This window comes from Perca fluviatilis, chromosome 22 (genome assembly GCF_010015445.1).
Source record: "Perca fluviatilis chromosome 22, GENO_Pfluv_1.0, whole genome shotgun sequence".
NCBI lineage: Eukaryota > Metazoa > Chordata > Actinopteri > Perciformes > Percidae > Perca > Perca fluviatilis.
In genome coordinates this window covers 13,613,656-13,754,373 of record NC_053133.1, presented here as the reverse complement: position 1 = coordinate 13,754,373, position 140,718 = coordinate 13,613,656, and the positions used below count along the sequence as shown (strand labels likewise).

The 140,718-nt window shown below is 41.3% G+C and overlaps 11 protein-coding genes and 1 non-coding gene across 22 annotated transcripts in view; 6 read left to right on the top strand and 6 right to left on the bottom strand.

Annotated features, from left to right (window-relative positions):
* Positions 1-1,318, bottom strand: part of mtrr (5-methyltetrahydrofolate-homocysteine methyltransferase reductase) — a 27,696-nt gene extending 26,378 nt beyond the window's left edge. The window contains exons 1-3 of one of the 3 annotated variants that reach the window (XM_039789766.1): positions 1,109-1,318; positions 426-570; positions 61-214 (exon numbers count right to left, since the gene is read on the bottom strand). In XM_039789766.1, the coding sequence (XP_039645700.1) occupies positions 61-214; positions 426-570; positions 1,109-1,146 (337 nt within the window). In that variant the 5' untranslated portion in view covers positions 1,147-1,318. Of the gene's footprint in view, positions 1-60; positions 215-425; positions 571-742; positions 990-1,108 lie in introns of those variants that run through there. The other 2 variants (XM_039789767.1, XM_039789765.1) reach the window with 2 other exon arrangements.
* A 72-nt stretch (positions 1,319-1,390) lies between these two features.
* On the top strand, positions 1,391-6,821 carry cct5 (chaperonin containing TCP1, subunit 5 (epsilon)). The gene is made up of 11 exons (XM_039789768.1): positions 1,391-1,636; positions 2,046-2,106; positions 2,526-2,690; positions 3,229-3,427; positions 4,217-4,409; positions 5,116-5,265; positions 5,355-5,474; positions 5,651-5,836; positions 5,937-6,074; positions 6,239-6,419; positions 6,531-6,821. The coding sequence occupies exons 1-11, from the start codon at positions 1,532-1,534 to the stop codon at positions 6,656-6,658; spliced, it is 1,626 nt and encodes a 541-aa protein (XP_039645702.1). The 5' UTR covers positions 1,391-1,531; the 3' UTR covers positions 6,659-6,821.
* Positions 6,822-6,976: 155 nt separating this feature from the next.
* cmbl (carboxymethylenebutenolidase homolog (Pseudomonas)) lies at positions 6,977-10,154 on the bottom strand. Its single transcript, XM_039789770.1, has 6 exons — positions 10,000-10,154; positions 8,654-8,871; positions 8,391-8,498; positions 7,939-8,081; positions 7,695-7,786; positions 6,977-7,466 (listed from the first exon to the last, which is right to left on the bottom strand). The coding sequence occupies exons 2-6, from the start codon at positions 8,866-8,868 to the stop codon at positions 7,287-7,289; spliced, it is 738 nt and encodes a 245-aa protein (XP_039645704.1). The 5' UTR covers positions 8,869-8,871; positions 10,000-10,154; the 3' UTR covers positions 6,977-7,286.
* A 627-nt stretch (positions 10,155-10,781) lies between these two features.
* trnat-agu lies at positions 10,782-10,855 on the bottom strand. Its single transcript has one exon. It is a non-coding gene; the product is annotated as a tRNA-Thr (tRNA).
* Positions 10,856-11,660: 805 nt separating this feature from the next.
* Positions 11,661-24,545, top strand: LOC120552228 (E3 ubiquitin-protein ligase MARCHF6-like). 2 transcript variants are annotated; one of them, XM_039790071.1, is made up of 25 exons: positions 11,661-12,078; positions 12,544-12,643; positions 15,004-15,077; positions 15,300-15,443; positions 15,946-16,018; positions 16,180-16,348; positions 16,488-16,677; positions 17,654-17,715; positions 17,835-17,867; positions 17,956-18,007; positions 18,326-18,384; positions 18,482-18,562; positions 18,691-18,759; positions 19,073-19,147; positions 20,035-20,169; positions 20,297-20,517; positions 20,836-20,973; positions 21,113-21,329; positions 21,854-21,923; positions 22,127-22,308; positions 22,616-22,759; positions 22,953-23,042; positions 23,252-23,384; positions 23,805-23,940; positions 24,034-24,545. In XM_039790071.1, the coding sequence occupies exons 1-25, from the start codon at positions 12,060-12,062 to the stop codon at positions 24,119-24,121; spliced, it is 2,754 nt and encodes a 917-aa protein (XP_039646005.1). In that variant the 5' UTR covers positions 11,661-12,059; the 3' UTR covers positions 24,122-24,545. The 2 variants fall into 2 exon arrangements, with proteins under 2 accessions (XP_039646005.1, XP_039646006.1); XM_039790072.1 differs by having other exon boundaries at positions 11,662-12,078; positions 22,625-22,759.
* LOC120552229 (arylamine N-acetyltransferase, pineal gland isozyme NAT-10-like) lies at positions 24,539-25,909 on the bottom strand. The gene has a single exon (XM_039790073.1). The coding sequence runs from the start codon at positions 25,598-25,600 to the stop codon at positions 24,737-24,739; it is 864 nt and encodes a 287-aa protein (XP_039646007.1). The 5' UTR covers positions 25,601-25,909; the 3' UTR covers positions 24,539-24,736.
* On the top strand, positions 25,402-35,124 carry LOC120552230 (palmitoyltransferase ZDHHC20-B-like). Of its 2 annotated transcripts, XM_039790074.1 has the most exons (15): positions 25,402-25,502; positions 26,410-26,603; positions 27,841-27,867; positions 28,223-28,317; positions 28,424-28,544; positions 28,632-28,701; positions 28,821-28,853; positions 29,355-29,475; positions 30,027-30,062; positions 30,292-30,424; positions 30,727-30,853; positions 31,923-32,012; positions 32,140-32,261; positions 32,394-32,441; positions 32,604-35,124. In XM_039790074.1, the coding sequence occupies exons 2-14, from the start codon at positions 26,486-26,488 to the stop codon at positions 32,435-32,437; spliced, it is 1,137 nt and encodes a 378-aa protein (XP_039646008.1). In that variant the 5' UTR covers positions 25,402-25,502; positions 26,410-26,485; the 3' UTR covers positions 32,438-32,441; positions 32,604-35,124. The 2 variants fall into 2 exon arrangements, with proteins under 2 accessions (XP_039646008.1, XP_039646010.1); XM_039790076.1 differs by lacking the exon at positions 30,027-30,062.
* A 4,198-nt stretch (positions 35,125-39,322) lies between these two features.
* On the top strand, positions 39,323-57,574 carry slc51a (solute carrier family 51 subunit alpha). Its single transcript, XM_039790070.1, has 8 exons — positions 39,323-39,553; positions 48,250-48,401; positions 48,493-48,566; positions 48,867-49,025; positions 52,212-52,323; positions 54,270-54,416; positions 54,710-54,815; positions 55,016-57,574. The coding sequence occupies exons 1-8, from the start codon at positions 39,478-39,480 to the stop codon at positions 55,162-55,164; spliced, it is 975 nt and encodes a 324-aa protein (XP_039646004.1). The 5' UTR covers positions 39,323-39,477; the 3' UTR covers positions 55,165-57,574.
* A 58-nt stretch (positions 57,575-57,632) lies between these two features.
* On the top strand, positions 57,633-65,953 carry pdk3a (pyruvate dehydrogenase kinase, isozyme 3a). 2 transcript variants are annotated; one of them, XR_005637977.1, is made up of 12 exons: positions 57,633-58,006; positions 59,916-60,057; positions 60,342-60,413; positions 60,896-61,080; positions 61,169-61,258; positions 61,616-61,693; positions 61,897-61,973; positions 62,100-62,201; positions 62,284-62,391; positions 62,538-62,651; positions 63,239-63,453; positions 65,310-65,953. XR_005637977.1 is itself a non-coding variant. In XM_039790064.1 (12 exons), exons 1-12 carry the CDS (start codon positions 57,904-57,906, stop codon positions 65,342-65,344), a joined length of 1,227 nt encoding a protein of 408 aa, XP_039645998.1. In that variant the 5' UTR covers positions 57,633-57,903; the 3' UTR covers positions 65,345-65,953. The 2 variants fall into 2 exon arrangements, 1 of the variants encoding a protein (XP_039645998.1); XM_039790064.1 differs by having other exon boundaries at positions 63,239-63,359.
* A 37-nt stretch (positions 65,954-65,990) lies between these two features.
* LOC120552226 (choline-phosphate cytidylyltransferase B-like) lies at positions 65,991-75,080 on the bottom strand. Of its 4 annotated transcripts, none has more exons than XM_039790065.1 (8): positions 74,833-75,080; positions 71,534-71,633; positions 70,497-70,613; positions 70,120-70,271; positions 69,391-69,469; positions 69,147-69,289; positions 68,315-68,503; positions 65,991-68,092 (listed from the first exon to the last, which is right to left on the bottom strand). In XM_039790065.1, exons 1-8 carry the CDS (start codon positions 74,911-74,913, stop codon positions 67,868-67,870), a joined length of 1,086 nt encoding a protein of 361 aa, XP_039645999.1. In that variant the 5' UTR covers positions 74,914-75,080; the 3' UTR covers positions 65,991-67,867. The 4 variants fall into 4 exon arrangements, with proteins under 4 accessions (XP_039645999.1, XP_039646001.1, XP_039646002.1 ...); XM_039790067.1 differs by having other exon boundaries at positions 65,991-68,086; XM_039790068.1 differs by lacking the exon at positions 74,833-75,080 and adding an exon at positions 73,528-73,693.
* A 1,097-nt stretch (positions 75,081-76,177) lies between these two features.
* On the top strand, positions 76,178-132,394 carry pola1 (polymerase (DNA directed), alpha 1). Of its 3 annotated transcripts, none has more exons than XM_039790062.1 (37): positions 76,180-76,437; positions 76,983-77,110; positions 77,603-77,699; positions 78,569-78,646; positions 78,758-78,873; positions 79,019-79,081; positions 79,284-79,385; positions 79,493-79,649; positions 79,747-79,912; positions 80,112-80,284; positions 80,407-80,519; positions 81,424-81,537; positions 82,170-82,244; positions 82,376-82,514; positions 82,704-82,858; positions 82,977-83,061; positions 83,196-83,257; positions 83,767-83,856; positions 83,966-84,082; positions 84,160-84,335; positions 84,683-84,812; positions 85,222-85,341; positions 85,435-85,525; positions 85,687-85,811; positions 85,889-86,038; positions 86,771-86,893; positions 97,964-97,996; positions 101,810-101,902; positions 102,010-102,215; positions 102,372-102,504; positions 102,762-102,893; positions 103,164-103,338; positions 105,364-105,545; positions 111,030-111,161; positions 118,438-118,554; positions 125,345-125,441; positions 132,122-132,394. In XM_039790062.1, the coding sequence occupies exons 1-37, from the start codon at positions 76,389-76,391 to the stop codon at positions 132,256-132,258; spliced, it is 4,431 nt and encodes a 1,476-aa protein (XP_039645996.1). In that variant the 5' UTR covers positions 76,180-76,388; the 3' UTR covers positions 132,259-132,394. The 3 variants fall into 3 exon arrangements, with proteins under 3 accessions (XP_039645997.1, XP_039645996.1, XP_039645995.1); XM_039790061.1 differs by having other exon boundaries at positions 79,490-79,649; XM_039790063.1 differs by lacking the exon at positions 118,438-118,554 and having other exon boundaries at positions 76,178-76,437; positions 79,490-79,649.
* Positions 132,395-138,017: 5,623 nt separating this feature from the next.
* The window catches only part of arxa (aristaless related homeobox a), a 6,996-nt gene continuing 4,295 nt past the window's right edge, over positions 138,018-140,718 (bottom strand). The window contains exons 4-5 of the mRNA XM_039789566.1: positions 139,935-140,266; positions 138,018-139,222 (exon numbers count right to left, since the gene is read on the bottom strand). Coding sequence (XP_039645500.1) covers positions 138,955-139,222; positions 139,935-140,266 — 600 coding nt within the window. The 3' untranslated portion in view covers positions 138,018-138,954. The remainder of the gene's footprint in view (positions 139,223-139,934; positions 140,267-140,718) is intronic.

Below are 140,718 nucleotides of genomic sequence, written 5' to 3'. Positions count from 1 at the left end.
TGCAAATCAAGTTCACCATAATAACTGCAAAATGATCTACCAGACCTTCAAAGAATTTACCTAAAAGTGCATAGCGAAGGTGTTTATAGTGGTCAGTGGAGAGGGTTTTCTTCTTGATGCGCTTTACAAATTGGAGGGCATTGTCTGGCGGTTCCCCATCTCCAGTAGTAGACACAATAAAGACCACTGGGGCATTCTCTTTCTCCAAATTGTACTGGAACCAGTTATATGATTATTCAGTGAGTGGGGTTTCCACTAATCAATGTGAAAATTCATTACAATAATATCCACAAATGCATCAAGCAACAGACATCACATTTACTAAGATATTATTGATTGGTTATTGTGTGTCAGCAGCCATGCAGTAGAAGAGGGACTTTAACAGCTCTGTTTCATGTAAAGCTCTTATAATGTGCAATAGCTACCTTCTCATTTTGGCTCAAGCAACTGAGCTCAGCGACTAGTCCATGCTCCTCTGCCACCTCAGCTACTCCTTCTGCTAGGGACTCGGCTTGGCCCTTCTGAGACCCGTAAAGAACCACAAACCGAGGCTTCACTTCACAGGGCATGCTAGAGAATCCAGAAAAACAAAGCAATTTTTAGATTGAAAAACATTTGAGAGGCACAGAAATAAATGTGCAAGACAAACCAAGGTCGAGTAAGTCCACGCAACCACTGTTGGGGTGATTACAAATCTAATATTTAATTGTCGAGCTGTATTTTCATGGATATCTCATCTTACCTACACTGCACATTTTGACAGGTAACAGACAAGGTGCCACATAACAGCCTTCGCAACGCTGTGAACCGCAACAGCCCTGAACACCACCATAAAGTACCCGGACGTTGCGTCAGTTTTTAATGTAGCACGTGGATTCGGGTATTTCATTTATCTTGTCTCATATCTAATGCTAAATCAAACGCAACATTTTAGACAAACGTTAGCAGCTAAAAACTGCCAACTAGCTAATAACTAAACGTAACCCAACATTCGATCCTTATTTTCGAGCTAAACGTATCCCTTATAAAAAACAAAGTACAGATACTTAAATATTGTTAGAACCGGGTATAAAGGCTGTGTGAAGTTCTCGGAAGATATATTTTCTACCTTTTCAAACCAGCTGTTGAAATCAACCCAGTCCTCATGGAATTTTTAGTGTATCTGTTATTCACGCGAGATTAGGAAACAGACTGAGGTTTGAACGTGATTGGAAGAAACCAAAATACAAAATAAGATCTTTTCCGTTTAAACATTTAATTATTCTGTATGAAAAGCTAGACATTGTTTTTCAGAATCATTTCAAAACAGTTCAGTTGATTGTGTGTTGTCATTCTGAGTAAAGGCGTGTTCAAATGTGTAATAAGACACACTGAAAGCTACTTGGTTCCGCCCTCCCCACCCGTGGAGCCTTCCAGAAGTCGCCGGTAGACTCGTGCGGCTTTCAGTTCAGCCACACTCCAGGTTTCCATCGTAAAAACTCTTTATTTTATCAGTTGGACACTTTCAAAGTGTCCTTATCCCTCAGTCAACATGTCCTCTTTTGGGCAACTGGCTTTCGATGATTATGGGAGGCCTTTCATCATCATTAAAGACCAGGACACGAAGACACGGTTAACGGGCATTGACGCACTGAAGGTACAATGGGCTAGCTAACGCAGCACAAATGTGGCGTGTTGGTTAGCAATTTGCTAATTTGCTGTTAGTTGCATGACGTTGGGTACGTTAAACCAACAAGATATGTGTTGATATACAAGGCTATGATGTTTAATCATATACTCGACTGGCAAGATGAGCTGTTGGTGCAATAGCAACAGAATAGTATCCAAAGGATTAGCTAGTCATGCTAACATTGAGGCCCATGTGCTTTCTTTAAGGCGGTGCGTGTTGCAGGGCTGTGCCCAAATAGTCATATTTGATAGATATCATTTGTATATGAAATTTGAAACTCTTTTTCGCACATGGCAACTTCAATATGCCTTCAGCATAGATAATACGATCTTATTTAAAATGTGAGCTGACATGAAATTGTTTTTGTTTTTTGCAGTCTCATATTATGGCAGGCAAGGCAGTTGCGTCAACGCTTAGGACATCTTTGGGACCTAACGGTGAGTATATAAACTAATGTAGTTACAGATAATCATTCGCGATGGCTGGATGAGTGCGCAGATGCTAGGCTAGCGTTGTGACGATAACCGCAAGTCATCGCCTCCTTTTTTTTTTCATTATTTTTGCTGGTGAAAGTTACAAGAATGCATGGTATGCAATATTATCATAAATGCCAACCGCATGGATGCGTTGCTTTTTCACCGAGGTAATAAAAAAATCCATACGTCACAGCCACATAAATAAAATGATACAATTTTATTTCTATGGTCGCAGCCCTATGCTAGGCTTCTGTGTAACACAAGTAACATTACACATTAGACTACGTTGTAAGTTTGGTATCCCTCCCTCATAAAATTTTGACTGCTGTTGAAATTCTTTGGCTAAGATCACACTTCTCCTAAACCATTTTTGCATTCAGGTCTTGACAAGATGATGGTTGACAGGGATGGAGAGGTGACTGTCACCAACGATGGAGCCACTATTCTCAGCATGATGGATGTGGACCACCAGATTGCCAAGCTTATGGTGGAACTCTCCAAGTCCCAGGATGATGAGATTGGAGATGGAACCACTGGAGTTGTCGGTATGGAATAAGAAGATAAGGGGTCTAGGGTGATTTTGCTGTAGACCTGGATTTATACAGTTCGACTGGGTGTTCTAGTGGTTCTAATGTAGATGACTCTGGCATTAAAAGTTTTTGTGTTTGTGTTACTGAAAAGGTCTGAACAGAATAACTTACTGTAGAGGATAAATGTATATGGTCCAGGCCACTCCCTCTCTAAAAGCAGAAGGATTTTGTATGACTGCATTTTATCCAGGTACTTTGTCTTTAATGTTGTGCTACAATATAAACAACACTGTATTCACAAGTTTCTGTCAACGCCAGTCATAGCCGATGCATTGAGGTCGGCTTGATCATAAATGCACTGAAACCTTTTAGCATCCTGCAGCCATATCAAAAGGAACAGTGTGCATTAGGAATATGCTAATTAGATTTTACATAGTGTATTTGACATCAGCATGATTGCTGCAGCTCTGATCAAGACAGCCTGACATATTTCATGCATATTCCAGCTATTGTTGGTATTATTGTCTTACTGTATTTTCCTCTTCCTCCTCAGTGCTGGCTGGGGCTCTGCTGGAGCAGGCGGAGCAGCTGCTGGACCGTGGAATCCACCCCATCAGGGTCTCTGACGGTTATGACCAGGCCGCACGCATTGCCATCGAAGAGCTTGACAGAATTGCTGAAACCCTACTGTGCGATCCCAACAACACAGAACCGCTCATTGAGACCGCCATGACAACACTGGGATCCAAAATGTGAGTCTTGAGTGTTGTTTTTGTTAAGTTTATAATGTTCATTATATAAATGAGACAAAATATTAGAAACACCTCCTTAGTATAACACAATACAGTTCAACAGCACCGCAGCCTACAGCCTCCAAAATGACCATACAGTTAAATCAGCACCTGTGTGCAACATTTATAACAAAACCTTTGTTTGTAACCTTCATAACCGGAGGATTTATTGCAGGATTGTTGCATTGGCTAGATTAACCCAATAAACTGCCGACTGAGTGTACATTTCCCTCTTGACTATTTGGTACTTCAGGTGTAAAACGCAACTATTAAATCATGTTTTCACTCATAAACATTTCTTATCCTATCTCTTTCGTTGCAAGATACATTTTTATCGGTAGTGCTGAGCACCAAATTTGATACTTTGTAGGCACCAACCAAATTGCCTCCTTAGTATCAAGCATCGAAAAATGCTTCCTTTTTTATTTTTGTTTTTTATTTATTATGGATAATGTACAATTTTAAACATACATTTTACCATTTGATGCATTGTACCAGAGTTAGCCTCAGGCTAATTTACATCTGCAGTCAATACCTAAGACGTAAATCTCAACTGCGTCAGTGAGCCAGTAAGCATGCAAAATGCTTCTACCAAGATCTAATAATGCTGGTGATTGGCTGTCTTAACATTACAAGTCGTAAATGCAGGCAGGAAAAACTACATTACGCACAGACGGGCTCACAAAGTAGGAGCTGAAAAATAAATGAATAAGATTTGTACTGTAATGTTGTAATACTGTTGTCTTTCAGTATCAACCGGTGTCACAGACAGATGGCAGAGATTGCAGTGAATGCCATCCTCACTGTGGCCGACATGGAGAGAAAGGACGTAGACTTTGAGCTCATCAAGATGGAGGGAAAAGTGGGAGGCAAGCTGGAGGACACACAGCTCATCAAGGGAGTCATAGTTGACAAAGAGTTTAGCCACCCTCAGATGCCCAAGGTACAAACTTTGGGGATTATCACTCTCAGGTGTCATCGGCTCTATATCCGTTTTTTCTTTGATCACATGAAATCAAGTAGTTGACGGTGCATAAGGACAAATTGAATGTGTATGTCTGTGAGGCCATGAGATCAGTGTTAGTGCTAGCTCGTAACCCATCTCTAATGTCAGTGGGTGGTTGTAATTGGCTGTAAATTTGCTAGGGACCTCTGGCTCATAAAGCAAATTAGCCTACTGCTGAAAAGTAAAGATGCATTCACTCACTCCCTGCCCTTTACAACCTATTCCATGTTGGTAATAGTAAAAACCTTTTTGAAACAACAACTTGATCAGAACTGTTGAAATGTTAAAAGGAAATGTAATGGTAAACTGTCTAATCTTCTTAGTTGTACCAAAAAAAAGTCTCATCTATTACAAAATATCCCAGTATTTAATCATTTTTTAAGGAGATAATTTAGGGATTGTTGAAAGAAATGGCAAGTAGTTAAATGTGACTCTAATTACTGAAAGCATGTATTTACATAGAGATTTAATAAAATGTTAGACACAAACAGTAAAAAGCTACATGTGGTGTATGACTTACAACTCATAAGGGCACTTTATTATCTTTACAATGCTGCAGCCAAACACTACAAGTTCTATTGCATTTTTTTTGTCACCACTAAGACAATGATGCTGACATCAATTATTCCTTGTTCCCACTCAGGTCCTGAAAGATGTTAAAATGGCTATCCTTACCTGCCCATTTGAGCCACCTAAGCCGAAGACCAAACATAAGTTGGATGTGACCTGTGTGGAGGACTACAAAGCTCTTCAGAAATATGAAAAGGACAAGTTTGAAGAGATGATCAAACAGGTAAGCGCTGCAGCATCTACGGTACTAAAACTGAATTCTAATCTACTTTGGCACGTGTTCAAAAAGTGAACTCGTATTTCTCTTTTAAGATCAAAAGCAATGGTGCCAACCTGGCCATTTGCCAGTGGGGCTTTGATGATGAAGCCAACCACCTTCTGCTGCAGAATGAGCTGCCAGCCGTGCGCTGGGTCGGAGGGCCTGAGATCGAGGTGAGATAAGTTTGTCACGTGATAGAACCCCTTGATGTGAAGTTACTTTTGAACATAATATTTCCACGCCCTTTATCACTTAGATCAATCATGTATTCCCATGTTATGGCCATATGGTGCTGATGAGCATAAAGTACTTAGTTTGTGTTATCTTGTCGATTGTGATTCCTCTGCAGTTGATTGCCATAGCCACAGGAGGCCGCATCGTGCCAAGGTTCTCTGAGTTGACACCAGAGAAGCTCGGCACAGCCGGTGTGGTGAAGGAGATCACCTTTGGCACTACAAAGGATCGCATGTTGGTTATCCAGGAGTGCAAAAACACCAGGGCCGTGACAATTTTCATCCGCGGAGGCAACAAAATGGTAAGCACAAAATGAGACTTGTACTCTAAAGTTCAATTATCATACCAATTTATGTTATTCTATCCGTCTTGGTTCACCTTTATTTCACCTATCCCATTAGATCGTTGAAGAGGCCAAGCGCGCTCTCCATGATGCTTTGTGTGTAATTCGCAATCTGGTCAGAGACAACCGTATTGTGTATGGAGGAGGAGCTTCAGAGATTGCATGTGCTCTGGCTGTCAACCAGGCTGCAGAGAAGGTGAGATGACTAAAACCCACAGAACCCACTTTCAGAACTGAGCTAAATTTAAATATGGTATTCCTTTTTTTTTTTTTATAGAATTTAGAGTAAATGTTTGGCACACTTTTTGTCGTTTCTCTTGCTGCTCTGATCATTTTTATTTCTGCTCCTCACCTTTCTAGTGCCCATCATTGGAGCAGTATGCCATGAGGTCGTTTGCTGATGCTCTGGAGGTAATCCCCATGGCGCTGGCTGAGAACAGTGGCTATAACCCAATCCAGACCATGACAGAGGTCCGAGCCAGACAGGTCAAAGAGAACAACCCCTTCCTCGGCATCGACTGTCTGCGCAACAACACCAATGGTAAGGAAGGAACTGTCGGACAATGGTAACATCGCACTTAAATGTCAAAACAAGACCACATGATTATTGAATGCCTTTTTTTTTATTTATTTTCTTCCTTCTTCTTCACAGACATGAAGCAGCAACATGTGGTTGAGACCCTGATTGGCAAGAAACAGCAGATCTCGCTGGCTACTCAGGTAGTCAAGATGATCCTAAAGATCGACGACATCCGAAGCCCAGGAGAGAGCGAGGACTGAAGGCCTCCTGGAACACTTAAAGATTTCGGGGCTGTTCTAGAGGTTAAGGCACTTCCCGAGCACCACGTCCAAACCGCACTGCATATTGCTATTTATCATTTGATACAAAATGTTCAAGCTGTTGTAGTATCAAAGTCACCATTAAAATGTTGGTCCGTTGACATTTCCAGACTCTATGGTTTTGATTTCGAGCCCCCACTATTGAACCAGACAAAAAAAAAAAATCTTTGTGTTCATGTCAGGTGTACATTACATGTCTTTACAAAATATATTTACACTTAAATTTGGCAAGCTGATAGGTAAGTAGTGCAATCCACATACCACATTCTGTATATTTTATTTGATGATTGTTTTACATTATCAAAACATACTGCATCCATATTATTTTTGTAAAAGTGCTTAAATAAAATTCACATTTTATTAACATCCTCAGTATCCACCGGTCCATACATGAACATCCAGACCTCCAAAATAAAACAACTGGGAAACTGGAATGTTACTAATCATACAAAAATTATGGCTAACTATAACTGACTACAGGTCGCTGTAAATGGTACCTCTACATTTTACATTTGTAGTGCTGTGTGTAAATGATTCCCCGTGTTAATTACTCTTCTAAACTTCCCATTTAAAGGTATTTGTTGAACCAGTTTAGCATGTCTGTTCTGGCCTCCAGGATGCTGGGTTTGTCTGCAGGGTTGATGTCCTCTCTCTTGCGATGGACAAACCCATGAGTCTGACCAGGAAAGATCTTTACCTGGTAATCCACTTTGCAATCCTCCTTCAGCTTTGCTTCAAGGGCATGCACCTGACATTCAAAAGGATATAAGCACCGGTTGTCAGTGGCTATATATAATTATAAAAGTTTGTTTCATTTCTGCTTTTATTTGTACTAAAATGTTACATTTCTTGTGTATCTTAAAGACCTACTGATGTTGCTTTAAGGACACCATTTGGTGCTGTAGTACCAGGGTGCAGCATCAGGCAGGTTATACCATCACTATTATCCTGAAGACAATACTGCATGTGTACTAACCTGGTCCAGTGGGATAACGTCATCTTTCTCCCCAAAGATGAACAGTGTAGGACTCCTCAGCTTATATCTGTTCTCGGTTTCACGGACGATCCCTGCCCAGGAACAAATAAGCCAATCCTAAAAATCACTGTACAGCAACCATACGGCAACTTTTATGAACAAGGATCGCTGATTTATAATACTGTTATGGATTTGGGAAGAGCAGATCTTTGCCACAGGTGACAAAGTGAACTGTGACACATACCGTAGGCTGACACTCCTGCTTTGACATCTGGATACTGCAGGCTGATGTAATGTGTGGCAACCCCTCCCCAGCAGAAGCCCAGTGCTCCAATGTGTTTGGCCTCACAATGCTCCATCAGGTACCTCAGCACTGCATCCACCTCTCTGAGAAGAAAATAATTTTGACCAAAATGTCATAACTAATGCACACAACAAAAGAATAAATGCATGTAATCAGCAGGCCTTATAAATCACCAGATCATACAGCAGCAGTGGCAGCAAAAACTGTCCTGTTCTGTTATTAGTGTCCTGAGGAGTGTCCCGGGACAGTCAGACACTGGCCTGTACACTGTCCTGTGACTATCATGGGAGTCACTACAAAGCTACTCACCAAAACACACCATTAAATGCTACTTCAGCTAGATACAATGGGATATTGGCTGCATGATAAAGTAAAGACAGGCTTTCAGTTACTTCTTTATGTTTGTTGGCAATTTGTCTTGAAGCCACTCCTGAAAAGTGGACCAGTCGTGTGATGAACTCCACGGCTCCTTTCCAGCAAAGAAGTCTGGACAAACAGCACTGCTCAGAGCAAACAATGGAAGAAACAGAAACATTGTTAACTAACCAAGTTATATACAGAATATGTCCTGTACTTGGTTTTAGAAGCACATATATGGATATCACTCTCCACTCTTGTCTGTTAGCCTATGTACGGTATATTGATTTCTGCTCACATGTATCCATTGGCAGCCAGCATATCAGCCATGTATCTTGTGTTGGGAAGCTGCCACCCGTAGATGTCCTGTATCACAATGATGGCCTTGTTAGTTGCAGCAGATGGTTTCACTACATAAGCTTTGATGTGCTGTATCTGGATCTCCTGGCCGAGCCCTTCGTACTCCATCAGATCACCAATATGGCAGGGGCATGGCTTGGCTTCATTTGCCATTTGCTGACAGACAGGAGCAGAAAGACAGATAGAACGTCAGCTAGAAAGGGGGGCAGCAGGGTGAATGGACACCTAAACTAAAATGTAAGTTATCTGTCATGTGCTTTAGACACCTTAAAGGTACCATGACATGGTGCTCTTTGGATGCTTTTATATAGACCTTAGTGGTCCCCTAATACTGTATCTGAAGTCTCTTTCCCAAAATTCAGCCTTGGTGCAGAATTACAGCCACTAGAGCCTGTCCCACAATGAGCTTTCCTTAGGATGTGCCATTTCTGTGTATGTAGCTATTGAGGAGGAGAGAGAGGGGGGGAGGGGGCAAGGTGGAGAGGGGGTGTGTGGCCTTGACCAACTGCCACTTTGCTAGTTTGAAAGCCATGATGTCTCTCTCTCATGGGTGGGCTAAATATTTTTTGGCAGAGAAAGGGGAGGTAACCTTGCTCCTTATGACCTCATAATATGACCTCACACCTATTGCCATTTCTAGCCACTGGGGGACCATAGGCAGGCTGGGGGAACTCATATTGATGTTAAAAAAAACTCATAAAGTGAAATGTTCATGCCATGGGACCTTTAACATGATTATAAAAGCAGTAAGAATAAAAAATAAATACAAGGACCATACTTATGAAGTCCATGGAATTAGTTTGGTAGTCTAAAAGTCCCAGGTACTCTGGAAGTAATACCATGGTCATGGACGTTCATTTTAAGTATGCTGGAGCTGGACAGTTGTGTTTTTTTGTGTGTAGGCGATGGATTTAACAGCCTTTGATTGGTAATGCCTGGAGTGGGGAGGTACAGGCTGGCCAGTGGTGACTCCTCCGACGCTCCATTATTATTGGTTTATTTTTACTTACTGCGGGTTTTGTCTTTTTTAAACTTTTTTTTGACCCAGTGCACCACTCAAAACAATGACAAAGCATTTTGCACAAATACCTTAAGCATTTCCCTAGCTTTCTTCTTAGCCTCATACAAAAGAATGTTTACATCGGTGCCTTTGTAAATCAATTTTCATAGATCCGAGACATAGATAGGCCTAGATACTTTATTGTCCTTTATCAAGAACATGTTTTGGCACATGCTGTACAATGGCATCATAAATATTATATACATAAATACATGTATACATACCGTGTTGATTTCCGATTTTGCGATGAAGGTAATGTAATGTAGGCCTATGTGAGGCTAAGGTTAAAAGTTGCAGCCAGAGTCGGTCGTAAGCGGTGGGAGCTGTTTACACAGTCTGTGGGTTGGACCAAGATTCTTATCTATCAGTCATGACCTTCAAAATAAAAGCTGTACATTTCAACTGTAATAATTAATAGCACTAAAATAAAATGTCATTGCTCTCTTTTGCAAATATCCTGTTGTAGCTGATAATTATATTTAAAAAATATGGTCAAATTATTTTGTCAACTACTTGACATTTTTCGGGTAGCCTACAACCTGAATAAGCCATCTATCAATTAAAATTGTAAGATTCTTCTGTGTGTGAAACGTAAATGGTTCCTTTTACAGAAACCTAGAAAACAGTCAAATATACCCATCTATTTTCGTGAGAGTGTTAACGCAATCGTGACCTAAAAGTTTGACCTAAAAAATAAGTTCAGTCATTTTGATATTTTGTAGCTTTTGCCCTTAAATAATCTTAAATACTGCAGCGTATATGCATTTTAGATCATCATTTTGTCTTCTCCATTTTTGTGTGTTGTGTTCTAGTGAATTCATGCAGTCAAGATATACGACCTTCTCTTCGGTACCAACATGTTTGAAAGCGTCATACAAGCACAGAAACATCCCTCATGTTTTTACCTATTTTATACATGAATGTATTAAGAGAACGAAGATTGTATACAGTCTATGGTTTTAACAAGTTTTGTAATCATTCAAGTATCTCAGAAATGCCTCTTAAAAGGCACCGCTGGGATTCGAACCCAGGATCTCCTGTTTACTAGACAGGCGCTTTAACCATCTAAGCCACGGCGCCGGTGGTGTGTAGTGGCCTGGCAGTTCAGGAGACTTTCATCCAAGGCCACATGTAATGATCACTTACGTCATTATAGTTTTGTTTTAACAAAATATCGTGTTTCGCTTATAAATAATTCTCATTCACATACTTGTTCTTCTTTTTAAACATCATATGGATTAAATAGTTAGGGTTAAGAGAAAGAGGCGAGGTTTGGGTTTAAGTAAAAGTAAATTATTAACTAACATTTAATTGAGAATGAAAAGCCTGCTGAATACGTGAATCCCGTTGCGTTTAAAGTGTTTAAAATAGACAGTTTTAATGCAAAATTAAATAAATAAAATTGAAAGTAATTAAGGAGATCATAACACGATAATTTAACGATTGACATTAGATATTATATAGGCTAATTGTAGTAGGCTAATAAAATACCCAAACCAATGTAGGCTAAGCATTTCTCACAGATAAACCTTATTAGGCCTAGCTAGATATGCAAACTTAGGTCTTATTAATTCACGACATTCAACCCAGAATTGGCTGGGTCTAGCTGTTCAGAGGTGCAAGTCTAATGTTAAAGTTGTTGGTTCAAGTAACATCCAGATGTCGCTGTTCAACACGGATAGATATTTGATATCCTTTTTTTAGGAAATATCAGAGAGTAAAAGCGAAGAAAGAGAACACTCAAATGTAGACACACATCTTAATTGTGTTTAGAAACAAGTCTCCGGTGCTAAATTAAAATACATGAAATATTAATCTAGCTAACGTTAACGCTAATAACCACGTGATGGTTGTTTCCCTGCCGTAAATCTTGATCCGCTGTGGCAAAGTAAAACTCTTGTGACACATGTTATGACAGGAGCTAGTAGTGACGTTAGCGCATGCGTTAGCCAGCTTAGCTAGCCATTTGTCTGCCAGGTTTATACTGTCATTTCAGCAACACGGAGGATGCAACTTTTATTGTTTACATTAAAAATACACCGTTAAAATAAAACATTGTGTTCAGCGGCGAAGACACACTGGATGTGAAAGGACACAACGAAGCAAGTACTGGTGGCCAGTCTGTGGGGAAACCATTTTATGATTGTCAATGCATCCGACAAATAAGGATACGCTCGTTCCGCTAGCTTAATTTAGCTAGCTAAACGACATTGTCTGTGTCGTGGATGGGTTCGCTGTACAAGTTACTCCTGGAAGAAACGGTGACCGGTGCTTAGCGAACATCATGGATACTGCCGAAGAAGGTAAATAATTAAAAATAACGAAATAAGGGCATCGCTTTCCCAGCTGGTTAACTAGCGTTAGCTTCGTAAGTGCATCACCGCGAACCTGCTGTTGAGATGGCCTGCTAGTGGTTAAGTTAGCTGAATAGCATAGCTGTCAGTTAATGTGAGGTTAATTTTAGCAAAATTAGAGATGCCTGCTCAGTGTTGTTTTAATGCAACCGAGCTCAATATGAGAGCATAAGGTAAGGCAGCAATGTAACGTCTCCTGATGTAGATGGAGTGAGTGTAACTCACTTAGATTTATGTATCTTCTTATCTACCATTTGATTGTTCATTCCAAAAGACACCTGTCTATTAACATACCCCAATCCACTTCCTATCTATCCTACTATCATACTTACTCGTGTGTGTGTGTGTGTGTGTGTGTGTGTGTGTGTGTGTGTGTGTGTGTGTGTGTGTGTGTGTGTGTGTGTGTGTGTGTAGCGGACATTTGTCGTGTGTGCCGCTCTGAGGGGACCCCAGACAAACCCTTGTACCACCCGTGTGTCTGCACTGGCAGTATCAAGTTTATCCACCAGGAATGGTAAGTGTGTTTGGCTCAGCTGTAATTTTTACACACACACTCTCACTCAAACACACTATATTAAAATGAATACAGTGTGATGATGTGTTATACTTCAGGGTGGTTGCTAAGTAATTTGATAACTTGGTGCATAAGTTTTGCCTGATAATTATTCCTAAAGTGGTGGCTTGATAGCAAAATGTAAAGAATCATTAAAGGATGCAGAACAGGTTCATCCTCTGTCACATCCAGGTTGGATAGTGTCCCAGATTACTGTCCCTCAGATTACTGTCCCTCTGTGTGGTATTTGCATGGTGTAAACAAGACCAGCCTATGCAGGTATTTTGGAGATTGTGCTGTGTTCTCATCTGTCCTGTGTGTGAGGGTCCCTGGTTACAAGAGGGTCAGGTGCATGGAAATTCCCAGGCACAATCAAAGGCCAGGCCTGGATTGTTCTGTGGTAATTGTTAAACCTCACTCTGTATCCATGTTAGTTTGCATCAGCCCCTTCAAAGTTTAGAATAATAGTCTATTGTGTAGTTGTGCTGGGTGCATGCAGGTTGTAGCTGACCTTAGCTATGTTTATCTTATTTCCTTTTGGTTGCTCACTAAATAAATATCAAATACAGACACAGCCCCAGCAACTCTCAGATAGCAGGCACATTTTATGTACTATAGACTGCTGGTCTAGATTAGTATATATTCTTAATCCTTTGGGTAAATCAGGAAATTTCACCTTTCAGATTTTACATATGAATCACTTTACAGATGTATACCAGAATATGTGTTACAATGTGTTGATTTTGAGCTGATCAACTAGATCATATGGCTGGTTTCCCACAGAAAGCCCAACTGTTACAAACTAGCAAGGAATAAATATGTTCTGTCATGGGGGATCACTCTCTTGCATGGTTAGGGTATGTCAAACCTTGTGACTTAGTGACTAGTGATGTAAATTGATTTGAAACTTAAAGTGCTCATATTATGCTCATTTTCAGGTTGATAATTGTATTTAGAGGTTATATCACAATAGGTTTACACAGTGGTTTAATTTTCAAAAAACACGATATATATTTGTTGGATTACACATTGCTGCTGCTCCTCTTTTCACCCTGTGTGTTGAGCTCTCTATTTTAGCTACCGAGTGAGGCATCTCACTTCTATTCCATGTTTGTTGGGAGTCGCACATGCGCAGTAGCTAGGTAAGGACTACTAGCCAGTCAGAAGCAGAGTATGAGGGCGTGCCACGCCAGCAGCTAGGCGAGCATTATAACGTGTGTTACAAAGTGACGCACGGTCGTAACGGAAGTAAAGGCTGGACTACAACAGAGCTGTTTGTGACCAGCGTTTTCTGTTGGAGATGGTAAATCCCTCTGGGGTGGACTTTGGGCTTTTTCACTTTGTAAATAGTAAAGATATATAACACAATAAAGGAAAGGGGAAAAGCATAATATGAGCACTTTACGTATAACCCTGTTGTGTGTAGGTCTAATGACACAGGCCTTTTAATTCTGTTATATGTGTGGGAATCAGCTGGTGTTATGCCTCCTTAACATAACCCAGTTGTTAATCCCAGAGTCTAACCTATGTCACAACAAGCTGGGGTGGTGTTATTATTGATTGTGATAATAGACAACCTTTTTTGTTTGTTGTTAATCAGAGAGTTAGTGTTTTACCATGACTGAACCATAATAAGTGCTCAGAGTCAGTGTCTGTTGGATCCTAGAGAGATCAGGACAGTTGAGCATGCATTTTTCATCACATCCTTTGTGTAGAAGAGATTTAGTCAGATCAACACTATAGACCTTTGTCTTTGTCTAACTATGTTGACATCCCCAGACTGTGGTTTAAATCTGCAACACACGAGTTGTTTCAAGTGACAGTGTGTATTTGGATCTTGTTAATTCCGAGGCTTTGTGAATAGAGACCATTTGGGAGAGTGTAAATGTCCAAAATAGGGAGGGACCAATCAAATCTATTGAAATCAGAACTCTTGAATCAGAATCAGAAATACTTTAATAATCCCAGGGGGAAATTATTTTCGTTACCACTCCAGATATACAAACAACAAATAAAAACAACATATATTATCAATACTTTAAACATATATAATAAAAACAAATTTCAAATGTGACCATACACACACATTCATTGTTTTTTTTAATGCTTTTTAAAGATTTTATAGGTGGATTTTTTTTATTGATTTAAGCTCTGCAGTATGTCGCTATTGCTATTGATGTGTAATATTCTTTTTGCCAATATCTCTCCCCAAAATTACACATGCAGAATGATGTAATAAAAACACTAATTCTCAAGCAGCCCATCTTTTAGGTGGTTGATTTGTGTGTACTAATTTTGACTGTCTAAATGTTGCTTTACAGTTTGGTCCAGTGGCTAAAGCACAGCAGGAAGGAGTACTGTGAATTATGCAAGCACAGATTTGCTTTCACACCAAGTATGTACCTTTGGCATTGATGCATCAACCACTTTAATATATTAAACCCCCTCAGGTTTCCTAAATAAGCCTTACAGATGGGGCAATAGTCATTTTTACATGTGGTCATTAATTTATTGAAAATACATTTTAAACACAAATTTGAATAATATTTGGAACATTATCAAACATAAAATATAATTTAAATGTCTCTAGTTCACTCTTTTGCTCTTTCCACTTCAGTCTACTCCCCAGACATGCCCTCACGTCTGCCCATCCAGGACATCTGTGCCGGCCTGCTGACCAGTGTGGGCACGGCCATCCGTTACTGGTTTCATTACACACTGGTGGCATTCGCATGGCTCGGGGTGGTTCCTCTCACTGCATGTAAGTAGTACACACACAGACACAAATGCACAGATAAACAGAATGTGTACTCAAGGGGACAGCAATCTCCTCCTTTTAATACTGCATTAAACCCTTCTTACAACTCGTTTCAGTTGTTTAATAGTTGTATTATCTTAAAAAAATATCTTAATATGTTGGTTCTTTGAAGCAATATGGGATAATATTTGATTTTAGCTGATCATTATGTTTCATAGGTTTGAATGTGTGTGTATGTATGTGTGTATATATATATATATATATATATATATATAGATATAGATAGATAGATAGATAGATAGATAGATAGATAGATAGATAGATAGATAGTACCATTACATAAAAGGGCAATGCTGTGCATGTTTGAAGATATGTAAATCACTCAATGTAAACATTTTTGGCTAGATCAATTTAATTCTCACATATTTTATACATTGTTACAATGCAGCATTTAAAATGAATTAAATATGTGCAAACGGACCCTAATGTATTTATCTGTCCTCAGGTCGCATCTACAAGTGTCTGTTTACCGGCTCTGTGAGCTCACTTTTGACACTGCCGCTGGACATGCTCTCTACGTGAGTTATAATCCCGGTATTCTCCTACTACACATTACTTAAGCTAAAGCTAGTCACTTTTATCTGTTTATTCTCTTCATTTCCATATATCTTACTTTTTAAAGGTATATTTCAGTGATTTTTGTGTGTGTGTATGAATGTTAATCTTTGTTCTCCTGCAGAGAGAACCTGCTTGCAGATTGTCTACAGGGCTGCTTCGTGGTCACCTGCACGCTGTGTGCATTTATCAGCCTGGTGTGGCTCAGAGAACAGATAGTCCATGGTGGTGCTCCCCATTGGTTAGAGCAGCACCAGCCGCCACCAGCGAATGCAGCCGGACAAGCCAATGAGGTACTTTGCTTGACTGATTGCCAATAAGGCCAAGTCATTTCTTCCCTGACATCCAATCTTAACCACGTGCATAAACAAAAATCCCCCTTACTGTCACCTCCCTATATTAAAGCCATCCATTCTTTCCCCTCACCCTCAGGCACAAGCTGCAGGCCAGGGAGCAGCCGATGAGCCCCCTGCAGCCCAGCCAGCCCCTGCTGATCCACCAGCCCAGAATGAAGCAGAGCCTGAGCCCCCTGATGTGCCCCCAGACCAGGGTGATAACCCAGAGCTGGAAGAAGAGGAGGGAGCAGCAGCTGAAGATGCAGACCCCAACAATGGAGCACAAGGTTGGAGATAAGGAAATGAATCACAATCAGTGTTTCTGGTTAACGTTTTTTTTCTGGCAGATGTAGTTGTAATTTTGGTCAGTACTGAAGGGTTGTCAGGCTGTTACATTGCTGTCATCAATATATAAATAATATTCATTTTAAGCCATGTATTAGCCTAAACAAACACAGTGATTGTGTTCAAGAACGGGACACTGCCTGCCTGCCTGCCTGCCTGCCTGTCGATGTCTGTTCACATTGTGTTCTGCTTGGTCAGCTTTGTTGTACTGGAATGCCTTACCTTACCAAATGTAATTGCCTAACATCACAAAACACCAAAAGTGGTGCAGTTCAAGCACAAATGAAACAGAGTAGATTGTCATGATTAAAGTGTTTCCAAAATGCTTTGTCTCTTTGTCTGTAAAGCCAACAAACAAGACGTTTTGTTGAAGCAACATCTTTTTTTGCAACCGGAAACTACAAGATATATGGAAATTCACTCCTAAACACTGAGAAACACTAGAACAAACAGTACCACTCGCATTAGAGCATACAATTAATTTGAGAACGATATAATGATGCTACCCATAGCACTCATAGTCCACTTATTTGTTTTGTTTTGCTGTGGTTAATGGACTGATTGTGCAGCAGCTAGGCAAAAGTGGGTTATAATGAATTGTAATTATATTATAGATTATTGTAGCTGTGGGGTGTCACCGCAGCTAAATAAATGAAGTGAAAAACCCTCATAATATTTTTTTCCCCAGAACAGCCTTAATAATGTAATCATAACAGCATTCTTCAGTAAAATAATGTCTGGGTTTTTGCTAAAAGCCAACTCAAAATCATTGACCAGACAAACACTGTAATGTTGTGGCCATATCTACCAAGCAGGAAGATACATATGGAATTTATATTGACAATTATTTTTTAAGTTGCTGACTGTTGTGAATGTATTATTCGTCATTGTATTTAAAGTGAATGTGTTTCTCTGTAGATGACATGAATTGGAATGCTTTGGAGTGGGACAGAGCGGCGGAGGAGCTCACATGGGAAAGGGTAACTGCATGACCTCACTGATCTCCAAACACCCCCATTGTCCTTTGCAAAAAATCTATCAGGTTTTTCTATTAAGGTTATACATCATGGAGCTTAAGATCTATCCATTACCTTTTTAGATGCTTGGCCTGGATGGTTCACTGGTATTTCTGGTAAGTCTTCATATCCGTACTTATGTTTTTGTATGATGAGTTTGTAAGTTAAAATCGTACTTGGACTCTTGTGACTTTTGTCTTGTAGGAGCATGTTTTTTGGGTGGTGTCTCTCAACACACTCTTCATCCTGGTCTTTGGTGAGTAGACTAAAACAAGGTTTTATTATAAACCTACAGATTAATTGATTTATTGTAATGATTAAAAGTACCGAATAACTTTGCACAGCAATAGTTGCATCTATCAAGGACTAAAACACAGTAAAGCCTCAAGTGCTTATTTCCATTGTGGTCCTCCAACATAGGAAACAAAAAATAAGCAAAACTGAAATACTCTACAAATATATGATCCTTGTCATACCAGTATCCCAGACATATTATGTACTTTATAGCAATGGTGAAGGTTGATTGCATTTGTCTTTCCTAGTTTATATGCCACTTCTTTTTTTCCTCATTCAGCATTTTGTCCCTACCACATTGGGCACTTCTCTGTCGTGGGTCTTGGCTTTGAGGAATATGTGAGAAACTGCTTTCATCAACTCCGTATTCTTATGCAGTGTTGTGTCTCTTGAACAGTGATTCATTACTTGAATGCAACTGTGCACTTCTCTTTAGGTTCAAGCCTCACACTTTGAGGGCTTAATCACAACCATTGTGGGCTACATACTGCTGGCCATGACGCTCATCCTCTGTCATGTATCCTTCCGTCTAGCACCGTACTGAAATGTAGGACGAAGGACAGACGATACATGTAACATTTTCTAGAGTTAGGTCTGTGCCGCTGTAAACGTGTGAGCAATGTTGACCCTTAATGGCTGTCTCAGGGACTGGCTGCTCTGGTCAGGTTCCAGCGCTCCCGACGTCTCCTGGGAGTCTGCTACATTGTTGTCAAGGTAACGCCCCTAAGTGCATTTTTCAAGTGTTTACTTACTGAGATTTACTACCTGAACGTAATGCAGAATCTGAGGGTTTTCTTTGTTGCTATCACACCCATAAACTGAAGGTTAGCAATCATTGAATACAGTATGAACTAAGAATAATCATAATAAATAGTCAGGCTCGAGGTGGCCATTTAAAAATGACCGAATTAGAAGCAAGTGTCACATTAGTGCATTTCAACTCCCTGTATAGAGATTTTAAGTGTTTAATGTATTTACATTTAGTGTAAAGTACTGACACTGAGACGCACCTCTGCTTCCATTACAGGTCTCTCTGCTGGTTGTTGTGGAGATTGGTGTTTTTCCACTCATCTGTGGCTGGTGGCTTGACATCTGCTCTTTAGTAAGACTGCTCTCCTTCTTGTTCTTGTTCTGACTTTCAGTGTGTCTGTCTTACTCTGTTAAATGATTTCACTCTTGTTTTTGGAAGCCCCATCTCCTCACACTTGTCTGCATTATTTATTTAACTGGTGTCATGTTAAGACTTTAATTGGTATCATGGGCATAGGAAGGTTAATTGTATTTCTCACCCTTGGCTGATGTAGCTACAGTTACGTTACCATATTTTAGAGTGACAAATGCTTTTCTGAAATGGTATCCATGTTTTCTACCTGTGTCAGTGACCGCTCGTCTAATTTCCTGAAATGACCTCTCTTCCCTATGAGAATGCCTCCAACCAAATTTGCTAAAATGAGAGTGGTGTTCTCTACCCTGTAGAGGCGTCTGTCAAATAGACAGTGCAGCAAGTGGCTTTGAACAGGGCTGAGACATGAGCAGATGCTGTTGATCACACAGTTGATACATGTATATGAACACAGAAAAACAGAAAATACACTGGCTTGGACATTGGGTTTGGAGTCTGCTATGATGCTGATTTTAGAAGGTGTAATAAATATGTAACATATAGGACATCTAAAATATGCATCCTATTTTAAAGGTAAATAGACACAACTACGCGTACATACGTGAACAATGCCAATATGGAAAATGGAACAGCAATGGAGGAATCCTTCATCCTGCATATACTCTCAGAAACTAATTGAGCTTCGTCTAATTTTAATCTGTTAAGCATATGCCATGTGCAAATGTTATTCATAGCACATTTTATCTTCTAGCCAACTGTGCATTAATTTAGCAAAGACAAGTAATTAGGATGCATCATCCTCGAACCAACACTGAATTTGACTCGGTCTAAATGCTCTCTTTATTTAACATTGTTGCTTACTGCAGGAGATGTTTGATGCCTCCCTGAAAGACAGAGAGTTGAGTTTTAAATCAGCCCCTGGTACCACCATGTTCCTGCACTGGCTTGTGGGAATGGTCTATGTCTTCTACTTTGCTTCTTTCATCCTCCTACTGAGAGAGGTAAGATCCTGACTACTGTAACGTTAGCTTTTTCCTAAGTCAGTTTGCTCTAGGTAAATAAAAAAAAAAAAATGTTATGATTAAAAAACAAATGTAACCCTAACGTTTATGGTTGCATGTCCATCAGGTGCTGAGGCCGGGAGTGCTGTGGTTTCTGAGAAACCTCAATGACCCCGATTTTAACCCGGTGCAGGAGATGATTCACCTGCCCATCTACAGACACCTGCGGCGGTTCATCCTGTCCGTGGTTGTGTTCGGCTCTATCGTGTTGCTCATGCTGTGGCTGCCCATCAGGCTGATCAAACTGCTGCTGCCCACCTTCCTCCCATACAACGTCATGCTCTACAGGTAACCAGCAGGCATTAACAAAATGATAGGTCATTTAGCAATAAACTGTGTGAAAGCTGCTGCTTTGTCTCTCTGAAATGGTGTGTAAGAACTACTTCCTCCTCAGGCCACATAGCCATAACATCTTACCAAAGTATATCTATCAAAAGAGGAAATACTGACTGCGTTGCCAGTAACAGTGACTTGCCCATTTGAGTACCTGCTGTAAGAAACAACCGAGAACAGAAGTCTTGAGCACAAGAACTGCTCAGTGTAACCATGTGGTGTATGCCCTGTTGAAATGGCTTTTTCTGACCCTGTCCACCTCTTACCCCTCAGTGATGCCCCAGTCAGCGAGCTGTCTTTGGAGCTATTATTACTGCAGGTTGTGCTGCCAGCTCTGTTGGAGCAGGGACACACTCGCCAGTGGCTCAAAGGCCTGGTAAGGGCCTGGACAGTCAGTGCTGGATATTTACTGTAAGTCAATACGTTTGAATAATACACTTTTACGTATTCTAGTTTCCATTTTTTTTTTTTGTTCACACATTTTCTCACTAAGCCCCTGGTTTTTCTCAGATTGACTGTCTCTAACCAAACACATCTTGACCCTCCACAGAGACCTCCACTCCTACCTCCTCGGGGAGCAGGAGGACACTGATGCCAACCAGCCTGTGAACAACAACAATAACAACCCTCCTCCTGGTCACCATAACAACAATAACAACCCTGCCCCAGCTGGCGAGGGGCTGCATGCAGCCCATCAGGCCATTCTGCAGCAAGGGGGGCCAGTTGGATTCCAGCCTTACCACAGACCCCTTCGCTTCCCATTCAGGGTGAGGGTCACTGCCGTTTCTGGAGCAGTCTCTGGGGAATTACATATTGTATTACTGTCGTTTCTTTTTTAGTATAGTTTTTGTACTAGTTTGACCCGTTAATATGAATTTTTGGTTATAATTTACAAATCTTAGATGTACATGGATTACAAAACTAAATTAGCCTAAATGAGTTATCATTCATAACTGAGACTAAAATGGAAGCTGTATCCTTCCCCTGCTTGCTAGGGCCACCTACAATTTGGGGTTTTCCACACAAATTTAGAAGTATGCCAAAGCTGTAGGTACCACTTACTGTGCATCTTAGGCCATTTAACTCAACTCCCAGTTATTACACTCCTCCTCCCTCATGTTAAAAGCTTTGATCTTATAATTGTCCCATGTATTCCAATTGGAGTTTATAATATACAACATAGACACATTTCTACAGTGTTACCAATAATGGAGAAGCATAATCAGATATGTCCAAGTTTGGTTACATCATTACATTAACTTGTATTTTTAAACTTTCCTCTTTTCTCCAGATTGTGTTGCTGATAGCATTCATGTGCATCACTCTGCTGGTGGCCAGCCTGGTGTGCCTAACCCTACCAGGTAAGATGTGGTGGCATAAAAGACAACCAGCAATTTATTTTCTTCTTTGCAGACCCACACCCAAACCATAATTAAAGGGTGAAAAAAAAAAAATCATACACACACACACACACACACGTCTCTGCTATTTAAGCGGTTCTGTTTTAAAATTGTTGAAAAAAAGTTGGAGAGGTCATGTTTTGTTTGACACATATGCGTTTCAGTGTTCACCGGACGCTGGCTGATGTCCTTCTGGACAGGAAGCTCCAAAATCCATGAGCTGTACACGGCAGCGTGTGGCCTGTATGTCTGCTGGCTGTCTATCCGCGGAGTCACCGTGCTGCTGGCCTGGATGCCCCAGGGACGCACCGTCATCGCACGCAAAGTCCAGGAGTGGACACTCATGGTAGCAGCCTCTATTGTTGACCAAACACCAAAACTGGGCCAGGCCATGGCTCCCCACTCCTAAATAGTTAGGATGGGTTAAATGCAGATGATACATTGCTCGTATTTGTAAAATGTACTTTGCAAATATAGAATTCTCAAATTTTCTGGCATCTTAGTATTAATATGTCAACCTTGTCATTAACTCTGCCGGTGCTGCAGCAGTTTTGTCCCATGAAGGAAGAAAGAGGGATAGCACTTAAAACTACCTATTAATAGGTATACATGTTTTATGATTAATCATGTTCATTTTGTATGTCGTCGCGCTGTTTGTGCAGATTCTGAAGACCCTGGTTGTAGCTCTGCTGGTTGCCGGAGTCATCCCGTTGCTACTGGGCCTGCTATTTGAACTGGTCATTGTGGCTCCACTCAGGGTCCCCCTGGACCAAACCCCCCTCTTCTACCCTTGGCAGGTACGATAGTGGGTCTGTGTTGTATGGATATGTCTTGCTTTTTCCATCCCTCTCTAAAGACTTCCTTTTTTTTTAGCAGTTCGTTTTTGTGTACGGGTATTGTGTTGTTCCTTTACTCTGTTTGCCCAATATTGTCCCCTAATTCCCAGTTCTTATATCCATGTCCATCCATCGATCTCTCTGTTATCTACAGGACTGGGCTCTCGGAGTGCTCCATGCCAAAATCATTGCTGCCATCACGCTCATGGGCCCACAGTGGTGGCTGAAGACTGTTATTGAGCAGGTGGGGTTTGGATGGATATTACACCTTTTTAAACCAACATGTATCCACTTCTGTAAATAAGAAATTGTTTTTCGTCTCTTGACCGGATAAGAAACAAATGCATGCTGTTTTGTAGCTGACTCTGCATTCTTTCCTGCTGAAAAGAGAAAGATAAGAGAAGGGGATGATAAAGTGCATTGTAGTATAATAACTGTAAACTGGCTCCTCAGGTTTATGCAAACGGAATTCGCAACATTGATCTCCAGTTCATCATCCGTAAACTGGCAGCTCCGGTCATCTCAGTCCTGCTGCTGTCCTTGTGCGTGCCATATGTGATTGCTGCCGGGGTGGTTCCTGCTGTGGGTGAGTGTCTGAGTACATGTGTACATGGGAATCAATTAGAAAGTTAATTACTACTTATGTAGTTACTTCTCTCTTGGTTTGTTTAGTTCACCTTCTCGGTTCAAGGTTTTTTTTTTCCTCTCCATAACTTGAGCGCCAAACTAAGAGACAAATATCAGTAGACTACCCTCTTCTGTGCTATGAAAGGCATACTATATCCATTGCAAAGGAGAGGAATAAAGCACTGGCCTTGTTCACTTAAAGCACTGGCATTTTCCATTAGATTAATACTGCGAATACGTTATGAAGTAACATCAAATTACAGAGGTTTTCACCCATATACTATGTTCCTTCTTATCTCCAGATGTTACAGTGACTACAGAGTCAGCTATTGGGGCATTCACTGAAACTATTTATAACTGAAGTGCATTACTTTTGCAGGAGTTACCCCAGAGATGGAGATTCTAATGCAGAGAAGAATCTACCCTTTCCTCTTGATGGTGGTTTCACTTATCGGCATCCTGTCCTTCCAGATCCGACAGTTTAAACGCCTCTATGAACACATCAAGAACGACAAGTAAGGATCTTTCAGCGTGGACCCATCTGTAGAAGCCAACATGTATTTTTTACAATTTGGATGTTATTATCGTGTTAATCTCTCTCTTTACAGGTACCTGGTTGGACAGAGGCTTGTCAACTACGAACGGAAAGCTGCAAGAGCAAGCTCAGTCCCGCCCCCCAACCCTGTCGCAGAGTAGATACTTGTGTCACATGTTGCAACATTTTTGCACCCGTTACCCTGCGTACATCCTGTCTCCCCCCCCTTACCCCACCCTTTTTGATTTTCAACTCAGTCCTTATACCATCATCCTTTTGATGGATGCCGTTCAATATTTTTTTTTAATTCCCTTTCATGCCCATCAAAGGTGGGATGGGAAAATGTATTATAATCATGGAACAGCTGAGTATTCCCCTCAGGCAGGAGGGTGAAGGTTAGAGGTTTGATTTGAAGCTCAACATCTGTGTCGTCGTTCATGCCTTGCTTTGTAAAGTGCTGCCTGATAATTGTACATGTGTAAATACTTTGAACGCAGACTTTGTCTTAAAGACGTGGATTCATGCAATGACCATTGTACATCTTAAAAGTGTATGTTTAATTTATTAAATCAAACTGACAATTTATCTTTTTTTTGTTTCATCTGTTCTCAAGACGAGCAAAGTACTGTGGTTGATTTGGGAGTTGAAAATTACTTTAAAATCTTGTATCACATGTATGAATCAAAGACATTTTGCAGTCATCTCTCAATGAGAATATACATATTTCACATCATTCTGTCTATGGATGGGTTAAGATATCCAATGTGGAAGCATGATCAGTACATGACTGGCGGTGGTGTGATTGTCTCATCCTTTGGTATAAGTGGAGAATTTAGTACAACTCCAAATTCCTCTGCTAGAATACCAGGTATCTCCTCATCTTTAAGTTCCCTGGTTGTGGTTCGCAACACTTCCCCTGTTCCCTTTGTTGGAAATGTGGTGCTGGTCAGTCTGCGGCCCATGTAGGTGAGCCTTCCACCATTTTTTAAAACCGTGCAGAGGGACTTGCAGAAGAAGATGGAGCTGGGGGAGCTCTGGTGGTACTGGCACATTTCAGCAAAGTCCTCCCGACACCGGGGTTCAAGGGTGAACTTGTAGATTTCTGTCCAGTCTCCATCTGCACCTCTGTTCTCGTCCCGCTGCCACTCCAGAAAATGCATCCCCATGTGCTTTGTGATGCGGTACACTCGGTGGCCCTGCTCCTGGGGCTCGCTGGTCTCAAGTGAAAGAGGGGCACTGAAGCAGGGGGCTCCGAACCCGACGTCGCATAGCCAGCGCTGCCCATCAAGGCTCACCATGAGGACCAAATGGTCGAAGGGTGGCCCGTAGCAGCCCGTGATCATATTCTTCACCTGACCAGAGAGCAGAGTCACCCGAAAGCCCAGCTTTGACAGCAGCCAGGAGAAAAGACCGTTGTTCTCAAAGCAGAAGCCGCCTCGGCGCTGGTTCACTATCTTGTCGTACAGAAGAGGAAGGTCGAGGTGAACTCGCCCGCCGCTGTGTACCGTCAGGTTTTCAAACGGCACCGAGAGCAGGTGACAGGTATGAACCGACCGCAGCACCTCCAGGCTCGGCTCAGCCGGGCCAGCAAACCCTATGCGCGACAAGTATCGCTCCGCCAGCATCTCAACGGAAGTCATTTTCGCTGTTTTTATGGATTACGAGCAACTACTTTCACTTTTAGCCTCAACTTCCCGGTGACTTACAGTCCCTGTGTGTTATAACAGCCACGTCTACAAGTAAACGGCCTGCCACTGGCCAGCTTAGGCCACCATGTTCCTGTGTTTTCGGTTTCGTATATATTTTTCTTCCTGGTGCTGATGAGTTAAGATGTTGTCTTGAGGACAGGCTCAAAGTCCTAAGTTACACCCATAGGCCTAGACTGTAGCTTTCACTGCCCTAAAGTAAGCTCTTTATAAAATAATGAATAAATATGTGGATACACATATAATAAGCTTGCCATTTTGACAAGTTGTGAACAGTGAATTAAAAGTAAAATAAAATGTACAGACCATTTTTTTGTCAAAACTTTATTGGATAATTCTTTTTTTTCGTTTTAATAAACTAAAGGAAGGGTGATGAATGATGACTGTAATATGATAGGATGAAAACCAATAATACCATAACACAATAAAACACAGATTCAACTTTTTTTGGCAAAAATAATTTCAAGTTGTAATTGTTAAATTATAACATTTGATTCTACTCTATATGTAAAGTCATGACTCTATTCTACACTAATAATAACATATAGGCTAATATGGGTCCTTACATTCAAAATATAATAACCTAAAATCGGACAAACATTTTGCAGTAATAAAATCAATGGCATCTATGATATGTAGGTTAATTACATGTATTTCTGAGCCTTATTGGGTACAAACAGTGTAATGACCAGGCTTTTGTTCAAACAATATCTTTAATTAATTCAAAAAATATATATTTTCAGACCACCTCCACCAGTCTCACTTTGCTCACGTGACGTCACACATCGACACTCCCTTTCCCCCAGTAGAGGGAGAAAGATGGCGCCCACACACGTACTGAGATGCTGTCAACGGGGTTTAGCATGGATACCTGTGATTTTTATCGCCCTGGTCGTCTGCTGGTCGTATTATGCTTATGTGGTGGAGCTTTGTATATGTAAGTAGCCGTCCTGCCTCCGTCCGTTGAATCTTTAAAGCCTTTAACCTCTGGTGTTTCCATTGTGCTGTCCACAGAAACATACAGCTGCTGCTGGCCAGCAGGAAGTAAATGGACCGCAGCTCAACAATGGTGTTGGCAAGCCTGTCCAAATCTAGATACAGCTAATTATCTGGTAGCTGCCATCGATTTGGGTTACCTTAGTTTAAGGGGAAATGTGTTTTGTACAGAGAAAAACTTTCACCGTGATGTATGTGTTATTGCTGCCGGTTTCGTGTATTATTTCGTGTCTAACTGAATGGAGTCTGGATGGAGAATTAAAACGCTTACTAAACGGTATTTGTATTTGTCTGGCTGACCTATAGATGGTATATAAACAGGGCTCACCAGATGCACACTTTCTCTAATTCGGTAATTAGCTTGGCACGGCTAAAGTGTTAATTTGGCCCAGAGAGTTTTTGCATTAAGATGAGAGAAAATGTTTTCTAATCCTGATATATGTTAACTGTGAATTATGTAATTTATAGCTTGTGTAGGCTATTTCAGGAGTTCTCAAACTTTTTATATCAGGATCACAGAAATCCCTTTACTGGATAAGATTTGATGTCATGGTCTAATTTTATAAAGGTGTACTTTCATGTAGTGCACCTCAAAACACACACGTATGTATGTATGTATGTATGTATGTATGTATGTATGTATGTATGTATGTATGTATGTATGTATGTATGCATGTATGTAAGTAAGTAAGTAATCCCTACCTTACAGGTCATTTGGCCTTGGTGTGCTCGTGATTTATCTTTCTTAGATAGTTTAATGTGAAGGATTTTTATGTGCCTGATGAGTTGAAAGTGTCCAGTGTTTTTCCAAGGAAAAAAGCAGAAAGTTGACTAAATTAAGTTGAAAGTGAAAGTTATTTTATCAAATGGCGTTTGTCCATCAAAAGTTCAAATTCCTATCTTTCTGACTTTAGGACTCTTTATATGGCTGAAAGCTTCAGAACAGCCACTAATTGCATCTTGGGGAGGGATTGTGTGTAGAGAACATTTTCAATATTTGTTTTCTTTTTTTGTTGTTGCATTTTGTGAATTTATTTTTGGATCCAATCTAAATACATCTAAAGCCCACTGCCAGATGTATTCCACTGTTTTTAATTTAGCTATTATAACTGTCACTCTTAGGTGACAATTTCTTCATGTCTAACATTTTAATTTTCTCTGTTTTTTTTCTCTTACAGTCACCATCCCCAGTATAGGAGAGCAAAGTAAGTTTCTTGGTTATTAAATACATTGTGAATATAGGTTTACAGAAGTGAGCCAGATTGCTCTTTAGTGGGATAATCTCTCTAAGGTCCGGTGAAATATGCTCTCTACACTTAGCAAAAAAAAAAAAGAAGAAGGAAAAAAAAAAAAAAGGCTGGCACAGAAAACATGCTTTCTCAAAGTGCTGAGGTTGGTCTGTTTTGGATCAGAGCAGCTCCTCATTCAGCATTGCTCTCTCATTAATTTTATGTGTAGATTTCCACATATCCCAAGTGACAGCGACAGTGTTCAAGTCAGTGCACATACATCAGACTGTTTGCTGTTGGTTCTGACGTTTTGCTTAATTTTTCCCTACAGTTGTCTACCTGATCTTCTTCCACCTCTTTTTCGTCATGTTTGTATGGTCTTACTGGAAGACCATCTTCTCTCAGCCTGCCAACCCTTCCAAAGAGGTACAATAACCCAATTCTCCCAAACAAGCCCACTCTGTCTACATGGCTGTAATCCCCTGTTGGCATAAAAAAAGAACGAAAGAAATCTGCTTTTTTTTCACTCCAGTTCTGCCTGCCCAAGGCTGAGAAGGAGCGTTATGAGAAGGAAGAGAGGCCAGAGTCCCAGCAAGAGATTCTATGGAGAGCTGCCACCAGTCTGCCTCTGTATACCCGCACGGGAGCCGGAGGTACATCTGTGTTTGTGTCTAAATGTGAATGTGAGAGTGTGTTGGAGCTGTCCCATAACAAGATCCTGTTGTGTTGACATGATGCAGCGATCCGTTACTGTGACCGCTGTCAAGTTATCAAGCCAGACCGGTGTCATCATTGCTCCGCGTGTGACATGTAAGAAAACCATATTTATTCAATACTAACTGTGAGACTTCCTCTTGATTCAACCAAGATATTTTCTTGTGTTTAAAAATCTGTCCTCTCCTATACTTTTCTCTTGCTATGTGTGACAGGTGTGTGCTGAAGATGGACCACCATTGTCCCTGGTATGTAAGCCTGCGAAACAAAGAGATATGCCTTACATATAATATAACCGCTCACATTTTAAAGTTGGGGTGGTTCACACTTCATGCCGAGCATATTTTTGCAACAGGCCCATCAAGCTGTTGAATGTTAATCCCTTTTAGTTTCACTTTTTTGGTCTCATTAAGATGGCAAAGCGTAGCATATTAGCATTGTTTCTCAGAAGCTTCATGCAGCTCCGCTATGTTGGAATAATGTCTTATCTCGCTGCATGACATGGTGCCCAAACTGTTTTAAAAACTACTTAATTATCCACACAGATCTTGTTCTCATGCCTTGATTTCCCAAATACTAGAAGGCAACAAAGCTTTCTACTCTGTTTTGTAACCATAAGAGTACCACAAAGCCTCTACCTTTTTTTTTTTTATTTATTTTTATTTATTTTTTTAAAGTTCAGGTTGATAAGATTCCTACTCAGAGGAAATTATGTCAAATCTCACCTTTCTGTGTTTGTGTGTCTCCAGGGTGAACAACTGTGTCGGATTCTCCAACTACAAGTTTTTCATCCTCTTCCTGGCTTACTCGCTGGTGTACTGTTTGTTCATTGCAGCCACCGTACTGCAATATTTCATAAAGTTCTGGACAGTGAGTAATGATGTGCTGAATGCGTGTCTGCATGATGCTGCAGATGATGCCGATTCGGTTGCATGTCAAAGCCTGGATGAGCATCCTCTGAGCGTGTTGTGCATGGTGCTGAGCCGTACCACTCCTCTATTTTCTCTGTCCTCTCTCAGCCTTCACCCTCCGATCCCTCTCTTCTGTTATCCCCAGTTCTTGCACACTGGGTCATTGTTCCCTGATCTCTCTTTCTCTCTCTCTCTCCTTTTTTTTTTTGTCTCCCTCTCCATAATCGGAACCATCAGTCACACCACTCATGCGGGCGCAAACACCTCCTCGCTTTTTCCTTTTCTTGTAGCTGTTCCACTTCGATTTCCTCTCATCTCGTCCCCTTTTATCCCTTTGTTCTCTCCATTCCAGGCACACTTTGTACATTCACCCACTCTCTTTCACTCTCTTACCCCTCCCCCCTTTTTCACCCACCTTGGCCTTTCCTTGTATTGCCTGCTGATTTTCCTCCCCTCCCACCTGTTCTCTCCTGGTGTTGCTAACCAGTCTCGTTTCTGTTTGTACTAAAGCTTTGCCGGAGGAAATCGGCAGAGAACTGCCCAAAGGTAACCCAGCTATCCTCCAAAGCCTTTAGTGTTGCAGTGCCTAACCATCGTTGCCATGGTTGTTGTCGTGATGTGTGTGTGCACTCTTCCTATTTCTCTCTTCTTCTTTTTTTTTTTTTTTTACTTTCTCGCTCTCTCATTTCTTTCTTTCCATAAATATCCTAAATGTATAATACCGTATGTTGCTAATTCCTCTCTCACTCTCCTTTTCTCTCATCTCTTCCCCCAGAATGAGCTGCCAGACACTCACGCCAAATTCCATGTTTTGTTTCTGTTTTTTGTGGCGGCCATGTTCTGCATCAGTATTCTGTCCCTCTTCAGCTACCACCTGTGGCTTGTAGGGAAGAACAGGTCCACTATAGGTAACGCAAAAACACACATTCAGCAGGTGTTTTTCTGTTATTTAACCACTTCAAAAGCACAACTATTACACATTTGTTTAAGAGGTTTTCAACAGCCTTGTAGTTGTACAAATTTCAACGTTCAAGAAAATTCATTTCCAGATTTGAAGGTAACGACGTATCTAACACACACACCCAGATTGTTTGTCTTCAGTCCGTTTGTTTCCCTTCTCATCTAATGAAATGTCACGCGGCTGTTTAATGACCTCTGTATCTGTCATTTCTGTCCATGCTTGTCTCTCCATGGTGCGCCGTCTCTGCAGAGGCGTTCAGAGCACCGGTCTTTAGGACAGGCTCTGATAAGAACGGCTTCTCTCTGGGTTTCCGGAAGAATATCGCTCAGGTTTTTGGAGACCAGAAGAAGTACTGGCTGCTGCCCGTCTTCACCAGGTAAAGGAGACACACGAATGGAAGATTTAGGGGCCTCTCTAGCACTTGCACTGGATTCACAGGACAGCTAGGCTAGAAGGGGGGGGATGGGGAGAGGGGGGGGGAAGACATGCAGGAAATCGTCACAGGTCAAACTCGAACCCTGGACCCCCGTGTAGCGACATAAACCTCTCAGCACATGTGCGCCCGCTCTACCCACTGAACCAACCCGGCCACGATCTCCCTTCTTTTAAATATCAGATTACCTTAGTTTTTTTTATTTCATTTTTTTACAATGTTTTTATTGTTTTTTCAGTAATACATTAATACAATGATTAACCAGTCCCTCCAGAAAAACGCGATTATGCGATCACATAATTCAATGCATTATCAGCCAAAGTCCGCATATTTATGCAGGGGCCGCATTTTTTCAAATACGCCGCACTTTCGCTGCATAAATTGCCGATTTCCGCACAAAATATGCGGGTCCTGCATGATTTCATAATCCCCGCATTTTCGTTGCAAAAAAGTCATCTTAGCAGAAAGTTGAAAAATGTTGCGATTACTTCACACAAGAGCAGCCATTTTCCCCTTTTGCCATGGGAACGTTATGAACTGACGTAATTACGCGACGTGAACATCATCGAAAAGCAGGGTGTTGGAGGAAACACTTTTTTTTTTATTTTTCTCTCTTTTTCATCAAACCGCAGTTTTTGCAAGTTCCCGCAATTTCAGCGCATAACATTGCATAAATATCCCGCATATTCCATCGCATTTTTTAACAAAACGTGCCGCATAATCAAGGATTTTTGCCCGCAACAATCACAAAAAAAACTCAACAAGGACACAGTAAGTGCTTGCTCTTGGGGAAATTATTGGAATTGTTGGGTCTTTGTAGATTATAGAGTGTGGTCTAGACCTACGCTGTCTGTAAAGTGTCTTGAGATAACTCCTGCTATGATTTGATACTATAAATAAAATTGAATTGAATAGTTGAAGTTCAGTAGGAAGTCTTACCCAACTGCAGTTTGTTGCCCTCCGGGCTGACTGCACGTTGTTGAGTTTCTCCGGTCCTCCTTGTTCCCCACAGTCAGGGAGATGGTCTGACGTTCCCGACGCGGCTGGTCAACGCTGATGTAGAGCAGGCCGCGGTGACCCTGCAGCCGGAGCCCAATAAAAGGTGATCAATCTTGGTGTAATAAAAGATATATTTGACAAGAGGTCCTGAAAAGGATTGTTTTTGAAGGGTTGTGGGTGCACCGTTCATTTCACTTTTTAATTTTTTTATTTGTTGGGCATGTTTCCAGAGCTGCTGAAGTCCCTGTGAGCCCTGTGAGCCCCGTCAGCGAGTCACAGAACCGCCTCCTGAGCAACGACCAGCATGCCAACAACATTGGAGACCATCAGGCTGATAGCACCCTCAAATCAGGTGAGCTCTACCAGGGGAAATAATAATAATAATAATAATAATAATAATAATAATATTTCACCAACAAAATAAACATTAACCGCTCCCTGTGTGGTATCTCTCATCTAACACATTTTCTGTTTGGCTTCACAGCTGATAGTGAAACCATTACAATCTCCATGGAGAGCGAGTCCTAACCAGGTATGTAAATAGGAGTTCAGTCAGTGTGTAGGTTTGGGTACAGCGGTGACTTCTTTTGTGTGCAGATTTATCACATGTAAGTGTTGTGTTGCATAATTGAGAGTGTAATCAAGAGTAATGTACCTAATCGTCTTTGTTTGTTTCTTCTCTTCTCTGCCACAGGAGGAACTCCTCTGTCATCTAATACGATGCCTTAAGCAACGCAACAGTTAAGTTTGTCACCATGGCAACAGTCTCCCAGCGCTAACCCCATCCCCACAGATCCATCCTGAGTTACTATGGAAATGCATTTATTTTGCCCATTCGCAGCACAGTAATGCATCCCTGGCATTGGCATTTTTCGCATGCAGTGTCATAAGCAAATCTCACACCTACCCCCATAGGACATGTGATACAAGCTTGTTCCCTCTCGCACCAACACACACACACACACACACACACACACACACACTTGCTAACACTCATACATTCAACTATATACATATTTCCTTGTGTTGTTTAGTTTTCTTTTGGTGGAGCTTTTATTGATGATGAGAAAATTCAAGAATCCCGGAATGAATATAAGCTACTTTTGGTGTTTAATGAGAGAACTTTTTGGTGCCGAAAGCGTCCTGGGTGCACCAGGACTCATTTTCTAGGCACAAAGCTGCAGTGAAGAGTGGGGGGACATGCTGGAGCAGTGTGTTTGTTTTGAACATTTCTTTCCCGTGTTTTTAGAAAGGCAGTACATCCCGAGGACATGGATCACTTTACCTGTGTGACAGATTTTTTATTTTTATTTTTAAAACTCATCTGCATTTGACAAGCGCACCTGCAACTTTTTGAGATGGATATTTCCCACCAAAACCTGGACTATCTTACAGAGGACTCTACTGCATGGTTGAGTGGACTGAACCAGTGCACAGCGGGGAAGACTGTAGCTGGGTTTTGGATGGCATTTTGGATATCTGAGCACAAGGTGGCATATTTGCACTTTGTAGATTATCAATGTCCATCAAAGAATGTGCTGCTTTTTTTTTTTTTTTTTTTCATGCCCAAAAAGCATCCCAGGTATAACGGATGTTGGATAATTATGTGATTTATGGCGTATTGTTTGTGTGTGAATGTGTGTGGACAGTTGAAGTGGCAGTCTTATTTTGTATGAAGTAACAGCAACTAAAAGAATCATTTGTGTTTTTTATGGCCAAATTGTGTTAAAACATGCTGCTTATAAATGACCTGGGAGACTCATTTCAAACAGTGCAATGTGCAGCGTCCGTCACTACCTTTCTTTCAGAGTCATATGGAAGTATGTCATATGCTGATCAGTGATTCTGAGCCTGCATCGTCTACAGCCGGTTTTTCTACAGCTCAGTGCTTCAGCCTTTACTAAGACACCAACACTCATTGCCAAATAAGGGCTGACCTGTCAGGAGCTCTGACCTCTGAACCTGAAGTGTTTACAACATCCTAGCTTTATATTAAACTCACTGGTCAATGTTATCGTAACCAAATTCAATTTACTTGTCGTCGTGGCGCAATATTTTATACAAGGTTTTGTCTGTCCCTCCTGCCTGTAGCGGGTCCTGATGTCCTTCCAATACCAGTGCTGGCCGACGGGTGGCGACACCGCTCCTGTTATCTATCTGCCATCATTCACATGAGATTTATCTGAACTCTTATCAACATGTGGATCAGGGCTCAACTCACTTTCAGTTAGATTTGCAGGAGCAGCTTTATTCAGAATTAAATAGTTTCACAACATGCAATTAATATGCATTACCCTCCTGTAATAACTCATCCAGATTTCATTTGAAGTGAAAGTGAATTGAAGCCCATCTGATCTGATGTGAAATGAAGGTGTCGGCTACAGCGTTCTACTCTACTCTGTGTGTATTTGGGAGTCAGCTCAGTGTTGTGGCCCTGAACTGTTAAAGGAGCCTCGGCTTGTGTCAAACCTAACAGTGTCAGTGTTGAACATCTGAGTTGTGTCAAGTGTTGAACATCTGCGATGTGACTCAGAGGGTCTAACAAAATCCGAAAAGGAAGAATTTTAGATTCCATGACTCATGCACATGTCCATATCTGTTAAAGAATGGACAATTTTGTCAGTTTAACCAAATAACAACCATTCAGGATTGAGTTACATCCTTTTCCAAGGAATTTTGCAACTTTCCAAGGAATTATGCAACTTATCCAACTCACATTGGGGGGAGACCCAGCTTATTTCTTATCTCTCATTGCTCGTGTCTATCTGATCACATCCCTTACTTTTGCTGGAAGAGCCTCCTACTAAATAGATCCCACCCGACTCTGGGGATGTACAAGTTTACAGCTGTTTCTGTCATGTAGAGTGGGTTAGTGATGTTGTACGGTTTGTTTCTTGGTAATCATTGTCACAGTTGTGCTGAATGTAGACGGGACAGTGGGGGGACTTGATGGAATGATGGAGCGTTTGAAACCGCCCGCTCTTTGGACTTTATGTTTACATTTTATCCTTCCAATCGTGTTTGACCTTTTTGAGCCCAAGTGTGTTTACAAACCGGTGATTGGTGGACATTTGTTACAATATGAATTATGCTGATTTAAAAATATCGGAATAACATTGTGGTTCGATCTCAACTAATCAGCTTAAATTACTGTCGGAGATCATGATTCAAGCCAAGGTTGTGTTCCGATCATGTGTAGATCTTTTTTTAAACCTCCCACTCAAACATTTGGTTTTAATAGAAATGCAAAAAAATATATCATCTGTAAGGAGCGTGGCTCATTCCCCTCATTACTTATGGCCACTAATTAAAAAAAAAAAAAAAAGCATTGGACCTGTCGATTTGTTGTTTTACAAATTGCCTATATTCTCTCTCCGGGCTGTTTGGCCTTGAGACTAAAGTGTGCGTGTGTATTTTGTAATGGTTAATTGAGTGTTCTTTTGTAATATTGTCTTGGAAGAAATGCTTCTGTGCAGCCATGAGATTTTTGAAACGTCTGTGTGCATACATAATGTCTGACTAATGTTCAAAAGCATGGCGCCTAAGTTGTGTAAAAATGTGTTTTATCATGATAATGGGAATTATGGTGTTAAACCTTGGGGGATTTCAATAATTGCTAGGTGCATCATGTTTTAATTCGCTTTACTCTGGTCCGTCTCAACTTTATAAATGAAGCCATAAAAACTGCTGTGAAAAGGGAGGAAGGATCTGGAAATTTCAGCCTAATTTCAGTCATTTCTTTTTAGACTTCAAACATTTTACATCTGTATTCATAACTTGCTTATTGCTACACTTTGGTGTCTTTTTGTTACAATGTCCTATTTTACAATGTATGTGTGTGTGTGTGTATATATATATATATATATATTGATAATGTAAGAAAAAGACTACATATATATTTTTCTTGTCTGATTAATTTTACCATTCCTATTTTATGAATGAAGTACTTGCCTCTACACAGTTAACGTAAAAATAATAATAAATGTTTTTTTAAACCAAATTTTGCCAAGCAGTTTTTTTTTTGTTTTTTTTATGAATTACCCTATAACATTATCGGACTCATGATGGGCAATTTAAAAAAAGGATCGAAATCAATGACGTAGAGCCAAATATAGCGTCTTTTTTTATTTTTTCCTATTACACACATACTTCTTCCTTGTGAAAACCTACATTACCCACAAAGCAACTCGACCACTGACTGACCGGTCGGAGATATGTCGGATCGCAGGGACAAAGGTTCCATTCGTCCCGAGATTATTTGTTCTAGGAGATGGAGCAATCCTAAACGGAATAGATGAGCACATAAGAAGTTGGGTCCAGACTAGTTTGATGACAGCTAGACCGATTCTTTTGAGACAGTGGCGCAATGAAGGGGTGCCGTCAATTCAAGCTTGGGCTTGTGAGATGGCGAGGGTGGCGGTGTTTGAAAAGATGTCATACAAACAGTTTTCCAGATTGGATGTCTACAGGGGAAAATGGGGAAAGTACCTGAGCTTTCTGGAGGGCTCCTAAGAAGCTTTGTGCTGGGAAGAGATGTGTATGATGGGCTTATGGTGTTGTCATTTATACATGTTTATTTGGTTTATGGTGTGGCTATTTTGTTAATATGGTGTTGTATATTATGGTTATTGTATGATCTTGTCTTGGTTTTTGTCTGGGTGGGTGGTGATGAAGAGTGTGTGTGTGTGTGTGTGGGGGGGGGGGGCTGCCTTGTGCTGTCAAAGAAAGACTTTGACAGCAGAGTGTGCTTTGTACACACTAATTCGTTTTTTTTGTCTAAAACAAGAGCTTTTTGAAGTTCAGAAACAAAACTAAAAAAGGCAAATTGTTTCTTGCTCAAAGTATTTGAAGGCAATCAACATTGTTTGTGGACTGAGATGAACCTTCACCTTTACAGTTAACACACAGGTCCTTGACCGATGCTGTTAACGCTCTGCTCCCCCAACACCCCCCGCCCATTTTTTTTTTTTTTATTTGCACTACAAAAGTGCCTGACATGGATGTTTGTAAATTATAATTTAGGCATATAGGACAGAACAGATCCTTTGTGTTTCAAATCTGTTCTTCAGATCTGTCAAGCACACTGGCCACGTTGATAACAGCATGACTTTGCGTAATGTAAATGCCATGTCGTGGTAAACACTGCTGCATTATAAAACAGTTTGAACAGAACCGCACAAAATATTAAATAAATGAAAAAAAAAATACATATCAATTACTGTATCTTTTAGTCTTTGATATGACCAGTTTTGTGCATGTGTGTTTGTAAGGTGTGTGTCCACGCACATGAAAGCCCTAAGCTCCGAAGGTAATGCCCTCTATGTCAGTTTTTGAGGGAAAGTAAACAGTGACTTGTGAAAAACCAAACAAGTCTGACCTCTGCAAGGCCAAAGCAGCTACAGTTTCACTAAAGACCTTTGGATGGTTTATCCATTAAAGGGAAAATCCACTAATAAACAGTGGATTGTAACATCAGTATCTACAAACATAGCCGACAGTGTCCCTCGACATCCAAACTTGGATGGATGATGTGATCAGGTGACAATTTGTGGAGTTGGTGTATTGACTTTACTTTATCTTAATGTCTGGTTTACAGCTGCTAATGTCCCAGTAAAAGCATAGCTTTCATGCTGAGTCATCCCTTAATCATCATCCAAGGATTTGTCCCAAGACATATCCCAGTCTGTCTCTTCTTAACAAGAGATTTATTTAAATTTAAACTTAAACTGAAGCTGAATATGGATTCTTTAGAGTATCATTTTCCCATAAAAGTCTTCCTAATGAAGCTGTGTTGTGGCTGAAGATTGCTCTGTAGAGTCTTGAACCTTTTGTATCAATCTCATAAACTCAGACCAGTCTCGACAAATCGTTTCTGCTGAGTTTAAACCTCCTTGAATAGTAGGAAAAGGTGTGCCTTGACGCAGCCAGAACCAGCGAGAAACTCAAAGTTGCTCAGACTTGATCAAACTGATTCAGTTGTCGTAGGTCACATGACTGGATGTTTATCCCTGTTTTTTTGTGTCAGTCTTATCCAGGAATGATTTCTCAAACGTGTCTGCACATGCAGCTCAACAGATAAAGATATATAATCTCCAACCAAAGCAAAAACATGTCCTCTATTTAAAATCAGGTGGCCTAAAGGTACAAGCTCCTCCCGAGCCTCTCAGTGCTGGCCTAGTGTATCCAACCCGACATCAACAGAGAGAAAAGGCTGTTACCCAGGTTGTTTTGATCTTTAATGATTCTCCTAGCCTTTATCTTGCAGCGTCTGGTGTGAATATCTTTTAGATAGGGTAGGGCACCGCCTCTTGTGTGTTCATTTGTTGGAACCACTCTCTGCAGGTCCTTGCGTGAAGCTGGATATGAGGTTAGGGAGGGCAGAGGGGATGTTCACAAGTCAAAGAAGAAAGTTAGAGCAAGTTCTGATGAAAGATTACCAGGATGCAGGACACTTTTAATAAGATGTGCCGGATTAAAATGCACTGCAGGCATCATCAACTTTATAGTTCTAATTCAGTGACTGGACCTCTATACAGGCCTCTCAGTGTTGTGGAAAATGATTCAAATGTAGCCAAGGGCGCAAAAAGATTTGCAGCAAATGCCTCACATGACGATACCCCTGTATGTGTTGCTATGGGAACGGAGGGGCATGTGATGTGAGTGCCTGTGTTGTCTACAGGCTCCAGTCTCAAGAAACACCCCCTCCCGTACCACACACACACACACACACACACACATACTTAACACTAAACTTTCCCCTACTCCAGCCTGAGTCTTATTTTCAATGTTACCTACTTGAGCTTTTCGCTGTAAAAACAATATTGCCAGTTAACCAGGAATCCCCATCTGAGAAGAGCAAGTTATCATAACCCTGAGAGTGAAGATACATTCAACTGAGCCCCCCCCATCAGAATCCACCCAGTTTCTTTTTACTGCTTCCTCGTTGATGAAGACTTTCTGTATGTGAATGAGGATTTGAGTTGTCAAAGAAATGATTCTGTAAAGACCATGGTTTGGTTTCCGTGAAGTAGAACGGATTACTATGAACCGCTCTTCAAAGCTGCACCACAGACCACAACAACACCCCTCAAAGTAAACACCTAAGCCTCATTAGGCTACAACAAATTGAACATGGCAAAAATAACATTTTCGTGACAAAATGTTTTTTAATAATTGGATGGATTGAAACAAAAAAAGTTGATAATTTCTTACATATTACTGCATTTGGCATTTTTATGCTGCGATAAAATGCTGTAAAAAGAAAACCTTCAAATTAAAGTTAAGGCATTCGCCTTTCTTTTCAACAAAAAAAAAACCTACGGCATGGCCGCCCACAATTACCCAGAAAGTGGTGATTTGACAGGGATAAAGAGGCGGGTCCAGCGATTGCGACAAGTTTGTTGGGGTGCCCGAGAGGCAGATATTTCTCTGTGGAAAGTTTGAGGACGTCTCGTTGGATCTTTGGAGAGGAGAGACAGCGCAGCTGCAGACTTTAACGCACCGAGCGTGTTTGGATGAGATAGTGTGGAAATTTCATTTTAGTTAAAAATCTACCGACAGCAGCCACCATGGATAGCGGATCCAACCGAACTATTGACCCAAGCTGCACGGAGAAACCCCCTCTCGCCATCGACATAATCCTCAGTGAGTAGACTGGCTTTGATACAGCAGATCTGTCTGATCTGTTAAAAGGGCTTCCCCAAACATCTCCACCGGATGAGTCTTTCTAGAGTGGTTCTGTTTAGCAGGAATCCGTCTAGGGAATGGCATTTTTATAGGCTACTTGCCTTGAACTCTAGAGCAGTGTAATCGTGGGGAAAGAGAGACTAAACGGGTGGTCTGGTGGTGATTAATTAGGGCTTGAGGGATTCCCAGATGTCCCTGAACCTCACTTTGGGAACTGTAAGGCTGTAGGATGCTGGTTTCCCCTGTACAGCATCCGGAGGTCATCTCGCCTTTCTCTTGGGATGCTGAAGCAAAACTGCTGAAGCAAAAACATTTTAAGAAGCTGACTACATCAGACCATACTCTTATTTCTCTCTTTCCAGCCTTCCAGTAGGCCTATGTAAAGCAAAAAATAAACAGTGTTGGAAGAAGTAGCCTAAAGGTAAAGTAAAAGTACTCATGCAGAATTGCTAATTTCATCACTTCAATGTAGCAGCTTTGCATTGTTATTATTATTATTATTATTATTATTATTATCATTATTATTATTATTATTATTATTATTATTATTATTATTATTATTATTATATTGCATTACTGAAGTATAGCTTGAGTAAATGTAGCCTACTTAGTTACTTTCTGCCACTGAAAATGAATGAAAGATTTTTGCTGGGGCCCCTTGGATTCTTCTCAAGAGCTCTGAAAGCACATACAGCAATCATTGAGCAAGATCCACATAAACAGCCAAATTAATGTTAACTTCAGACAAGGCTTGGTTCTCAGTTATTGTGACTTTTCAACAAATTATTCAGCTAATCCAATAATTTATTTCACCAGGGTGGCAGTGTTATTATACATTTTTATTTGGGCTTCTGACTCATGTTGGATTATCCAATTCACTTTGCTTTTCACTGCTGATATAACACTCCTCAGAGGTTTTGCAGCTCGGCATCTTCAACAACCTAGAGAGAAAATCCACTTAAATAGAGCTTAGTAGTATTTTGATGACTTAAATCCTAAAGTAGTAGACCTAAATCACTGAATAAATCGTAATAAAAGTGTTTTTGTATGAAAGTAAAGTTCAGTAATGTGTTTTTGATATTGGTGATTCCTCCTAAATAACATTTATAGACATTTTTTATAAAGTTGCACCTTAAAGGGGCTGCACTCAATATTCAGTCAAAATAACTCCACACAGCTCTCACAGACGTTCCCCTTCTATATGAATGTTCTAAATATTGATTACAGCCCCTTTAAGATTTTTTTGCCCAGCTTTATTATTTGGCTTTTGTGCATCAGTTTCTTTTTTCTTCTTTTTTAAAATGTGTTCTTTACACAAACAGGAAAATCTTTTCTACTAAATGATTAAGACTCAATGAAGGTTAAAGATTACCTGCTTATCTGTACCGTTACATCACATGTAATGTGAGTAGTTACCAGGGAAAAAATGAGGAACAAATTTGGAACTAACTGCTTGTCAACCATTCGGTAATGAGTAGTCCTAAATCCTAATCAGGTTTTAGTAGCTAATGATTAGTTAGTGATTGGTTAATTGAGGAACAGATCAGGATCTACTTGATAATTGATGAATCATTAATAAGTACTTCCCTAATAATTCCTAATGGAGGACTTACAGATAATGATGGGATATCCTTCCTCATTTGTTCCCTACTAGTTAAAATGTTGTGTACCTTCTCGCAAACTGTTATGATAAGAGCTTGATCAATAAATTGACTGGGCCAATACAAATATTTGCTTATTACAGATATATGTCAGCCTATAAATGCAGAACCAAAATGCTTCTTGTCATTTCGGAATAGTGTCACTGTTGGTTTGTCCACCAGAGAGCTCTGTCAAGTTAGTCTTTCAACTGTTAAATGTCCCGATCACATATCTTAGTCACAATTCTTTAAAATGCAAATTCAAGGGATTTTTGTTGTATTCATATTATGTGTTTATGTAAAAAAAGTTTAAAGTCTCACAAGTACCATCTGGATCAGATTTGTCAGTGAAAAAAAGCTTGTCGGTCTCTTTATGGCATACAGCTGAATGCGCACTGAAAAAAAATCTCTATTACTTATTTCTTGTGAAACCAACATATTTTATTCATATTGTCTATTTAAATTGTGTTAATTTAACATAATGTAACATAATATTATTTTTCCATTACAGTAATATGAATTTATTGAGTAATGTTAAGTAATTTCATCATGTTCAGGATACCTGATTTTGGACTAACTGCAATACAAATGTATTGTGTAATGTTAAGTAATTTCATCATGTCCAGGATACCTGATTTAGATTGTAACTGCAACTTGATTTCTTAAAGCTAGTATTATGTAAAGGTATTCTGTAACTTTAAGGCAATTTCATCATGTCCCTGGTACCCGAGTGGGGTCTCTAAATCTAACATGATTTGTTAAAGTTAATTCTATCCAAATGTATTGTAGCCATCGGTTCCTTGTTGTGTGTGTGTGTGTGTGTGTGTGTGTGTGTGTGCGTGTGTGTGTGTGTGTGTGTGTGTGTGTGTGTGTGTGTGTGTGTGTGTAAATACACACTAGTTTTATGGTGAAATGATTTGCATTGACAAAAAAGGCACAGTCAGAGTTCTGTACTCAAAATTGTCTATATTGAGTATTAAAACTTAGAACGTACCAATTTTACCCAAAACGAATGACTCCGTGCAGTTGCCATAAACAGATTTCACAGAGGGATCAGAAATATTAACCTCTACATCAACAGCAGTGGATTCAACCACACAACTATGCAAACCACAATGTTTTCAAATTGTTGTAAATTCTGCATACAGTGCAATGGTTTTAAATGGTTTTTCGTACTAACCAGCTTCACAGTGTAACAATAGGAGCATATACATAATTCAAAACATATTTTCATAGTGGACTTCGAACAGCAAAGACATTTACAATACTTTAAACATATCTTCAGTGGACATGGCAAAGACAATTATAGTACTCTTTTCACATTAGATTTAAAAGTGCAAATACAAAATACTTTGACCTGTTAACACAAACAGTGCTCTCCCGAGAGCAAATAAAAAAAGAATAACACCATTTCCCTAAATCAAACATTGCACAAAGTGAATAAGGCAAAATAAGAGCTAGTGCTTTGCTATTAAGTTTACCCTAAGCTTAAAGGGTAACTTAAGTTTTATTTTCAACCTGGACCCTATTTTCCTATGTTTTTGTGTGAATCTTTGAAAATTGAGCATTGAGCAAGACTGCTGTGAACCAGGCTGCAATGTTATATAGGGCAACTGTGCATGGTCAGCTAGTGTCCACTAAAAGTTCGTTTTTTGCCGCTGGCAGGCTCCAATTATTATTCTAAGTGTCTGACAACATTATGGAAATGAGCCCTACAAAGACAGACCTTTTTGTTAAAGAGTAAGATCCTAAACAGTACTTTTAGTCTGGTTGGTTTGGTGATGGTGATTTCGGGGCTGTTTCATGTTAAACAAAAAGGATCTTACTCTTTAACAAAAAGGTCTATGTCTGTAAGTTGTACGACAATTAGAATATTAATCTGAGACTGTCAGCGACAACAACAGCACTTGGACGTAAATTGAAGGTGCCCAATTGTCCTATAATTTACATTGAAGCTTGTTTGGCAGCTGCCCACTGCAGCGATCTGGACCAATGTCAAAGATTGTTGTTCCCATCAGTAACAAGAACATAGGAAAATAGGGTCCAGGTTGAAAAACCCGAAGTTACCCTTTAAATTGTGCACTCTGTTTTCAAAGTACTTTTACAAATGACGACGAAAAAAAAAACTAAAATATCAACCCTGTATAAAAAAAAGAATTCCTGAGGAATAAACACAAAGAGAAAAATGTTTTCGAAAACTCTTAAAATTGTTTTCATAATGGCTTCACAAGAGAAAAAGCAGCCCATCTGGTATAGCAGTACCAAAGATGCCTGTTGGTTTATCGCTGACCACTCAGTATTTACTAAAAGAGTCTGTTTTCTAAAGAGCAAACTTTTGCTTTGTTTGCAAAAGGTTATTTCCATGCAATTCCATGCAAATCCTGCCCAGTTAATTCAAACAAACAAAACTAGTCCAAATGGTATAGCCATACCAACGATGCCTTTAGGGACAACTACGCCGTTTGGCTGATGGTGCAGTCTCTCTGACACTTTCACTGGAAGAGCCTGATTTTTACAGCTTTGTTGGAAAGTTTCCCTCCATCAAGTTCCATGAAACAAAGGTCAGCAGGTGAAGTTCAGGGCATACATTAGTCCAAACAACATAGCAACAGCTAATGCTACATTATCAAGATCTTGCAACACCTTCATGCCTTCAAGGACAATTCCGATGTCCTCTGGTTCATCACTTGAAGCATGTTCTTTAACAACATAAATCCCAACAGTGGTGTCTTCAATGGCCTCGTTGATGGCGTCTTCATCCGTGCCCTGTTAAAAAAAAAAAAAGGTCAGTAAATAAGACCAATCGAGAAACAAATAAATAAATTATTAAAGCTGCAAGCAGCGTTGGACAGGCCCTCGCGCCTCTGTGCGTGTCGGGGGTTACTGGCAGACGCTGCTCCTTGCGACCGTGCATTTGCGTGGCACTCAGACACTGCAAATCATCACCAATGAAAAGGGAACTGAGTTCAATGATACCTCACACAAGACTCTACGTCCTACAGTTCATTAGCTGTGAAAGGGGGCGTGGCCAAAGCATAGGGGTCGGGGGAAACCTTTACCAATAAAAATGGAAGTCTCTGTTGAGTTCATTGATACCTCACATAAGACTCTACCTTAAATGGGTCACCAGTTACGAAAGGGGTCGTGGCTTAAGCATAGGGGGGCGCGCCAAACCATCACCAATGAATAAGGAACTCTCTGCTGTGTTCAATTATACCTCACACAAGGGTCTACATCAAACGGGTCATAAGTTATAAAAAAAGGGGCGTGTCAAACCACCAATCAAAAAGAAACTCTCTGCTGAGTTCAATGATATCTCACACAAGACTCTACCTTAAATGGGTCACTCACCAGTTATGAAAGGGGGCGTGGTTTAAACATAGCTATAAAGCATAAACTAAATATAAACAAACTATCAACAATGAAGAAGGAACTCTCTGCTGAGTTCAATGATACCTTACACAAGGGTCTACCTTAAATGGTTCAAATGTTATGAAAGGGGCGTGGTCTGAGTAAGTGGGCATGGTTAAAGTATAGGGGGTGGCTCAGTATCACATGTAAACATAAGTTTTTAAATATTAAATCACAGAGACAATTTTTTTTTGACAGAACAGTAGAGTGTGTGAAGATAAATAGTGCTGTAGCTACGATTAATTTAACTTGTAATGTTTTCTTGTTTAAATAATCTGACGAATTTTATTTTTTTAATGACTTATAAATAAAGAAAATGCATTGAAAATAATCATACCCACCACAACTAGCCAGTCTAAAGTCATGTCTCAGATTTGTTAAGTATTGATTATATAATGCTATGAAAGAGAACATTTTAATAGATTTATCAAAATTATTATTTTCTATTAATCAATGAATCATTTCAGCCCAAGTGATCAATCAGGAGAACAAAAAGGAAGTAGTAAGCACACAACACACACCACATATTGCTGCACAAGGTTTTCTGGATCTTCACCCATGTAGATACAGACTCCCTTGATGATACACTCCTGTCCAGCATCTGTATCATCACACTGAAATAATTTTTTTATTAGCGTCTCAGTTTAGCATTTTGGTAAATTTTCAAGTCAACTACTGGTATACACTGTCATATGGGTACATATTTCTCTAAGAATATTACAACATGGTTCCTACAATGGTACTAGCTTTTCTGTCAGTTCCAAATTGTGTAGGAAAGAGATTGACAGTAAAGACAAAGAAATACATAAATATGAAGATAAGTAAGAAAATAAGGAGGAGGAAAGGTTAAAACTCAGACAAAAAGATGAAAAATAAATAGACGTAGGGAGACATTTTTATAAACCTTTGCTTTAAACCTTAAAGGGGCTGCACTCGATATTTAGTCAAAACAAGTTGTCTAGGATTGCCTCCACACGGTTCTCACAGACGTTCCCCTTCTATATGAATGTTCTAAATATAGAAAAAAAGATTACCTTCTTATCTGTACCGTTACATCACATGTAATGTGAGTAGTTACCAGGGAACAAATGAGGAACAAACTAACTGCTTGTCAACCATTCGGTAATGAGTAGTCCTAAATCCTAATCAGGTTTTAGTAGCTAATGATTAGTTAGTGATTGATAAATTGAGGAACAGATCAGGATCTACTTGATAATTGATGAATCATTAATAAGTACTTCCCTAATAATTCCTAATGGAGGACTTACGGATAATGATGGGATATCCTTCCTCATTTGTTCCCTACTGGTTAAAATGTTGTGTACCTTCTCGCAAAGATAAGAGCTTGATCAATAAATCGACTGGGCCAATACACATATTTGCTTATTACAGATATATGTCAGCCTATAAATGCAGAACCAAAATGCTTCTTGTCATTTCGGAATAGTGTCACTGTTGGTTTGTCCACCAGAGAGCTCTGTCAAGTTAGTCTTTCAACTGTTAAATGTCCCGATCACAAATCTTAGTCACAATTCTTTAAAATGCAAATTCAAGGGATTTTTGTTGTATTCATATTATGTGTTTATGTAAAAAATTCTATCATCAGATTTTTTTCAACTCCCAAATATATATATTGGTATGAGTCTCAAAATAGAGTATTGGTTGGGCTGTGTTTTTGATGGTAAAACTTCCACAGTCTCACAAGTACCATCTGGATCAGATTTGTCAGTGAAAAAAAGCTTGTCGGTCTCTTTATGGCATACAGCTGAACGTGTGGCTGCATAACATGCCAGATGTTTAAAAATAGAACCACAGAAGGACATATAAGTTGTTTATTTGGAAGGGAAAAATGAAACATTATAATCTGAATTTAGAAATAATTCAAAGAGTCTGTGTCAGTTATTAACTGGAAATGATTAAATAGTAACTGAAACAATGCAACAAGGAGGCAAAGTGACCACCTATACGGAAAGAAATCATCAAAAGAGGAATGTTTGTTCGTTTGTGTGGTTGTATGTGTGCATTTTTGTGTACTGATTCCATCTAATTGCTTTGAATACAGAATACAGAATAAATGACGCGGCTTTCCAGAATATTTACAATGGCGGGCAACATGCGGAAACAATTTACTCCACCTTTCCTCTCACTCTTTGTTTCATTTTGAACATAGCTGCAGCTGCTTATCACCTATGTTCCTTTGCCTGAAACATCTGCTCTCTGCTGATTGCTCCCTCCAAAACGTTATTCCTGTAAATTACACCCCCTGCCAGTTCCTTGCACTGTGCATAATCCCACCCACATGTGTGCTGAAAAACAACTAACAAGTCATGTCCTGCAACCAACTGTTTTCCAGGCTGAAAAACAGTCATTGAAACTTCTGTTTCAATGACGCAAAGCTCATCAAGCTTGCACATCGTATGGCATGATAAAAACACTCCACGGTCCAGCAAATGCTGAAGTTCAAAGATCTGTCCATTCTCTCTAGCTTGTTTTTATTTTGTCAACATGCACATCTATGGCAACAGCGTTTGATTTTCATGTGTTGCAGTTTTCCCTTTAACATTGACTCAAAATCATCTTTGAATCATTGTTGACCTTTTTGTGTAGCTCAAATAAACGCAATTAAGGGGGTCAACAGAAACTACACTCAGGTCTGGGTTGGTATTTGGTTAGTCTATATCAACGACGTTTTATTTCCCGGATTGTTCAGGTGCCGCCGGATGTCCCTCACCTTCCGCTTTCCTTTTGTTGTAATTTTAAACTCTGGCCGATTCATGACTATGGTAAACTGCTCCTCAGATCTTTGCAGGGTAAATCCAGACAGCTAGCTAGACTATCTGTCCAATCTGAGTTTTCTGTTGCACGACTAAAAAACAACCTTTGAACGCACACATGTTCCACCAAAACAAGTTCCTTCCCAAGAATGTTTTGCAGAGGCACCGTGACTCCGTCCGGCGTTTGGCGCTGCCCAAGACGATTGTGGTTGGTTTAAAGAAATACCAATAAACCAGAGCACATTTTTCTCCCATCCCGGAATGCTGTGTGGACTAGCCAGACCCTCCTCCGCCACGCTGTGGAGGAAGGTCTGGCAATGCTAGACTAGTTTTTGGTTAACCCTCAAAATATGTCATCCTTTGTTATTGAAAGTGATCAATTAAGTATTTGCTTAGCCGATCACGGCTGTAGAGTCTTAATCTTGTTAGGACATGCTTCATTCTTTCATGATAGATTCTGGAAGTAATACAATTCAGCCTGCTTGAATAAACATTTCAAGGCCAACATAAATACCCACAACCTTCATTAAGATCATATCAAGTTTGGGCGCCATGATAGCTCAGTTCGTAGAGCGGGCACCAATATGTAGAGTTGTATTCCTCAACGCAGAAGCCCAGGGTTCAAATCAGACCTGCAAAAATCCCCTGCAGGTCTTCCCCCTCTCTCTCTCCTTTCATATCTAAGCTGTCCTAATCTTAAAAAAAAAAAAAAAAAAAAAATATATATATAATATCAAGTTTTAATTACCAGACAATAACCTGCGTGTCCAGAATCTTGGGTTAAATTGAAACTAGCTCGTTTGTTATAATTTCCCTTCTCTCCCTCCAGAGTTGGACATCTTTGGCATCGTCCTGTACTCGGTGCTGACCTTCATGGCCACAGTGTCCATGCTGCTCTTCATAGAAGAGTGTATCTACATCTATAAGAAAGTGCCCGCCAATAAGAAGAGTGTAATCATTTGGGTGAATGGGGCGGCACCGGTAAGAATAGCACTGTGAAAAACTGTGGATAGTGTGTATAAATATACTTTATCTTCACATGGTATTTCCCTCTTTCTCTTCTGTTTTTCAGGTAATTGGCACCATGTCGTGTCTGGGTATGTGGATCCCCAGAGCCACCATGTTTACTGATATGACCTCTGCCTGGTGGGTCTCTCTTTCTCTGCTTCTCTTTTTACTCACCTTCCATCTCTCACTGTGTTGTGTGTGTTTTGTTTTTTTATCCGTGGAGCCTCGCAGTAAAACAATAACAGATGGGAAGCTTGAACTTCATAACCTACTAGGAGTTCTATAGAAAACTGTGATACTGTTGCGCAATGTGTGTGGAAGATATGGCTTTTGTTATCTCTACTGATCCTGCTTTTTTACTCTTTCCTCTATGTGCTCCATTGTTCCTCCCTCATTCCTTATTTCCATTTACCAGTGACTCCTCTTATCTCTCTGTAGCTACTTTGCCATTGTGGTGTTCAAGTTCCTGATCTTGATGCTCGAGGAGGTGGGTGGAGACGAGATTTTCCTGAAGCGAGCAGGGAGACATAAACTTAAGATCAGCACGGGGCCGTGCTGCTGCTGCTGCCCCTGCCTGCCATATGTGGCCATCACACGGTAAACACTGCAGAAGACAGACTGTGGTACAACATTTCTGCTTTTTCTTGCCTTTAGTGCTGTAATGAACATTGCCACTCCCTGGGTATGAACAGCTCCAGATGAACACTAAGCAGAAGCATTGTTTTTTTTGGCAACAGCAGCAAGTCTTGTTGGACAGCTCCCAATGTAGCGCATCTGGATTTACAAGTCTGCTCCCGTTATCCTCGGCAGGAGAGGCCTCTAATCTCACTTCATGTTTTCTATTTTGACTGAAATGTAATGAAAATCAAGCAGCATGAAAGAAGATAATTAAATGATTCTCACACCTAAGCTATCCTTAGTAATGCTGCCTTTCATCCATCTCAGAAGTCGGAGGTCTGGAACTGGGAATGACATTGCACCAGAGTTGACCACGTTCCAGCAACAAGTGGGAAAGCCATTATATTTAACGGGGTGTGGGGACTTTAGCCAGGTTAGCCATCAATATCGGTTGACAAAGACGCATTATGAGGTATTTTGTCACACAAACCCCGTGTCCACAGATAGAAGATGGACTGTACTGTGTGTACCACTGATTTAATGAGATAAATAAGACAGAAGTGCTAATAAACAGTATATTCGTACCGCTTTCCCTACTGTTGATGCTCGGAGCAGCCGTGTTGGATTGTAATGTCGGGGTTAGTGAGGTTCTGCAAATTGCTGAGTCGTAAATCAGACTTCAAGGGGCGTTTCAGTTAATTTTGCCGACTGGGAACTCGGAAATTGATAGAATTGTATAGAGTATAGAGTGTTGTCATTCATTATAATACATAATAGTTTAAGATTTTGGGAAATGCGCTTATTTGCTTTCTTGCTGGGAGTCACATGAGAAGATTACTTATGTCTGTCCATTAAGTGTAACGCTACAGCGAACTGATTGATTAGCTTAGCTTAGCACAAAGAATGGAAAATGGGAAAACAGCTAGTCTGGCTCTGTCCAAAGGTTAGCTGCTGTTTTCCCTGGGTTTTTACAGAAAATATAACCTGTTGAGCTTTAGAGGTGCTGGTAGGTGAATTTTTGTTACTTTTGGACATAGGTAAGGCTAGCGGTTTCCCCCTGCTTCCAGACTTTATGCTAAGCTAAGCTAACCAACAGCCTTCTCCAGCTACACAAACACAAGAGTGGTATCTTCTTTCTCACTGAGCTCTCAGCGAGAATTTAAAAAAGCGTACTTCCTTAAATGTCTAACTATTCCTTGTAAACTGTCTGTATTTAAAAGCTGCAGTGAACCGAGATCACTCCCACAGCATTTAAAGGGAGAAAATGCTTCTCTCTCAGAGTGCTTTGGTCCCATGTTCTTCATATTTGATACACTGATGCTCTAAAGGAATATAGAGAGCCGAAGTCACGCCCTTCTACTTCAGGTCCATGGGACCTATCTTTTGAAAAAAATATGAACAGGAGTCAATGGAGAGATAATAATTATTTTTTGGTCTGGTTTGAATTGAGCCATGGATTACAAATTTGATGTTTGTCATTTTAAAAGATAATTTTTCAACCGAAGAAAGTCTCAGTTAGCCGTAGGTTTATCATATGACCACTTAGTTTTGTGTGAAACCGCTCAGTGAACTACATCTCTCGTCTGACACAATTTACGTCACCTAGCTTGATGCTCAACTTGCTCGCTAGCTAGCTAGCTTAGCTCTGTTCCACAACACATATAACGTTATCTTACCTGATGTGTTTTATCTAGTGAAGTGTTTTCAGCAGATAAGCAAAAGAACAAGCAAGATCCGCTGCTCATTTGAGTAATGTTACAGCGAGATGTCATCCATGCGACTTTCAAGTGTGTAGTCTTTCTAATTATGTATTTTCACAGTCTTATACTTCAACAGTTTAACATTAAACTGAGACTTTCTTGACTTGCAAAATAATCTATTAAACTGATGAACATCATATGTGTAATTCATGGCTCAATTCAAACTATTTGTCTTTCCCCATTCACTGCCGTTCATATTTTTTCCGAGTTGAGGTCCCATGGTGGTCCACCGGAAGGGGAGGGACTTCCCCTCTCTATTCCGATTTATGTTAACCTAGTGTATTTCCCATAAATACCGTTGACTATCAAAGTGAAATGTCTCAGGACCATTTGCACTCATGTTTTTGAGTTTCCTTAGTAGACAGTAACCGCAGTGAAAGCCAGCTTCACACATGTACCAAAAACAAACTGGCGCGTGGATGAAAATAATCCATTAATATGAGGAATCTCTACATTACTGAGATGGTGATTGAAACATCTTGCAGTTCTAATGAAGCACAGCTCCTGTGCAGCTTGTAAGATGGTTACATCCACATGTTTTTTTAAAGGGTTCAGAAGACTAGTGCACTCTGATGTCATTTTTGGCCTGTTTTGAAGATTGCATAACCTCCGAGATCCTCTGTAAAGACTCAGGCTGAATGTACGCCTCTGAATGCAGTTTACCCTCTCAGAGCCGTTCAACTCTTTCAAGGTGGGACTCGGTGTGTATCGTAGAACAGTCTGTACGCAGCAATCACATCATACCCCTTTCTGAGTAAATACTGACTGCATTTTCACAGCGTCACAGTTGTTCACTATGTGTCACAGTTGTTTCACTATGTGTAACAGTTGAATGATCAATCCATCATCAAAAAAAGTCTGCAGACATACACAGTTTTTTTTCCTTCTGTTTTTGTTGTTGTCTGTAGCAGGTACATGCCTGTTAAGGCTATGGGCAATTGATAAAAAAAAAATGATATGCAGGTTGGTATCAGGCAATGGCAAATGTCATTATTTCTACTGCTATGCATTCATGCATTCACTCGGGGTGAATACACAGAAAATCCTTTTACGTAAACCCTCCTGCTGTACACAACCATGATGCTGACGATGATGATGACTGTAATAGTCAAGGAAAGACATGCTCAGACCTGTTTTCTTTATTACAGTGCACAGTTTCCCATCAGTGGTGTAATACACCACAGGGACTATTCATGTTGTTGCACATTCAAATAGACATGCCTAAAGCTAATAAAGATGTGCCCAAGGCCACTCTGAATTGTTCAAAACATCCTGCGGTAATAATCCAGGATGGGTTCAGGGCAATGGTGAATTCCACAATGGACTTTTAAGAGTTTCTTTCGAATTTATTTAGAGACTAAAACCATTATCTGTCATCAGTGGCTACTCTTTGTTCCAACTCCAGGCGCTCTCTCTTCCTGCTCAAGCTTGGCTCCTTCCAGTTTGCCCTCCTGAAGATTGTCTTCACCATCCTTTCCATTGTCCTCTGGACCAACGAGACATTTGACCTCGCCGATGTAAGTTGGTGACATGAATTCTGGATGGTCTCTTTCCACGCTATTGTATCCCTAATTTCCATTTTATTTTCTGAGTCATACAGGCCAGATTCCCAATGTTTACTGTTGTTTGCTTGTGATACTTTACTGCGCTCATTACCACTTGCTCTGAATGAGCAATATTTCTTTATATTTTGTGTAGAAGAATGATGTTTACACCTTAGGCAAAGCAAAGATGTTAAGGTGTAAACATCATTATCAGTCACTGTGATTAGTTTTTAGAAAACCATAATTGTTCTCTTTGTCTCCATAACACTTTCTAAAAGGGATGACTGATTTTTTTATATGTATGTATAGTTTATTTGATAGGGACAGATACAACATAGGCAGACTAAAAATAGTGATCTGATTCAAGTATTGTAGTGTTTATAGCGGATGCTAGTTTGCAACACTCGGCCCTAGAAGGACTTTTATGAAACAGAGATTGGAACAGTAAGAAAAAAAGAAGGTATAAACTGCGTATGGTGCTTGGTTTTGGCTCGACTTGGTCACAAACTGTCTCAATTTTCAGCTAAACAGTACACTACACTTTACGTTTGATCAATGCTGCCTGGGTTTGACCGCAGTTCACAAGCAGTCATTCACACTGCGTTAGAGACTCCTCGGCTCTGATTGGTTGTTAATCTTCGGGCGCGGTAGAACTTCACAAATGCCATTAGGAGCATTACGGGGAGGCAAAGGAACATTATTTTTTTTCACAGATTATATGTCTACATGTCATATCAGGATATTGTGACAGTTTTAGCAAATATGACAAAAAGGTTTTTTGTTTTTTTTATAAAAGATACCTACTGAGCTTTTAATGAATGAAAGCTAAATGTGTTATGAATTCCTGTTGATCACTGTTAATACATGATCAAGGCACTATGAGCTCATGTGATTAATTAATGCTTAATGAATCTTTAATGATTGTTAACTCAATTACATAGAAAAGATCAGATCAGACTCTCAAATAAAGAGATGAGAGGAGCGACAGCTCCTACATCTGAGTATGTTAACATTAAATATCAGCCTCTTCAGGGAAGCATCGTGCTGATCATAGTAGTAGTGCCTTCATTTCTATTACATCCAGTGTCTGGCTGCTGAGACTGTGTAACTCTCAGTCAAGTATCCACTACTACAGCCTTTACAACTCCTACTACGCCTTAACGGAGCCATCTTTAATGTAGTCCATTTTGTCCACTCTTTGCAGGACATGTCAAACAGCAGCTTTATGGTAGGTCAGCACAGGTGTTACTAATGACATTACCTGTTGTGACGATGGCCTTTGCTCAACCATAGTATTTTCTCTCTCTCTCTCTGACACACACACGCAGCATGTGGCCTATGAACCTCAATGTCACAGCTTACTTAGTACTGATAATATTAGCATTGGGATGTGCACCAAATACCAGGCACACTGTCAAAATGTCTTCCGAAATTTGCAGTTTATTATTATTACAAAGTGTACCCTATTTTGTAAGAAATTTAAAGTTTAACAAAAAAAGAGAATAAAGGTAGGCCTACTGTAGTAGTGTAAAGAGGACAGTAGAAGAAGAAAGTAAACCATAGGCTACTAAATCCATTTTTTAGACCATATCAGAGTACTAACAATGTTAGAATTGATAATAAAAAATATGGAGGGATGACACTGCCTATTAACAAACAAAAACACTATATTGTGACATGTCTTTCATTTTTTTTATTCTCAACAGAGTCCCATGAGTCCCTTTTGTTCTGTTCACGCTCTCAGAATTCCTCTTCTTAGTTGACTTTGCTATCTTCCTGACGTGTGTGTGTGTGTGTGTGTGTGTGTGTGTGTGTGTGTGTGTGTGTGTGTGTGTGTGTGTGTGTGTGTGTGTGTGTTGTGTGTGTGTGTTTTATGTGTGTGTTGTGTGTGTGTGTGTGTGTGTGTGTTTGTGTTTCAGTTGAGCATTAAAGGAGCTGCTATTTGGATCAACCCATTTGTGGGCATCTTGACAATCATAGCTCTGTGGCCTGTAGCGATCATGTTCATGCACCTGAGGATTGCCCTGCGGACAATCAAGATCATCCCCAAGTATGCCATGTACCAGGTAAGGCACGTGAGACGCTTTAAATACACGTGTGCAAGACGCTTCTATGCACACAAACAGCTGTTCGCACACCTCGTGGGACAGTACACTAGCACTTCTCATATATGGTTGGCTGTACGTAAACATGACTAATAACATGTCAGGTTATGGGGGTGTCATAAGTGTGTGTGTGTGTGTGTGTGTGTGTGTGTGTGTGTGTGTGTGTGTGTGTGTGTGTGTGTGTGTGTGTGTGTGTGTGTGTGTGTGTGTGTGTGTGTGTGTGTGTGTGTGTGTGTGTGTGTTTGTGTGTGTAGCTGGTGCTGATCTTGAGCCAGCTGCAAACAGCTATCATCAACATCTTGGCTTTGAATGGAACCATCGCCTGCACTCCACCCTTCTCCTCTGCAGCCAGAGGATACAGTGAGTCAACCATAGGAGTCAACATCCATCCATACAACCAATCCATCCATGAGTTTATCTTTCCCATCAACAATTGTTCAATCCATTCCTGTGTATTTGCTTAGTCACAACACCAGGAAGGACTCCTTAAATCTTCCTTCAACTCGCAGTTGACCTTTGTTTTTCCTATTCTTTCTTCACCTTCATCTCTGTTTCCACAGTGATGAGTCAGCAGCTTTTGATCCTGGAGATGTTTATCATCACGCTGGTAACACGTCTGCTGTACCGCCGACAGTATGAACCTTTACCCGAAGAGGAACGTGACATAAACGAAAAAACCAGGATGGTTACAATGCCTGGGTCTGCATGAGAAGTGTGTGTGTGTGTGTGTGTGTGTGTGTGTGTGTGTGTGTGTGTGTGTGTGTGTGTGTGTGTGTGTGTGTGTGTGTGTGTGTGTGTGTGTGTGTGTGTGTTTGTGTGTGTGTGTGTGTGTGTGTGTGTGTGTGATTTCTATATCCTGCATATATTTGATCAAAAGATTATATAAGTCAATATGAATAAATGTAATAAGAATTATATGTAAATGTATTTTGTGTATGTTCATTTGGGGTCACAAAGGTGCAAACTTTACAAAACTGTTTGATTGACTGTTCACACCAATTACACACCTTATCCAGAGGGATCCAACAGTTATGATAGTTCCCATTTTGTGTCATTTCAATTTGTTTCTACCAAAAAAGAGACCATGCATATTTGGCAATTATTTGGTAACACTTTATTTTACAGGTCCATAATTCTCTTGTAATGTCCAAGGGAGTGTATTGGGAAAAACTGTGATTTGGTTTTAATTACGAGGAAAACGGAGAAAATGTTTGGTGATAGTCAGTGTTCACTTGTTGATTTGTTGAATTTCCTTCAAGGAACTGCTCAATTTCAACATTGTTTTATTATTAATTTATTAGTAGAAATTAGATTTTCCATACATGTTAAATATGTCTGGTGGTAGACAAATTTGAAATTGTTTAGCTCTCCAAATAATTACCAATTGAAGTACCATATTACTTTCCTATAAGTTTACACTTGGATGTCAGTTAAATTCTAGAAAATTACAAGAAATATTGGGACCTTAAATATAAAGTGGCACCGCTTATTTATATACGCTGTGTTTTTGTGAGGCATTATTGCATAAATGATGGTAAACTGTATTTTTTTTGCATTCTGTGTGACAACCGCTGGACCTTTACTGTCACTATTAGCTTTTACAATGTGAGCATTTTAAACATGCTCAGATGAAATGTCACTGTATGAGTCTGTGGTGTCTTTTCTTACAGCTTTTTCAGTTTTCACATCCAGCTGTCACACTGTATTTTTGATCTTGTGCCGCTAGGTGGCAGTAGACCAAAATCGAGTGACAGCTGCCGTCAAACCGTGTGGGATTGGAGCCTAATTATCATCACCTGCCTGTTCTTACTGTAACAGGTGGTTGACACACAGTAGTCCAATGAGAACTTTTGCAGCGCATAAGTACGCCACACATCACATCCTTATACATGTGTACTCATTGACTGTGTGTAAACCTAATGCTGCATGTATTACAGTAACTGGCTGCAGATAAACATTTTAATGTAAACGATGTTGATTGACACGCCCCCCTCCAATTGGGTTGGTGCTGTGTCTCACTTCCTGGTTTTAAGCCAATCACCGTAGTGCATCAACAAGCCTGGGCCGGGCCAAGTGCGGTTGAGTCGAGACTTTCGAATGTACGTGCTGTCCAAAAATGTCATGCCAGCAACGGTCTATGCATGCTAGTCCAAATATACCGGAAGTGTGAAGATTTGTCCTTCAAAATAAAAGGTATTTTCCTGCTGTACAGAAAATCTAAGATGTCTGTAGTTTACTTTTAAGAGCGACAACGACCCTTCTGAGTTTAATGTGCTCTTTTAAAATAGTCATTAAGCATCGGTGTCCTTGAGTGCCGAGAAAGGCGCCTTTAAATAAAATATATTATTATTATCATCATCATCAGGTTATGAGAACTTACTTACTTGTAATGTGTCCTGGGTGAAACTTTAAAACCGTTTAAGCTGCATTTATTTACAATAAAGGGTTAAAGGTTTCTCACTTTATTAAAACTAAGTAATCTGCAGGTATATACATTAGTAAGTCATTCATAAAGGGTTCTTATAGTAATCCATGAAGTCTGCAGTTGTGAAGTAGTTGCTAATAAATGCAGCTCTTTTCCACAAGGTCAGCGGTCAAATTAATAACGTGAGCAATCTTTTCATTATGAACTATTTATTGATTTATTTATTATATCAGGTGTTTTGCATTTGGCTTGCACCTGTTGCTTCATCTTTTACACTCTCTATTTCAAGAAATTATATAACAAAACTGTATTAACTATCACTATTTGCATTATCATTGTAATAAATTAACGGAACCCACTTTATTTTATTTTATTACTTTTTAAAAACATATGTATGTTTATTGTACTTGTTTATTATACCATACATGCATTTTTTTAAACGTTTGGCATGTTAATATATTGACAAATTGTGTTACCCTTTTCTAGTAGACCTATTGATAAATTGCCGTAATTGTTTGTGAATTAAAGTTTAGAGATAAAAATGCATACAAAATAAAGAAAGTGTTTGGAGGATTATCCAGCAAGAGACATTTTCAAAACTTGGCAACCCAAACGTTTTTCTTATAATGGATTATAACAGAAAACTATCAATAACGTATGTAACATTAACATTAATAAAGCCATTATAGACATACATTTGACAGCTTGTTGTTTTATTTTGAAAACCGTAACCGGACGTCAATGTCGTATTCCGACTAGCTTGACAGTTCTGTGTGTTCAACAATGTAGATCCAGGAAGCCCTCTTGAGAACATATTATTTGTGTCCTATCTGTGTATCCTTATGGACATCTATTCATCACTTGGTTTCGTGTCCTCTGAGGCCCGCCGACTGGGACAAATGTGGACGCCATTGACAGACTGTCCGTGTGGCTGTCAGTATTACTGGCGGTGGTGAAATGCTCGCGTTTTTTCTAAATCTCATTGTCACGGTCACATCCAGGCACCGTCAATAAACTTTCAAAATGAGGATCTTCGTGTCTCTGCTAAAAAACATTAACACCAAAATCGAGTATTACTCCAGATTTTCGCCGTCCCCGCTCTCCATTAAGCAGTTTTTGGATTTTGGTGAGTAGCAACGCATGTCATCTTAATAAGAATGACTTGCTCATAAGGAAGACAATCAGGGGCCTTGTATTTAAAATTGTATTCATTATTTCTGTACATATTAAGTGCCACAGTTAATCTCTAATTTGTTATAATAATAAAAGAGTCTTGTATAAGCTGCCATGAAACATTATACCTATGTTATTATCACATGTGGCGTCTGAATTTGGTGTTTACTTCACTTAAGTCACCCAAAACAGCACAACGTACTAATGGACCTGCATGACAGCTTTCTGTTGCAGGTTTGTGTATACTACGTGGACGCTGGGTACACTGCTTAATTCATGAAGGTAGTTTCATTCAGACTGGGACAACAGCACGTATGCAGTGGCCGATGAACATCCCGGTTTTAAAATTGCTTCACTCATGTTTACTCATCTTTTGAAGGTGTATTTTAGTCTTTAGGGGCTGATTTCAGAGCCTGGATCATTTTGTAGTGTAATATTACACCAAATTACATGAAGGGTCTTTTTAAAGGGTCTTTCTTTGTATCTGCAGTGTGTTTCTCTCTCTCTCTCTCTCTCTCTCTCTCTCTCTCTCTCTCTCTCTCTCTCTCTCTCTCTCTCTCTCTCTCTCTCTCTCTCTCTCTCTCTCTCTAGATCTCTGCATGTAGAGTCAATACCTGTGCCAGACTCTGACATGAGACTTGAAACGCAAGATGACAGCGTTGGTAGCCAACTCAAGGCTTTTCTTAATCCATCTGTCATCTCTGTTACGTAATTTGTTCTCACAACTGTAGATTGGATGTGCAAGTACAGGAAGAGTGCGGCACTTGTTTTGTATTAAGAAACACAGCAAGGATTATTGTTCATGAAAGGCAATAATGCCAACGATATGTAGGCCTTAGGTATGTCTCAGAAGGGAACAAATGTGTGTGTGTGTGTGTGTGTGTGTGTGTGTGTGTGCCATTCCAGGGCTGAGTCAGTATTTGGTGGTTTCATTACCACATTTTATATAATTTTAAGAGCCCACCTGTAATATTGCAGAATCAGGGCAAGCCGTTCCCTTTGATCATAGATGATTGTACATTTTCTTTCATTCTGCCAGATCATCTAGTCAAAGAAACTAAAACACCATATTTTCTGTGTCTTCTCTGTCGGAGAAGCTGTAAGAACTTAAAGGCACTTTCCCCAGTGGTTTTCTCTGCTGAGGGTTAATAGGGTCCACATGTTTCTATGTGAATCTGGCTGGGCTGTGTAAATGGTATTTTTGGTTGAGGGTAGAAGTAAAACATGCAAAGTCATAGTCATTTATGAGGAAGACATTTAACATTACGCCACAGTAATTCCGTTTTTCTTGTTTAGATCTGCAAAATACATCCCCCCTAACCTCTCCATGACCTCCCCCCCCCTCCCCCGCCCTCTACTGGGTAACAAGATTTATGATTTCCTTGTATAGTTCAAGCTAATGTTGGTGGGCAGTAAAAATGATTCCAGCATGTTAGCAGAGTTTAAGGTATCAAATTAAAGGTTGAAAATTGAAACTGAATACAGCCTACATTTGAGCTGTGTTAGCTGGTATGTTTACCTCCTCTACCAGTCACTTTGGTGTAGAACTTTACATGTAAACAACAGACAAATCTTTGTCTCAGGATGAAAACGAAAGTTTTCAGGAATATTTAAAGGTTGATAACAATTGTATTTTGGCATTATTCCATTTTTGGAAGGGTTTGTCACACCAAAGAGGTCCGGTGGTTTTGTTAAATGAAAGAGGAAAGGTGAATTTTGCACTCCTGAATATGTTTCTTAGCAGGAAGAGTTCACTCACACGAGTGAAAACTCGTCCAGACTTTCCAGATATACCTTTCACATTTAATGGTGCTGCTTTGACAAATATTATTTTGATGTTTTTTTTTCTTTTTTTTTTTTAGGCAGGGACAATGCTTGTGAAAAAACATCCTACATGTTCCTGCGTAAGGAGCTGCCGGTGCGGCTGGCCAACACCATGAGAGAGGTCAACCTGCTGCCAGATAACCTGCTCAGCCAGCCCTCCATCAGACTGGTGCAGAAATGGTGAGACACTCAAGGGCGTAGGACTGGGGGGAAAAAGGGGACTGAGTACCCAGGGCCCTCATGTGAGGAGGGCCTAAAAAGATGCTTGAATGAATAGCTGTAGATGCGGGGAGGGGCCCATAGAAATTGCCTTTCTGCAGGGCCCAGAATTTTGTGCTACGCCCCTGGAGACACTTCCTCTAGAAATACACTTTATATTGCTTCCGGACGATAAGGTTTATAGTAGCAGTAGTTTTGATAAGTGTGTGTGTGTAAAAGTTGCCTTTTGATCTCTGTTTTATTAGGTACATGCAGAGCTTCGTGGAGCTGCTGGATTATGAGAACAGAAAGCCAGAGGACCCTCACGCTTTGAATGAGTGAGTGGATATTGCCTTCATTAATGATTTATAATAAATGCAAGCACGTCTATTGAGTACAGCTTTGTCAGCCACCCAGCTGTTGCATACTGGCTTTATGTCCGGAGTCCACTGCAGCTAATCCCCGTAGCACGCATCAATCTCTGCTGACTGAACAGGTAACGGTGCGTGTTTATGCTGTAACCATGCCCGTGAGATAAACAGCCACACATCGTTCATAAACACAGACAGGAATTTAGATAAGGCCGTCTGTTTAGAGAACAAACTTCAAAGATCTGTTTGGTACACTGGAAATGAAAAAAATAAAATAACCTGTGGTATTAACCTTTGTACTCACCCTGACTGAAATTGTTTCTGGCCTCCAAAATAGCAAAAAAAACCAAAAAACATAAGAGACTGTTAAGCAATTAAATGATAGAAATATGTGCATTGGCCTAAACCTCGTTGACTCATCTCAAAATGACATTACTGATTTATCCAAGATTCCTGGAGCTCTTGATTGAGATCCGTAACCGTCACAACGACGTGGTTCCCACCATGGCTCAGGGAGTCATCGAGTACAAGGAGAAGTTTGGCTTTGACCCCTTTATCAGCAGCAACATCCAGTACTTCCTTGACCGCTTCTACACCAACCGCATCTCTTTCCGCATGCTCATCAACCAGCACAGTGAGTCTCGAAAAACCTATTTGGATCACAAGCATAACTGTCTATCGTAGTAGCAAGTTAACGTTTATTTCTGTGTTTTTCTATGCAGCTCTCCTGTTTGGTAACGACACCAACCCTGCCCATCCGAAACACATAGGCAGTATTGATCCCACCTGCAGCGTGGCTGAAGTTGTCAGTGGTGAGTTTAAAATCATCAGACCACTGTACTGTGTTCTTTTTACTGTGGGAATATTTTTGTTATCTATGGGTTTATTTTTTTTTGTTGCTTTGTTGCAAATATTTGCACAGTGCTTATGCTTTATATCACACCAGCAACTATCAGCAGTGACACAAATCAAACAAGTTCATCTGCTCTAAACGGCGTGTATACATAACGATAGTTTTTAAAGAATTCCAGCAGCGTGGATCCAGAGCTGCACTCTCAGTGACCCAGCGAGGAACAGAAGCTACATTATCAACCTGCGACAGGAGTCCAAATGTAGTCAGTGACTAGTACTGCTCGTTCTGTCCTGACTCGTTTCCCCTTTTCTATCAGATGCCTACGACACAGCCAAGATGCTGTGTGAGAAGTACTACTTGGCTGCTCCCGAGCTGAAGATTGAAGAGTTCAACAGTAAGAGTTTTTAATTTTTTTTTTGCTCCATGCATTCGACCGTGTTTCTCCCTGTAATCTGTCACGCAGCTGTAGTGAAGCAATGTGTTCTCTCTGCGTATGGGTGCAGCTCTGGAGTCCAGATTTAGTCCTGTAATGATGTTATTAACTTCAAAGGAACCAGCTTTGTGTGTGATCTTACCCCTTTCATTTTTGTCTTCCAGTGAAGGCCCCTAAAAAGCCCATCCAGGCAGTGTATGTGCCCTCCCATCTGTTCCACATGCTGTTTGAGCTCTTCAAGGTGAGCAGTGCAGCATCTGTGGCGGGAACTTAACTAGTCAAACGCTCTTTAAATGTAATTAAATTGCTATGCGACTATAATTCTATAACTACTTGTGCTGAGTTCATTAACTGTGGCCGTTTACAGAACTCAATGAGAGCCACAGTCGAGCTTCATGAGAACAGTGAAGAGGCATTGCCACCAGTAAAGGCAAAAGTCACTCTGGGTAAAGAGGATCTTTCTATAAAGGTGAATCAGTACACAAGTACACACACACATCAGACAAACATTTGTGGTCTCTCGCTCCATCTCACCCATGTGTCGTCTTCAGATCAGCGACAGAGGAGGAGGAGTCCCTCTGAGGAAGATAGACCGCCTGTTTAACTACATGTACTCCACTGCTCCTACACCAAGCCTGGAGCCAGGAGCTGTCCCACTGGTACACACACACACACACACATACACACAAACAAATTAGTATTGACCCTGGTGACCACATTTCAAAACTTTTTTAGTTGGTACATTTGTAATATATGGCATGCCATTGGGGAAATTAAATCCTGTCACTCTCCCTCCCTCATTCAGGCTGGTTTTGGCTATGGTTTGCCGATTTCTAGGCTCTATGCCCGCTACTTCCAGGGGGACCTGAAACTCTACTCCATGGAGGGCGTTGGCACCGATGCTGTCATCTATCTGAAGGTAAAGTGAGATAGTCAAATGAGGAGCGTGTTGTGATGTTTTTTCTGTCTCCCGATGACAGGACCCCAGCTAGGTCTTTAAAGGAATAGTTTGACATTTTTGGGAAATACCATCATTGCATTTATTTTTTATTCTTTTGCCAAGAGTTAGATGAGAAGATTAATACCACTTTCATTGTCACTTTTAAGTATAACGCTAGATGCAGAAGACGATTGGCTCGTTCGATGGTGTTTTAAGCCCCGACTTCAAGGCACCTAACCCTAACCTTAACCCTAACCTAACCATTGCCTGATCCTAGTGCCTTCCAGGCAGCGCTGCCTGGAAGACATTGGGGGCTTAAAACTCCAAACACCGATTGGCTCAGCTTAGCTTAGAATAAAGACTGCAAGCAAGGGGAAACAGCTAGGCTGCCTGTGTCAGTCAACTAGCTGTTTCCACTTGCTGCTAGTCTTTATGCTAACTTAAGCTAATCATATATTTAGCATCATCTAAGTTTTGGCAAGGAACCAAACATCAAAACTATTCCTTCAAAGATAAATTACTGTGAGTTCTTATTGGCTCTTGTGTTTTTGTTCCTCCATTTAAAGGCCCTGTCCAGCGAGTCCTTTGAGCGTCTCCCCGTCTTCAACAAGTCAGCGTGGCGGCATTACAAAACCAGCCCCGAGGCGGACGACTGGAGCAACCCCAGCAAAGAGCCGCGTGATGCCAGCAAGTCCAAATACAAAGCCAGATAACTCTGCCTGACCCCTGCTAACCCGGCCCCCTGCTGGGAGCCCAAATGCCCGTCCTCTGCTCAGAGCATGTACGATGAAATGTTGCCCTTGGGTAAACGCTTGGTTTAAGATCAGACTTGTTTTTTACATTCCTGTGGTTAAAGCTTTGGAAAAGATGGATGCCCCTTGTGTATTTGTACCCAATGGCAATGACATTCATCAGCATAGCTTTCACTGTTGTAGCATTACCAGTGGCTCTCCCAAGATGGAGTTTAAAATGAACCTCTTCTGATTTATAGATTCCCGCTGTCATTTAGTCAGGAGAAACTTGTGAATCTTTATCTCCTCTATTTGGCCATTACTTCAAGCTAAATTCACTGCATCACCATCACCTCTCCCTCTGTCTCACACACACAGTTTTGGCCTGGCTCCTCTTTGCTGACTAGGCCACTGCTCCCTGTGGCTGAATAAGCCACGCACTGCTGATTGAGTGTCTTTCTCACCATCAGTAAAGGCTTGCATTCTGTTTTCTCCCTCTCAAACACAAGCAGAGTCAGGGGGTTTGAGTTTCAGTGCGAATGGAAAGAGGACGAGGTTTCATTTTCTTCCTTTGGGAGACACTTTTGACTGAACGCACAATTAGGCCAGTGTGTCATTGGCATAGTGAAGACTTAGTATTTATGCCTGGGGAAAAGACAGGGTTGCCTTTGGATGAGAAAAACAATAACTATTTTTGGGAAAGTATATGAAACAATGCATAAAGACACATTATTTTTCAAAGCTCTGTAAGTTTTCTTTTATGTCAAAGACAGGAAGCCTTACTTCTAACATATTTGATGTTCTGCCTTAAAGGCTCTACCGGAACTTGAAGTTAATTTATAATGGGAGAATGTTAGAGAAAGGAAGTTTTTTTTGTTTATATTTTACCAATTCACCCATAGAAGTTGACAACACCCACAGACACAGTACTGACCCTCATCAGCCTTGTCTGCTTACAAGCCAGCTCTGCACCCTGATTTAACAACGACTAACGGACCAAAGGAGAATCTGTAAGATGCTTATGAAATGCCTAGTAGCTTCAACCACACCAGCATGATGTATTGTAGAGCCCTCACAGAGAGGAATGGACCTGTTGCATCTGACGAGGACTATAAAACTGGGAATAAAGTATTACATTTTCTTTTTACCCTTCATCCTGCGAACATTTTAGACCCACCGTGGTGGATATATACACGCAACATGCTCACAGCTTGGACTTGTCGCCCTAACACTGCTTCATCCAGTCAGCCTTGTGTCTCACTTGTAGTATTACTAATAATAATAGTCTTCTGAACGAGTTTGAACAAAGCTTTTGTTTTTAAAATGTGCTTTTTTTGTTACTCATTACCATGAGTGAAAACGAAGAGGGATTTGATACCTGACAGGTTTACATTTATTTTATACAGGAACACAGTTAAAGAACTGCTTTTTCAGGCTTGTGCACTATTTTCTTTTACCTTTTTTTTTTTTAGTTTGACATTGAAAGAGCATTACTTTTAGTGATCATTAAATGATTTTTCTCTAATTATTTCTAAAAGTGTGTAGACAGTGCACCTCATTTTCCTTATTTAAATGTAAGGAAATCAAGCAGTTTTTGGAAAAGCCAGCAGGGGAGATTCCATGGGGTTAAAGGAGCCACTAATCCCTGAAACCTCTTGATACTGAAAGATTACGTAAAACCATCCGATTTTTGTCATATGAATCACATTTAGGAACTTGTTAATGCACTTTACTAAACCTACACACACACAAACACATATATATATATATATATATATATATATATATCCTTCAAATAGGTTTTATACAATCATTTCAGAGACCACACCTAAATCAAACATGGCCCCAAACCATTTGTTAAGAATTCCAATAATCTTAAGTGACTTCCTTCTCTCATCTCCTTTAGCTCCATCTGATGTGAAAAGAAAGGAGTGTAAATGAAGAATTCAGTATGGAAAGCGTCCTCGTCCTGTAGGTTCTCCGCTTTTCAGCCTCACTGAAAGATTTCATCACTGCCAATGCCTTCGTAACCTGCCAGTCTCACTGATGCTCGGTGAAAAACCTGCTGTAAGGAAGTTTTATACGCTAGAGACAACAGTCCTCTTCGTTTAGATGACTCCGTTTACCACCTTTAATCAGTTATAATCACATTTAACAGACTGTTTGCAAAGTTCACACCTTTGTCAAAGTTTCAATTCCAGTTGTGTGATTTGGAGGCCCAAGGTTGTTTCATCTTCTGTAGTCGTCAACCTTTACTGTTAAAGACTGTCTCTGTTCCTCTGGTATTTTAGAAAATACGGTGTATTTAACTATTAACTTGCTGTTCGTGCAGCCAGTGTGGAGTGATCGTTTTCCATCCTACTGTACCTCCAGCTTGAACAAATGTATTAATATTTGCATGAACTCCTCACTGCGGAGGTGGTCACGCAAACATATGCAACTATATACCAAAAAAAGTGATAGAACAGTCTTAATGGTGTGATTCAGCATGAGATCAACTTGTCAAACAATACAGACATAGACAATAAAGAAAACTGGTGTTGTGTGTGATCCATCTGTGATTATGTTTTTGCATCTTGTGATTTGATAAGTTGAAATGCACTTTTAATTCACATTCAGTTATAGCTTTTTTTTTATTTATTTACATATCAAGCCGTTTGAACATTGAAATTTAAAAAATAAAAAAAGACACACAATGCCCAAAGTTTGTCCATATAGTGCAGATAAACATGTAGTGCGTACAGGACATTAGGTCTCTACATTGCATTGGGGTATTTATTGTATTGTTTGGGTGGCAGAGAGGTCTGCTCCCGCCTGACATGAATGAGCAGACCTGAGCAAAAATAAAAAATAAAGTTATCACATACATTTCCAATAATAGCAAATAAAACAAAATAGGGTGATGATCTGGCGTTTTAGGAATTGACAGTTCACCTAGAGGGCTTTAACAATTGTATATTTCAAGTATCATCAGAGTCCTATTAAGAAAGGCTGCATCTCCAAGTTTGCCGGATCTAATTAAACAGCTGACATCAAATTCAAAAAAGCAGGAATGTCAGCTAAACACTGATGATTAAACATGGCAAACTGTCAAAAAAAAACAACACATGGCTTTTTAATGCTGAAAATCCACAAATGTTTCTACTGATGGATTACTGCGAGACGTGATATTTGTGTGGCCTATTGAATGACTGTGATGATGAAGTGACCAGAAATTAGAGTGATTACATGTATTCTCTACTGTAGGTGTGGCCTCAATGACTCAGTTTACATTCAAGAAGCTAATAAATGAAGGTTGTTTTTTTTTCTATCTCATCACCCATCACCATCAATAGGTGAAGTCCAAGACTCAGATCTAAAGGGGCTCGTTTTAGTGTCTAACTTCATGACAGAACTCATTTCCATTTCATTTCAAAACTTATTTTTCTTCACATGAACTTTAAAATAAGGATTACAAGCTGTACAACTGAGGTGATGAAAACCACCTCCCAAATTCAGTCGTCTTTCACTAGAGCTTTTTCCCCCCACCAATGATCTAAGTTTTGGATACATTTCAGGATCATACAGGCTGCTATTCCACCGGCTTATTATAATTTCATATGATTTTCTGAGGGACTAGTTTAAATTGTATTAGTGATCATATCAGTAGCGTGGGAACAATTAAATCAATAATTGTGGATCACTGATATATTCCTTGCCAACCATTTATGTTAAAATGGTGCAAACTAGCACCAATTATGTGTTTTAGTGCCAAGAGGCTGCCCAAACGTCTGCTAATCTAGGGTGTGCAGTGTAAATCCTAACTCTCAGTTTAACAAGAGCAAAATGACTCAGTGGAGAATGAATCCAGTTGCTGTCATTTCACATTAACTGTTAAACTGAACACTTTGTGCCTATTCACATCTAGTGGTTACAGTAGTTACACGAAATCTTGGCATCTTAAATAAAAAGCTAAACTAAACAGAATAGGACATTAAACAATCAGGTGATATTATGAGCAGGCTGTTGGACAGTCTCTATAAGCACTGGACAATCCAAAGCAAATCCTCTCGAAAGATGCCACAAAGCATTCTGGACCTTCTTAGGATATGCGACACTGTGTACATAAATCCTCTTCTTCGTTTTTCTTTCACCTGTCTGCTTGGTTGCCTGGACAACAGAGACAGCGATGGCTTCTTAGCTCTGCAGCACAGATCTTCATTTCCCACGATCCCCATCTGCCTTGCATATTAGCAGCTTCCTTGAGGATAACTGTTTCAGTATCCAGCCAGTGTTTGTCAGAGAATATCTGTTTGTGTGTGTGTGTGTGTGTGAGCAGTTCTCAGGCAGTCTACTATGAGTGAAGTGTGTATGTGTATGTGTATGTGTATGTGTACGTGTGTACGTGTGTACGTGTGTACGTGTGTACGTGTGTGTGTGTGTGTGTGTGTGTGTGTGTGTGTGTGCGTGTGTTCAACAATCCATCTACTTCTCATCTTCATCACCTTCACTCATGCTGCTTATAGAGGCAGATGCTCCTTTGGGGGAGGTTGGGGGTGAGGGCCGTGCATTGTGCCAGCGGGCGGGGGGAGACGGGGGTGAGGGAGAGCGCAGGGGGGACAGTTCGCGGGGAGGACTGTTGCAGGGCGACTCTCGGGGAGACAGAGCGTAGGACAGCATTCGTCCACTGCGCTCCTGAAACACCTGTTTCTGTTCATGGACAGAGGGAGAAAAGAAAAAAAAAGAGGTCCATGCATCAAAAAGCCCTTTTTAATATCAAATACTATCTAACCATACTCAAAGGTGTTCTCACGAACAAAGCTTCAATATAGAGAAAGATGACTCGAAAGAAAAAAAGAGTGACGATGATGACAGTGATTATAACGATGGTGACAGTTATTTTTGCCTTTATCAATGAGTTACTGTACTTACCCAAGTCCCATCAGGGCCAAAAAGTTCTAGGAAGTTGCCGATAAACTCTCTGGATTTCTCTTCCCACTTCTGAATAAGGTCGTGACTCTTCTCCTCCACACGGTAAACAAAATGTTTGCTCTTCTCCTCGACCGTGCGAACCTTCTCCTTCATGCGGTCCACTTGGTTCTGCAGCCGGTACTTCTTCTCCTGAGGGGATTAAATGTTGAGGAAAAGCCATTATGCCGGTGTTACACATAAACACATCCCTGAAGAACCAGAACCTCAATCAGAAATGAGTCTTTATACCCTGACTTGTTAGAAATTGTAAAGGGAGTACAAACCATTTCAAGCTATTAAAGATGCAGTAGGTAAGACTTATAAAACTAACTTTCTGTCATATTTGCTGAAACTGACCCTATGTTCCAGGAGAACTACATGAAGCAGGTGATTAAAAAAACTAAAAAAATCCACAGTTCCCTGTTCAGATGCACCAATCAGGGCCAGGGGGGGTATAAATGTGTGTCAATCACTGCTCATGCACACGCATTCATTCTCCCTTGTGGGGGGAGGGGCTTAGGAGACCGTTTTGGGCTTTAGCAGAAAGGGGGGAGGGACTGAGAAGTTGTCAATGTTCCAATTTTTCCAAGTCCTGGATTTTCACAATCCTACCTACGGCACCTTTAATTCCAGTCAAACACAAAATGTAAAATGTTTTCTTGACTATTCAGGCACTTTGGTGTCATATCAATTATGCTAAATGATCTTTGATGGAAAAGTGAACTTGCATATTTTATACATCTTGCAATACGTAGTTGCATACAGAGATGTCTTCCATTGATCATGCTCTTACGTTAATGTAGCTGACGTTAAGCTCCTTGGCCGTGTAGCCACGTTGGAGGTTGCGTCGGGCGTAGACGTCATAGTCTCTGACAATTCTTGTGATCAAGTCAGATGTTGAGATTCCCTCAGTCCGTTGCGTAGGCACAAACATCCCTGGCACATACGTACAAAAACACAGAATTTGAAAACTGTTCAAGGTATATTTTAAAAGGAAATGCACAAGTCATTTTATCTTCCTATTATCACACACTGACCTGCCTCCTTAATGTGTTTATAAACGTCCTCACTTCCTGCTGAGGAGTATGGGATGTCATCGTGAGCCACAAAATCGATCTGAGAAAAGATGAAGGGACATGACTGTATGGCAGACTGACATAAACTTACAGTAGGTTAGAGTTATGCAAAGTATACATACTTAAAGTAGTACATGAAAAGGTTTTTTTTGGCCGCACATGCATTCAACACAAAAGTGTCTTACCACTAGGGGTTCTTGTAAATGGCGCGTTTCCTCCTTAAGAGCTATTCATCATGTTTCTATATTGATGTACTACAGAATATCTACAATAATACGTTGACTGCTCTGTTGAAGGTGAAGGTGAAATTAAATATTCATCAATTCATCAAAAGGAGTGTGAAAAGGAACTAGACTGGGTGAGATGAGACTACATTAGATTACAAAATGAAAAAAAAATATGAATTTAAATATTGATTGAATAAAAACGTTAATTGAATTGAATTGAATTAGATAGAAAAATAGATAGAGCTTAGTGTTAAAATGCTTTGTGGGTAACTCCTATTGTGATTGCAGCCCCTGATACTTCATGCACAGTTTACAGTAACGCTCAGATACTGCATACACATACACAAACACACACACACACACACACACACACACACACACACACACACACACACACACACACACACACACACACACACACACACACACACACACACACACACACACACACACACACACACACCTTGTGTTTCTCTAGGAACTCCGGTGTGAGAGTCCAGGGTGCGTCTCTCAAAACCTCGTCGACATAGCGGCAGTGTCTCAACGCTTCATAACGTTCAATCTCCGTCATGACTGTGAAACCCTTGTACTTATGGGTCAGCTCATCACTGCACACTGTTCCAAGCACAGGGGCGGGAAACCACACAAAACATACACAGAAGCACATAAATTAAAATTTAGACAAATCTGTAGGGGTTATCTTCAGCACTGGAATTTCAAAGTGTATGTATGTATGTATGTATATGTGTGTGTGTGTGTGTGTGTGTGTGTGTTTTTTTTTTGTGTGTGTGTGTGTGTGTGTGTGTGTGTGTGTGTGTGTGTGTGTGTGTGTGTGTCTACCTCCTACTATGAGGTAGGTGTTGGGAAAGAGGTTCTTGGCCTGCATGAGAGCACGAGCGTGCCCAGAGTGGAACAGGTCAAAGATGCCATCTGCGTAGACTCTGACTGGCCGGTCCACTGAAAACACACAGCAATACAACAGCACATTTAGTAAAACTAACTATATCACTTGTACTGAGATTCCATATTGCTGAACAGACATACCTAAATATCTTTTTGTTGTACTGATTTATGAAAAATAACTGTATTAATAACGTTAAACGAGTGTTACTTAGCACTGCACTATAACATTGTCGAAGTTACAATGGACAGTTATTCAAAAAAAGTGTCTTAATTGATGCAGCACAAAAGATGTGGTATAGTTAAAGTAATACATGTAGTAGAGGGGCACTGGCAGTGGTAGCCACAGCAGTCACAGTAGCATTAGCATCAGTAGTAAGATTATTAGTTGTAGTTGTGATGATAGTGATACTGTAGGAGTAGGAACAGTAATAGCAGTACCCTAGTAGTAGCTGCACTTGGTAGTTGTAGTACAGTGTCGTAGTAAAAAAGGAATCAGTACTAGTAATGTTAGCATCAATAGGGATACTGTAGAATTATCAACAGTAGTAGCAATAGTAAGTGGTAGTAGAGGTAGTAGCAGCTGTAGGCTACTAGCAGTAGGCCTAGTTTTAGTAGCATAAGTAACCAGTAAATGTATCAGTAGTAGTAACTTAGTGGTATTTGTGGTGAAATTGTTAGTGTAGCAGTAGCAACAGTAGAAGTAGTAGCAACAGTAGTTGTGGTAGTAGGCATAACGTTAGCTTCAGAGGAAGTACACAGTAGCAGCAGTAGTAGTTGTAGTAATGTTATAGTATACATTAATAGTAGAAAATGTAGCAGAAGCGGTAATGGTAGCAAAATAAGTAGCAAATATAGCCAGAGAAAGGAAGGACTGAGGAATATGATGAAGATAAACATAAAAGCTGGAAGAAGGAGGAGCTGGATGAAATGGACCAGAGAAGGAAACCAAGCAGGAGGGGAGGGGGATCCTGTACCTGGGGTGCCTCTGCGGGCCTGAGCGATGGTGAGTTTCTCGTGAGGGGCGCGACAATCACAACTAGTCTCCCTGGCAAAAATGGCAGGCTTTGTCAGAGTCTGAGACAGAGAGAAGGAGAAAGAGGCTGGGTTATAGATGAATGAATGTAGGAAAACATATGTCCACTCCCATCCCTTCAGTGGTCCACACAGAATGCCCCCGCCCCCCCATCCCATGCTCATTCCTGTAAGAGTAACCTCCATCAAGTTATTGACCACAACTGATGCCTGCTCCATATTGGGACAATGGATTGAGAGACAACCAGAGCTGCACTCAGTGTTATTGATCACTCTGTGTGTGTGTGTGTGTGTGTGTGTGTGTGTGTGTGTGTGTGTGTGTGTGTGTGTGTGTGTGTGTGTGTGTGTGTGTGTGTGTGTGTGTGTGTGTGTGTGTGTGTGAGCAGAGTGTGTGTGTGTGTGTGTGTGTGTGTGTGTGTGTGTGTGAGCAGATTATTAATTATAATTTCCCGATAGATAGATAAATGTAAATCAAGCAGGTAAAGAGAGAATAAAAGACAGTGGGATATGGAAACAAAGACAAACAGAGGACAAGTAAGATGATGGATGATACCTGTTGGGGCTTGTCAAAGCTACATCAAGGTTAAAGTGTTGCAGTGTGAGCCTGCCTGAAAATTTGTTTTTGTATGGCATCTGTTGACTGCTGGGAACATTCACTAAATCTCATTCACACCAATAAATGAGAATCAGGGTCTGCACAGAGCAGAAAGCTGTGGGAGTGTGAGAGGTGGAGGAAAAAATGGAAACAGATTTAGTCTCCCTCTGTGGAGAACGCAGGCAACTGACGTCAACATATCCTCGAGGAACAGCAACAAAACCAGAGTCTGGCATGACAACATTTTCCATGGACACTCAATACAGTGGAGGTGAATTAAATCTATTTTGTGGTGCTCACTGTATTAAAAATAGTGTGTTCCCGACAGTTTTCAATGGGAGTATTTTCTCAGGAGAAGGTCGTTTTAACGTTTTAACAATCAGCAATGCGAGCAGCAATTTATAGGTATGGAAACAGGCTGTTTAGTGTGGACAAGTGGATTTTAATAACAGAATATATTAAAGCAGGCAGCACATAGGCAGGTAAAGAATTACAGAAGGCATTCATATTTAATATAGCCATAAATGTGAGACTCCTTTCATGATATCTATACCCCCATTTACTTTCACATCCTTCCCCTTTTTTGTCAGTTAATGTTAAATGTTTTAACTTCTCTGTCCATTTCCATTAGAGAGGTATCATATTTCAATGCTAGCTATCAGAGCTACAACAACAAAAAGCAGCAGAGAGGTTGTGGTTAGGGAGCACCCACATCACCCATGATTCCTTGGGCACGGTGAGAACAGAAGGGTGGCTTACAAACACTTAGCAGATGGTAAAGCTTAAACTCACTGACCAGTGGCACACACAGGCCTATCAGGGCGAGCGGCGTGAGCGTGCACAGAAAAGCCCACTCTGGCACAAGCAAAGAACATCTGGCATAAGAGGGATTAAAGCTGAAAAAAAGAGAAACACAGGGACACAGGGCACGAGAAAACACAGGCAGGAAATACGAGAAGTAGAGAGAGGTAGGAGTGAAGACAGAGGAGAGGAAAAAAGCAAAGATGGACCATTTGGAGGAGACAAACAAAAATGCCAGGATGAGGAATTACACCAAAGAAGAAGAGAGAATCCAAATCCAGGAGGCTCTCCTTACTGCCGCAATGTCCCTTCAGCAGGACATTCGTGCTATGTTGTCCATTGTGTAAACCCCCTCCATCTTTGGCAACACACACTCACACTGTCCACTCAGCATTCTGAGCATATCCCACAGCCTCATGCTATGGGGGATCTGTTTCGTAACAGGGGAGGAAGCAGAACCCTTTGTCTTCCTCTCCCTCCCTGTCACACACACTGCAAGCAATGAACACACAAGAAAACGCACACATTCAAATGCCCTACCGTCCGAGGATGGGGGCAGGTGTGCTCAAGCTCCTCCATGATTCCCAAAGACTCATGGGATGCGGCTGTGGTCCCTCTGTAATGTGACTCAGCATCAGTGAGAGGCTGCCTCTCTCCTCACCACTCTGTCTCTTTCTTCTTCCTCTGTTCCCCGCCCACTCCCTGCTCTGCCTCTCTGTCTGTCCTCCCCTCTCCTCCACCTCTCTGATCCCCTGCTGCAGAGAGGAGGAGGCAGTGAAGAGGTCTCACTCTGCAACGATTTTTGAGTACCACAAAAGGGATGAGCTCTGCTCTCATCGTGATGTTTTTGCAAATATATTCAATCAAAAAACCTCCAAGGTTCATTTGTGGCTTGTGTCAATTTTGCTACACTCAACTGACAGTCTAGCACTGATTCAACCTATACAGGCTTTGTACTTGTGTCACAAATCTCCAAGCAAATCTGGCCATAGTAGATTGGCTTGGTGTAAATATCGGTAGCCTTTTTTTGCTATACACTGTAATTATGTGGAAGTGACAAATACAATACAGTTGATTTTGGATTCAGTCGTCAATTATGTACATGTAGGGAAATTATCACTTCAGGGCAGAAATGAGGCACGGGAGAAGAAAATAAATATAATTTTTTTGTACGTGATTCTCCTATCTGTGAGTGTTTATATAAACGATCTTCGTGCACAGAGCTGATGAGCTCTCGCCATGGCGACGGAAAAGAGGAGAGAGCTCCAAGAAAGGACCAATCAGCGAAAAGCTACTGCAGTCTAGCAGTATAAGCAGTGAGGATTGGTGGAGTGGTCCATAGCACCATCAGTGAGATGATACCGAGTATCACTACTTATTCATTGGCTCGGCTTGGAAGCAGTTCAGATGTGAAGGGGATAGGGAGTATTTAGGAATGCATGGCATTTACTTGCATATCGTTCTTCTTTAATAAATCTGTCTACAAGCAGGCCTGATAAGGAACAATGTGACCAATGTAAAATTTCACCATTACCAGACTATTGCAAAGCTCAGGATTTGGTGTGTTTAATGGTCTCCTATTGTATCAAGTCGAATAGGCTATAGGCCATAGGCTAGCTGTCGTTTGAGCCATCAAAGCCGTTGCATCATAAAGTGTAGGCCTATTTGCTATTTGGCATAGAAATAGGGTGTTATTAGCTATGCTTCAGACTACACAAATTAGCCTACTTTTCTCTTTTCCTTTTTCCAGTATAGGCTACTTGGCAAACTTCCCGTTACCGTTGGCGACGTGGCTAGAATAACTATGTAGAATTTAGTCAAAACGAAACTTGCATGCATGCTTACCTTTAGTGGTCCTCTTCTGCAACAAAGAGGCGCAACAGCTGAGCAACAGGAATGCGATCTGATGCGTCGCTGTTTCACCATGGTGTCCAAAACCAAACAATTAGGCCTAAGTTAAGAAAATAAATTGTTTTTCTGTTTGGTTTCTCTTTAGACTAAGGCGGTCTTTGGTCCAGCACAGCGAGCAAGAGCAGCAGAGGGACGACCGTCAGTCTATGCGTCTGTCCAGTTTGTCCAAAGGACAGATCAGCTGCTCACCGCTAATGAGCTGCGACAACTGTGGGCCATGCACGGTCCATTTAGCAGACCTTACAGTCGACCATACAGCTATTAGACTATACATTCAGGAACCCTCTTCCTATTGTACAGCCTACTACAGTGGAGGACCTTACTCATGCAATTTGCAACTTGTAGCCTAATTTTTAAAAGTGAACAATGTGTGTGAAAAACAAAAATGAAAAGACAGTTAGCATAAATTAAGAATGACAACAAAAAATATGAACCCCCACCTAAACAGTTCATATTGTACACAAATATTGGCCTACTACAAACAGTTGACAACATGCACACAATTCTACTGAAATCCCCATCAATAGGCCTATGATAAAGTGGCAATAAACCCACTGTAGGCTAGGCAGACTAACATGAATTATTACAGTGATTTATGGTATAAAAGCCAAAATAGGCTGTGGGGATGAAGGGCAAAACACGCTTTGTGTTTTCATTGTTGGATGCACTGTAGTGTCCCTGTGGCCTCAATCTGGGACAGGAACCCATTGTGCCCTACAAAGTCCCGCCAGGTCGCCATGGAAACGAGCTTCATTGATTTAAGGAAAAAGAGGGAGACTAATGGTCTAACCCTAATTTTAGGTTGTAATGTTATTGCCTGGAAAATACAGATATCACATAACAAACTCACTACTTGGAACCTTAGACAATCCATCGGAATATAATATGGAAAAGTAGGCTACTTTTGTAATAGGCTATTTCTCTGCATGCCAAATCGCCTAGCCTACAATTGTTGCTTATATGGAAAAAAATGCTGAAACCACATCAGTGGTAAAAATGTCAAATAATGCTGGGGTTTGGGAAAATATGTGGGGATTATTCATGGACCAGCGCCAACCTGAAACATTAGGCTATGCAGCGTAGGAGCCCTCAACTAAATATAGTTTGCTCTACATACATGTCTTTTCCTTTCTGACTTTTTGTTTGAAGTAGATGCAAAAACAAATGCAGTGTTTGTTTTAACGTTAATAGGTGGTATAATCAGTTATTAGTAATTTACCATTTTTGTCAGATAAAAGTCCTGTAGAGTCTCACATACTGTAGAAATACTGTACTTGTTGCGGTCTAGATCGATCCTGTGGGATAAACTAGACAGAACAACACTGCCACCGTGCGAACAGAGTGGAGACGGCGCTTCAGTTTATTGGCGGACAGCGATGTGATGTCACTTCCTGCATATGACTTTCCCCGGGAAGGCGATTTGGCGCGGACTGTCCTGTTGTTGTGTTGACCTGCAGGTATCAGTGAGCAAACGGTAAAGGCTAAAAGTTATGGCTCCGGTATCAAACCCAGAGAAAGACATGGACGGACCGGATGGCGGTGAGTCTTCGTTTCGCGTTGCTTGCTAGCTGACTTTAGCGGACGTGCACAATGAAAGTGAATAAGTTAGCTAGCTAACATATTAGCTAGCTTATCTTACACTGGGGAACGGCTAAGGTTATTAATGCTGTAGCTAACGTTATGTGTAGCTACAAGAATGCGTTAACAAACGTTAGTTCAGCTAACAATAATCCATATCGAGTCTAGTGTTGCTAAGGCTCAAGGGAGGATAACAGACATTGTGTCAGTTCATTTTAGCTAACTAATAGTGCACTATTGCCGTCTGTCATTTTCCGACTTGACTGTACCTAACGTTATTGATACCTTTCTGACGCCGTGTGCAAGATATGCCACTAAATAATAATAAGTGTCCGCATGGTCAAAGAGCAGAAGTTAAGAGCAAAATGTTGTGCGCCTGCGCTCTTCAAAATATTCCATATAAATGCGACATAAGCGGAGTATTTGTTGGGATAAACATCTGCAAATCAAACTGTCATGTTCATACCTGCTTCTGCGTCGTCATGTCGATGTGTCCTTCACCTCAGACGATGGAGGCGATGCCTGTGGTCTGGCAAAGTCTCGCTCCAGACGGGAGAAGAGAGAGAAGGTGGGGAGGAAGTCTGCACTGGAGCAGCTCAAGAAAGCCAAGTTGGGGGAAAAGATCAAATATGAGGTGAGAAAACACAATCCCAATCTGTGTGTAATGGTTTGTATTTACTTTAACTCAGTGTATGACAAGTCAATGTTCTCTTACTTAATGAAACATCTCAGAGCCTCATCAGCTTACTTTTAGGCTCCATTAGCAACTTTTGTACTGACTTGGACTTTGGATATACCAAGCAGCCTCTTTAGACAAAATGGTCTTTATTGATCTTCAATCTTCCTCAAGAAGGGCAGTCTGTTGTTGATTAATTGGTTTTGTTGATTGACAGAACATTTATTGACAACAGTTTTGATAACCATTCATCTAGCACCCTGGGACATAGTGATGATCATTATTTACTATTTTTGGACATTTTACAGATTAATTAAAAGAATCATCATCAGATCAATTGATAAAAGAAATAATCAGCCCTATGTTTTAATAGTTGTGTAATATTTATATATATATATCTTTACATACATACATACATACATATGGTCAATGAGAGTTCATGTTTTCCAGGTGGAGGAGTTTACAAGTGTATATGAGGAGGTGGACGAGCAGCAGTACTCGAAGATGGTACGAGAAAGACAAGAGGATGACTGGATTATTGATGATGGTGAGTCTCAGCCTTCTACCCTGGAAATCCAGAGTTCTCACGAGAGCGCAATTTTAATTTGCTCAGCCAGTCACTCTGGCGTTGAGTAATGATGCTCATTAAAGGTGCTCTAAGCGATGTTTGGTGATGGCACTTCTTGTTGACGTTCAAAGTATTTTCAAACAATACGAGGCTAGCTCGCCCCTCCCTCCTCCTCATCCCGTCCCCTCTCCCTCCCTTCTGTGCTTGTGCGCACTAACCCCCCAAACCGCCACCCCCAAATCCTTCTTGTCTGTTATTGGCTGGAATGCTGGAAGACTATTGTTGTGTTTCTTGGTGCAGGTTAGCACAGTTTGTTTTTGTTGGTGTTTGTGGAGCCTGGGCTGTCTACAGAGACCGCGTTTCTTTCAGGGGACAGACAGCTCGCGGATAGTGAGGAGATGTTTGCTGTATGTGACAAAAAAATGTTGTAGCCTTAAAAATGCGTGACACTGCTTAGAGCACCTTTTTAAGTATGCCCTTGTAGCCGAGTTGCACCAATTAACATCGGTGTATCTGATATAGGTGGGCCAGAGGTGAGCTAAACAGATGACGACAGTTTAATCTACCAGTTAGCTCCGCTGGTAGCTAAGCTTATGGATTTGGTTATTATATACGTCACCCTGTGTATTGTTGTGATTGGTCGTAGTGTTATCCAATTGCGTGCAGTGAGATTTTCAAATGCATGCTTGGTGCCGCCCCTTCAGTTGGGCCATTTTCCTTGCTCAATGCCAGACCCTTAATCTTTCGGATTTGGGTCTGGATTTCCAGGCTGTCAGTCTCCTGTGCCCACTGTGAGAGTATGTCTGATGGTGAGTTCTAATGTGAACGTTTCTCTTCTCTTTTCTCAGATGGAACAGGATACGTGGAGGATGGAAGAGAAATCTTTGACGATGATTTGGATGATGATGTAGTTGAAAACAAAAAAGGTGAACATTTATACAGTATTGTATTGCAACAATGCATGTGTATTGTGAGTGTGGGGCAGGGTGCAGTAAATAGTTTTGTACAAAGAGGGATGGTTTTGTTTGCGTTTGCAGGAAAAGCTGGTGGTAAAGGAGCAGGCTCAAAGACAAACGTAAAGAAATCTGCCGTAGCCAAGCCCAACACCATTAAGAGCCTCTTCATGAACAGTAATGTCAAGAGGCCTGCTGAGGTGTGTTTCTGCATTGACATGCTTCTACTACACATGTCCCTATGTGTGCCCTTTGCGGCTCCTAACTTGAAATAAAAGAGATGTTCCTGCTCTTGTCCCGTTTCTGCTCTCGCATTGACGATAAGCATAATTTTGTCTCTTGCAGAAAGATGTAGACCTGTCCAAAGATGACCTCTTGGGAGATATCTTACAGGACCTGCACTCTGAGGTTGGTACTATATTGTCTAGACAATGCAGAACTTTGACAAAATTCAATGTCAACTAATGCATTTTACTTTTTTTTGTTAAGACACTGTGATAGCAGTATTGGGCGAGGTATTTTCCCCCTTACTCACTTTCTCACCGGTTTGTTTTGCTTTTAAAATCTCTCTCTCTCTCTCTCTCTCTCTCTCTCTCTCTCTCTCTCACAGAAACCGACTCTTCTGACTCCTCCGCCAGTGGTCACTCTGAAGAAAAAGAAGTCTCTTGGATCACCCATGAATCCCTTTTCACTCAAACCTCAAATGCCAAAGGTATCCTTTAGCCTATCCTACGATTGGAAGTGTCTGTAAACTACATTTATTTATACAGTTTAAATTCAGTAATTGCAAACAATTGTATGTCACTTCTGTAATAGCAGGAGTCAGCCTCAGCTACAGGGTTAAAGGCCAAAGTTATCAGGCCACCGCCTTCTGACCCGACCCCCAGGTCATCAGCCTGCCTCCCTTCCGCCACCACATCTGCTCCTCCTGTGAAGAAGCAGGGGGCAAAAGTGGAGGAGTTGGATGAAGAGCAAGGTAAGGAAGACGGATACAACTGTGCTAGCTTTTTGTCCATTTTCTCGCTTCTAGCAACAACAATACACTTACCTTTCTATGACGCTGTGTTTCTCAGAGAATGACCCTCTGGCTTTTGATGGGGTGGACTTTGATGAGCCGATGGAGGTCGGGCTTGAGGAGGAGAAGCCTGCACTTAAAGATGATTCTGAGTCTTCACCCAAAGCAGCAGCAGTGGCAGTTAAAGTGGAGCCCAAAGCAGAGCCTCAGGACCCTGTTTTATTGCAAGTTTTTTATCTGCTTTGTTTGCTATACTTATTAGGAAATACACAGAGCTAACATGCAAAGACCTCATAAATGTTTCTATAACAGCGTAACACAAGCTCAAGTTTTAGCATCTTCCTTACATTACATTTCATTTAGCTGATGCTTTAATCCGAAGCAACTTTCGACAAGTGCGTTCTCTACTTTGTCCTTTTCCAGGACCAACAGGATTGGAAGCTCTTGGGGACAAGAGGAGGAAGGTGGAGCAAGCGAGGCACCAGCAGAGATACAGGTTGACTCCACCCAACTCCCGTTGGTGGAGGGCGCAGAAGGGGAGCAGGTCTTTCGCTTCTATTGGTTGGATGCCTTTGAAGACCCCTACAGCCAACCAGGTAAGGCATATTCACACCTTAAGTGAATATAAAATGGATGCTATATCGTGTAAAAATACAAAGATCCTGTTCAGATTTGTAGAACATATCCTGATATTTTTTTTATCTTATCTGTGGTCTAGGTGTGGTGTACATGTTTGGAAAAGTGTGGATTGAGTCTGCAAAGTCTTATGTCAGCTGCTGTGTCACTGTCAGGAACATTGAGCGGACCATGTACTTCCTGCCTCGCGAATATGTAAGTGTCCTGCTCTGTCACGTTACTGCCAGTATATTATAGAAACAAGATTGCCATGTTTTAAGAAACCACCCATTTTCTTTACCTTTTTTTACGCTTTGTTTAAATTAATTGAGCTCAATAAATAATCACCCATAGTATGAGATATTTACTCTGTAAAACACCAATATTGTAATGAATGATATCAAATAGAAAAGCCTCTAAGATGTAATGTAACTATTAAAAAACTATTAAAGCTCCTCTCTTCTCGGTGATGAGAGGTAGGGTTACATGTTGCGATTTGGTTGCCATCAATTCTCCAAAACAATTCACAGTATGAAGTTTATTATATTTGCTGAAATCTAAAAAGTAATATTATACTTCATTTGTGTAAATCTATGCTGTTACCATATAGTATACAGTACGTTCCACCGGCTTAAAAAAAGCTGTAAAGCTATAGGTCAATACAACGCTACTGTGAGTAGATTTGTCCTGCATGTAACCTGTGTGTGTGTGTGTGTAATAGGGCTGGGCAATATATCGATTTTATATCGACATTGTGATACGACCTATATGATATGATATGACATAAATGTTGTCTTTTCCTGGTTTTAAAGGCTGCATTACAGTAAGGTGATGTCATTTTCTGAACTTACCAGACTGTTCTATTATTTGCCTTTACCCACTTAGACATTATAGCCACATTACTGATGATTATTTATCTAAAATCTAAGTGTGAAGATATTTTGTTAAAGCCCCAATTGTCAACCCTAGAATATCGCCGCAATATTGATATCGAGGTATTTGGTCAAGAATATTGTGATATCTGATTTTCTCCCTATCGCCCAGCCCTAGTGTGTAAAATCACTTCACGCATAACTTCTTAGGAATCCTTTCAATTGCTCGACTGTGTTTTCATGAACAGAAAGTGAACACCAAGACCGGCGAGGTGTTGGACACTCCTGTAGGAATGATGGATGTCTACCAGGAGTTTAATGAACTCTCTGAGAAGTTCAGGATCATGAAGTTCAAGTCCAAGGTCAGTGCCAACCATGGTTCCGGACTGTATAGCACAAATCTCATTTTCTGGCAAGTGGAAACTAACCTGACTCCACCAGATGGATTGCTTCGCATTTGCTCGGCATATCCATCTGGGAACTTTCCGTTGGAGAACTTCTGGGAAGGGGCGAAAATACTGGTTAGCTGATTGGATAAACCATCGGTCTATCACCACCTATGTTGGTGATAGACGGGCCAAATCAACCAATCAGATCAAACTCTTGCCGAAACCAGTCGGGAGAAGAGCAAAACAATCTATTCCTCTGAGAAAAGCCTCCAGTGCCGTTTTTTGCTCTTCTTTCAATGAAGGAATACTTTCTAATTTGGATAAAACTTGCGTGATAGCTACGCTCATCTCATCCGTGGAAGCCGCCACGTTGTTTAGACTAACAGTCACTTCTCGTTGCGTCACACCTAAACCCGCCTCAAAACCAACGCTGATTGGTTGGTCGTTTGGCGAACGGCTCCAAATTTTCTCTATCTCAAGATGCCAGACTGATCTGCGAGTAGAAAACTGGAGCTCGCGAGATCAGGACGGTCTCACAAGGCTAAGTGGCAACCAAGTTTGACATATTTGTAACTGGTGCTTGTTTTCTGTGTTTCTCTCTGCAGAAAGTGGAGAAGAGCTACGCCTTTGAAATTCCTGATGTGCCCACTCAGAGCGAGTACTTGGAAGTCAGATATTCAGTGAGTGGACGTGCACACATACACCCCGTCTAGTTGTTAGGAAGAAGTGTTCCATGTCTACTGTTTCTTATTTTCATTTTATTTTTTTTATAATAACCTTTTTTCCTAAGTGGTAAATACTGTTTTTGCAGGCTGAGTTCCCTGCGCTGCCTTCGGACCTTAAGGGGGCAACCTTTTCCCACATTTTTGGAACCAACACTTCCAGTCTGGAGCACTTCCTCCTCAGCAGGAAGATTAAAGGGCCTTGCTGGCTGGACATCAAGACACCACGTAAGGACTATGTCCCTTTGTCCAAATTTGAATGATAGTCCTTTTGCGTTTTGAAAAACGGATTTAGCACTTTAATTTAGTCTAACTTGATTTGTATTTGAGGGCTTTGGATATTTATAAGACCAACTAATCTGATGTTGGAACCTCTTGTTGGAAAATTCACGTGTACCCCCTGTGTCTGTCTGTCAGAGCTGATCGGCCAGCCGGTCAGCTGGTGTAAGGTGGAGGCTCTGGCCCTGAGGACCGACCTGGTCACTGTGGTCAAAGACCTGTCGCCTCCACCCATCACCGTCATGTCCATCAGCCTCAAGACTATCCAGAACCCCAAGACACACCACAACGAGGTCAGAATAATTACAATGAGTTTTGTGTTGTTATTCAGCCGTGTTATTTTATGGTATGCTCAGACAAAATGAGATACTTAGTGAGCAATGACCTGATGATATAAGTGTTACACTGCAGATTGTGTCCCTGTCTGCACTGGTCCACTATCAGTTCCATATGGATAAAGCTCCACCTCAACCTCCATACCAGACCCATTTTACTGGTAGGTTATTTACATGTATATTATTGAATGTTTTAATTGTAATGCATACAAGTAATACAATTGAAAGAATGGTCGAATGACGAAAAAAAACTATTTTTTTTGCACCTGTTCTTATATTCTTTTTGTCTTTGCAGTGGTCAGTAAACCGGCTGACTGTATCTTCCCCTACGACTTCAAAGATGCTGTGAGGAAGAAGGTGAGTGGCCACGTTGCTATGGAGTTCAGTTTGGCACTATTTCTACAGATGTAGCAGGGATAGGAAATTGCCAGCAAAGGAATATGAACATTATAATAAACTATTCATGTAGCACGTTCTACAGTACTTTACAGCAGATTCTGTTAGAACCTATGGAGAATATATATATGTATATATATATATTTATATATATTTTATATATATATTTATTGTATATATATTATTATGTATTATATTATATATATGTATGTTATGTATGTATATATGTTTTTATTATATATATATATTATATATATATATGTTATATATGTATATTATATATTATGTATATATATGTTATATATATGTATATATATGTATATATATATGTATGTATATATATATGTATATATATATGTATATATATATGTATGTATATATATGTATATATATATATATATATATATGTATATATATGTATATATATATTTTGACTAAACATTGATGATGTGATTCCCTTCCTCTGTTAGAATGGGAAAGTGGAGATAGCTGCTACAGAGCGGACTCTGCTTGGCTTCTTCCTGGCCAAGATGCACAAAATCGACCCTGATGTGCTGGTGGTGAGTAGAAGATGTTGATATAGAGTATTTCTAAGCAACTTCCTGAATCTATGAACGATAAATCATTTGGGTAAAAGTGAATATGCTAATCCTTATTCTTTTCCTGAAGGGTCACGACATCTTTGGTTTTGACCTGGAAGTGATTCTGCAGAGAATCACTGTGTGCAAGGTTCCCCACTGGTCTAAGATTGGACGCCTCAGGAGGGCCAATATGCCCAAACTAGGGGTACGAAGAATAGCAATATAATTTTATTTTGTTTCTATACCATACTGTACATCGCTAAACGTTGTTATACGCGGCAGGGTCGTGGTTCCTTTGCAGAGAAGAGTGCGACCTGTGGCCGTCTGGTGTGCGACGTGGAGATCTCAGCCAAGGAGCTGATTCGCTGTAAAAGTTACCATCTGACTGAACTGGCTGCACAGGTGCTGAAGATGGAGAGAGTCACAGTCCCTCAGGAAAACATCAAGAATCTCTACAGGTTTGTATGTCCTTAAAGTCAGTTAAGTCAAATCAGAAAAACATTGTTTTCCAAAACAGATGTGTGCTTTCCGTTTTATATATATATATGTGTGTGTGTGTGTGTGTGTGTGTGTGTGTGTGTGTGTGTGTGTGTGTGTGTGTGTGTGTGTGTGTGTGTGTGTGTGTGTGTGTGTGTGTGTGTGTGTGTGTGTGTGTGTGTGTGTGTGTGTGTGTGTGTGTGTGTGTGTGTGTGTGTGTGTGTGTGTGTGTGTGTGTGTACAAGTTGGAGTTGTTTTCTCATAAAATAGTTCAATGTGGACCCAAAACTATGTGTACCCTTTAAATATGTGTGTGTTTGTGTATCAGTGACTCTCCTCACCTTCTCTACCTGTTGGAGTTGACCTGGACAGACACCAAGCTGATCCTCCAGATCATGTGTGAGCTCAATGTGCTGCCGCTGGCCCTGCAGATCACCAACATTGCCGGAAACATCATGGTAATGCACAACAAACCATTTTTTTCATTACCATCACTAAACAGCCTAGCCTGGCTCTGACCTCCTACGTACTTCGACTCAATTTTCATTTTCCTTCAGTACTCTGTATGGGTTTGCGGTATATTCTTGGGTTTTCTCCGGCCAAATCTTTACCGGTCCAATCAGCGAGCAGAGGGAGTGGCTGAGAACCATGACGTTGAGGTCGTGTTCTAGTTTGAGTTGTAGATCCACAATAGGGCGGAGAAAGATGCGAGCGAAGCCATTCGGTCCATTGTGGCAACACGTCCGAATATCCGGAAGTTAAAGCCTGAGCAAGAACAATCTTTGCTGAGTTGTGTTGGTGGCTGTGATGTTCCTTTTGAAGCCTCCTGCTTCCGTCACCTGATTTCTTCGTGCTTCTTCTCTGCAGTCTCGTACTCTAATGGGTGGCCGCGCAGAGAGGAACGAGTTCCTGTTGCTTCATGCCTTCCACGACAAAAACTACATTGTCCCTGACAAGCCCTCCTTCAAAAAGGCCCAGCTGGAAATGGTAAAGCCACACATTATAACGCACAGCTTTCTTTTTTTAGTAATGTACAGTCATGTGAGAAATGCTCTTTTTCTCTTTGTTCCTGTGTCCCAGGTCGAGGGAGAAGAAGATGTGGATGCAGGGAAAGGCAAGCGGAAGAAGAAGGCAGCCTATGCTGGAGGGCTGGTGCTGGATCCTAAAGTTGGTAAGTCTGTGTTATTAGTTTAAAGTCTTCTTTTCTGTGTCTGGACCTATTTCTGTAATATCTCTCTCTCTCTCTCTCTCTCTCTTTTTTTTTTTTTTTTTTTTTTTTTTTTTTTTTTTTTTTTTTTTTTTTTCTCTCTCTCTCTCTCTCTCTCTCTCTAGGTTTCTACGACAAGTTTGTGCTGCTGCTTGACTTCAACAGCCTCTATCCCTCAATCATCCAAGAGTTCAACATCTGCTTCACCACTGTACAGAGGGAGGCTCACAACACAAAGAATAAGAATGAGGTGTGTGGGGGTGTATAGAGCCTCAACATCTCCCCGAAAATTCCAGCTAATTTCCACTCTTGTTTCCGTGTTAACAGGAGGATGGGTCAGAAGACATTCCTGAAATTCCAGATACAAACCTGGAGATGGGAATCCTGCCCAAAGAAATCAGGAAGCTGGTTGAGCGGCGTAAACAGGTCAAGCAGCTGATGAAACAGCAAGACATCAACCCAGACCTCTACCTTCAGGTACACACACATACCTACACATGCACACTGAAACACACAGACGCTGTACATACACATAGTATTTCCAAAGTTGTTCCAGAGTTTAAGTTGGTGTGGATACTCGCCTCTCTTCTTGTTTGTTTTAAAAGGCCATTATTCCCCATTTGTTTCCTATGTAAAGCCCAGTGTAAAATTGGGTCTACTAATGTTGAGGCAGTTTAAAGTGATACTCCACACAAAATATTTCAGGTATTTAACACTCACACCCCAGAGACTCTAATGAGGCTATACAAACTGTATAGCTTGCTCCTGTGATTTTGTATGTGTCTTCTCTCTCCGTCTATATGCCGAAGTATGTGGGGGAAAAAAAATACTTGTGTGTTGCTGTGTCGTCCTTAAAATCCGAAGTACCACAGCAAGTAGTATATTTAGTTAACCATATGTTAGTAAAAATATGTTTGGATCATACTAGCGTACAGATAGACAGCCGTTGAGGATCTTTGTGTACATTATATTATCTTTTGCACTCAGCGAAGGAAGAGTCATGCAAATAGCTGTCAACCATTTTCATTTCACTGAAAAGAGTAACACCTGCATACAGGCTCAAAACCACCATTGTCTCTATTGTCTACCATTTTAATTGACAGACGAGACAACTTCTAACCTTTCAAATCTTTTATAACTGTGGCATTTTTAGGGGAATACAAAATCCTTATATCAGTTTGTTGTAATTTGAGTCTGTCCGTCCATCAGTATGACATTCGCCAGAAAGCTCTGAAACTGACAGCGAACAGTATGTACGGCTGCCTGGGATTCAGCTTCAGCCGCTTCTACGCCAAGCCACTTGCCGCCCTGGTCACACACAAGGGTAGAGAGGTGAGTCAAACCCACTTACTGTACATGAACACATCAATGACTTATGGACGCCCAAAGTTTTAGCTTTCACGCTTACAGATCTAAATAAACTAAATAAGCTTATGGTTAAACTGAAGTGGTACATTTATTACAGTACACACAGAGCGAGCAGGCATGGCATACAAAGACACAAAACACACTCAGTGATTAAGTAATGAAGATGTCCTACAGCCTTTTGTAATTTAGAATCTGGCGAAATAAAAATACTTCAATTTCCGTCCACAAGAGGGCACTGCTACATCAAATTCCACATCGTGCAGAACTCCTTTTACTATTCCATTTTCTTTCGGACTTCTACCTCATCTTCTGTTTCTTTTTCTCCCTGTCTCACGTTTGTCATCCTTTTCTCTCCAAAAAAATAAACCATCTCTTTCTCCCTCACCATGTGCCCTTCCCTGTTCTGAATATGATTATTCCCTCAAGTTCATTTTGTCAAAATAAGAATAACCTGTTGTGTTGTCTGTGATATCAGTAGCTCTGTGTAAGTATTTTCCAGTAACAAAAATGCCACAGGCACACACATGATGCTCACAACTCTCTCCATGTAAAGTCTGATTGTGTAATGGCTTCTTTCTTAACACACAAATGGAACAAAATGGGCGTGCACACTCAATAAATTGGGGCACAGAGGCATGTGTACTGCATGACATAAACAGCTAAATCTGGTATTGTAACTAAACACCCCCCCCCACACACACACACACACACACACTCTCACACACCCATCACGTCAGTTGTAGTACTCATGTTCATTTAATGAGCTCTAACAGTACACATCCTCAGCAGAGGCATCAAGCTTTGCCTCAGGGGAGTGCTTCATTAATATCCCCTTACACACTCATTGTGTTCACTAATAGAGGGCAGGGCAGTAACTGTGTGTGTGTGCGTGCGTGTGCGTGTGTGTGTGTTATTTTGTCAGTCTGTCTGTGCCTCCAGTTAAGCTTGTTGTTCGGCTGACAGAGCTACTTTGTAAAAAGTGCACATTTGATTTGCTGGTGCAGATGGGAGTTTTTCTCCCTCCAGATTTTTTTTTCCGCTTGTATCTTTGGCAACAGCCAGAGGTGCATGGGTTAATTACATTTTACCTCGTTCTGGCTTTATTTTATCCAGGATGCTGCACTACTCTCAGCCGCAAAGTCAGCTACTTTTACATTGTCTGAAATGGTGACATTTCTGCACTTTGCATAAGTTGTGTGCAGGCTTGTTAAACTGAATATTTATGATGGTTAATTCATATAGTTCCAAATAGTTTAGGAGCCGTGAATACCATGCAAAATGTTGTAATTGTAAACCGATTTGTTTAAGTAATCTTTGTAAAACTTCAACAAACATAATGCAACATTTCTCCGAACAGCTCTTGTAGCATCATCTAAGTGTTTTATAGCCAAAGGTTAGCAGTTTGAGTTAAAAAATAAATAAGATATTTACCTCATTATCCTTTGCAGTTTTCTTGCAGGGTGCACAGCTAAGCACAGTGTTTTCATTGAGGAAAATAAAGGAGATAATTAAACAAACATTTCCTATTTGACATGGAGATGGAGATTGGCGCTCGCTCATGAAATTAGGTGATATTGTTTGAGTTCATCAATCAAACAATAAATAACATACAAATATACATGTATAAATTGAAATAGATATATTTATATAGATTGTCTTTTAGATAATTGGAATGCAGTGATTTACATAATACAGTAATTTATAGAAACTGAACATTTATTTACTTTTAAATGATTTTAGATCATTTAAAGCTCTTGAAACCTGCTGATGGCCTACTTTGCCTCCAGCGTTTTTCTCAGTCTTCAGAAGTACCCAGTGTGCTGAAGGGGCTGTAAACATGGATTGTGTTTTATTAGGACTTTACTGCATTAGTACATTGCATACAGTGGAGAGTGATATGACAGATCAGAAAGATGTGCGGCCAAAAGCTCATCAGTCAGATCTGAACCCACAGTGTGCTGAGTACATTGCCTGGACCTCATCTTGCTATGGTAGCAAGAGACACCACTGTGCATAATCTTAGTGTTTTGTTTACTTTGTATCCATGATCTGAGGCACGCATCTATTTATATGCAGGTTGTGTGTTTGTGGAGAGAATGACATCAACACAACCAGGGAGTCCCACTGCAAACGAGATGCTGTAAATAATGTTGTTGAGGATAATTTAGTACTCTCCTGAATCTATGTTTGGAAATTTATTTGTTAGGTATTCTGTTAAAATCTTTGATATCTCCAAACATATGTGACCCAGTTGGTCAATCTCTACTTTTCTGCACTACTGTTTAAAACTGCATTTTCTTTCACTTTAATGTGTTCTGTCTATACTCTTGATCTACTACCCAACCTTATAAGCTATTACTATATAATTTCATTGGCTGTAATCAGCTTCTTTACAGACCATATGTGTGCAGTTTGGTTCAGGCAACAGTTTGAACAAACTAAAGCAGTGTTATTGAATTTGTATGGAGTTTAATAACCATAAGCCAAGCAGTTCTTGGTAGTTTCCGCTTGCAGCAAGCCAGAAATGCCAGCTGGCAGTTTCTAGTGTATTTGTGGGTATGGCCGTTTGCACCCCGGCCCCCATTTTAATCGTCACATTTGCACTCTACTTTCATATCATGATTTAGGAGGCTTTTTATTTTTATAATTGTCACACGTACACCGACCACAGCTCTGTCCGCAGTGTAAATCCACCCTCCCGCCCCTCGGCGTTCCCTTCATCTGTTTGGACGAGTGTGCGGGTGAATGTGCATGTGTTGTGTGTATTTATTGATTGGCTTAGCTCTCATCTTTCTCTCACTCTCGTTTTAAATTGAGGCCTAACCCCACTCTGTGGCAGGACGGGTCAGGCCGGGGGCCACAGTGGTTTTTCAGCCCACAGAGGGTTCAGATGAGGGGGCTGTGAGGGGGATGACAGACCCTTGGCGGTGGCTTATCTGATCAGACTTGCCAAGTTCAGAGGGGAAAGCCCCCACTTAGCTCCCCTCCCAACTCAACTTGTGTGTGTTTCTTAAGTATGTCTTGTATTTATCTGTGTCTGCATGTATGTGTTGATGTGTCCATGCGTGTGCGCACACAAGTGCTACAAGCCGAACTCTGCCCTTTGTCGGGGGACCATTTGTTGTGGCCCTACTCTGTCCTGGTATGTGTGGGTATTAAGGGTTACGGGTATTAAGAGGAAGGTGAAGGTTTAGGATTACACAGCCACAGATTGATGTCCCCCTAAACCCCTCAGCGTTATTTTAGGTTCTTTTGTATGTTCGCCAGAGAACAGTTGGGTGCAGAGAAACCGATATATGACACACAACGTACACGCATGTGGTTATAATAGGCTGATAAATGCATTTGTCATACCAGGAAGACTTTTATTGTCCCTCGACCACTGGCTTGTGTGTCCCTGACTTCAACTGACGGTCTCATCTTACAAATACAGAGAATTAAACGTAGCGAAAGGAGGATTTTCTGCAGATGCTCTTTTCGGTCAGAGATCAGTTGCAGGAAAAACTCTACAGCATTTGGCTCATTGGTGGTGTTAATTTCCTATGCTGGTGTTAATGTTGCTAGTCAAAGCAAATAGAGAAGTGTCTGTTAACAGTCAAGGGCACCACGAAAGCTGCTTTGCCTCAAGTGTAATCTTTCTCTGTTGATGTAAGTAAGGAAACGGAATGAATCTTTTTTTTTTTTCTTAGTTTTGACACTTTTATGACATGCTTGGTTTAGAAGGCATGTAAACCTTCTCTTGTCCCTGAACACAAACTGTATGTGTGCGTTAGTGTGTGCAAGTCCTCCTAATCGAGTGATGTTAACAACAGAGGCAGCTTGAAGCCGTTGATTGTTGTGGAACGCAGATTGGTTTGACCTTTGACCCCTTTTGCCAGCAAATCTGACAGCCATTAGCAGGTGTGTGTGTGTGTGTGTGTGTGTGTGTGTGTGTGTGTCAGTGTCAGGATGGAGGATGGAGTGTGTGTGTGTGTCAGGATGGAGGATGACTCCGTAAAGCCGTTCTGCTGTAATTGAGTCTCTGTCCTTGTGTTTAAAAACAGCCTGACAGGAGCTCGTAGTTAACATTATTGGATGCCATGCAGAGTGAGGGATGGAAGAGGGCTTGGGTAACGGAGCCGAGGGTGTGGAGAGGTCAGAGTTTGGTTTAGGTTAAACCTCTATGTGCACTTGTGTGTGTGAGAGGGTGGGTGTGCTTGTAATGAAGCCTAAGTAAATATTTTTGCCCCTGGTGTCCCTCATTCAAGTTCTATATCATTCTTCTTGTCTCAGGAATCACAAATCATTTCCCCGAATTAGACGCAAGAATACCTAAACCACTCTATCATGTCTCGTCTGATGTGCGTCTGTCAGGCTGTGTCGTGATAGGGTGCGAGTAAATGTTGTTGCCCCCATTTCTTTCATTCAGGGTCTCAATCGTGTGTGTGTGTGTGTGTGTGTGTGTGTGTGTGTGTGTGTGTGTGTGTGTGTGTGTGTGTGTGTGTGTGTGTGTGTGTGTGTGTGTGTGTGTGTGTGTGTGTGTGTGTGTGTGTGTGTGTGTGTGTGTGTGTGTGTGTGTGTGTGTGTGTGTGTGTGTGTGTGTGTGTGTGTGTGTGTGTGTGTGTGTGTGTGTGTGTGTGTGTGTGTGTGTGTGTGTGCGTGTGCGTGTATGCGCGCGCGTCCGTCCGTCCGTCCGTCCGTCCGTCCATAGAGATGGCTTTACTCCTGATAGGAGTGGACTTAACAAATAGTCACATGGGAGCAGCACTGCTATTTTGGCTACATTAGCTCGTCTGTGAGGGCTGACAGTGGCCACGACAAGGTTTCACAATCTAAATTGCGACTTTAATAACACCTACTAATGAGGCCATGTGAGACCGAGCTAATGGCAGGGGATTATAATTCATTACGGATTGATCTAACATATGGTGTTTCTATCAGGGCAACTGATAAGAGTTTTAAATGAGAAGATAATTAGTACATGGTTTTAGCTGACTTGGTAAGTAGGTGATACATATTTTGAGTTCTATTAAAACCTAAGCATTTCTTGATTTATGACCTAATGAACTTGATCCTCTAATGAACATTACTGCATTTGTGTTATTGACCAACAATATAACATGCTTACATTGACTCCACCTAGACTTGACAGATAGAAAGTGGTAAATCACATATTTAAACCTGCAATCTAGATTGTTTTTGGCCACTTGGATGCAGCAGAAACAAGTTGTGAACACAACACTGACTAAAAAAGACCTTTGTTTTATATCAAGTTAATATGGTGAACTTGTTAGCAAGCAGTCGTTCTTTACACATCCAGCAGTTATAGAGAAACATCATCATTCATTTGGAGTTGTGTTTCTTGCTACCTGGCTAATATTCACTCTTTTGGCGCTGTTTTTGGTCTGTAGCAAATCCTGAAGAAAATATGGGGTTCTTTAGCTGCTAAATGCTCCGCTATGTTTACTAGCTAGTCACTAAATGTTTTTGTCTGTAGTTTGCTGTCGAGCAGGTAGTGCAACTTGGGTTTTTAGAGCTTTTTATAAAAAGACTGCTGCTAAAAACGATGCTATGAGAGAGAATCAAATTACATTGTCATTTGATACATTATTACAAAAAATATTCATTATAGACGCCTTAAATTTCAGTTAAAAATATGTTGATAAAAATTAGACCTGACTGTATAAGAATGAAGCTGATTCTTAACTACAAAGGTCATCTCATCTTCCTGAACCATCTATTGCCTGCTATCAGGATGTGTCCATTCCGGGGATTGAAGTACCACATTTTTTTATTGACCAGACAGCAGGGAGAGTTTTATCATTGTCGGAGTTATTTTCGATGAACACCAGTGTTTGTGATCTCAGCCGGTTGTATTAAATCAGACCCAGCTTTACAACAGGTTGTCTCCCCAGTAGCAGACATGAGAGCACAGCAATGGCATCTGCCAGGACAGGTGTGTGCGGATGGGGGTGTGTGTGTGTGCATGTGTGTGCATGTGCGTGTGTGTCTTTGCGCTCATGCATTCTTGCATGCAAGTAAAATAATTTCAGTGAAAGAAAGATTTTCATTTTCTATATGTGCACGAGAGCTCACACTAAGACGACAAATATTTTATGCATCTTTGTGTGTGAGATTGTTAGTGGAGAGAGAGGTGTGTGTGTGTGTGTGTGTGTGTGGGTGTGTACTCGCATACGCGCTTTGTGTACGTGTCCGTCCCGTCCCCCAGCTCTGACAGTGGTGTGTTCCTCCACAGGTGCTATTTCAGTCGGCCGTCTGTCATCCCAAAATGCTTTTCAGCTGAGTGCTTTTCAAAACAATCGTCACTGGTGCCCCAGGCTCTTTTTACAAGGGCCCTCTGCCGCGCTGAGGTTTAACATGCTGCCTCTGATCTGCTGACCTGTGTGTGTGTGTGTGTGTGTGTGGAGGGGTATCTCTGTTGTCTTTATTGCTTCCTTTCAATCTATAAACCATTTGTCGCGCATCCAATGCAGATCAGTTAAGACCCATATTCCTATTTAAAATGACAGCCTGGCAAAAGACATGTTGAAGAGGAGGCGGTCAAAGTGGACTGAAATAAAGAATACCAGAGAGCGACATGACAACAAGACACACATAAATCCCTAATAGAGAAGACCAGAAAAGAGCTGAGCAACAGCTGGGGAAAAGCCAGATATCACAACAAGGCTGAACTACTCATCAATTAGCATGACAGGGTGCAATATTGCACAGCTATAGGGTACAAGGCATGTGCAGACACACTGGTGCGCATGCAAAGACATGAGACATTGTTAAAAGCACTAAATTAAAAGTGATTGCAAGCTGTGAAAGGTCATAGACTGGGCATGTACAGATTTGAGTGATATTTAGTGAGATATTAGCACTTGGTATTAAAGTGTAGATGATGATAAATGTAAAAATATCAAACCCCCAATCTGTTTCACTTGTTATAACTTAATATCTGTTCTAAAAACGTTGCTTTAGGTTTATCCGGCCGCACTAGTAAGCTGGACAAGATTTGTCATTTATCATGGACCGGTGCTCCTGTAACTGTCTCCCTAGTTCACTTCATGGCAGCTTTGAGTGTTACAGACTACGGTAGCACCACTTAACCAAACTACATCTTTTAGCAACATTGGCAGGGTCAGATGCCCTAAAGTATGTGTCCTCAAGTCTCGAGGCAGATTGTTGGGTATATTATGTTTTTAAAATGGGGACTACAAAGTGAAAATGTCACCTGTAAGCTGTGCAAGTCAGTGTTGAATTACTACTACTAGTAACACAAGAACTATCCACAACACTTGTGTACTACTGTCAGGTCCAGTACTGGTTGGTCTGAAAAAGCTGCAGCTACAGTCTGAATTGTCTTAAAGCTGCCATCTTCTACAAGTTGCAGGTTTATCCAAAACAAACTCTGATGCTCGAATATAAGCATCCTTACATTTTGAATCCAAGGATGCATATATTCGAGCAACACTAGAGTTTGTTTTGTGTTTAGTTTGTTTGATAAACTCTGGCGCAGACCAAACAACCGCTCCGCTTCCAATCAGACTCTTGTGTGGTTCTTTGTGGTCAGAAAGCAAAGCAGACCAACCATAGGATTTTCAATGATCTTTTAAGGAAAATTTGATTTGCCCACGGCGGTCCATGTATGGAGCTAAATTGGGGCCAAATCCATGTAGATATCAGGATGTACAGCTCTTGGTTCATTTGTAAAAGGTCGGTGTCAACGTGAACCAGACCAGAACTAAAAGGCAGCAACGTATCATTTTTTTTCCTTCTGTCCGGACCAAATGAAGAGAACTGCAGTTGTGAAAGTGCCCTAATTGTTGGCTGTGTTTTATGTAGTTAGTTAACAAATTAAACCTGAATAAAACTTATGCCCAAGTAGTGTATTGGTGTTTAGTAGTGTATTGTCGGGGAAGGCATGCTGTCTCATTTGAACTCTGAACCTCCTTGACCTCTCACAGTCCAAAGAATGCAAACTGACACCTGAGCCCTCATCTATATGGTGGCCTGATAGGAAGAATGAGAGGGATAGGGATTACAAGTGTGAAAAACAAATTCAATCTTTTCTACCAAATCTTCTGTCCTGATCCTTCACATTGCGAGGCCAATTACTGTCCAGTCTAGTTACACTGTATTAACACCAAGGAGCCGAGAAGTCAAAGAGGCAGGAACATAAGACAATTGAGTGATGTTTTACGGTGTGACAAAAGAAGGAAATTTAGTAATTGGATGATTTTCAACAGACTTATTAATTTACGGAGTCGAAAATGGGGCAAATAAGAGAAGCGATTCACCTTGACTCATTGTGGATACCAAACTATTAAAATTGGATTGAGGGAAAATAGTCTAACCATACAGGACTGGAGAAATATAAATCTTCACAACTTAAAGATATATTTATATGTTGTTATTCACTTGGTTTGTTAAATGTCAGCAAATAGGGGAACGTGTCTGGAATAAGTTTCAAGAACGCACAGTGACTTTTTCAAAATTCAAATGTCTCGTTTTATCCGACCGCCACTTCATAATCTAAAGATATTCAGTTTACGATCGGTTTACTATCTGACAAGCTGGATCCAGTGTGGTTTTTGCTAAAAGAAAATAAAGAAAACAATAAATCAAAATGGATGCTGCTGATAATTTTTTTTTGTCAGATTGATTAATTGTTGCAGCTCTACATGAATCCATTTTCCATAATCTGGTTGATGTGAAAGACTTGGTTGTATTACTGAAGGACACAGCGTCGGGATAACGTTAAGTAATACGAGTCAAGCTCTTTTAGTTGTTTGCTCCAGTATGAGCGGCATGCGCGGTGGTGACTAGTGTAGTCATCAGAGGGATCACACACACACACACACACACACACACACACACACACACACACACACACACACACACACACACTCTTTGTACCCCCGGTAGCTATGTGTTTGCATTGGTCCATACAGTATGTGTGTGTTGGTATGTGTTTTAAAGATGAGCGAGCACACACACAGTCAGTTGCACACATTGCATCCTGGTCAAACGACTTGTCTTTCACGCGGTATCATTTCTTAAAGCAATCTGTCCTGCTGGGACTGACAGCATATGGAAAACCTGTCTAAATGGGTCCACACATCAATTACATCAACGCATTCTCACCTCGCTTGCCTCACTTTGCTGTCGCTCTGTCTCTGTCTTTCCCACATCTCTCTATTCATCACTTCTCTGCCCTTTCCTTCCGTCTATTCTCTGATCATTCCAGCCTCCTCTTCTGTCGCTCCTCTTTCAGCGTACACATACACCATGACACGATAGATATTTGTCAACATTAAGAGATTTTGCCATACCATTTATACTGATGGAGCACTCCCCTTGGTATCTGTCTTTGTAGGCGTTTAGACGAAAACAGCTCTGCGTTAAAACGTAAAAAGGTATGTGACAATGAAAGACCATCCAGAAAGTCTGGTTTGCAGTCTGTCAATTTGAGGGCGCCAAAACACTGCACAGATGTTTATAATGGTGAGACAGGATTTTAGAAATCTAGACAATTGTCACAACATTATCACTTTTATCTTTTATTGTGGCAAACATAAGGTAAACTGTAAAATACTGTTTATATTATATAAGGAATGTGTCCTTGTATTTATTTAACTTACCACATTGCAGCACTTTACTGGATGCTGCTGCATTGTAGCAAAAGTTGGACTCCGCTGCATTTATTTTTGCCGGAGTGCTCAGGACTCTTCAATAGCATCAATCAATATGATGAGGTGCCTTTTGATTTGTCTGGTATTTAATCAGCTTGTTATTTATCTATATATGATTTCTCAATTTAGTTGAATTTTAGTTTCCAGAAATTGAAAGATCAAGATTTAAAGAAGGGACTGAATGCGCATGTGTCTAATTTTGGCTCAGTTCTTACATTTTATTTTATATTTCTCAACAATTATAATTTCTTTAGCTTCTTTTTGTATGTTAAATAACATACTCACTAGATGCAACTTGAGTCAATTTTTAACTTACAAGAAAAAAGCATTTTCTTGAACTCTTGTATGCCACAACAATTGCATAATAACTTTAAGATGTATTAAAATTGTCTACAAAATCAACCATACTCAAATTGAGCCTGACCTAAGACTTATTTCATCTTTCTCTTCGTCTCCTAACAGCAGGAGACAGGGTAGTCATTTTGTCTGCATTAAATCTTAGCTGCACAATTTTGTGTGTGTGTGTGTGTGTGTGTGTGTGTGTGTGTGTGTGTGTGACCTTGACCTTGACTGCAGTCCCTAATGGAGGAGGCTGTGAATGACTCAAACCCGCAGCCCATAAAGCATGCTTAAGTCCCACTCGGGTTTCAGGGAGTGGAACACCCTGCCGCAGCCCAACCCCGCCCCTTCCTCACACATTTTGAAATAGCCACGTCCTTGTCCCCACACGAAGCACAGTGTGAGTCGGGGTGCGTATATATGCGGCCGTGGTTGATTGAGGAGCAGATTGCTGGTGACAGGTCACGCTGCGTTCCGACCCCCCAGATTAGCCACCCGGAGCCCCTGCCCTCCCCTCCTCTAGGCCCCCACCTGTTGGGATCCCTCCGCTGCTCAGATCTCTTCCCCTGATACACACACACACACACACACACACACACACACACACACACACACACACACACACACACACACACACACGACAACCTGCGTTAACCGTATTCTCTTATTTGTCCGTCACTCACTCTGCGGGTGATAAAGGCCATTAGGAGTCATTAAGGTGTGCGTGTGTGTTGCCTGGCTAGAGTGTGTGGGTTGAAAAGACGCCTGTCACAGCACGCTCTCATAATTGCCCTCTTAGCCAATTATCCCCCATTTAAAAGAAAGTCACCTGCTCTGCTCCAATGTCCACACACACACACACACACACACACACACAGAATAAATAACATGGAAACTTAATATTTAATAATTTGTTCCTGAGGGATTTGTTTGTTTACTGTGCTGAAATGTGTATTAATGCTTTTTTGTTTTTCGTATCAGTCCCCATTCATACTGTTGTGTCTGCTTTCTCCTTCAGATTCTGATGCACACCAAAGACATGGTTCAGAAGGTGGGTTATTAACAAGCTAAGTAATACAAATCTAGTCAAGGACAATGTAAATTACGCCACAGCATATGACTGAAAATCTGTTTCAGGATTGTATTGTCACAGTTACCTCAATAATTGTAAATGTAACAATTCCTATTTCTTTGAATACATGAGTGCATGAGACCTTTTTATGATGCTGGATCACTTCTTATATGTATATCCTGATTATGACAAGTTCATAATTCCTATAAGACTTTGATGCCTGGGGAGAAATGAACATGTTACAGCAACACAAGACAGGCTCGGGAATAAGCAAAAAGATAGACCTATTTGAATAAAATAAAGTAAAAAAAAAAAAAAAAAATGTAGGAGTATGAGGGCGTGCCACGCTAGCAGCTAGGCGAGCATTATAACGTGTTACAAAGTGACGCACATTCGTCACAGAAGTAAAGGCTGGATTACAGTAGAGCTGTTTGAAGCAGTTTGTGAACAGTGTTTTCTGTTGGAGATGGTAAGTCCCTTTGGGGTGGACTTTGGGCTTTTTCACTTTGTAAACCTATAATGTGCACAAAAAAGATATATAACACAATAAAGGAAAGTGGGGGAAACCAAAAAGCATAATATGAGCACTTTAAATTATCCATCCATCCATCTTCATCCGCATATCCGGTATCGGGTCGCGGGGGGAGCAGCTCCAGCAAGGGACCCCAAACTTCCCTTTCCCGAGCCATATTAACAAGCTCCGACTGGGGGATCCCGAGGCGTTCCCAGGCCAGGTTGGAGATATAATCCCTCCACCTAGTCCTGGGTCTTCCCCGAGGCCTCCTCCCAGCTGGACGTGCCTGGAACACCTCCCTAGGGAGGCGCCCAGGGGGCATCCTTACCAGATGCCCGAACCACCTCAACTGGCTCCTTTCGACTCAAAGGAGCAGCAGCTCTACTCCGAGCTCCTCACGGATGACTGAGCTTCTCACCCTATCTCTAAGGGAGACGCCAGCCACCCTCCTGAGGAAACCCATTTCGGCCGCTTGTACCCTGGATCTCGTTCTTTCGGTCATGACCCAGCCTTCATGACCATAGGTGAGGGTAGGAACGAAAACTGACCGGTCGATCGAGAGCTTTGCCTTCTGGCTCAGCTCTCTTTTCATCACAACGGTGCGATAGATTGAATGTAATACCGCACCCGCTGCACCGATTCTCCGACCAATCTCCCGCTCCATTGTCCCCTCACTCGCGAACAAAACCCAAAAAGATACTTGAACTCCTTCACTTGGGGTAAGGACTCATTCCCCCCCTGGAGGAGGCATTCCATCGGTTTCCTGCTGAGAACCATGGCCTCAGATTTAGAGGTGCTGATCCTCATCCCAGCCGCTTCGCACTCGGCTGCGAACCGATCCAGTGAGTGCTGAAGGTCACAGGCCGATGATGCCATCAGGACCACATCATCTGCAAAGAGCAGCGATGAGATCCCCAGCCCACCGAACTGCAACCCCTCCCCACCCCGACTACGCCTCGATATCCTGTCCATAAATATTACAAACAGGATTGGTGACAAAGCACAGCCCTGGCGGAGGCCAACCCTCACCTGAAACGAGTCCGACTTACTGCCGAGAACCCGGACACAGCTCTCACTTTGGTCGTACAGAGATTGAATGGCCCTGAGAAGAGACCCCCTCACCCCATACTCCCGCAGCACCTCCCACAGTATCTCCCGGGGGACCCGGTCATACGCCTTTTCCAGATCCACAAAATGCATGTAGACTGGTTGGGCATACTCCCAGGCTCCTTCCAGGGTCCTTGCGAGAGTGAAGAGCTGGTCCGTTGTTCCACGACCAGGAAGGAATCCGCATTGTTCCTCTTCAACCCGAGGTTCGACTATCGGCCGAACCCTCCTTTCCAGCACGGATGGATCTCCTCAATCCCCGGGGCTTTGCCACTGTGGAGTTGTTTGACTACATCAGTGACTTCCGCCTGGGAAATTGACAACGATCCCCCATCATCCTCCAGCTCTGCCTCTAACAGGCAGTGCTATTATTCGGATTCAGGAGTTCCTCAAAATGCTCCTTCCACCGCCCTTTTACCTCCTCAGTTGAGGTCAACAGTGTCCCTTCCTTACTGTACACAGCTTGGATGGTTCCCCGCTTCCCCCTCCTGAGGTGGCGAACAGTTTTCCAGAAGCACCTTGGTGCCGACCGAAAGTCCTTCTCCATGTCCTCTCCAAACTTCTCCCACACCCGCTGCTTTGCCTCTCTCACGGCAGAGGCTGCAGCCCTTCGGTACCCTGCAACTGCCTCCGGAGTCCTCTGGGATAACGTATCCCGGAAAGACTCCTTCTTCAGTCCGACAGCTTCCCTGACCACCGGTGTCCACCACGGTGTTCGTGGGTTACCGCCCCTTGAGGCACCTAAGACCCTAAGACCACAGCTCCTCGCCGCAGCTTCAGCAATGGAAACTTTGAACATTGTCTACTCGGGTTCAATGACCCCAGCCTCCACAGGGATGCACGAAAAGCTCTGCCGGAGGTGTGAGTTGAAAGTCTGTCAGACAGGGGCCTCCTCCAGACATTCCCAATTTACCCGCACTACCTGTTTGGGCTTACCAGGTCTGTCCAGAGTCTTCCCCCACCCCCTGACCCAACTCACCACCAGATGGTGATCGGTTGACAGCTCCGTCCCTCTTTCATCCGAGTGTCCAAAACATACTGCCTCAGATCAGATGAAACGATTATAAAATCGATCATTGACCTTTGGCCTAGGGTGCTCTGGAACCAAGTACACTTATGAGCATCCCTATGTTTGAACATGGTGTTTGTTATAGCTAGACAATCCATGACTAGCACAGAAGTCCAACAACAAACAACCACTCTGGTTTAGATCAGGGAGGCCGTTCCTACCAATCACGCCTCTCCATGTGTCTCCATCATTGCCCACGTGCGCGTTGAAGTGCCCCATGCAGGACTCCACTCAAGGCACCTGTTTGGTGCAACAGTCCCCCCCCCCCACCCCACCAGTGAAGAAAAGAGTCCAACCCCTATCCAGGAGTATGGTTCCAGAACCGAGACTGTGCGTAGAGGTAAGCCCCACCAGATCTAACCGGTAGCGCTCCACCTCCCGCACCAGTTCTGGCTCCTTCCCCCACAGAGAGGTGACGTTCCACGTCCCCAGAGCCAGCGTCTGCTGCCCGGGTCTGGTCCATCGAGGCCCCTGACCTTCACTACCACCCATGTGGCAGCGCACCCGACCCCAGCGGTTCCTCCCACAGGTGGTGGGCCCATGGGCTGGAGAGATGGGGGCCACGTAGCTTTTTCGGGCTGGGCCCGGCCGGGCTCCGTGGCAAACCCGGCCACCAGACACTCGCTGACGGGGGCCCGGGGCTTTCTCCGGGCAGGGTCACTCCATCTCTACTTCGATTACTCCTAGGGTTTTTTGAACCTTTCTTTGTCTGGCCCCTCACCTGAGACCACTTTGCCTTGAGAGACCCTACCAGGAGCACAAAGCTCCAGACAACACAGCCCTCAGGTTCATAGGGACACACCTCTCCACCACGATAAGGTGATGGTTCCCAGAGAAGCACTTTAAATTAGCCATATATAATAGTGTAGACCTTTTTTATAAGTAAATTGAGCAAAAATGAACTACTGTATATGTACTTGTATAGGTATTAATATTAAGTTCTGATTTGAAATTGAGATAGAAATACATTTAGTGTTGCAAGAAAAAGCAGTTTCACTAATTCAGTACTTCTGGTTTATTGTCCAGTCCCTATTTAAGCTAATATATTGTCTTCTCTTACTTGTATAACAGTTTTTTGTTTATTTTTCTCTGTGTGACTCAGATGAATCTGGAAGTCATCTATGGAGACACTGACTCCATTATGATCAACACCAACAGCAAGTCTCTGGAGGAAGTCTACAAACTTGGCAACAAGGTGTGTTTGTCTCAGCCAGCAGTAGATACGTTTTGGATTTCTTTTCTTCAGATGTTTCAGTATTTGACATTTTCACTTGAATGCACACGTGTGTTTGTTAATTGCAGGTGAAGGCCGAAGTAAACAAGCTCTACAAACTGCTGGAGATCGACATTGACGGTGTGTTTAAGTCGCTTTTACTGCTGAAGAAGAAGAAATACGCTGCCTTGGTGGTGGAGAACCATGGCGAAGGACGATACAGTGTCAAGCAGGAGCTCAAAGGCTTGGACATTGTGCGCAGAGATTGGTGTGACCTGGCCAAGGAATGTGGCAAGTACGTTAGATAAACTAGAGTTGTCACTAAAAGCTACATATCAGGCATTGTAAGGTATCCATTGATACATTTTTTTTTAGAAAAGCAGAACTTTTTAAGTATTTGTTATGCATGATAAAATGTGTTCCTCTCCTTTGCTCTCCTCTGTTCTTGCAGCTATGTGATTGGTCAAATCTTGTCTGACCAGAGTCGTGATGTCATTGTGGAGAACATCCAGAAACACCTGGTGGAGTTGGGAGAGAAAGTAGCAGCTGGAACCGTACCACTCAACCAGTATGAGATACACAAGGTGAGGACATAGCTATGGATGTATCATTTTCCACACCTGAATATAGAAAAGCCTTTACTTGCTGGGTTGTGTGCGTCCTCTTGACAACCATCAATTCACATGTACAGTGTACACAGTGTAAAGTGTGGAAACATGTAGCGGGGAAAAAAAAACGCGCACCCTATGTGAGGCTCTGGCAAATGTGTGTGTTTTGTTTTATTCTATTGTATTTGCTATTACCCGTCTGTTCATTGTCACGGTTGTGCTCTTTCCTCCAGGCTTTGACTAAAGATCCTCAGGACTATCCAGATAAGAAGAGCCTCCCTCATGTCCATGTGGCTCTATGGATCAACTCCCAGGGTGGTCGCAGGGTCAAAGCTGGAGATACAGTCTCCTACATCATCTGCAAGGTTAGTGTGTAAGAGAAAAAACCAACTCAAGTCATTTTAGGGTTTTATATTTACATTTAAACACCTAATCATTAAAATCCCGGAATGCACTGAACATTATATATATACACACACACACACACACACACACACACACACACACACACACACACACACACACACACACACACACACACCCCAATGTAAAAATATTTCAAAGATAGATTTTTTTTTTGTGTGTACATTATAGTATAAAATACAAGCCACCGCTTTTATTTCTTTCTTCCCTAGGACGGTTCCACGCTGGCAGCCAGTCAGAGAGCCTATGCTCTAGAGCAGCTCCAGAAGCAAGAGGGTCTCAGCCTGGACACTCAGTACTACCTTGCCCAGCAGGTCCACCCTGTGGTGTCCCGCATCTGTGACCCCATCGAGGGCATCGACATCGTGCTCATCGCCACGTGGCTGGGTGAGTTAATGACTTTATGGAGTTGATGGTTTTGGTAGACTGTAGAAGACTTTACTTTGATTGAGATTGGGCGGCCCTACGTCACTCCGGTGTTAAATTATGACTTGAGGAATTTCAGGTTTCCTTATGCCTTCAGAAAATGACAAAATACAGAAATGTACTGTACAGAAATACTGTTTTATAAATAAACACCGGCCATGATCTATTTGTGGGGTAGGGCTGTGTACCGAACGTCGATACTTTTATGGCACCGTAAAAAATACTCCAATCCTATGAGTATCGAAAAATTATTTATCTTTCGGTGCCAAATTTCGGTTCCAAAAGCGTCCTGAGCGCTTAGTGCAAGCAATCTGTCCTCTCTGCATATTGACACAGAGCAGAGCTCTGACCGAGACACACACACACACACACACACACACACACACACACACACACACACACACACACACACACACACACGGAGAGGTGCGGACGGAGTAAACTGTCTGCAGTTTTGTTGAAGTCACGGAGAGTCACTCTGTTGGTTTCAAGTGTGGTTACAGTCAAAACTTCACACAGACAGCCTTTGCTGCAATATGACATTAATGGCGAGTAGGGTTGGTTATCGTTTTTTTTTAGATTCCGGTGCTAAATCGATACTTTTAAAACGGTGCCGGTGCCTGAACCGGTACTTTTCAATAAAGTTAAAAAAAAAAAAAAAAAGAAGAAGAAGAAAAAAAATAAGGGTAGTAAACAACAGTCAGTGACTTGTTTATTGCTAAGGCCATGGTCAAAATTAAAGATTTAATAATAATGTAATAACTATAACAATAACAATAACTTATTTCACCAGTAAATTGCTGTTGAACCCCAGATGGGAGAAGGGTATTTTACAATTACTGTGAATGCACCACGAGGCTACCTGTTTTAAGTGAATGCACCGTCTGTGTTGTTGAATTCCGACAACGGCAGCTGCAAGTGAACGCACCGTCTGTGTTGTTTAATTCCGACCATATAAACATACTGTATATCTATGAATTGCGACAACAGTAGCTGCTGCTGCGCTGCAGTGCAGACTGTTACATCCCGCTGTTGAAGTCCTCCACAGTGAAATACAGTCACACTTTACACTGTTTAACGTTAGCTGTCAGCATTTTACCGGTGTTTAATCCAGCTGCTAGCTAAAGGTAGGCTAACGTTACATGCTGTCAGGTGTAGTGTAAAGTCAAGCACCGAAATGAGGCACCGAAACTTTCGTTCTTATTCGGTCTCGTTACTACCGTTTACGTCGGCACCGGTTCCCTATTGGCACCGAGTTTCGGTACCCAACCCTAATGGCGAGCCAAAAGCGGTCGTGGTGCTGTTGACGTTACACTTCCTCTTAGACAAGCAGGCACAGCAGTGGTTTCTCTGCCCCGATTACTGACTGACAGGCTGAGCTTGCAAGGCAAGGCACTTTTTAATAATGTTACTCTGAGTGAGCAGTTCTACCAGAATTGTTTAATTTTGATAACTGTTTTGATTAACAATTAAGGTGGAAAGTAAAAGCTTTGGGTTTTAATGTATTTTTGTTGATGTTGAAATGGATTTTAAAACATGGTATAGAAAAAAAGTATCGTTAGGAACCGGCATTGAAACTGAGGTATCGAAATTGGCACCGGATCGAAAGATTTTGAACAATACCCAGCCCTATTGTGGGGCACAGCTTATTTTGAGTGATAGTACTAATCTCTCTTTATGTATGTGTTAGCATTAAGTCATAATTCCTGTTTTATAGTCTGTTGACAGCTGAGGCAGCCAAACATAGAAGCTGTCACACCTAATTTCACAACAGCCTCATAAAAGTACAAAATAGATGTTTCATTGTTGTCTAATAGTCATAAAATTAAGTGGTTTGGATGGAAATGTCCAAAGTATTTTGCCTGCTCTGCCCCATCTGTGTGTAAACATTTGCTCTAATTATTGTAGATACATATAAAAAAGAGAGATGCGACAGAATAAAAACAATCTGTGGTGAAAAACAGAATTATCTTTTGTCCACACCAGGTCTGGATCCAAGTCAGTTCCGGGCTCACCAGCAGTACCAGAGGGAGGAAGAGGCTGATGGCATGCTGGGAGCTCCGGTCCAGCTGACTGATGAGGAGCGCTACAAAGACTGCGAGAGGTTCACCTTCACCTGCCCTCAATGTGGCACTGACAACATATACGACAGCGTCTTTGAAGGAGCTGTGAGTAGAAGTCTACATGCACACAGATTTAACTATCACAACAGTCCCTTTATTAATCTGCTGCTGTGTTTTTAGCACACACGGGGCCTTGTGGTCTAAATAATATAATCTGCTCATGTCTGCAACATCATGCTGTTTTACATTAATAATGCCTTTTACTTATAGAGCGCTTTTCAGGGTACTCAAAGACTCTTGACGCAAGTTAAAATGATCATATTAAACAACACACTAATAATATATAACACACAACATTAATTGCACATTAAGATCCGTAAGATCGCCCCAGGTCCAGTGCTTGGTCTTGCCAAAAGGAGGATTTATAGCAGGACTTGTTGTTTTGACTGCATTAGTTTTAGCCAGGTAAACTGATAAACTGGCAACCAAGTGTATGTTAAACCTGTGTAACTTATAGGCCTTTTCCATATACATGGCTTGACTCTGCCCTGCTTGGCATGTCAGCCCAGCACTGCACGGCAGAGTTTTGCATTTCCAGTGCAACTGCGGCACCCACTTGAAGATGTTTATTAAGTGCTGGTGAGTCTGCGACACAGCGCTATCTTAAAGCTAGCCTTTGCAGGCGTAGTAGCTAAATCTTGTCCATGGAAAAATATTTTTTTCACCAGACATCTTACAACATGTGTGTTATTCAGTCGGAAAAATCCCATGATCTCGGCAAAGCATGGTGTGGCCAGCGCTGAGGCCATGGAAGTAAAGCACAACCACCCGTGTAATATAGCGTTGCAAAATGATCCAATATCTGAAAGTACAAACGTCACAAGAAAAACTAGCTACAAAAGATACTTTTAAAAATGTCATTATCTCAGGTCACGACAGCCCACTGGAGGTGGGTCTGGCTAGTATTGGACCTATTCTGTGAAGGTCCATATCAGGCGTCACTCGACACGTTAAAACTAGTAATGGTAAAGCAAATCGGCACGCTGTGCAGTGTTTCCCACAGATTAGAAAGCAATTTGTGTGTGTGTCTGTGTGTGGTGTTGTAACAATCAAGTATCAAAAACTGAGGAGTATCACTCTGTTGGATGCTGTCCTCCTCTCCTACTTTAATGCCTAACGAATCTATCTCTTTCTCTCCCTGACCCTGTCTTTCACTGGTTGAAGCCTGAAAATGTTGTAAACAAATTAATAACCTAACTAATTCCACTGGTCGGACTGTTCAGCTCTGTTTCAGACTGATACCTCCGGTTCAGGCTACTTTTCAATACTCCTCTGGATTGAAGCAGCAAACATTCAGTGTAAGAGTAAAAAATGACATAACAGTATTTGTAATAAGTTTATTTGATTCATAGCTGCAACATAGTGTTTTGACCTCGACAACCCAACTGCATTTTACCACAAACTTGTGACTAGTTAACTTTCTAAAGTGGGCACAATCACTTGTTTGCTAAGAGTCTGGTTGGTGATTGTGAATGTGTGATTGTGTAAAGGTGTTCACGAGATAGATACCAACCTTTCGTGAACTTGTGAATTTCGCCAGCCATCTTCTCTCCTTTATGCATCCTGGAAGGCGACGTTGGGGGCTAAAAACACCAAACCCTGCACGGTGGGAGGTGTGTGTGTGTGTGTGTGTGTGTGTGTGTGTGTGTGTGTGTGTGTGTGTGTGTGTGTGTGTGTGTGTGTCACAAGTGACAGAGGAGAGCAGGGAAAGGAAATGCAGCGCAACGTGTTTTTAAATGGCGTTTAAAAATAAATATATATTGATAACGCAATGTGCGGCAGCCGGTGTTGATAGTGAGGTGCACCGCCACACATTAGTCTATGTGTGGGAAACACTGCTGTGGTTTGGGTCGGCCTGGACAAAAGTGCCAATGGAAATTTTTTTTGAAACATTAGGCTGTAGCAGAAGAATAAGTGGTTTTGTCTTGTTCTTGTTTGCAGCACACAGACAACCAGACTGAGATACTGAGAGAGACTGAAATGAAAAAAATAAGAAGATTGCTTTTGTCACCAATTGTGTATTTCACTGGTGTAATGGATTAACCAGTTGAGACACAGATAGGCATTCAGTCAAACTTCCTGTGAAGGATTCATGCTTTAGTCATCCTCCATATTGTGTCTCTGTCTGTATTTTTAGACAGCTGCCTGGCTCCAATACGGACTCTGTTTTCATTGGCATAGTTTGGACTCCACAACTTGAAAAGCCTTTCCTTAACCCCTGCTGCTCTACGGACACACACACACACAAACACACATATATCTCCTACCATTTGTCAGGCCAAGGTCGTGCGCGTGTTTGTATGTATGTTATCAGCTTCTAATGAGGAGCAGGGCACACAGCTTTTTCTTGTCTGAACGACCCTAATAAAACTGACAACCCTCTGTCCTCTTCTGGCGGAAATAACTAGCCTTAAATTAAAAAGGAGTATTATATACACACACACACATTTTCATTTCATCACACACTTCAGCAGATACATTGCTATGTATTCCTGAGCGGCATACAAACTCGCACCTAAAACATAAGAGAGGCAGATTCTGTTTAAATTCATCAAATGCTTGTGCACATAAAACAACGTAAACAACCTACTTCATACTTTTTACGTTTTAACTGTAGAATGTGATTTTGAAATGAGGTTTGGAATAATTCCAAACTGTAGACTAAACTAACCAGGATTTGTCTGATTACTGGTGTTAATTTTCCAGCATGCATCAGAGGCCGGTATGCGCGCGCACACACACACACACACACACACACACACACACACACACACACACACACACACACACACACAGAGAAACTGATAACAGTAAGTTAATTAGGGTGGTGAACATGGTCTAACAGCTCAGTGAGAGGGGAGGACAGATGGGCCTTGACTCCACACTGACACAGAGCCAGAGATGGTAGGAGGAGGCGATGATGGATGATGGAGGACAGACAGGGGAGGAAAGTTGTTTGATGGGGGTAGCGGGTAGAGGGGGATGAAAAGATCAAGTGTGGAGGGAGAACAAGCTTGGTAGAGCTGCAGGGATTTCCCTGAGTTTTATAGAGCGTTAGGCCAAGGCATAGATGGTCAGGGTAGACACTTGACATTGTAAATGTTTTTAAAATTGTTTTACAGTTTTGTAAATGGCTATTTAAAGTGCAGACATGCGGTGGTAAAGATGACAGTTGTTTGGGTTGTAGACAATACTCAGGAGTAATGGGTGTCAAAAGATACAATCCTTAGATTGCATTATTAGAATTTTTCTCTCAGGTCTCACATAAACACAAGACAGAAAACTACCTTTTATATATTTATTTATATATATATATATATAAGGGGTGGTACGGTTCACAAAACCCACGGTTCGGTTCGTATCACGGTTTTAGGGTCACGGTTTTCGGTTCAGTACGGTTATTATTTTTTCTTTAACACTCCAGAATATACTTCAGCATATAGCTAAAATTAGCATATTGAATGCATGTTGCACAAAACGTGCACACAGTGGCAGTTCTATATTGTTTTATTTCATCATAGGTAACGTGAAATCCAAAATGTTCCCACACACCAGACTATAAACGACGCTGGCGCATCCTCCAGCTCTGGGAAGCCTCTCTCCCACTTGACATTTCTGCAGGTGACATGACCTGCAGCGGCACCCCACTCCACTTGAGGAGCGGTCGGCTCGGTGTCTTGCAAAATCTGATGAAAATCTTTTAAACTGACCTTTGTCGATCTGAAATGAAGACAGATTCAGAAACTGCATGGCCTATTTCTCGCTTAAAATGTTTTCAGAAACACGTTTCGGTAAACTATTTTAGTACAATATGAGATCGTATTCTGAACGAGCCGCCATGACAGTCTGGCTTTGAAATTTGGGACCAGCCAGACCCATGTGACGCAATCGTCCAATCAGCTGCCATGGGTTGCGTTTTTGTCACGCCCATCCGGTCATTTCCAGTAACTGTTTTAACATAGGTGTCGAGAAGTGGGCACTACGGCAGTAAGAGGTTAGTGCACATTAACAGTGTACTGACGAACCGTCGCGGTACACAATGCTCGAACCGAGACTAGCGAACTGGGCGCCTCGGGTGTTTTTTCATGAACCGTATTACCCCTAATATATATATATATATATATATATATATATATATATATATATATATATATATATATATATATATATACATATATATATATATATATACATACATATATATACATACATACATACATACATACATACACTTTCGTGTATGTAATTGCGCAGCCATAAATTAACTGCCAAGTGTTGTTTAACTTTTATAGATGCAACTTGCTCATTTGGGAGGAAGGATCCTGTTATCAAAATGAAGTTTGGAATGAAACAAGTGAGATAAAAGAGTAGGAGAGGGGGGAAAGAAGGGAGGCTACTTTCATCCAGAGCAGAAAGGGAGGGGGAAAAAACATGAAGCGGAGGATAGCCTGAGATGGAGAGGGTTAGGTAAGTGAAATGAGTTGATTTACTTGAACCGACAATGGAAGGAAAAAGGAATGATGTAGGCAAACAAAAACGCTGCGTGTGGCTGGGTGGGGGGTGTCACTTGCATACTTGACTTCCCTGCAGAAACCTTTTTTTGTGGCTGTCAGTTCGACAGTTAAATGAAGCTCAGGTTTAAAGGAGCGAGTGTTTTAAAGCTGTTATATAGAGGTTATATTTTGTGTTATTGCTATGTACTGTGGCTATTTTTTTTCATTGCATTAACTATAAGCCTTTCTGTCAAGTGCACAATTCAGTGGTATTTAGGTCAAGTTGACCCGTTTCCTTCAGGCTTCAATAATGTTCAAATTTACTGCACCCAGAGGTGCTTCAAGCCCATACACCTTTCATGCCTGTCACATGTCCTTTTTGTAGAGGTTTAAATGTAATGGCCAAGTTGCTATGTTACCGAACTGCTTCGGTAACAACATTCAGTTTCAGATTTTGAGTACATTTTAGATGTGTTCTTTTAGCGGTGTTTCTCTCCCGCCATCTGCTATGACAAACGAAAAGAGGAACTGGTGTAAATCAAAAACTGGTGGCAATAACTCAAACCTTGGCAACTATATCTGAGTTTGAGTATGGTTACAAAAATTTGACTTTTTTTGGTTACCTTAGAATTGGTTAACAGGACTAAGAATCTGATCAGTCCTTTTAGATTCTTAATTTGGTTTTGTGAAGTAATACAGCTGAGTGTCTCCTCAATTGTTTTATGGTGGTCAACTCACTTTACTCACAAGTTTCCTAGAAGGGAGGTCATTTCTTTTTTTTTTCTTTTTTTTTTTTTTTTTTTCATTGTTCGGACTTTATTATCAATCAGCATTTTTAACCATGTTTGAAAGCAGCTCTTTGAAACCATCTACAGTATTGGTGTCAGTCACCAGAATGGATTGTATTCAACATTACTGTTGCCCATTTTTATTGATGTATTTTGAACAAGACTGAAGAGTTTTTGCTTTATAGCTACTGCTGATATCATCTGTATATTAATTAATCTGTTGTTGTCTCACACTTTCTCGTTTTCAGGGATTAAAGTTGGAGCCCAGCTTGTTGCGATGCTGTCACATCCCCTGTGGGAGCAGCCCTATCGCCGACGCTGTCAACATCAGCAACAAACTGCTACTTGACATTCGTCGCCATATCAAAAAATACTACTCTGTGAGTATTTCCATGTGATTGAGGCGTGATTGAGGTTTTGATGAATCCTATGGATTCTTATAAATAAAACTCTGCTTTACACACGCTCAACACAAGCACACAAACATACATGTATTCTTCACCACCTGCAGGGCCACAAATGGGGTTTATTTAGTTTTTATTCTGTGTTTAATGCTGCAAGATGTTGGACTAGCACAGCTGACCAGCTTGTCTTTTCCCTCTTTTAAACTTGTGTGTTCAGAGAAACTGTACTGCCTGTAATAAAATAGTCCAAATCTGTGAAAATTGACCTTCCACTAAGTGTTTACTAAAAGGTTGGACTGTATTTAACACAATGTGGGATTTACCAGATGCTGTAATGATAAGAGATGCCATCCAAAAGATGTTGGATGAGAGATAAAGGAAACCTCAGCAGGGCACTGCGCTGACATTTTCAACCAAAAAGCGCATTATGCTTGCAAAATGAAAAGAACACCAGAAAGATTTGAAGGAGCATGATCCATGAAAACACTTAAATGGCCATTCTTACTTTGAATACCAAGTTTAAAATGCCCTCTTTGACAGTTTTTTAAGATGATCCGGTGAAATGTAAATGACAGATCTGGGAAAACTGGGTCATAGAGAGTCAGTAAGAACTAAAAAATACAACAAATCAAATATATTTGACTTTAAAGATCAAGCAGATTTGTCTCAATAATACAAGACTACTCTGAACTCTTTCTGTGTTGGTTTATAGGCTTTACAGGGTAAATTATTTTGCCATTTCAAAGGCATGGAATGAGTGATAATATGGATCACTGGCTCTCTACATTGTTAGCTATTCACATTTTCAGATCTACAGATTACACAAGAATATGAGGCCAGAAATAAGTTTAGACCTGCAAATGTGCATAGCCACATGATCAAATACACGTTAAATACGCAGGCATATAGAAATGTCAGAAATTATTACATGCTGCTACTAAGCATTTGTTTTTATTGTTGACCCAGTTGATCATTTTTAGCTTAATTGTGGGAATTGTTTAGACTTGGTTATTTTGCCTGTGAAAAAATATCCAGATTTCGCAATGTTTGAGAATTTGTGACTTCACACAATATTGTTACTAAAAGTGACTCATCGGCACTAATTAGTTAATATTATAATCTATACAATGGGAACGCACTTCCTTTGTAGATGTTGGATTAACAGTGTAGCCTTGAAACTGTCAGCAATGCTTAGGAATAAGACACACAGGCTGCCAACAAACAAGACATTCCTAGCATTAGCAAATGCGAGCATTCTAACACTCTGAACTAAGGTGGTGGCCATGGTATGCATTATCCGCTAAACATCCGCATGTTAGCATTGTAAGCATGCTAGCATGCTGACAATAGCATTCAGCCCAAAGCTCTGCTGTGCCTTAGTACAGCCTGATGGGGCTGCTAGCATGACTGTAGACTCTTAATGTTGTTATAGTGTAATCTGTAGGTTTTGTCCCATGGAATTATTCAGCCATGGTGCTATGCCACTTGAATCCTGAGGAGTGCCACCTCATGTTGAATTCCTTATGATGTAAGCTGAAGTTTCAGGCAAGATCCTCTGATATGAAACACTGTAGGAAACCCTAGAAATTTGTCTTTGCATACATTTGCCATATCGTTATATACTATGATATAGTAAATTCTGTGGTTTGAGTCTGTATAGAGACGGGATGTAAAGCAAAATAGTGTACAGGGCAAGTTGTCACTGTATTCCGTGCCTGACGGCCAGCCTGAGAGTGAAGTAAACTGGATGCCTGTGTTGTCTTTGTAGAGGGCCCTCTCTCTTCCTCGCTCTTTCTCTCTCCTGGTAGCTTCTAACACCTTGGTCTTGAGTGAGTGGAATGCACTGTCTGTAAAAGTTTGTGTGTATGTGGGGGTAACTCTCCCACAGTGCTGAACAGAAATCAATTAGTTGGGTGAATGTGTGGGGAGCGAGTCCCGCTCAACCCCTTTGTCACGATGTGTGAAACAGCTGCTACCACTGAATACTTACACCTCACACAGCAACACACACACACTAGTGAAGGCTGAACAGCAGCGGACACAGCACACACAGCGGGGCTATGAAGAGGGGTAATATTGTGTAATTAAGGATTCCTTTCAGGCCGAGGGAGAGTTCAAATAGAGCTGTTTGTCTGGGCAGATAGAGTGAAAGGTGTGTGTTTGTGCGTGCGTGTACGAATATATATGTGCGTGTATGTTGTTGGCGTCCTAAGCTAGGACCAAAGACACATTAATCATTAGTGAAATCACCCCCACCACCATTATCAATAAACCAGCACCCTGAGAATGGGCAAACACTTGTTCACTCCTCACTCTCTTTCACACGCACGCACACACACAGTTGTCATCCTTTGCTCCTCTTGTCCCACTGTATTTGGCAAAATGAGAGATTTGCTTGTTTCTTGAGCCATCCAATTTTTTTTTTCTTTTTTTTGGGTAACCCCTCCCATCTAACCACCGTTGCCATGGCATTTAACAAATTATTGCAATTACCCTCGTCATGCGGGTCGCCCCTGGAAACGGGCTGAGGGGCAAGAGAAGAAAGGGGGTGAGGAAAAAAAAAAAAAAAAAAAAAAAAAAAAGAAAGAGAAGAAAAAAAAAAAAGGAAGAGGGGGGGGTCAAATTGTTGAATAGAGAAGCTTTGATTAAGCGGAGGAGGTACAAAGTGGAACCGTTTGAGCTCTATTCTGTGTGTGTGTGTGTGTGTGTGTGTGTGTGTGTGTGTGTGTGTGTGTGTGTGTGTGTGTGTGTGTGTGTGTGTGTGTGTGTGTGTGTGTGTGTGTGTGTGTGTGTGTGTGTGTGTGTGTGTGTGTGTGTCGATTTTAGGTCTATTCACTTTAGAGCTGAAAGTACCGACTGCTGAAGCACAAAAAACTTAAAGAGCTCTTTTGTGTGTGTGTGTGTTTGGCAGGTGGATTCCTCTGCTACAGGAGTCATGTCAGAGAGGCTACTCCAGTATGTTAAATTAACAAAAGAACTGAATGGATTAGTCAATTACTATACAGAAGTAGATAGTACATTAAATGAACATTAATCTGCAGCTATTTTAATAATTGAAATTTTCAAACAAAATTTCACTAGTTGTTACCATCTTAAATGTGACTATTTGCAGTTTTTTTTATTTTTATAAAGTAAAGCAAAGATTTTTGTCTTTTTGGACCGCAAGCAATTTGAAGACGTCACCTTGGGCTTTGGAAAATTGCGAAGGGCATTCCTAACTATTTCCGGACACTTTATAGACCCAATTAACAATACCGGTTTGTTTACTCACTAAATTGTAAGAAGATATTTAAAAAATGCCCATTGCTGTTTCTCAGAGCCAAAATGTGATGGTCCTCAGCAGAGCTGCAAAGATTAGTTGATAAATCAGTTAGTCCATCAAAATAACATTTATCCACAGCTATTTTGATCAAAAATGAATCATTCACTATTACAGTATCTGACCCTTAATAGACCAAATAATGAATCGGTTAATTAAAAAAATAGTCTCATATATTTATTATTAATGTAAATTGTCCTAATTAACAATACCTGACTTGTAACTATAGATAAAAGGCAAAGGCAGAGAAGATACAGGGAGCAAAGACGGTTCAGACGAAGGCTGTAACTAATAATAATTTTCATTATCAATTAATCTGTCTGTTATAAATCAATGAAATGTCAGAAATTGTGAAAAAGGCCCATGTCTTCAGATTGTATGACCAAGAATGGAGAGTGAATGTTTTGCCTGACAAATAACTTCATATATAAATATATGATCACAGTTAATTAATTAGACTGATTGACTAACTGAATTATGGACTAATTGTTTCAGTACTAAGCAGCCGTTCAAGGGTCGAAAACGGCAGCACCTAGACTGCAGAATAATTAAAAAAGATTGTTTGCCAAACGTTTCCCTGCAGCTTTAAGAGAAAAATAAAGTAATAAAGATGATCCTAAGTTTCAGACCCCAAAATGTAACAGAGCAGAGACGTTTGAGGAGAGCTGAGAGTGTTGAAAAAAAATCCAACCGACAAAGAAGAGGAAGCAAAGAGGGTATATTTCGTGGTGGGCCCTGTCGTGGCCTGGTCTTGCCTCTGTTTGGTTAAATTATGTGGAAATCATTTGACATCTGCATTCAGTGTGTCAGGTATCCACTGCAGTAATTATGCAATTATGAGCCTTTATTCTCTCACATCCGACTGTTCACCCCCACCCTCGCTCCGGCGAAATGCCTCAATTAGATTTTATTTCCCTGCCTCGCTCCTCCCACTTTATTTTTATGTTTGAGTGTGTGTCGCTTGTGTGGATGGGTTTTGGGTCACAGTAGCAGAGCTTAAGAGCATTCTGGGTAGCTTTTCCTCCTTTTTAGCCCTCCCAGTCCTGGGCACTTGAGTCTTTGATGTGTGTCGTATTAAATCATTTGGATGCATGTGAATGGGAAACGATTAATATGTTTGTGCTCACACTGAATGCAGTGTGTTTGCGTGTGTTCATTCCTCTTGCGAGTCCCATGGGAACAGTAGTGTGTGCCAAGGCTTGTGTCACAAGAAATACACACAAAGAAAGACAACCTCTAATACTCCTTATCTCCCACCTCCATGAACCATTGTCCTGCATATGTCTTTATCAGAGACAGCGAAGCGGTCTCATTTCCCATGATCCTCAGCTCTTTACAAGAGGTGTTTAGATAATTAGTCCTGCAGCTGGGGTTTTTGGGTAAAGCTGTGAACTCTGGGACTTTCTAATTGATTTGGGACTTATGTGTGAATGTACGTTTGGTTTTCATTTAGAGGTGTGTGTGTGTGTGTGTGTGTGTGTGTGTGTGTGTGTGTGTGTGTGTGTGTGTGTGTGTGTGTGTGTGTGTTTGTGTGTGTGTGTGTGTGTGTGTGTGTGTGTGTGTGTGTGTGTGTGTGTGTGTGTGTGTGTGTGTGTCTCTCTTACCCTGTTACATAAAAGAGAAAAACAAACCTTTACAGTTAGAAAATGTGACAGGCATACCAACTGTACACAGTAAGCCAGTCTTGCAAAGTGCTTTCCATCTCAGCAGCTTTTGCGAGTATCAGGTATTGCTTCTTTGGCCATCATGTTATGGGTCTGTTGACACAGCGCAGCTCACTACCTGTCCTCTGTATTGGATTAGCTGTAAATGTTGTGCCTAAGTATTATCCCTTCATTTCCACATAAGGAAAGAGACTTTGACTTTGAAATTAAAGTCTTTACAAACTGGTCTAAATACACCAGGTTACAGATAAAAAAGATTGCACAAAAAAAACTTTACTATGAAACATGTAAATCATCACTGGTGCAGCCAAAAGTGTTTTTTATAGTCCTTCCAAAGCCGAAATTATACTGTCTGCGAGGGGCTGCTGGGGTCCGCGTGGCGGTAATGTCATCATTAAAAGGGTTTACACGTAGGCTCTGTGTGGCCGTCCACGCACCGCCAATATTTTGTGGCTGCGCAGACTTGTCCGGGCCGCAAATTTGCGTTTTCATAGGATGGCGAAGGCATGACCCGCCCTACTCTCAGAGGACTTATCCTGACATTATCTGACATCGTAGGAAACGCAAATTTGCTGTCCAGACATGTCCGCACAGCCACTCCGTGATAGAGTGGCGATCTACTGCGCATGTGTGGAACGCGTCCTTCAAGCAGATAGTATAAACAGAACGACTATGCATCCGTGGACGTACGCGGCTGTGTGTGTACGCGTACGTTCGGGAGTAAAATCAAGACTCCACAGCCTCAGTTTGTTCCGGTTAATTCTTGCCATTGCAGGTTATTAAAGGCCTCTGCACAGTGTGAAAGGGTTTTATACTGTAGAATCAGCTGTAAAAAGAACAATCATCTTTACCATTTCTTTTTTAGCTGCTGCTCAAAACTGATCAGGAGACTACACAACACAAAGAAACCGAACATAAAAACCAATGAGAGAGACACTGCATGTATGTGTGAGGGGGATGTGGATAGAAAGACAGGTGCGGTGGTTTTGAGGGGGTTTATTTTGAGTGAATGGAAGGAAGGATAGATAGATTTTTGTGGTGGGGGGGTGCAATGGCGTTGATGGCGGTGGGTCTTATGCTCTGTCATTAGTTGGGCATTAACACCCCTCCCATTTAAACCCCCTTAGTAATGACAGGGCATAAGAAGCCGAGGGGGTGGAGGGATCTAGAAGAATACGAAGAGATTGAGAGGGTTAGACCACAGCACCTGCCCAGGGTCACTACCTCACCCCAGGAGGTCCTAACTACTGCCGTTTTGCCTGTCCACTGCTCTGCCTGTCTCACAGAGCAGGACCCTGACACACAGCAGCTGAAGATACATTCAAATGTAAAGAGATATGAGGGTGAAGTTGTATGTAAACCTCAGTTCTTTCTCTGCATGTCTCTTGCAGTTTTTTTTTATTTTACACCCCCTCTGTTTCTTCCTCGAACTACTTCTCTTGTCAGTTCTGTTGTGCAGCCAAATATAAGCAACGATTTTCAGCAACATTTCCTCATTACCAGAAACCGTTTTAAAGTGTCTTTCTTGATTCAACAAGTTTTTTCAAAAAGTTTTTTGGACGATTTTTTTAAGAACACCTCTTATCAACAAAATAAATGGCGACAGAAGCACATTTTATAAATAAGTAATCATGTAGTGTACTTAAGGCTGCTGAATGTTATTTTCATCAGGAATCGCTATGGACATGAAAAAGCTTATTTCAAAGGAGTACTGCAGCAATAGTGGAATTTCAGGGATTTTGATTAATGCTCTTAAAATCATAGAAAGGGAATTAACAAAGGCCTCAATTCAGCAGTGTATATTAAAACTTTTTTCTTCTTTACTTTATTGCTTGATATTATGGTCTTCAGTCTTTCATTTCTTCTTCAGAGCAGCCAGAACCTCAGCGGAAACCACATTAACAACTGATGACCAGACATTTCTGGTCATGGATGCATTTCAACTCATTCAAGGTCTAGGAAAGACCATCAGATTTCCCCATAGCCCAAGTTAACTTAAAATGTCTTGTTTTTTCTGACCAACAATCCAAAACCCCAAAGTATTCGGTACAGTCATATAAAAGCAGCACATCCTCACATTTGATAAGCTGCCACTGCCGAGTGTTTGCATTCTTTGCTTAAAATATCAATTCAAATGATTAATCAATTATCAAAATAGTTGCAAATGAAGTCCTCTCAATCGATGAATCCACTGATCGTTGCAGCTCTACTGAAGTTTGGAAGTGTCACAGTTGTTGGAAGTAATATGTGTGTGATGTATGTATCATAGGGCTGGCTGGTGTGTGAGGACCAGGCATGCCAGAACCGAACCAGACGTTTGCCCATTGCCTTCTCCCGCCACGGACCCATCTGCCCTGCCTGCACCAGGGCAACTCTCAGACCCGAGGTAACACCAACATCACAATTTACACTTAAACACAGTTTATTTGGTTAAAGAAACAGGAACACAAGAATGTGGGTTAAAAAACATTCACAAACCCACACTCTGGGCCTGAGGTTGAGATGACTGCACACACCAAAGGACATGGTTGAATTCTGTATGTTTTGTCCAGGTGATGGTGCTATGGAGCTGAAGTCTCGCCTCACATATGTTCTGTACATCTTTACTCATTAGTATCACATTTCACCATATACACAATGATGAAGGCAATCTTCTCTTTGTCCTGCAGCTTCTGTGTGCTCGTAGCTCTCGTAGCCGTATGAACACTTTGTTAGCTTGACTACTGGATTTAAAAGAAACACTCTTCCTTTCAATTTGAGGGTGACGGTTCAATCAATGCCCCCCCCCCCCCCCCATTCTTACCATTCCTGTCTCAACCCTGGCCTTAAATCTCTCTTGTCAATTTTTTTTATTTTGCGTGCTCTGCTCCTATCTGTCCCCCCTGGCTGCTTTGCTGTGTCTAGCTCTGTGGCGACAGGTTGTAAACCAGAAGGCCAATTTCTGCTGTCACTGTAGCCACTTAGGTGGCCATTGCTGTGCCTGAGGGCCGTGGCACTTTAAACTGCAGGCTGAATAAGACATTAAACTCTCTGTGCTCACTCATGCACCTTTTCTCTATCCTAAAACTTGTAGCTTCTCTTCATTTTTACCTGCTCCTCAACCATGCTGTTTGATCTCTGGACTCTTTCATAGCATATCGCTTTTATGTACTTCTTTGGATGCATGATAATGATACTCTACAACAAACATAATCAGCAAAATGTACATGGTGTTAGGTATTTAAATTCATTATCCGTTTTAGATTCCCTGTGTTTTAGCAGGACTGTGGTGGCATTCAGTCAGGATCTCTGTCCTTGACAAAATGCTGGTTTGGTCTTGATAGCACCATGCTACAACCTACTGACTGCTACAGATACTGTAGTATGAGGTGGGAATAAAAATCAGGAGGCACACAATGTAGACACCATTACCTGTTAGAGTTGAAAAGTGTGTCATAAAAACCACTTTGCAAACATAGAAAGCATAGTGTTGAGCACAGAACAAGCTTTGAAATCAATCATTTTGGCAGACCGGGCCAGAATTCAGAAGGCTCTTCTGTGGTGCCGACTAGCTTGCTCCCATTCTCCACCAATGCTGGGCCCATGGAGCGCTGACTGAAACTACTAATGTATCCGTTCATGTCATAAGGGAACGGACTTAACAAGACATGTACATGTTGCTGTACTGTTGTGGCTTACAACCGTAACAAGGTTTTTCTTATTTTCATATATTGTATACCAGCTGCAGGTTGTCTGAATAACAACTATAATTATTTGCTTTAATATGAGACCCTCAAGTTGGATAAGCAAAAAAAAAAAAAAAAAACATTTAACAGGAAAAAAGTATATATATTTTTTTTTTCACAAAAGCAGCGGACAACATGGTTGGAAAGAAACACAAAGTATAATTTAAATGCCTTTTGAATATTTGAATTATGGATTAACAATTTTCTTTTTTCATTTATTTTAACAATGTTTTGAAATGTATCTATTCAGTAATTAACAACTGAACTAGTCTTTAAAGAGCCTACAGTGTGCCAGTGTAAACATTAAACACCTTGTTTCCGAAGGGCTGAAAGCATCTGCCCTGCTGAAGTGCCCTTTAGCAAGATACGTAAACCCTAGTACATGTTGCTCACCTTGCATCTGACCTCACTCAGAGGAGAGAGATTTGGTACAACATGATTCACATGAGGCTAACACTGACTTGTCAGTATGAGGTAACACTGTTATCTGAATCAGATGGAATCATGGAGATTAATAGCCCAGCAGCTCACATATTAAATTGCTGACAATTATGCAAAGTACTCAAGAGGCCATTCATGGCTGTTTGAGCTGGTGGTAGATAGTCTGTGCTCCAACAACTAGGGAAGATCAGGCCTCCACCAGTCCCCCACTGAGAGGTCTTTTTATTTTGTTTAGTTCAAGTTGTTGTTGTTGTTGTTGGAAGCTCCATCAGATTTCTGTGCGTTTAGCACTCTGGCTACATTCCCTTTATGCTTTTTACCTGCCAGTATCAGCATACATTATCAAGCTTATTATATCAGCACTAACCTGAAAGACAATGAGTTTCTTCTTTTGTGTACGCGACACTTAAAGCACTTGATTGTGCCAGAGCTTTTGTAAAGCAGTGTCTGGTTTGTGAGTCTGCGTTCCTTTTTCTCTGTTGCATCATGGTACTTTTACCGTCACTGTGGGTGCTGCCTCTCTCTCTCTCTCTCTCTCTCTCTCTCTCTCTCTCTCTCTCTCTCTCTCTCTCTCTCTCTCTCTCTCTCTCTCTCTCTCTCTCTCTCTCTCTCTCTCTCTCTCTCTCTCTCTCTCTCTCTCCCTCCCTCTGGACACAGATTCAGAGCGTGATCTGATCTCCATGTAATGGGAGAGTAATAGGCACTCTGCCTTGATTGGTTGGTAATTTGGGGGAGTTATGCACAGGTGCAATTTGTAATATTTTCAGTAAATTAAATTTCTTTCTCTTCCTCTCTCTCTTCTCCCCTCCCTCCCTCCCTCCACAGCGCTTAACTCAAATAGGCTATTTTTTCTCGCCATGTCTCAGATCTCTGTCCTGACTTTCCTTTTCTTTCCACCTTTTTTCAATTGCTTTTTTCCCCTGCTCCTTTTCTTTTTATTCTCTTTACCTCCCCTCCCTCCTTAGCTTTTGCACTCATTCTCTCTTCTCCTGGCTTGCTCTTACTCTCCTCCTCTCACCCTCCCTTTCTGTCGCTCTCTTTTTCTCCCCTCGTTTTATTGATGTACGCTCAGGCGCCCATTAGAGCTCCCTTTTTCCCTCTAGTGGAAATTGCAGCATGTTAATTTTCACACAAATTACGGCAATAGCAGGTATCTCTATTTGATACATTATAGCGGGAGCAATCAGAGATAATTGAGTGCCTTTCAGAGGGAGACGGCTGCATTCACTGCCGGCTCAAAGCTGCCCCATTATCGCCTAATCGCTCTTTAAACACTGAATTTTGCCGAACAAAAATTCTTGTCATAATTTTGCTTAAGTGTATTTGGAAATCACAGTCCTTTGAGCGAGGATAATTGAAATCAAATCCCTTTCACTGGAGCTGACATTTCTACATTTCCCTCCAATTGAAATTAATTTCAAAAATTGAGCATGAATATCTTCAAATAGCAGGCAATTATGCCTTTCAATGGGGAGAAATTACCGGTGCTGAATCGTTGGAGGCTTGCGGGCGAGAGCACCAGTTAAATGCCTTTGTTTCCCGCCGTGTTTGCCTAGTAAAGATTTACATATATTGACTCATTATGGTGTCTTGTGAAGCTGATCGGCGTGACTACCACAACCGGCAATAACGCTCATCGCATCTAAAAAGCTCAAGAGTTTTAAAGCCTTGTGGCCTCACAGCTGAGGGAGAATGTATGTTTGTTTCTCTCCGTCTCCCTCCCTTTCTCGCTCCCTCTCTCTTTCTGCAGCTGCAGTTGTGTGTGGGCTTGGATATCGTAGCTTCAGTATTTACAGCGTGTGTTTGCACCTAAACCAGAGAAGAGTATGGAATAAAGTGTGACGCAGAGGCCTTGTTTGTGTCACTGTTGCTGCGATATTTTCTTCTAAGCCATATCCATGTCAAGGCATTTAATGGTCATAGTTTTTCAGCAGCTTGCACACTTTCCCTCCACTATAAACGCTGTGTTTTTGTTTTTGTACTGTCGTCCCTCACATAAACACAGAGAAATATGGTCCGACTCACTACCTTTTCATTAACTGCTTCACTGGTGTACTCGCACAACAGTATAGTGTGCAGAAGTTCTTTGGAGGTCGGATGTGTGCGTCTATATGTGTGTGCATGTGTGTGTCCTAAAAGATGAAGGCAGGTGTTTTTAAGACTGAGTCTTGAGTGCTTGTTTCATTGTGTGAGCCATTTTAGACCGTTGCTCTGTGATTTGGATCAATTTGTGTGATTTAGCCTCTTTTTGTTATGTCTTACTTTTTTTTTATTCTATACATCCTGTCTCCATTCTCTCCTTGTTCTTCCACACACATACACATGTATGCCTATTTCCCTTTTCCCTTTTGGCTTAACTGTGTTTGTGCATGTGTACATGCGCCTGTGATGTGTATATGTGTGTGTTGGTGGGGGTAGTCTGCAAAGAGGGAGGCAATGGAGCAAGGGGTACGAGGTGGGGGACTGGGGGGTCCTACGCTCCCGGGAGAGAGGCAATTTCACAGCTGGTTTGCTCCTTAGGCAGTCAGGCTGAAAATGCTGCAGATTTGTGGAGCAAATTGAAATGGTGTCAGTGCAGGAACAAAGCACCGAGCTGAATGAGGAGGTGTGTGTGTGTGTGTGTGTGTGTGTGTGTGTGTGTGTGTGTGTGTGTTGCTGTGTGTGTTGCTGTGTGTGTGTGTGTGTTGCTGTGTGAGAGTGAGGTGGGGTTGAGGGGCTCTAAATTCAATAACAACCCTGTAACATTTTAGCCACGCCTTACTGACACCTGTCAATCAATCAGTATGCTGCAACTGGCCCGCCCACAATCTGTGTGTGTGTGTGTGTGTGTGTGTGTGTGTGTTCGTGCTCGTGTTCGTGTTCTGTGTGTTTCATTTTCAAGAGGAAGTAGTGGTGTGCAGTGTTTGTGCCGAGCGAGCTTGTTCAACCTTGGCAACCGTAACCGAGGCTCCATTATGGGATGAGCATGGTTTGGTTGTTGACTAGGCAGTGCATCAACGGTCAACAGCTGTGTGTGCCATGTGGGCAGCCATAGAAAGCCATTAAACACATACACACTCACATTCACTCATCACATAGTTTGCATTTAGTTGCATTAGATTTTCTTGCCACTTGATTATGCCACAACAGTAAAAACTGAAATTACAATTACGCGCATTGCCGATTGGCAGGTATAATAGACACACACACAGATACTGAGACACAGGAATTGTCAGGGGATTCTTCCTGGTGGTAATAATAAAGCACTCGGCGCACACCTGATGGCAGTGTGGGGTCGGGGCTTAGCGTGCCCTCTCCAGCGTAGCAGGGAAATGACGAGCCAATAACTGCAATTAAACATGCAGTATAATGGCTAATCAAATTGACAGCCTCGGCTGTTCGCATGCCTCTCTCACAATGGCTTATCACAACAAACTATTATGAGGGAGGGCATTTCAGGCCTGATCCCCTCTTTTCTTTCTCTCTCTCTTCTTTACAGTCTCCGATTCTCTATCTCTCACTTCTTTCTGTATCTTTACCCTTTTCCTCTTTCGCTTTTTTCCCTCTCCTCTTTCCCTCCCACCTCTCTGTCTTGTTCTTCCTATCCGTCTCCCCCCTCTCTCCCCCTCTCTCTCCCTCTGGCAGGCTGTCGTGTGGCTCCAGTTAATTGCAGTGGAGATTAACAAAGCAAGCAAATTAGTTTTCTTGCTTTACTGTGTCACCCAGAGGAAGGGAGATGTTTTCTTTCAGGGAGGAGTAGTCGTATGAGCCGAGTGCACATTTGAAGAGTCGCGTTCAGTCTACCTGTTTCTGAAACTGGTAAACAGGGTTTATTAATCTGTTGCCCTGTCATGATCCCCACTCTCACTACACTAAAATTATGGGAATTAATAACTTACTTATATGAACAGGAAATAAAATGGATTGGTAGCATTGTTAGCGAGTCAAGTGGTGACATACTGTATGTTTCTGTTAAACGAGGTCAAAGAGAGTTTGGGTAGAGAGTAATGCTCCATTCACACCATGTCAGCAGAATTGTAAGAACAGGAAAAGGTTGCTACTGTGATTCCAAATGTGGAGTGTTCATGCATTAATGGCTGCAGTTTAAGATTATTGTCATTATTGAATAATCTGCATCTTCTATTGATCAACCATTCGATTAACTGATTGTTTTAGCTCTACACACATTATTCCAGTATGGTAACCTCCCATTGCTATCCTTGTAGTCAGTCTAGCTCCTTTTTTAGATAGCTACTTAAATTTACCTACATGTTGATTGAATATGTAGCTGACCTCTTGAAATAAACATAAATACATTTGACACACCTTATTTTTCACAAGCTACTTGGTCCAAATACTGAAGGTCCTGGTTTCAAAACTATGAAGCTGATGAATTATTGATATGATATGTATAAAAATGTAACTGGTAGAATAAGACTCCTGTAACTGACGTGAAGCGATCAGCTTGAGAGAAGACGTCACCCTCTATTGGTGTTAGGATTAAAAAAAGAAGAAAAAAAAAACTTGTTACAGAGCGATGTTTCTTTTACTTTAACAGTCTTTGGCTGAGGACAGACTCCGGCTGCATACAGCACCAGTCAACAGCCAACTTTAATTTTGGCGTGCCATCAAGTTACTCAGTTATTTAGCAAGAGCTGAAAACACCGGTCAGTGCTAAAAGGTTAAAAAGTATCTGAATGAGAGAGAGAGAGAATTTCTTTCCGTTGGAACATCTGTAGCCATTTTGCAACCACGTTGTTGACACTTCTTGTAAAGATGCACTGATCTGATAAGCCGGATCGGTATTGGCACCAATACTGACCTTCTTTGTTGAATTGGGTATCATCCATCACATGACTGATTCACATCAAAAACAGTTTCTGTGTTGTTGTTGTTGTTGTTATTATTACACATTAAATTCAATATTCTATTATATTCATCATATTGTGCGACAGGTTTTGTTCACATTGTGTTTTTGTCGCTGTAGCAATGTTTGAGCCCTTGTTTTGTGTGTGTGTGTGTTTTCTCCAGTACTCCGAGAAGGCCCTGTACAACCAGCTCTGCTTCTACAGGTTCATCTTTGACTGGGACCATGCAGCTGCCAAAGTACTACAGGGTGATGAGAGAGGTAAGACCATGCACACCCATTCGTGTTGCTTTGTTACTGTACTTAACATTAGGTCTTGTGTTTAACTTTCAAAAGTTCTTTTCTATTTGTTACAGGATTCATTTCTAACGTTTTGTGCAGTACTAGTTGTGTTTATTTTTTTATTTATTCTATCATATTTTATACATTTTTTATTATTCTGCAGTACTGCCTTTGGAACTGAAATCAAGGTACTAGAACCGCTATTGAAGTTAGATTTTTGATGTCCTAACAATACAACATACCATTAGCAATCAATAGCTCAATGTAAACCTTTTAGCCAGGCTACACTTATAGCATTCACCAGTGATGTACAAGTACAAGTAGCGGAGTATGGGCATTGGATATGGGGAGGGGGGTTAAGGGCATTCAGCTCCTCAAGTCGACAGCCCTAATTTAGGAGACGGATTCAATCACACACACATACAGAATGCAAAACGCTCCAATCACTGGAAGAAAGAAGGAAAGAGCCCTCCATCGCTCTCCCTCTACCCTTACCCTCACTGTCCATCTCTACTGCTTTCTCTCCTTTGCTCTCTCTCCCCTTTCTCTCTCTCTCCCTCTCTTGGACAGGCACTCGTTTGGCTGTGTTGATTGAAAACAGGTTTTAGATTTGGGGAAATGATAGGGGGAGTAATGTGCGCGCTGACGAAAGGATAGCCCTTCTCCTATAATGGGACATGGAGCGTATATTTCCCCCCTTGGACTCAAATAGACGCTACTCCAGCGCTCTGGGCGCGCTCAGTAGGCGTCAGCCACAAGGCCTCTTTACCCATAGTTCTCCCTGATTGATGTCACTTGATTAGAAAGGGCTGCTGGGCCGAGTGATTTATTTATTTGATTAAATATTTATGTATGTATGGTATTTGTATATGTATGCCTGAATTCGGCGAGCGTGTGTGCCAGTCAGGACCTGAGTGAGGCAGCAAAAGAGTGAGACAGCAGAGGTAAATATAACGTGTAATCAACAGATGACCACTCAGAAGATGGAGGGAGCTGAAATGGAGGGATTGGACCGGTGTAGGAGGGGGCAGGGGGGGAGGAGTACTAACATGATTATAGCCTCCATTTTTGCTTTCTTTTATTTCTGTCTTTGCCCAGATGCAAGAAATCATCGCCAATCAATTCTTTGGCCTCCTCCTTTCTTTACGTTCTTGTTCTTTGCAGTGTTTTTTGTCTGCACCAGGTTTTCTCTTCTGAGTCTTAGTCTTATTTTCTTCCTCACAATACAATACAGTACATTCTTTACGTAGTGGTAAAGCATTGGAAATGTCTGCCCACAGTTTACTGCACACATAGAAGCTACAGTGTTCAGGATACATACCACACGCTACATTGTTGTGGAGCAGTTTAGGATCTTGTTTAGTGACGGCTGTGAGCACTTTGTGTTCCGCTGACACCAGATCAGTGCCTTTTACCAGGAATCAGACATTTCACACGTGCGGTCTGTCTACTTCTTCAAGCTCCTAAGATCAGACACACTTCAAATGCTAAGACCTGTAGACCAATGGTTCCCAACATTTTGGGCTTAAGATCCATCAAAATCAAGTATTATATTGTTTTTCATGTTTTTATTATGTTGTATATGTCTGAGCTGTGAGCGGTGCAGCCAATTATTTTGGCTTCCTAGATTAGTTGGTTTAGTTTTGTTTTTGTTTTTTTGTTTTTTGAAAGAGCGAAAGAAAAGTAAACTGAAAAAAATAAATCACTGTCACACTTATTGCTACTATATGTATTTACAATGTTTAAGTCTACCCAACTTTCATCAGGCCTTATGAAGTCATACAAACAGCAAACATTAAAGGAGAGTTTTCTCAGGTTGGTTCTTATTAACAGTATAGACATTTTGTAAACATTTTATTGGTAAGAAATGTGTCTTGGTGGGCTGTAAAGGGGCGCGGGTTAGGGGATAAACAGACACTACATCCAGACACCATCGTGTTTACTTGGTCAGTCGAGAAGCAACTACTTTTCTTTTGTTCCTTGAGCTTCCAGTCCATCAACTGGGTCACTGCAGGTATACTGTAGGTCACTGTGCTATCAATTATTGAAGGGCTACAATGTGACTGTATCAGTTCATCTGGTCTGGCAACACTGACAAACCAGTGTCTGATTAATATCCAACACACACTCATGCAACGGTTTTCCTCAAATGGAGGAGGATGCATGTATACACACACTCATGCTGCTATAAAATATAGGTTTAAGGTGTTATCCCTCAGTCCTGGGGGCAATAATACCCCATATTACTGCATTACACACCCAGGGGCCACACTGCTCAGATTACAGGGAGGAGACCTACAATCCTATACACCCTACTCTGTTGCGTGTGAAATATATACCTATAGGGCTTTATGAGCACTGTTTGCACACCATCTCACCGTAATATTGTTGTGTTGTCTTTCTGGTGGCGATAGTGCTTTGTAGTGATTGTAAATAGCTTTGTCTGCTGGTTAGACATTATGCTGGCAACTTCAAGTTTCAAATGCAGCTTTGCTTTTTCGCCACTATTTGAGATCATAAACGGTTAATTCCAATCATCAGTCATCCTGGTGACTTTTGATACAGGAATAAAAAAATTCCATTGTCTAAACTACAGTTTTCTTATCGTCAACCAGTCCTACTAAAACCAGCACTGCGTGATTGTACTTACAAGTCTGTAGCCAAAGTCTGATACATGTTGTTCCTTAGATTGTTGTCTAATAACACTTAAACTCTGTTGCACTTGGTGACATGTTCCTTCATCACGATGAACACTGTAGTATTGCTTTGAGTTAATCCTATATATACCATCCCTGGTATATCACAAAATAAAACATCAGAAGCCTCATCCCTTAATGTTTGCTTTGCTGTGGTTTACTTAACTCCAAGAACTATTAGTGTAAAGATAAATGTGTGTTTCATGATACACTGCAGTGCCTGTACAGCCTTATGTGTTTACATGTGTACTGACACACACAATAAAGCACATTAAAGTAAAATAGCTTTACATAAAAGAGCTCAGAGTCGACGCTGTGTGGGTGTTTGTGTGGCAGTGTTTGTGTGCGCATTTGCAAGCCTGTCTGATCTACATGTATATTGCATTTTTGTGCCTGATTGCTGCAACTGAGTAAAACATGGAGGTAATTTCATCCGCTGCAGGAGATCTCTAATAGATTATACACACGCAAAGGCACACACACTATGAAAAAAAACATGCTGTCCGTTCCTTAGCTGGGAACATCCCGTATCAATGACTTTCAAATCATTTTATGTCACTTTTCTTCTCTCTGTCTCCCCTGCTCTCCCTTTTTATCTTCCTCCCTGTGTCTATCTGTTGCCTTTCTCTTCCCACCATCACCCCTCCACTCCAGGTCTCAATCTTGAGTGTGGGCAGTATGATTGCGTGTGTGAGCAATAATGTAATTTTGCCGCATTGATAAAATATAAATTGTCCTTGAGCTGCGCTTTTCTAATGATCCATTTACCGACAGCTTCCCTGCCACCTCTCAGCACTCTGCATTTGGTCCTCTTCTACCCTCCCACTCCTCTTCCTCTCGCTCTGTCTTCTAGCTCTTCTCTTCCTCCTCTCCATTTTCTTCCCTCTCTCTCTCTTTTAATCTTCCACTCTCCCCTCCCTTTCTCCGGCGATACAAAGCGGGGTGGCAAAATCCACGGGTGCGATTGTCAAATCAATTATTCATTCTGTGCAATTACACTCACACAAAGAAGTTTCCCTGTGCTCCGAGTGGTGATTAAATTAACTGCTATTCCAGCTGCCCGTCGCCACCAGCCTAATAGAATATTCATGGAGGCGGCCGACGGAATGGCCGATCTCCATTAACTTCATCATGCTCACTTAATTACAGGCTTGTTATTGTATTTACACCTAGTTAGAGCGTGCAGAGCCCCGATCTACTCATGCCCAGCACTGCCAGAGTATGTGAGAGTGTGTGACAACACCTAGTTAGAGCAAAGATAACCCCTGATACACTCACTGTGCACGCGTGTCGGGAGTCCATGCGAATGTGTGTGAGGAAGAGAGAAATACTGTCTAATGCAATCAATTAGGCAAAGTTTGGGGGATCTGATGCGGCACTTGTGTGTACAGTATCCACGCGTCCTTCTCCATCTTTCATTCCAGTAGTCATCTTTCTCTCTTTCTTGTTATTTCCACAACGCTCCATTTTCATACACGTCTCGGCCTTCCCAGTAATGCAGCCTCCCGTCTCTTCTCTCCTTCCGCCTCACACTCGCTCTTTAAGGGAGGCTATTTATTTGAACTACACTCCCCACTGTGCTCCAACTTGCAGCAAGGTTTGTCCCTCTTTCTTTTTCTCTCTGTGACTCTTAAATCATTCTTTTATCTGTTCGCCACACAGTGATTGAGGTGGAAAAGAGAAAGGAGTGAGGAAGGGGAACGAGGAGAGAAGGGGGAAAATTCTTTTTTTCCTACCTTTACAGAAATGATGACATGATTGCTTTCGCTTGATCATGCATCATCACCCCTCTTCTATTCCCCAGATAAATAGACTAGTTTGTCTCTCCCTGCCTCTCTTCTCTCTTCCCTCCCCCCAAATCCCTGTCCTTGCTAATATGAGGCTTATTTGGTAATAGTTGCTGCTGGCGTTTAAATCAACCACACCTTCTTCTCTGTGTATGTGTGTGTGAGTGCATGTCTGATAACCATTTTTCACATGGATGTTTTTTAGTCGCCATGACTGTGAGCTAGTGTGCTTTTTAAGTGTTTAACTACCATCAATCGTGTGTGTGTGTGTGTGTGTGTGTGTGTGTGTGTGTGTGTGTGTGTGTGTGTGTGTGTGTGTGTGTGTGTGTGTGTGTGTGTGTGTGTGTGTGTGTGTGTGTGTGTGTGTGTGTGTGTGTGTGTGTGTGTGTGTGTGTGTGTGTGTGTGTGTGCGCGCGCGCGCCTCACTGTTGATCTCTGTGTATCTAACCTTTGTTCCCTTGGGCAGTCAGTGGGCTGGTATTTATCCAGCAGCCACTAATGCAGCGGGCAGGAAGGACGAGACAGGAGATAGGGCTATGGGGATGGCGAGGACATGACAACGGCCATATGGAGTGTGTGTGTGTGTGTGTGAGAGATCTAGATAAATAACTACTCACTGTTTTAAACGCATTTTTAATTTGTTTGCTTGTAACAAGAACTATGATGACTGTTCCATTACTCTCATCGTTGATGTTCAGGATTTGAAGTAGTGCTGAAACAATTAATGGATTAGTTGATGGTCAGTTAGTCATTTATCAAGCAAAAATAATAAACATCCACTAGTCCCAGCTACTCAGATGTGAAGATTTTATTTTTATATCGTCGTGAATTTAATATTTTGGGCTTTTGTACAGTGTGTCGACAAAACAATTGATGTCAAGACATCAGTTAGTAATGTTGCTTCAACTAACCGTTATTTTCATTATCTGTTATTCTGCAGATTACTTTCTGCATCGATTAATCGTTTGGTCTATAAAGTGTCAGAAAATAGTGAAAAAATGCCCCCCCGCAGTTTCCCAAGACGGAGGTGTCTTCTTCCAGTTGCTTGCTTTGTGCTTTCACTTAATTTTTGTCATTTTTGCTTAAAAAATTAGTAATCCATGATCAATATAGTTGCCGGTTAGTGTTCTGTTGATTGACTAATTGATTAATCAACTAATGTTTCAGCTCTAGTTGCAGCCCTAATTGGACTACTGTGGTACTCATTGCTCATTTTTTTCCCTTTTGCAGTTCTATAAAGTTTTTGCACTTCAGAAAATCTCATAGTGATGCTGTAACTCTGAGTGAACCAAAAGAGTGTGCACACTGTCAAGGTGCTGCTGGTCCCCTCTGATTGGTGGGTTTTTCCTGGGCTATGTCTACATGTATATGGTACCGGTGCGGTTTGCCTATAGGATTTTTACCAGATGAAGATCTGGGGACCAAATATTTTTAAATAAATGAACTGGTAGAAAAACCTTATTCATGTTCAATATGAAGGAAACTTTATTAATGCTGTGATATAACTTTCTCTCCTTTCCATTTTCCTGCTCCTTCACCAGTGATCTCTCTAGTCGACGCACTAGTATTCCTGATGTAGCTTGCTGCAGTCTTTGGTGTGACAGTGCGTTATTGCTTGGTTTCATGATTCTTCATCTACACTGGACGCTCAGTATAATATTGTTAAGATTTGGTTTTGGTGGCCACCCTGTCTGGGATGGCAGCTCTGTCTTCTCTCTGGCCTTATTGTGGCCCCCCCGAAGAGATAACTGGACAAGATATTGACTTCATGCGCTCATTGGGCTTTTCTATCACTTATGATCCTGTGTGTGTGCACATGCTGCCATCGACCCATCTGTTCAATCCTGTGATGCCCCTCCCGGCCCCTCAAAGTGATAACATTACTGGCAGATAGCATTGGATCTGTTAGCTCTCCATTTAAGGGCGACCCACTCCTCAGTGTTTATTAGTGACGAGACAAAGCCGGTTTGCTCTCTGCTCCTCTTCCAGTAGGACTCTGCAGAACCCAATCATAGGGATGGAGGGGGGGTGAGTCATCCAGGAGTGAACCATTCACTAGACTGAAATGCACATGTTTCAGCAGCCTGTAGTATTGACTTTGATGCAGTTGAGGAAGTGAATGATCTTCTCTTGAGCTCGGGCAATGATAACTCTTCTTTCCTTCCTTCACCTCCAGGTCGCGCAAAGCTGTGGAAAACAGAAAAAGAGGTGTATCGGAGGCTGAAGGAAGTGCCAGATAAAGCCTTGGCCACCAGTAGCTACTCGGAGATTAACCTGGCCAAACTCTTCCAGGCCTTCTCCTCCCTCAAGTAAAACAACACACACACATCTGTAAAGACAACACCTGCCAAGAAGCTCCAACATCTGACTCAAAGCGGGACATTTGCACATTCAACTACATCGGTTTTCTCTGTTTTTGGTTTTCCGAATATATATATATATATATATATATATATATATATATATATATATATATATATATATATATACCCCTCCTAACCCCCATATCATCTTCCCTGAACCTAATGGGCTTGTTATGTGACTTAGAACCCTATCTTAGAACCCTATCACACCTCTCCCTCCACCCCCCCTCCCCCCCTTCTCCAGTTTCTTCACATTGACACTCATGACTTGACCTTGTCAACCTGACTGTATGGTAAAGGGGAGTAACGCGTGGGGGGGGGGGGATGACTTATAATAGCAGCCAGTATACTCCAAAAGCCGGTAATTAGCCAGTGATAGTGACCGCGGCCACTAAGACCACTGGATGCCTGTAGCAATCGGACACTTGCTCTGATTACCACCATTCATCCCGAGTGTGTGTCAGATCAAGGGATGAAAGTAAGGAGGATGCGGGGAGTGATGGGGTGAGGGAGGCCACACGCGTTGCTCCCTCACTCTTTTGTCTCCGTATCGAACAGCTGATCTCATTCTCCTCCACTGCCTCTGTTTAACTGATGCCATTTCATCCCTTTCACTCTTTTTCTTCTACCCTCCCTTCTCTGTGCAGATTGTGTTTTAATGCCTGTAATTTTCTATGTATCCGACTTGTATTGCTCAGGTGGGTGTACAGTATGTAGTGATTTTTTTTTTTTTTTTTTGTTGCTGTAATGACCAGAATATTTCATATTGGATATTTTGATAATTGATGAGAACCATTTTGATACTGAAACCTCAATAAAAAGCTAAATGGATAAGATGTTAATCTTGTGTTATTGTAATGTGTGTGTGTGTGTGTATATGTGTGGGGGTGGGGGGGGGGGTGACAGAAATGGGTGAATGGATCCAGTAGTGTCTTCAGGTTTCCCTAAAAAAACAACATGGAAATAATTGAATATCTTCTCCTTTTATAGTGTATGGGCATCTGGTAACGTAAATCAAGCATTCCTTCACTTTATTTGGCACCTTATTTAAAGGATAAGTCTGGTGATGTTCTGCAATTTAATCTCAACAAATCCCACGAAAAGACCAAAACCAACAATGAACTGATGCCTGTGTAGCCAAAGCCTGATACATTATATTTTATTCCTCTGCGCCATTATTGTCCCAAAACTATTAAAAACACAACAATGAGCCACACTTTGGCCCTAGGTATGTCTTCATTACCATGAACCGGAGTTGATCCCACATACACCGTCTGCCATAGATGCTCACTAGTACACCAAATGTGTATTAATCCGCAGCTGTAAGTAGTCCCCAGCAAATGCACTGTTTTCTCCTGTTTGAATGATGTTTGCTAAAAAATTAAAGTGCCCAGCTGATATAGGAAAATATTTGGCCTTTTAAAAAAATAAAAGTTTACATTTTCACTTTCAGAAAGAGCGAATGGACTTTGGGGCTGAAAGCCCCAGACAGTGAAGTTGTATGCAAGTGCTGAAAGATGGACAACATTTTTTTTTCATGGGATTAATATAGAATATCACCAGCTTCATCATATAAATATAAGCATGTTTTTTGTGGGTTTTACCAAACAGTGTTGATTTCTTACGAGATTTCAGTTATTTCTAAATAGGAGTAAACCATTTGGATAAAAACCTCTATTATGGTATTTGTAATTTTCTATCACCGTATTATGATATAGTGCATTTTGTGAAAAATCCATTGAGAAGTGCTTATGACTAAAATAACAGACATGTTTGCTTTTGCCTAATCTAATGACTTAAATACCTGTAAAATCAAGGTGTTCCTTACATTGATGCCAACAGTATTCACATTACGTTAATAGGAATTGATAGCATCATAAACCGAATGGCAAAATGTACTAGGGCTGACATATGTATCGTCATATCACCTTATATTCTCTAATTACTGTATGTATTACCTCTGCTATAGTTAACGTTCAGTCTTGTAACTCGCTACATGAAGTGTTTCACCGTTTTCGTCCAAGAATTCTCCTTTGTGTTAATACAGTGGAGTTTTTTTTTTTTTTTTTTTTGATTCAATCCTGCCGCGTGCATTTCCATAAACACTGCACGCCTCACAAATCACTTCAAACCACAGTGACTTGAAGGCAACCTTAAGTGGGCTGAACACTTAAACCATGATTCACTATGCAATGGATAGAACATGCGGTGTGTGAGAGAAAGTGTCTCGGTGCATTTACAGCCTATTGCTCATAACTTTACATATTTATTAAATCATATCCGCTTCACTACTTCTCCCACTGTTGCTTAACCTGTTTTGGGATTTAATCAACTGCCACTCACAGTAGATATGCACAGGGCTGCTATTCCCACTATCGGGCTGCAGGTTTTTAAGGGAGGGCCCCGTTTTGTCCTCCCAGTTTGGAGTAAACCCAGTCAAATTGAGTCCCTGCATTAATTCGACCCAGCAAAGCTAATAAGGTCGAACAAGTCTCTTTGTATTGTCGTGTTAAGCTTTATTGCTTGTCGTTTTGACCAGCGATGGACAAGGTAGGCTTTGATGAGGGAATTAGTCCCCTATTCTGTTCCTGTTATTCATAGCGCGGTGGAACATACAAGCACCAGAGAGGGTGTCAAAAGGAGAGCTGGTCCTATTGCAAAGTGTCTCCCTTGTTGGAGCTGAAAAGGCGGTTATGAGACGATAAACCGCTTAATACACTGAGCTAATTGGATGAGAGCAAGAGAGACGGGGAATTAAGGGGCGATCCGAGAGCGGAGCGGAGTGCCATGGCCCTGCTATTCAGGTCTTTCATCGGGGCCGGTACTCCGCCTGGGGGGGGGGGGGCAGGCTGTTCATCAAAGCGCCTTTTAGAGCTCCTCTCCCGGGGACTGAGCGAGGACTGATCCGGCTGAGGCTGTGGAGTGATTGGGCCTATTCTCTCAGGCAGGGTCGTGGTGGGAGAAACGAGGCCCGGGAGAATCCAAATCACGGGCCAAATCAAGTCCAACAGCTGGGGGAAGGAGAAGGTGGGGTGGGGTGGGGTGGGGGGGCGGTGATAAATGTGGGCACGACGAAGTCAGACATTTTCTGGACACCTGGAATAACCTGCGAGAGTCGGGAGAAGCATTATAGCTTCTCCCGACCACATCAATCCACCACATCATGTTTTTTTCTTCTTTTTGCAGGCAATTTGCAAGAAAACACCGCATGATTGGACTGTATTCATGTTCATGTATGTGTGTATATATATATATATATATATATATATATATATATATATATATATATATATATATATATATATATATATATATATATATATATATATTCAACATTCTTTTTTTTCATGATCATTCCTGCAACAGGAAGCCTCGTGGTCTAATCCCAAATGCAGGCCTGTCTTGAATGAAAGAGCACACATCCAACAAGTGTGACTTTATAAATCCAGAGCTATTGCCCTGCGACAGCATTTCAATTTTCTCGCCTTTTTGCGCTGCAAAGAAAGTTTAAGCCTTGCTCCCAGCAGGTCATCCGCCTCCAGGCATTCCCCAGATATTAGGGACAAATTGGTTTGCCATTCATTAGTTATATTCACAATAAGATTAAAACTCCCCCGGACAATCTCATCAAAACCCTATAGGGCCATAAAGGAAAAAAACACACACGCTTCACTGGGCTTGAGCAAAAGAATAAGGAATAAAAAAAAAATAAAAAAACATGGAGCTCACACATCGTGGATGGTTTGGACGCACATGCAGGAGAAAATTGTTTTTTATCTTTTCTTTTTTTCCCCTCAGCTTCTTTTTGCATTATGCTCCAAAGAGCAGATGTGTGACTTTGTGTGTGTTAGGATAAATGAATGTGCAGAAATATCCCTCCATCAGTCCCTTATAGGATCTAATTCCTGCTTGTTTGGACTAAATTGAGTGATTAACAGGTATAGAACCTGCAGACCTGTTAAACCACTGCAGGAATAAGAAGAGGGTTTTCACAGATGCAGACAATAAAAAGAGGGACTACATTAATCCGCAGGGTAATTTCACGCGATTTGGTCGGGCACCAAAGATGGGTCAAACGGAGGAGAATAACCATTGATTGCTTTAATAGTCCTGCATTAGTAGTGAGATCCAATGGGGGGGATTTGTGGGAATTAGCTCTACGAGGTGTGTGTGTGTGTGTGTGAAAGCCGTTTGATGAAGTGGTTTGTTACTTCATTAATGACAAAGGGGACTCGCTTCCATCGACATGGCATTACAGATGTTAAGACCAATTTAGGGGTTTAAAGGGAGTTTTGTGACGCCCCCCCCCCCTCCTCAGATAAAGTGGGCGATCTAATTGAAAACCCCTCTCCTTTGTCGCACGTTTCACATGTTGGGGATTAAGCTCATGAATATATGGTCAGTATTTTGTCAACTCCTCTTAAGAGGATAGACGCACGCAGCGCACTGGATTATACACCTAATCCATTTCTCTTATTCAGGTGGAGCAGTGCGCATCTGCAGAGACACATTCCTCTTCGAAAAGCGTTTTCATCCTTCTCAGCAGGAATCAGACAACCTGTTACGGAAGTCGGATGTATTTATTTTTTACATTCCAGTACACTATTTAGTCAATTATATTAAAATGACTTCTAATAAATTCAAAAACATTTACGTAAATTGCTTAAAAATGTGTATCTTGCTAAATTATTCTTCAATGTAAGACAGAAAACACATTTATTTCTTCATAACACCTTTTATTAATAGTTCTATAATATTCTATTTCACATGGTTTATTTTTTCCTGGTTTAGGCCTAGTCAGTCCTAAAGGAATTTGAAATAATAAAAGATAACTCATTTTACCAATGTAATTTATTCAAATTAGCATTATTAAACCAGGAAACTTACAATCACTTAATGAGAAATAAAAGCTAATTTCCTCTGGGAAAATTTTGGACATAAATAATAATCTAAAAATCCTAATAATTCATAAACACAGGTGAAATTCTACACAGGGCGACAGTCATTTAACACTACACCGAGTGCAAATTATCAAAACACGGTCTCCTGAAATATACACAACCTTGTTTTGAAAATCATCCTTTTTTGTGGTACCATTTTTTTCCTTTTTACACAATATGTACAGTTTTCTTTCACACAGTCATGTTAGAGACACATCTCGGATCTCAACTTTGCTCACGTGTCCTGGAGTCAGACTTAGTGACAATGCCACTGCTGTGCAGCAAATTTACCGAAATGGTGCTGGAAACATCCTCGAATAACTCCGGTTTGATTCAGAGATTTAAATATATATTTATATATATATATATATATATATATATATATATATATATATATATATACACACACACACACACACACAGTGGTGTTGCTGAGTATGACTGGTGGACAGGCGAGCAGTGGAGAGGAGTCAGGCTTGTAGAGAAGGCTGTGGAAGGTCTATGGACAGTTTTCCTTTGGTTCTGGGGGGGGGACCTCCTCCAACTCACCTTTTATTATAGACGCATACACATCAATGCATACAGATTAAGCATGTCGAGCACTTGAGTTGTCCACATTTGAAGTAGCACAAGAATCCTTTCTAAAAGTCTGGGTTCCCCTGCGGTTCTTCAGCTTTCTCTCTCTCTCTCTCTCTCTCTCTTTTTTTTTTTTTGTGTGTGTGTGTGTGTGTGTTGTGTGTGTGTGTGTGTGTGTGTGTGTGTGTGTGTGTGTGTGTGTGTGTGTGTGTGTGTGTGTGTGTGTGTGTGTGTGTGTGTGTGTGTGTGTGCGTGCATGCGTGTGTCATGACAGATCCTATACTTAAGTAGAACTAGCCAAACCATACTCTGTTACAAGTAAAAGTCCTGTTACTTGATAAGCAAGAAGTACTTCAAGTATCAAAAGTAAAAGTACTCAATGCAGAAAAATGGCCCCTGTGGGTGATACTGCTATGTATGATATTACTGAATTATTATAACTAATGCGTTAATGTTTAAGTAGGATGTCACAGTTGAAGTTAGTCAAATAAATCAACTTTTTTTCACACACTGTTGGGTAGTCCAATATAGTTCTTATTTTTGTTTTGTATGTAAAATCCTAAATATAGTGTAGAGTAAAAAGTACAATCTTTTCATCTAAAATGTAGTGAAGTATAAAGTATTCAAATGGAAATACTAAAGTACAGCTACCTCAAACTTGTACTTAAGTACAGTACTTTTAATAATTGTACTTTGTTACATTCATCCACTGGCACTGTGTATTTTGTTGTGTCTGCACATAACACAGCATCTTAAAAAGCTATAGACATGCTGTGTCGTAAAATATTGCATTATAGTGAAAAACTTGGATAGTATTTAAGTTACTGGACTGTCATTCAGAAAGGTGTGTGTATGGAGTGTAAAACAATGTTACAATAGATGTAATTACCAGACACACACACACACACACACACACACAAAATCTTTTTTTTTTTTTTTTTTAGCCAGTGCTCTTTTGAATTTGGTCGTGCTATTTTGTTGGGGAAACATGATGTAACAGTGATGGTTGAACAAGGGGACATCAGGACATCATCCTCCAGAGGTATGAATGGGTTTTTGGAGGGGAACGGGGGTGTCATGGAATGGGAAGTAAGCCCGGGACAGGGAGGCCTAGAGCTGGTGTTGAGTGTTCAGCACACCTCCTTCCCTGCGGCTCCGCTGGGCAGGATGTTAAGCTGGGTAAGCTGAGCCGAGTGTTCCTTGGCCTTGAGGCGCAGCGCGGCAATACTGGAGGCCCTGCGGTCTGCTGCGGCTGCGGAAGAAGGGACGGAGGAAGAGGAGGAAGGGTCAGGGAGGATGGAGCCCGCGTGGGAGGGGTTCTCTACAGGAGGGGCGGGCTGACGGAGGAGAGCTGCAGCGGTGGAAGCACTGGACAGGGGACCCATACTGGAGAAGAGTCTGTAAGAAGACAGACATTTCACAGTCTATAAAATTTATAGATGCTGAACAATGTTCAAGTTTAAATTAGTCATTGCAAAATAACACAGAAGTCTTTTTAAGCAAAAACTGTCTGTATGCTCCTTACATTCGAGAGCAGTGTCGACACAAAATGCTGTCTGTAAGCTAGCAGTAGAAGTTTGTTATTTACGCCCCTCAGATGTATTTTATTTCCTCTTAGTTTCTTCAGATTGGCTGCAGTAGTGAAAGTCACTAGCGGTGCCTATAAAGTTATCCCAGTAATTTACCAGGAACTATGTGTGAAAGGCTTTAATAGAGGACGCAAGCAAATGAGAAGCTAATTGTGGCATATGGGGTGTGCAGCCTGTCACACCTCCTCACAGCTTGTCTTGCAGGATCACACGTTTGGTTAATTTGTTAATGCATGTGACAGAGGGATTACACACTGTGAATGGTTAACAGTATAACATATTTATAATCAAACAGAGATACACAGTGATGCAGTGTGACTGAGGTTTACTGTCATTAGAGATGCATGTGTTGGGAATTTAATATAAGCTTGGTTGCTGCTGTGCATTTTTTTCGTAAATGTGCTTGACTGCGAAAATTGCAGTTATTTGTTATACAATATAGGGATGGTGGGTTCTGGTGTAAATAAGTGTAAAGAACAGATATCAGGTCCAAGGGAGCTCTGTGCATGGGTGAAGCTTACCTGCCAAAAGTGGGTCCAATGAAGGCAGGGTGGCGAAACATGGCAGCCGTGCCCAGGAAAGTGCCCAGGCCGAGTGGGGTGGCCAATGGTGGAGCAGCGCCGTTGTGGGGTGGTGGGGCCAGGCCCGGGAAGGCAGCGGCTGCAGCTGCAGCAGCTGTCCAGGCAGACTCAAGGGCAGGATGGTGGTGAGGAGGGAAGTGCCCCCCCTCCAGGTAGTGACTGAGAGGGTGGCCCGCTGCCAGGGGGCCGGGGAACGGCAGGCCTGACGGGTGGGCCTGCACCCCGGCCTTCTCGCGCTTCCTCCACTTGGCCCTGCGGTTCTGAAACCACACCTGAGGGCAGACAGAAGTGATGACACAGAGGTTAATATGAGCAGATATCGTATTTCATTTTCCTTAAGTTAGAAGGAAGATGACAAATGCAACATCTTGATTCTAGAACTATGTATACAGGTTCAGGTGAAGAGACTGAATGTTTTTAAAAAAAAATGTCTCAATACATAAACAGGCCGTTTTTGTTGCATAAAGAGACCTTTCCTAGTCTCCAAATGAAGGAGGGGGTGCTCAGTTGGAGACAAGTCACACATATCAATATAACTGTTAAGTTATGCAGGCCTCTCATGCTATAAATAATGAAAACTAAGCCTATAACTCCCCGTCCAGCTACATCACAGCAATGTTTCATTGTATTTACCATGAGTAGACTGTTGTATGTTGTGTCAGTGTAGTCTAACAGTTGTCTAGTTCAGGTTGTGGCCAATAGGCGGAAAGTCAACGGTAATTAC

Coding starts and splice junctions, on each gene's coding strand:
- pola1 (XM_039790061.1), top strand. CDS start 76,389: ATGGCTCCGGTATCAAACCCAGAGAAAGACATGGACGGACCGGATGGC. Junction 76,438..76,982: donor CATGGACGGACCGGATGGCG/GTGAGTCTTCGT, acceptor CCTTCACCTCAG/ACGATGGAGGCGATGCCTGT. Junction 84,083..84,159: donor CCAATATGCCCAAACTAGGG/GTACGAAGAATA, acceptor TATACGCGGCAG/GGTCGTGGTTCCTTTGCAGA.
- pdk3a (XM_039790064.1), top strand. CDS start 57,904: ATGAGGATCTTCGTGTCTCTGCTAAAAAACATTAACACCAAAATCGAG. Junction 61,694..61,896: donor GAAGATTGAAGAGTTCAACA/GTAAGAGTTTTT, acceptor TTTGTCTTCCAG/TGAAGGCCCCTAAAAAGCCC. Junction 62,392..62,537: donor AGCCAGGAGCTGTCCCACTG/GTACACACACAC, acceptor TCCCTCATTCAG/GCTGGTTTTGGCTATGGTTT.
- cct5 (XM_039789768.1), top strand. CDS start 1,532: ATGTCCTCTTTTGGGCAACTGGCTTTCGATGATTATGGGAGGCCTTTC. Junction 5,837..5,936: donor TCCGCGGAGGCAACAAAATG/GTAAGCACAAAA, acceptor CTATCCCATTAG/ATCGTTGAAGAGGCCAAGCG. Junction 6,420..6,530: donor TCTGCGCAACAACACCAATG/GTAAGGAAGGAA, acceptor TCTTCTTCACAG/ACATGAAGCAGCAACATGTG.
- LOC120552230 (XM_039790074.1), top strand. CDS start 26,486: ATGGCGCCCACACACGTACTGAGATGCTGTCAACGGGGTTTAGCATGG. Junction 28,545..28,631: donor TACCCGCACGGGAGCCGGAG/GTACATCTGTGT, acceptor GACATGATGCAG/CGATCCGTTACTGTGACCGC. Junction 32,262..32,393: donor TGATAGCACCCTCAAATCAG/GTGAGCTCTACC, acceptor TTGGCTTCACAG/CTGATAGTGAAACCATTACA.
- LOC120552226 (XM_039790065.1), bottom strand. CDS start 74,913: ATGGTGAAACAGCGACGCATCAGATCGCATTCCTGTTGCTCAGCTGTT. Junction 70,614..71,533: donor GGCCCGCAGAGGCACCCCAG/GTACAGGATCCC, acceptor GTGTGTTTTCAG/TGGACCGGCCAGTCAGAGTC. Junction 68,093..68,314: donor TTGGCCCTGATGGGACTTGG/GTAAGTACAGTA, acceptor GTCCATGAACAG/AAACAGGTGTTTCAGGAGCG.
- LOC120552228 (XM_039790071.1), top strand. Junction 17,868..17,955: donor ATGGTTCACTGGTATTTCTG/GTAAGTCTTCAT, acceptor TTTGTCTTGTAG/GAGCATGTTTTTTGGGTGGT. Junction 21,924..22,126: donor GGTGTGCCTAACCCTACCAG/GTAAGATGTGGT, acceptor TATGCGTTTCAG/TGTTCACCGGACGCTGGCTG.
- LOC120552229 (XM_039790073.1), bottom strand. CDS start 25,600: ATGACTTCCGTTGAGATGCTGGCGGAGCGATACTTGTCGCGCATAGGG.
- cmbl (XM_039789770.1), bottom strand. CDS start 8,868: ATGGCAAATGAAGCCAAGCCATGCCCCTGCCATATTGGTGATCTGATG. Junction 8,082..8,390: donor TTGCCAACAAACATAAAGAA/GTAACTGAAAGC, acceptor TTTTCTTCTCAG/AGAGGTGGATGCAGTGCTGA. Junction 7,787..7,938: donor AGCAGGAGTGTCAGCCTACG/GTATGTGTCACA, acceptor GTTCCTGGGCAG/GGATCGTCCGTGAAACCGAG.
- slc51a (XM_039790070.1), top strand. CDS start 39,478: ATGGATAGCGGATCCAACCGAACTATTGACCCAAGCTGCACGGAGAAA. Junction 48,567..48,866: donor ACTGATATGACCTCTGCCTG/GTGGGTCTCTCT, acceptor ATCTCTCTGTAG/CTACTTTGCCATTGTGGTGT. Junction 54,816..55,015: donor CTCTGCAGCCAGAGGATACA/GTGAGTCAACCA, acceptor CTGTTTCCACAG/TGATGAGTCAGCAGCTTTTG.